At 42.0% G+C, this 144,179-nt stretch overlaps 5 protein-coding genes across 5 annotated transcripts in view; all 5 read left to right on the top strand.

The window, feature by feature from the left end:
* LOC101539039 (E3 ubiquitin-protein ligase TRIM38-like) overlaps positions 1–11,283 on the top strand; it is a 15,291-nt gene extending 4,008 nt beyond the window's left edge. The window contains exons 3-6 of the mRNA XM_055124281.1: positions 229–459; positions 7,086–7,108; positions 7,202–7,314; positions 10,736–11,283. Coding sequence (XP_054980256.1) covers positions 229–459; positions 7,086–7,108; positions 7,202–7,314; positions 10,736–11,283 — 915 coding nt within the window. The remainder of the gene's footprint in view (positions 1–228; positions 460–7,085; positions 7,109–7,201; positions 7,315–10,735) is intronic.
* A 6,002-nt stretch (positions 11,284–17,285) lies between these two features.
* LOC129401588 (E3 ubiquitin-protein ligase TRIM38-like) lies at positions 17,286–35,354 on the top strand. The gene is made up of 8 exons (XM_055124282.1): positions 17,286–17,328; positions 20,339–20,408; positions 21,369–21,804; positions 24,425–24,520; positions 25,713–25,943; positions 28,718–28,740; positions 28,834–28,946; positions 34,801–35,354. The coding sequence occupies exons 1-8, from the start codon at positions 17,286–17,288 to the stop codon at positions 35,352–35,354; spliced, it is 1,566 nt and encodes a 521-aa protein (XP_054980257.1).
* A 5,801-nt stretch (positions 35,355–41,155) lies between these two features.
* LOC129401589 (E3 ubiquitin-protein ligase TRIM38-like) lies at positions 41,156–54,824 on the top strand. Its single transcript, XM_055124283.1, is given in 8 exon segments — positions 41,156–41,160; positions 41,876–42,041; positions 42,044–42,310; positions 44,398–44,493; positions 46,557–46,787; positions 50,330–50,352; positions 50,447–50,559; positions 54,277–54,824. Coding segments are annotated over 8 exon segments (1,449 nt in total).
* Positions 54,825–63,357: 8,533 nt separating this feature from the next.
* Positions 63,358–92,257, top strand: LOC101538772 (E3 ubiquitin-protein ligase TRIM38-like). The gene is made up of 11 exons (XM_012935756.2): positions 63,358–63,768; positions 67,439–67,534; positions 69,707–69,937; positions 70,937–70,959; positions 71,053–71,165; positions 75,465–75,980; positions 87,674–88,080; positions 89,600–89,695; positions 90,546–90,776; positions 92,019–92,041; positions 92,137–92,257. Exons 1-11 carry the CDS (start codon positions 63,358–63,360, stop codon positions 92,255–92,257), a joined length of 2,268 nt encoding a protein of 755 aa, XP_012791210.2.
* Positions 92,258–103,121: 10,864 nt separating this feature from the next.
* Positions 103,122–120,869, top strand: LOC101537960 (nuclear pore complex protein Nup153-like). The gene is made up of 10 exons (XM_055124284.1): positions 103,122–103,502; positions 104,348–104,443; positions 107,963–108,193; positions 108,724–108,746; positions 108,846–108,958; positions 111,476–111,664; positions 114,452–115,333; positions 117,609–117,839; positions 119,832–120,012; positions 120,524–120,869. Exons 1-10 carry the CDS (start codon positions 103,122–103,124, stop codon positions 120,615–120,617), a joined length of 2,421 nt encoding a protein of 806 aa, XP_054980259.1. The 3' UTR covers positions 120,618–120,869.
* The last annotated feature ends 23,310 nt before the right edge of the window (positions 120,870–144,179 follow it).

Raw genomic sequence — 144,179 nt, forward strand, 5'->3', positions numbered from 1 at the left:
ATCGTTCCAGATCATTGCTTTTTTTTTTTTCTGAAGGGAGTCACACCCGGTGTTGCACAGCAGTTACTCCTGGCTCATGCACTCAGAAATCACTCCTGGCGGCGCTCAGGGAACCATATGGGATGCTGGGAATAGAATCCGGGTCGTTTGCATGCAAGGCAAACACCCTAATCTCTGTCCTATCACTCCAGCCCCCTTGGTTTATATTTTGAAACTTCTTGCTTTTAGGAGAAGGTCACGCTTCAGAGACAAAAAATCCAGTCTGAATTTGAGAATCTCCGTAACTTTCTGTATATGGAGAAGAAGCATTTTCTAAGGAGGCTGGGGGAAGAAGAGGAGCAGACTCTGAGGCAACTGCAGGAAGATGAAGATAGTCTGGAAAAGCAAAGCCAGAAACTGCAAAACCACATCCTGGAACTTGAAAAGAAATGTCAGGACTCGGTTCAGAATCTGATGGAGGTAATAAATATTATTAAGGTACTATGATTTATAAACGTGTTCTTTGAGCAGAGTTTCCATTATACGATTTCCACCACCAATCCCGCCACCCATTTTTACTTCTTTTCATCAATATCCCAGTTTCTCTCCAGCTCCCAGCTTGCATCCTTGACAGCATATTTTGAAGTTGATTTTAAAGTTTGTGGTTTTATGCTTATGGTGTTATTATCTGTGTGCTTTAGATATATGCATAAACCTTTGCTCTACATTGCCAATGTGCCTGATGCCTCTGGTTCTTTTGCATTTATCTTCCACTTGCTTTTTCTTATTTCCACCTTCATTCTTTCCTTCTTTGTTTTTCTCATTCTAAAATACTAGGTCAAGTGTAAGCTAGGTATTTTTCTCCTTCTTTCCCTTGCATTGTCTTCTCCTTTTAGTCTACAGAGAAGCCACACCATCCTGTATTTGCTCTTCTTTTAACTTTTTTGACTTAACATGATATCCTTCAGTTTAATCCAAATTGCAGCAAATCGCATGTTTTCATTATTCCTTGCAGCTCTAAAGCAGTCTTCATGGAAATAGATCACACCATTACCCACTCTTCTGTCATTGGACACGTTGGTATCCAAGCTCTTGTGTGAAATAATGCAATGAATATTGGTTTGCTTATGTCCTTTGGAATAAACGTTTTTATGCCTTAGTAGTGAGTTTCAAGAAGTGGAATGACTGGGTAACATAGAAGCTCTATTCTTACTTTTCTTGGTTTTTTTTTTTTTCTTTTTGGGTCACACCCAGCGATGCTCAGGAGTTACTCCTGGCTTTGCACTCAGGAATTACTCCTGGCGGTGCTTGGGGGACCATATGGGATGCCGAGGATCAACCCGGGTCGGCCACGTGCAAGGCAAACGCCCTACCCACTGTGCTATCGCTCCGGCCCCTCTATTCTTACTTTTCTGAGAAATCTTTGTACTGTTTAGCATATGGGTTGAAGCAGACAGTATTCCTGCCAAAAGTGGATAAGAATTCCTTGTTTTCCAGCTCCCCACTGATGCAGATTGCTTTTAGGTTTTTTGATATGTGCCTTTCTCACTGCTGTGAAATAATATCTCATTGTCTTGATCTTCATGATAAGTGATGATGAACACATTGTCATCTGCCTATTGGCCTTCCCTCTGTTTTCTTCAGAGAAGTGTCGGTTCATTTCCTTTCCTTATGTTTTAATAGGTACTTTGGATATTTTTGTTGTTGCTCTTGGTGAGTGCTTTATATATTATATAGTGTAGTAGTCCTTTACCAGGTGTGTTGAGTTGAATATTTTCTTCCACTTTGTTGTGCATCTTTCAGTTTTAGTTCATTTTCCTTTTGCCATGCAGAATTTTCTAACTTGATGAAGTCACATTTGTGTATGTTTGTTGTCTTTGCCCAGGGAATGCATCATTAAAGATGCTGTGAGTTTCAAGTCATGGAGTGTTGCACCCATATTTTCCTCAATGCAACTTATGGATACTAGTTTTGTCTCAAAGTCTTTGATGTATACAAATTGACTTTTGTGAAAGGTGTGAGATACAAATCAAGCTGTATTTTTTTCACTTTTGATTATGCAGGTTTTTTTACGATACCATTTGACAAAGAGCCCTTCCTTAATTCACTTCATGTACCCAGATTCTTTGTCAAAATATAGTTGGCTATAGATGTGGGGATTTGTCTTTGAGTATGTGCTTGGATTATATTAGTAAGAGTTCATACTGAGTTTGAGAGAAGACTAGTGAGGAAGTTTGTAAAGACTATCAAAATTGGGGGCTATAGTGATAGCACAGCGGTAGGGTATTTGCCTTGCACGCGGCCGACCTGGGTTCGATTCTCAGCATCCCATATGGTCCCCCAAGCACGACCAGGAGTAATTCCTGAGTGGATGAGCCTGGAGTGATGCTTGTGCAATGCCGGGTGTGACACACACACACACACACACACACACAAAAAAAAAAAACTATCAAAATCTGTCACCATAGTGAAAACTACTCATTAGGGCTAGAAAAATGGTATAGCTGGCAGGGTGCTTACATTGCATGGAATAAAACTGGATTAGATCCTCATTCCAAAAATGTTTCCAGAGCCCCAACAGAAGGAATTCTAGAACATAATCCAGGACTATCCCTGAACACTGCTAGTTATGGCCCCAAAAGAACAACAACAAAACTTTCGATACGGCTGGTATTAAAATGCTGGATTTATTTATTTTTTTAAAATTGTATTGAATCACCGTGAGGTAGTTACAAGCTTTCATGTTTGCGTTACAATCTCACAATGATCAAACACCCATCTCTCCACCAGTGCATATTCCCCATCACTAATATCTCGGGTATACCACCCCCCTTTCTCACCCTCCCCCTGCCTCTATGGCAGACAATATTCCCCATACTCTCTCTATACTTTTGGGCATTATAGCTTGCAATACAGACACTGAGAGGTCATCATGTTTGGTCCATTATCTACTTTTGGCATGTATCTCCCATTCCAACTGGTTCCTCCAGTCATCATTTTCTTAGTGATCCCTTCTTTATTCCATCTGCCCTCTCCCCTCCGCTCATGAAGCAGTCTTCCAGCTATGGGGCAATACCCCTGACCCTTGTATCTACTGTCCTTGGGTGTCAGCCTCATGTGATGTTATTTTATACTCCACAAATGAGTGCAGTCCCTCTATGTCTGTGCCTCACTTTCTGACTCATTTCACTTAGCATGATACTCTCCCTGTCTATCCATTTATAAGCAAATTTCATGACTTCATCTCTCCTAACAGCTGCATAGTATTCCATTGTGTAGGTCTACCAAAGTTTCTTTATCCAGCCATCTGTTTTAGGGCACTTGGGTTGTTTCCATATTTTGGCTATTGTGAACAGTGTTGCAATAAATATATAGGTACAGATGTCATTTCTACTGTGCTTTTTCGTGTCCTCGGGATATATTCCCAGAAGTGGTATTGTGGGGTTATATAGAAGTTCAATTTCTAGTTTTTGTTTTTTTTAATTAATTTATTTATTTTTAATTCGTGAATCACCCTGAGGGCACATTTACAGATTTATACACTTTTGTGCTTATGCTTCCCTCATACAAAGTTCGGGAACCCATCCCTTCACCAGTGCCCATTCTCCACCACCAGTAAACCCAGCATCCCTCCCACCCTCCCCGATCCCATCTCCCCCCACCCCACCCTGCCACTGTGGCAGGGCATTCCCTTCTGTTCTCTCTCTCTAATTAGCTGTTGTGGTTTGCAATAAAGGTGTTGAGTGGCCATTGTGCTCAGTCTCTAGCCCTCATTCAGCCCGCAACTCCCTTCCCCCATATGGCCTTCGACTACATTATAGTTGGTGATCCCTTCTCTGAGTTGCCCTTTCCCGAGAATGTGAGGCCAGCCTCCAAGCCATGGAGTCAACCTCCTGGTACTTATTTCTACAATTCTTGGGTGTTAGTCTCCCACTCTGTTATTCTATATACCCTAAATGAGTGCAATCTTTCTATGTCTGTCTCTCTCTTTCTGACTCATTTCACTCAGCATGAAACTTTTCATGCCCATCCACTTAACTACAAAATTCGTGACCTCCTTTTTTCTGACAGCTGCATAGTATTCCATTGTATAGATGTACCAAAGTTTCCTCAGCCAGTCATCCGTTCTAGGGCATTCGGGTTTTTTCCAGATTCTGGCTATTGTAAATAGTGCTGCGATGAACATACATGTGCAGATGTTGTTTCGATTATACTTTTTTGCCTCTCTGGGATATATTCCTAGCAGTGGTATTGCTGGGTCAAATGGGAGCTCAACCTCTAATTTTTTGAGAGTCGTCCATATTGTTTTCCAGAAGGGCTGAACCAGTCGGCATTCCCACCAGCAGTGTAGAAGGGTCCCTTTCTCCCCACATCCTCTCCAACAGCGGTTGCTTTTGTTCTTTTGGATGTGTGCTAGTCTCTGTGGTGTGAGGTGGTATCTCGTGGTTGTTTTGATCTGCATCTCTCTGATGATTAGTGATGTAGAGCACTTTTTCATGTGCCTTTTGGCCATTCGTATTTCTTCCTTGGTAAAGTTTCTGTTCATTTCTTTGCCCCATTTTTTGATGGGGTTGGATGTTTTCTTCTTGTAGAGTTCAACCAATGCTTTATATACCATTGATATCAACCCCTTATCTGATGGGTATTGTGTAAATATCCTTTCCCATTCTGTGGATAGTCTTTGGATTCTGGTCACTGTATCTTTTGCGGTGCAGAAGCTTTTTAGTTTAATGTAGTCCCATTTGTTGATCTCTGTTTTTACTAGATTGCTGAGTTCTGTGTCACCTTTGAAGATACCTTTATCTTCAATATCGTGGAGGGTTTTGCCGACCTTGTCTTCAATGTACCTTATGGTTTGTGGTCGAATGTTGAGGTCTTTAATCCATTTTAATCTGACTTTTGTGCATGGTGTCAGGTCAAGGTCTAAGCCCATTTTTTTGCATGTAGTTGTCCAGTTGTTCCAGCACCCTTTGTTGAAGAGACTTTCCTTGTTCCACTTCACATCTCTTGCTCCCTTATCAAAGATTAGATGATCATACATTTGGGGTTGTGTGTAGGGATATTCCACCCTGTTCCATTGGTCTACGGCTCTGCCTTTGTTCCAGTACCATGCTGTTTTAATTGTTACTGCTTTGTAGTAGAGTTTGAGGTTGGGGAGGGTGATGCCTCCCATCATCTTTTTCCCAAGAATTGTTTTAGCTATCCGTGGGCGTTTGTTGTTCCATATGAATTTTAGGATTGCTTGATCCATTTCTTTGAAGAATATCATGGGTATACTTATAGGGATCGCGTTGAATCTGTATAATGCTTTGGGGAGTATTGTCATTTTGACAATATTGATTCTCCCTATCCATGAGCAAGGTATATGTTTCCATTTTCTCATGTCTTCTTTTATTTCATGGAGTAGCGTTTTATAGTTTTCTTTGTAGAGGTCTTTTACATCCTTGGTTAAGCTGATTCCGAGGTACTTGATTTTCTGGGGCAGGATTGTGAATGGGATTGCTTTTTTCGTGTCCCTTTCCTCTGCCTCATTGTTTGTATATAGGAAAGCCATGGATTTTTGCGTATTGATTTTGTAGCCTGCAACTTTACTGTATAAGTCTATTGTTTCTAAGAGTTTCTTAGTAGAGGCTTTGGGCTCCTCTAGATATAGTATCATATCATCTGCAAATAGTGAGAGTTTGATTTCTTCCTTTCCTATCTGGATGCCCTTGATCTCTTTTTCTTGTCTAACAGCTATCGCAAGTACTTCCAGTACTATATTGAAGAGAAGTGGTGAGAGTGGGCATCCTTGTTTTGTGCCTGATCTTAGAGGAAAGGCCCTTAGTTTTTCTCCATTGTGAATAATGCTTGCCGTAGGCTTGTGGTAGATGGCTTCGACTATCTTGAGGAAAGTTCCTCCAAAACCCATTTTGGTGAGAGTTTTCATCATGAACGGATGTTGAATCTTGTCGAATGCTTTCTCTGCATCTATTGATATGATCATATGGTTTTTATCTTTCAATTTCTAGTTTTTGAAGGACTGTCCATATTGTTTTCCAGAAAGGCTGGACTGTCGGCATTCCCACCAACAGTGAAGGAGCGTCCCTTTTTCCCCACATCCATGCCAGCACTAGTTGCTTTTGTTCTTTTTTTCATGTGTGCCAGTCTCTGTGGTGTAAGATGATATCTCACTGTTGTTTTGATTTGCATCTCCGTGATGACTAGTGATGTGGAGCATGTTTTCATGTGCCTTTTGACCATTTGTATTTCTTTTTTGAGGAAACTTCTGTTCATTTCTTGTCCTCATTTTTTGATGGAGAAAATGATGCATTTCTTTAAGAAACTTTACTAGTTTATAGATTGTCTTCATGAAGTTCAGTAAATATGTTCTCTCTATGTAAACATTCCATTCTTTGGGGATCCACGGAGTAAATGTTGTTGCCATTTATTTGCTTTTTTTCCATGTTTATACGTTAAAAACAATGAATATCAAACTGTCTCTTTAAAGATTCATGTGGCTGGCAGTTGATAAAGTGGGGACAGCAAAAATGAGTGAAAATCTTGTCCTGTGTATGGTTGTAAAATCCTTATTTCATAAGTTCTATTGAAACTTCATCTGTACCAACCATTTGGGCAATAATATAAATGCTTGCAACTGTTCATCCTACTTCAGCAAATAGAACAGGTGATTAGCTTCTAGATTGAGATTCCAGCACTATCACATACTGACCCAGGGGCCAGGGGATCAGCATGAATGTAGCACTTAGGACCTTTATGATACAGGATCTCAAATATAAAATCTTTTAATAAAAATTATGTTCAAATACCCTGGGGACACTTCCTGCCTCTCTTCTCCAAGCAGTTCAAAGTTGTAATTGCAGACACTTCAGGTCTTCAGAATTCTCTACAAGGGAAATAAAAGGCTCAGAGATTCTAGACATAGTACCTTACAAATATACTTTGGAGACTGGGATGCAAACACAGTATTGGGAATCCATTCATATCTAAACCTGTGTTCACTTTCCTAGTACTTGAAGAGTGTTTATAGAGACTAGCCCCATGTGACAAGCCCCAGGAAATACTAATGTTTCTACGGTCTCATTTGGTCTCTTGTTTCTCTGCAGGGTGTGAAACTCACCTTGAGCAGGTGAGTGGTGTGTGAATCAGGTGGGCAGGGGTGTGGCTATCTAGAGACTAACAGCAAGTCCCTCTGATGGCATCTCTGGCTCTGCTTATTCAGGAGTGTTGATGCGAAGCTGGAATTGCCAGAGGCTATCTCTTTGGACCTTCATACTGTGTGTAATGTTTCTGAGCTTTACTTTGATGTGAGGAAAGTATTAAAGAGATATCAAGGTAAGTCAAGTAATGTATGCCCTAAATTGTAAGAGTGGAAGGGAGGAAATGAAGTCCCTTAAGAGGCTCAGAGTCACAAAGTGTATTTAATTATTTTCAGTGGAGTGTCACACTCTTCCTTGTCTAACCCAGTGCTTAGCCAGGACTTTAGCATTCTGTTCATCTGTGAAGATCCTTCATGTTTCTGATCTCCCACATTTTACTGTTTCATTCCAGAACAATCATCTCTTAACCCATGTGCCTGTGTGGAAAAAGCAATAATTCTCAGTTTTTTTTGTTAAGTGGATTGTCATGAAAGTTAAAGAAGTGAAACTGTCTGATGTGTTTAGAACATTGTCAGGGTGACCTTTATTTCCACATATGTATCACTTAGAGATGCAAGAATGGTAGGTGAGGGTTATCCATTACACTAAAATTAATTATCTTTTGGTACAAAAACATTTAGTGACTTACAAATGAGACAGAACTATAATGTTATTTACCAGAAATCTAGAACACAACTATAGGTCTTTTGTACTGGGTGTCACAAACCTGCAGTTGACTGGGCTACAGTCTCATGGAAGCTAGACTGGAGAAGGTTCTTCCAAGCTAATTCCAGCTGAGGTTGGAATTCATTTCTTTATGGTTATCGTTATCGGTAAGAGGCCTGGGACTTCCTTCAAAGCTGCTTTCAGAAGGATCCAGCCATTATTTTATTGTCCAGAGACTTGCATTATTGCTAATCATCATTGTTTTAAATAATATCCCCAATTTCCTTTTGAATATGTTTAAATCCTTGAAAGGTACAATGGCACACAAACCCTGTGTCCAAATGTCTCAGCTGTTAGGCTGCTTTGCTTTTTTTTGTGTGTGTATGTGTCACACCTGGCAATGCACAGGGGTTACTCCTGGCTCTGCACTCAGGAATTACCCCTGGCCGTGCTCAGGGGACCATATGGGATGCTGGGATTTGAACCTGGGTCGGCCGCGTGCAAGGCAAATGCCCTACCCGCTGTGCTATCACTCCAGCCCCAGTTAGGCTGCTTTGGAATTTGGCTGGAGCCATGTCACTATTTCCATGCGTGCGAGTCACGTTTCCCTAGATCACTCTGGTTGTTAGGTTTGCCCCTTGGAGGTACTGTGTTCTATCTACTTTGCCTTGTACAGGTAAGCAATATCTTTCCTGGATTGAATTGCTTCATTGTGACAAAAGCACATTTAGTTTGAAAAATAGCTGAGTGTTCCCTCTGCTTCTGGAGATCCTGCTCATAGCATAAAGGAGTTTGAAGCCCAGCCTCCCAGGCATTTCTTCATTTAGAAGTTCTGGCCTCTGTTGTTTCACTCCTGGAGCTCAGCACAGAAGCTTCATCCACTTCCTCTGGACTCCAAGCTGGCAGAAGATTAATTTTTTCTTCAGTGTGAGCTAGAACTTGTCAGATGCTGCTCTTAGAAGGATATAGTCTTGGGATGGAGCGATAGTACAGCGAGTTGGGCATTTGCCTTGCATGCAGCTGACCCAGGTTCGATTCCCAGCATCCCACATGGTCCCCTGAGCACTGCCAGGTGTAATTACTGAGTGCAGAGTCAGGAGTGACCCCTGAACATCACCGGGTGTGACTCAAAAAGCAAAAAAAAAAAAAAAAGAAAAAGAAAAAGATTGATAAAGTCTCTAGAGCAGCTGAGGTAGCAGGATGTGGTCTTCCATAGTGAAATAGACGCATTCCATCCCACTGATGCTGCCGTAAACATTTTCAGGTCCCTTCATTCACAAGTCATGGAATCTTACGGGAAGGAAGGCAGGAATGACAGAAATGACACCTTGTCTCTGGTTTTCCACATGGCCCCAAATGCACCAATATAGAACTTCTCATAATATTATTGAATGTAGTTTGAAAATGGTTTGTTACAGAAACAATGAATTTGATTACAGTCATGGCCTTATACTATTGTTGATGTGAGCATTTGATTTGATGCAGAAATTTTCATTGACTTTATTCATGTGAACCATCAATAGCCAGAATTGGTTTTTGAAAATGACGGACTTTGAGCACATGTATTGATCAACTTTTAGAACTAGAAAAATATTCTGAATTCTAATACTTTTGACCCTATGAGTTTTAAAGAAAGGGTTAATGAGCTGTGTTCATATATTGAATTGTATGGTAGTAAAAGTAAAAACTGCTCAAAAGGCATCTTTGTGTTTGATGAATGTATGGAAAAGCAAGACTTATTTGTCTCATTTTTATATCACACTGAAATGATTTGTGTACGTTATCCATTGTACAGGTATTACAACACATCCACATTTCTTTAGTAAAATCTTCTTCTAATGAGGTATTACTTGTTATTTTAAAAAGTGTCATCATTGACATTTTTCCAAATAACATAATTTCTAGAAATTTATTCCATGAAAGAGTATAATTGGGAAGACATTAGAAAACTTCCAATTATTTCCCAGTACTCTGTAAATTGCCTTTCCAAATAATAGGATACTGGTCTGCCTCTGGATTTGTACAAGTTTAATTCATTTTTTTTATTCTTTGGGATTTAGCATCCCACAGAGCAGTACTATTTCTAGTCCTGTGCTCGGCAGTATTCCCTGGTTGAACTTGGAGGAACAATGTGGTGCCAAGCATTGAATGGGGATGCATGTAAGGCCACTTCCTTGCCTGCTTACTCTCTTTTTGATCCCTGTACTAAATTTCATTTGTAGAATGTATCCTCCTATAATATCATTACCTTTATTTTATTTATTTATTTATTTTTACTTTATTGGTCACATCCGGTGATGCACAGGGGTTACTTCTGACTCTGCACTCCGGAATTACTCCTGGCAGTGCTCAGGGGACCATACGCGATGCTGGGGATATAATCCGGGTCGCTGCATGCAAGACAAATGCCCTACCCACTGTACTATCACTCCAGCCCTCAATGTCATTACTTTTAAGCTATCTCCTATTGCCTCAGGCGTATCATGATTATCCTTGTGATGGCGCATTGAATGTTGGGTGCTACAACAATGCTGTGGAACTTTCTGGTCCTGCAGCCCCCTCTTCTGCAGCTCTGATTTTGAAGGAAATGAAGTTCATGTCAGCATTGTTGTTTGTGCCTATTGCCAGGCTACTGGTGTGACAAAAGCAGCAGGCATTCCCACCAGGAATATAAAAAAAAATAAATAATAAATTTGCCTGTGTTCTATACTCTATAACATTAGCACAGCATTGCCTGTTGTACCGTTTGCTGTCAGTCTTCCCATAGTAATTATTTTTATTGTAGAGGTGAGGAAAGTAAGACCCAGGGGATGAAGTAAGTGTTGTATATTGCACCAACAGGAATGGATGCATTTGAACACAGGTTGGTTTTATACACTGTAAACCATGTTTTCTGTCCAGAAAATGCATATTCTTTACCCTTTTATTTGCTTGTTGACTTTGTTTTGCAGTCAGCGTGACTCTGGATCCGGAAACAGCTCATAGTGACCTATTTGTGTCTGAGGATGGGAGGAAGGTGACCGGTGGCTGTCCCCAGAACAAGCCGCTCTCTGCCACTAGATTTACTGCCATCCCCTGTGTCCTGGGCTGTGAAGGCTTTACCTCAGGAAGACATCACTTTGAAGTAAATGTGGGAGAAGAAAGTAAATGGTGCGAGTTTGGAGTTTGTCTGGCAAATGTGCCGAGAGACATTAATATTAGGCTACAGCCCGAGAGCGGATTCTGGGGCATCAGAAAGTGGGGTAACAAAGGCTTTCAAGCTCTTAACTTGCCACGAACCTCCCTTTCTCAAGAGTTTCTCTCAGTTGTGGGGGTTTTTGTGGACTATGAGGCCGGACTTGTCTCCTTTTACAACATGGACACTGGATCCCACATCTTCACCTTCCCCAAGGCTTCCTTCTCTCACACTCTCCTGCCTTTTTTCCAAGTCTACTCATTTTCTTCTCTGACCATGTCTCCCCCAGATATGTTGGAAAAGAAGCAAAGCCCCCTGCACTGACTCTCCAGGACGGAGGATTTTGATGTAAATCCTTAGGGACAAACACTTGCCTTATATTCCTCACTCCCTGTTTCATGTACCAAGAGCACAGTGATGAGCTTTGGGATACTTCATTGTCTGCATTAAATTAAATTATATGAAGACTGAAAATATGTCCATCAATAAAGCTGAGCTGAGAGAAAGCCTCCTAAGGCAGTGCTCATGGCCTCCTGCATACTGCTTCAACTGGGTTAGGACTTTTAATTGCTAAGTGTTCAGGGAGGTGGGAGAGTGACCCAGCGATTAGAAGGTTGTGTTATATTTTGTTACATTTCGCTTCAGACCATTTGAACTCTGCAGAGAGGGGAAAGCTAAGGGCTGGAGAGATGTACAGCTGGTGGGGCACCTGCCTTACACTCTCCCTACCTCTGTCCCATTGTGTGCATCACATGGTTCTCCAGGACACTGCCTTGCCCTGGGAGAAGTCTGGAGTGTGCAGAGCAGGAATGGGAAGGACTGTTGAAGGAGGGGTGGGGGCAGGGGCAGGAGCAGCGTCTCGGCTCTCATGGGGTCTGACTTGCTTATGTCCCCGGCTTATGCCCCTGGAAGTGACTCCCAGAACAGTGTACGGATCCGACACTAGCAGGACCCCAGAATGCACACAAGGACCCTTTCTCTAGTAGGGAGGGACTCCACCTAGCAGGTCCATCTGGGTTGTAGCCCACCCAGATTCCTGCTTAGTCAAGAAAGACATCATTAAGACATCTGATTGATCAGAATCAAGATTAGGCCATGCTATTTATCAGCATAGCCAACTTCCCATAATCAAAGCCTCTTTTTTCCAGTATTGACGTATATTTTGTTAGTTTGGTTTGATTTATGGAGTTCTAGTCAGAAAACCTAGGATGGGAGGGGGAAAAGCTTTCTGGAATCATTTGTTTCCTGTTCTCATGGTTGCCTCTGGGTTCTCAGATCCCGGACCATGTGAGATTCACCCTCCTACTGAGGCTCCAAATGGATTGTCCTCAGCTCATCTCTCCTTCCAGTGTCCTGTTGACGTGTCTCTCCTAGGCGTGCTTGGAGGCCTGCGGGGCTCAGGGTAGATGGACTCAGCTCAGAGATAATCCCCTACACTCAGCATTTTGGTTTAGTTAACTTTGTACAACAATACTATGCCAAATATTACTGTAACCAATTACCTACTGTCTAATAAAACTTTTAAAAAATTGAGTATATTAAAGAATCAGATTCTAAAAAGAACAATATTTGTTAAAAATGCTATTTCGTGAAAAAAAAAGAACTTTGTTTCTAAAAATGAGCAAAATCAACCTTTTTTCTTTCTTTTTGGGTCACACCTAGCAATGCTCAGGTGTGACTCCTGGGTCTGCACTCAGGAATTATTCCTGGTGTTGCTTGGGGGAACATATGGGATGCCAGGGATTGAGCCGGGGTCGGCCGCATGGAAGGCAAACACCCTACCCACTATACTATCACTCCAGCTCACAAAATCAACTTTTGGAAACAAATGATCAGCACAGCAAAGTGAGAAATGAAAATGGATTGGAGTACAGGTAATTCATAGAAAGCCAAATTTCTCCCAGATACTCAGGTGGAAAATGTGATTGTATTAGAAAAGCCATTACTCTTACAATAAAGATGTTTTACAAGAGCATATGTAGAGATAAGCCCTGAATATTGAAAATTTGTATATTGGACATAATTTGTGAAATCATTTGCCAAATTAAGTGCAAATGCATCAGAAAACCCTGGCTCTAGATGCCCCAGATTACTTTGATTTCTTATTTTATGTTAAATATGCACTAGATGCTGCCTCCTCTCTCTGCACCCTGGTGTTGGGGTTTTCCAGAATGAATTTGAGAGGCACATGGGTGGCAGGGGGGACTCATCCATACACTCTAATGAGATGGACCTAGCTCAGTATCTGCACACTAGTCAATCATGCAAGTTCAAGTGTTCTGTCATTGAGGTGCATAGGAGGAGCACAGGACACTTCACATTTTGTCACTATGATGAGACATTTCCTAAGTAGAAGCCCTGAAGTGGTGACTCTGAACATACAATCCTTTGGGACATCTGCCTTAGCAGGCATGTCACTCTGTCATTATTGTTTATTCGTGTTTGGTTTTCTTTTTCGTGTTGGCTCACAGCCGGTTGTGCTTAGGGATCATTTCTGGTTGTCCACATGTGGTGCTGGGGATTGAACTTGTATTGGTGGTATGCAGGACAAGTACCCTCCTTACGGTACTACTCTCCAGCTCTGTGTCTGTGTTTGTTTGTTTGTTTGTTTTGTTTTGTTTTGTTTTTTGTTTTTTTTTAGCAATAACAGTGCTGGGGACATTTCTTCAAGTGGTGCTCAGAACTTCACTCCTGGGAGCCTCTTTTTTCATGCAGTGGAAAAGCAAACTTTGGTTTCCCACAAGCAAATCATGTGTCACAGCTCTGGAGGCAATTCCCAGGCCCCAATATTTTATCATGCTTAAGGATGATATATATTTTTTTAGATGGTGTGTTATTCCCCCCCCCCTTTTTCAATTGAATCACTATGAGATACATGGTTACCAAGATGTTTATGGTCGGTTTCAGTCAGTCATAATATGTTCCAACATCCTTCTCTCCATCAGTGCGCATTCCCACCACCAATGTCCCCAGTTTCCTCATCTGCCCCCCGCCTCTCCTCCAGCCTGTCTCAATGGCAAGCGCTTCTGTATCTCTGTCTCTGTCTCTTTCTGTCTCTCTCTGTCTGTCTCTCTCTCTCTCAATCCCCCTACCCCGTTTTGCCATATTGGGGTTTGAAAGGTTAGTGAGAGGTTAGCATGTTTGTTCATTATCTATTTTCAGCACATAGTTCTTATCCAGAGTCATCATTTCCAAGTATCTTTGTCATAGTGGTTCCATCTCTATCCAAATTGCCTTCTTACTCAGCACTTGAGGCAGGCTGCCAACCATGGACCAATCCTCCTGGCTCTTGTTTCTACTGTCTATGGGTATCATTTATGGTTGTCCACATGTTTTTTTTATATCCCACAAATGAATGCAATCATTCCCAGTTTGTCCCTCTCTTTCTGACTCATTTCACTCAGCATGATTCTCTCCATGTCCATTCATTTATTGTTGGTGGGAATGCCTACTGGTCCAGCCAGTTTGGAAAACAATGGGCATTCATAAAAAAATCTAGAAGTTGAGGTTATATTTAAACCAGCAATATCACTTCTGGAAATATATCTAGAGGGCCCAAAAACACACAGCAGAAATGTCATCTGCATTTCTATGTCATCATAACTCTATTCCCAATAGCCAGACACTGGAAACAGTGTAAGTGCCCGAGAACAGATAACTGGTTAAACTATAGTATATCTACACAATGGAATACTATGCGGCTATTTGGAAAAACGAAGTTATGAAATTACTTTGTTCTTAAGAAAACAAAGTTGGTCATGATTCGGTTTCAGTCATGCAATGTTCCAACACCAGTGCTCCTAGGTAATGCCAGCCAATGCTCTGGGGACCGTACTGTGCCAAAGATTGAATCTTAACTCCAGTATGCACAGTTTGAAGTCTGGCCCTTTGAGCTACCTCCCTGGTCCTTTGTATCTATTTGTGTATGAATATATTGTAAGATGAAAAGACAAGGGAGATGACAGTGAGTCTGTCTCTAAAATTTGACCTCAGGGTGGCATGAGGGTGGGACTGGTTCCTAGAAAGTGAGCCCTGGAGGCAGAAGGGGAAGTGAGACATGAAGGTGGACTCCAGTGACAGCTGCATCTCTGACCCCCTCACCACTGTGACCATTAGTGTCCCATCCCTGTGTGGAATGAGCCTCAGAAGAGTTCTTCTGAGGGCCACTGAACCAGAGTGGTCATCTGTATTCAGTATTCCAACTCCAATCCCAATACCCCTGTAATTTTTTTCTCACCATTGTCTCTATTTTCCTAACCACTCTTCAAGCCTGACCCTGCAGCAGGTCCAGATAATTTATTTTATATTGGTTGTTACCACTAAATGGCAAATGGAATGATCAATAAAATACTTCAGTGAAAGAAAATTGTGAAAATTGTTGTATTTCACCATAGGGATATTAAGTCCTTGTCTGAGGGTTTATTAAGATCGTGTTAAGCTTTCTTTCGTTTTAAAACCTTTTTTTTTTTTTTGGTTTTTGTTAGTTGAGCTTAGTTGTCTTCTATATTACATTCCCATCCTATTGGGATGTTAGTACAGTGAGACTGGAGATGTCTCTCCAGGACATCCAGAATGTTTAACTGGGCAGTGGCCCAACTGCCTTTTATCAATCTGTTTCTAGCATTTCAATCTTGAAGCCCAAAATAACTGGATACCAATAATGTACTAGAAATATGAAAACATTTAGTCTCCAGATTTAAAAAGAAGTTAGAATTTGACTGATGCAGATTACTATCTTAAGAAATAAAGGGCTACCGGGGAAACAGAGAGAAGAATAAAGAAAATGTCCCAATGCAGCCAAGCTTCTTATGAGTTTGTTGAGATTTGTGGAATAGGTGTTTTAACATTTTCACAAATTTCACAATAAATTCAGCCATTAGTTTTTAAAGCAGTTGTTGTGCTCTTCCTTCAATACTTCTTCTGCATTATAAAGTGTTGTCCATAAATATATATATATACATATATATATAAACATGAACATATATGTGTATGTATATTTATGGAAAATAAAAACCATTCTGCAGCCAAATGGTGTTGTGTTCATTTTTCTTTCCTTGTAAATTTCTATTTTTTTTCTGTTCTTTATAAAGTTCCCTTTGGTATGTCTCTTAGTTCACTAATTATTTTTTCAGTGACTGATCAGCCATTAGTCACTGAATCAGTCATTCGTACAAATTCATTGTACTTTCTATATTCTGTGCCAAAATATACTGCACTGCACTGTAGCACTGTCTTCCTGTTTTTCATCTATTTGCACCAGTAACGTCTCCATTGTGAGACTTGTTACTTTTTTTAGCATATTGCATATGCCACGGGTAGTTTGTCAGGCTCTGCTGTGAAGACCAGATACTCTCGGTAGCTTGCTGGGCTACCTGAGAGAGATGGAGGAATCAAACTCAGGTCGCCCGCGTGAAAGGCAAACACAATACCAGCTGTGCTATGGCTCCAAGATATACATGTCTCAAAATTCAAAGTAACTTACTATTAAATTTTGGGAGGCAAACCCATCAGTGTTTAGATGTTCCTCTGGCTCTGTGCTCAGGGATCACTCCCGGTAGACTCAGGAGGCCATAGGGGGTAACATGAATCAAACGAGGTCATCTGCATGCAAGGTAAGCACCTTGACCTGCTGTACTATCGCTCTGGGCCCTGAAGATTGAAACGTGCTACTATCAAACCTCCCTGACTCTCCTCACCAAGTGTCCTGTTTCATTTGACTGTACAGCAGGCGAAAGCTCTATAGGAAACCAGAACCTTTACTGAGTCCGGGGGACTTCCTGATACCATTGCCACAGTAACTTCCCATCACTTCCGGGGTGCATACCTGCTCGCACATGAACCCTGCTCATACACACACACACACACACACACACACACACACACACACACACACACTACTAGAGCACCATCTTATCACACATACCTCATAAGCAAATACCACATATAGCAGTATCAACAACAGAAATCAACAAACTCGTAGACATACACCTTACCACACATCTGACTCTGCACATGTGTTACACCATACACTGTAATCCTGTAGACACAAACCATCCCACATTAGCACACATATCACATCCTCACAGATCACCACAACTGCGTGATAGACTTCATTCAGACACCACTGTACTGCCTCTGTATTGTATTAATAAGACTTAGAAAAGTCATGACATGTCACTAGTCCTTTGGGTTTCTGATTCTTACGAAGGAGATAAAAAGAAAGCAAAATAGATGTTATTCAGGGTTAAGTACTGTGGAAATGAAATAAGCAAGTAAGTTGGAGTCTCTGAAATGGGACACCTAGAGGAATTCAGGGATTCTCTACTATGACGGTTTCCCGGGGACTGATGGTAACAGAGAGAGTGCACGGTGAGAGTGCAGGAATTTGTAGAGACCCAGAGTGTCATTCCCAGATTCAAGTGAGCGCTCTCAACTATTGGGACAGATGCACCCTCTGGGCCGCCTCCTATGATTCTCTTCATGCTCCTTGGTCTCTCCCACTTTTGGGGATATTCTCTGCAGGTGCTATGAACCCTGTCTCCTTCTGACCTCTGTGATTTTGCATGATCTGGCGCGCTCTCACACAGCAGGAAAGGAAGTGGGTAGGCAACTCTCATAGGACAGCTTCTGTAAGGACATTGCTGCATTTCTCAGTCTGATTGCTGAGGACTGTTTTCCCCTTCTTAACATTTTAGTGGTAAAGAGTGACTTTTGTTTGCTTCTCAATTTTTCTGGATAATACCTGAGAGTGCTGAGAGGCTACTTCCAGCTGTGTTTGGGCCATTCCCAGTAAACCATGTGGGACTGTGGTTGAACCCAATGTGCCCGTGTCTTCTGTCCTTTATATTGGAACTAATGTGGGGTGTGTCAGGCCAAATGACTCCTCTGTACAAGGAAGCATCACCTGACCAGGCAGGAAGACCTGCTCTGTAAGCTTGTTGTACAGGGGGTCATGTGTCCTGTGTTATGTGGGCTGGCCACCCTAGGACATGGCAGTATATGATGGTCAAAGAAAGGTACAGTGGCAGGATAACTGTGTGCAGTAAGGGGGATGCACAGCAGGGGAAACTTCTCACTAGAGTGGGAACAGAGGAGCTTTTAATCCAATTTTTCTTCAGCCTGACTGCAGCCGAGTCAGACTGTGCTGGACTGCACCCCCAGGTCTTCCTGTGTCAGTGCCCTGGACAGCCCCTCACCCTCTTCTCATGTCAGTCGATAGGGGCAGGCAGAGCTCAGTGCTCAGAATGCATCCCTGTTCCTCTGCCTCCCTCCCTTCACTGTTGGACAACAATGAGCTGATTATTTTGAAAGCATGGACTGTATAGTCTGACATCAGAGGTGATCCATGTGAAAAGATTTGCTGTGAGGAAGTCTGGGTATTTTTTTGCCATTAAATAATGACACAGTTGGGTAGAATCAGGACTTTGGTCTTAATTTGCTATTCTTCTTTTTTTGGGTCACATATGGAGGTACTCAGGACTTATTCCTGGCTCTCCACTCAGAGATGATTTCTGGCAGGGCTCAGGGACCACTACGGTGCTGGAGATTGAACTCAACTCAACTATGAGCAAGAAGGATGCCCTCCTGACTCTACAGCTCCTTTGACTCCTGTTTTGCTCTGATTCAGAGGCAGCACCTGAGTCACCAAATGCTCCACCCCTGACCAGAGAGCCTCCCCACAGAGCTCAGGCCAGAGGCTCCTGTGGCTCCAGAATGACGACACTCCTTGCTGGGCCATCCACAGCTCCTGAGCTGTCCAGGCTATTCCTAAGATCTGAGTCCCTCAGGAGGAACATTGAGGAGGAAGGAGACAGAGAAGCAGACTGACACAGTGGTATGGGTCTGTGTTCATAGGCCACTGTCACACACATTTTCCCACCCCTCTTACACTGTTAAAAATAATATGGGACTCAGCTGCCACCGAGATGTGACCCCGGGGTTCGTACGTGTGTGCAGCGTCACCGCAGCTGCCCGAGCGTGAATCCAGACCCAGCTAAACTACTTTCAGCATGGGCAGCTCCTCGCAGAATGTCTCCAGCCTGAGAACTAAGCCGTGGCCCCACGCCTGCCCAGGAGGGGAAAGGTATTTCTCTGTCTCACCTCTTCTTTTCCAGGGATGAAGGGCATGGTGATCGCGATATTATGATGACCACAGATGGGGTTTACAAGCTTGCAATGATCCAATATCTGGAAGAAATCTCCCTGGACTTAATTGTTAAAGTACAGAAATCCAAAACCTCATTTCTCTTCACAACAGGTCTGACTCTAGTGGGGTACTCCTAACAATAATAATGAGGTTTGTGTTGAAATATTGAATGTAACCAAGCTAAACAGAAAGTAAAGTGAGACTTATCAGTTACAAGGCGGGGGTGGTGGTGCGGGATGGGAGGTGTACTGTGTGGTTTTTTTTTTGTGGTGGTGGGATGTGGGAACTGGTGAAGGGATGGTTGTTTCAGCATTGTATTACTGAGACTAAAGCCTGAAAGCATTGTAATTTTTCACATGGTGATTCAATAAAATAAAATTTTTATTAAAAAAACAATAAAAAAATGGGACTCAGGTGAGCAGATGAAAGAAGGGTTGCCAAGTCTCATGATTTCCGTGGTACTTGGCAACAAATGCAGAAAATGGCACCTCAGAGACTGAAGATCATGTGAAGGTTTCTTGATTTTTGATTCTGTGCCTGGGACCAAAAAAAAAAAGTTTCTATTTTCCTTGTCCCATCTCTACTGATGAACTAGAGTGGGATTTTTTTTTGGGTGGGTCAGATTATTTTCGTTTCTGATCAACTCAGAGCATGAACACAGGAAATAGCCCCGCTCTGCCCCCTAAACCCACAGCAGTTTCCTTTATGAGTTGAATCCTGTGAGTGTCAAATTCCCTGCTAGGGTCTGAGGCGGTGGCAAGAGCAGAAGGGCCCATCAGCGAACACGTGAGTGTCAGCTGGGATCTCTGGAGTCCTGGGAATGGTTTTCTCCAGGGGGGACGCTGAAGTGTGTGTGACGGGGAAAGGAGGAAGTGGGGGCAGGGAGCTCATGGTTGTTCTGAGGGGAATCTCCCTAATCTGAACATGGTCAGAACTTCGGTTTCTTGCTGTCACTTCTGTTCGCTTTATTTTTCCACATACTCCTTGTCAAACATACCTTAGATGACCAGCTTATGAGGCAAGTGAAGCCCCAGGACAAGCCCCCTGGGGACTCAGAGGAGGAGGGGTCCTTCCTAGAAACAGAAAATATTTGTCAGAAGAGTCATAATGTCTCTCTTCTGAAAATAATTTAGTAAGGAAGACTCAGGGTAAGTTCTCCAGGATTCAGTGAGACTCATCATAGAGAGAAATAGCCTGCGGGTATCCTTTGAACTCTCTTGTTTTTAATTGCAGGCAATGACGATGCACTGGAAAGTCAGTCTCTAAATTTCCAACCACCTTCACCATCTCCCACACCACTCTTGTGAGTGAGAATGAGGAACAGGGGCAGGCTCTCTCAGCAGCTCCCTAGGGGGATGGCAGACTCTTTTTGCTTTTTTTTTCTTGCTTTTTGGGTCACACCCACACAGGGTGTTACTCCTGGCTCTGCACTGAGGAATTACCAGTGGCGGTTCTCAAGGGACCATATGGGATGCTGGGAATTGAACCCAGGTCAGCTGCATGCATGGCAAATGCCCTACCTGCTGTGCTATTGCTTCAGCCCCAAGGGATGGCCAACGCATGTGACCCTGGGCTGGATTCCCTGTCTCAGGCTGTGATGTTCCTGATGAACACTAGGTGATCTAGCACTCAGAATGCACAGACACTTAGTCTCTCCCACTGACTCTCCACTCCTCATAACGTCAGTTATACCAACTCTCTGAGTTTGAGTTCAGTCATTTGAACTTCCGAGAGACCATTTTATTGACTTACGTGTCACTAGATATTGACATGAAGTAATTCCTGTACTATTATTCTTCACACTTCACGAAGTGAGCAGTTGCACATTTCTTCGCTGACTTCTCCCTCTTGCTGTAAGTTTTGTGAGGCAGACTGTTATTTTCTTATTTTCTCTCAGTGATGACTATTAAGACTTCTTTAATATAGGAATTTTCCGTACTTGGGCTATTATATGGACTCAATCATATGCAGCCATTAAACAACTGAAATATGACTAATTGTTCTGAGTAACAAAATTTCAATTTCATTTAATATCACTATTTTTATATAAAATGCCATATGTGATAATGGATACCATTTTTCACAACACAGACACGTTACATGTCTTTTCTATTTCATTTTCTTTCTTTCTTTCTTTCTTTCTTTCTTTCTTTCTTTCTTTCTTTCTTTCTTTCGATAAAACTTTAGATGTGAAAAGGGACAGAGGTTCAGGAAGTTGTAGAGTCATTACTTGGAAAATCTATCTCTTCATTTCTGCTTACAGATCAATTATTGGAACATTTCAAGGAGACATCATGGCCTCAGTTATCAAGAAACTCAGGGAGGAAGCCACTTGCTCCAGCTGCCTGCAGCTGATGATTGATCCTGTGGTTCTTGACTGTGGGCATAGCTTTTGCTATACGTGCATTATGGGCATCAATGGCAACCAGAAAGGGGACCTACCAACAGATGGAATAAATTTCTGTGCTCTGTGTACGCACATATTTCATATAGAGAGCCTCAGACCCAACAAGAAGCTGCAAAGCATCATTGAAACTATCAAGAACATGAGCTGTGAAAAGTTGTGCGAGGAACACGGAGAGAAGCTCCACCTCTACTGTGAAGATGATGACCAGCTCATCTGCTTGTGCTGTGAACGAAAACCGCAGCACAGAGGACACGTCTTGGTGCTTGCTGAAGATGTCTGCCAAGACTACAAGGTGAGCATGTGTGTCCGAGGGCTTCTCAAGCACCTGCTCTTGTGTGGCTCCCTGAGAACTGAGATTTTCAGTTTGAGGTCCACGATAATATTGGGAAATAACACTTTCAGTATGTCATTCGCTAAACATTAGTTAATGATCCATTTCGACTGCATCAGTGCCTGATTGTTTACTCTAACGCTCATTGGGAAGTAACGGTTGTCAATTCACTCACAATGATGAAATTTTTTTCTAGAATTCCATGTGTACAAACCCACAGCTGCATATTTATGACCTCAAACCATATGTTGAGAAAATGCAATGTGTTAGACCATGTGACAGAATATAAATATCTGGGGAAACAGAAACACTGCTCTTTCTGTCCTAAAGTTTTCTATTATACAGCTAAATACAATAGCGGAAGAAAATACCTTGTTATTTTTCTCAGGTGATTGGGGAACAATGGATGGGGGTGATATTTTAGGAGGTTCCCAAAGTCTCTTCAAATTCTTGATGGGCTCAAAAAAGTTGACTGTATATATAAGCATGGGAAAAGAGAGGGTGTCCGGGACAGAGGAACCAAATGAACAGAAATGCATATGCAAGAAATTGCCTGTGGGGGCCGGAGCGATAGCACAGCGGGTAGGGCGTTTGCCTTGCACGCGGCCGACCTGGGTTCGATCCCTGGCATCCCATATGGTCCCCCAAGCACCGCCAGGAGTAATTCCTGAGTGCAAAGCCAGGAGTAATCCCTGAGCATCGCTGGGTGTGACCCAAAAAGCAAAAAAAAAAAAAAGAAAAAAAAAAAAAGAAATTGCCTGTGCTTAGGCTGGGGTGTGGGGAGTAAGGACAGTGATGGATAGTGATGACATGGGAATGGAATTTGTGCTCATAACTTCTGCTGAGATCCCAGTGAACTAACTACTGAAGGTTTTTCATTTGTGGGTGGAGGACTGTGTTGACATGAGGAGATCATTCTGTCTCTGACAAAAATAAAGAAAACATCTATAGTAAGATTCCATTTATCCCTTTATGATGAATGAAGTGGAAGTTTCTATCAAGATTCAAGGAGAGAAATAAAAATACTTTCAAGTGATTGCTGTGCAGGATGAAGTTCAGGGATGGGTTTCATCTTAAAAGTCATGAATATAAAAAAAAAGTCATGAATACCTCACTCAGAAGCATCTAAGGAAGGATGCCTTTTTCCTTGATGAAAGGGAGAAGCAGGTATGATTCTGCTGCCTCATTCCTTCTGTGCCCTTTCTACACTTGAGGAAAAAAATCTCTGGTGTGGGACATGGTGTTTTCATTCCCACAAGGAAGGTGTTCCAGTGTCATGGTTTTGCATCCTTACTCAGCACATGTCCTACAGACACACAATCCGTAGAGGAGAGGCCCACCAGCAACTCTGTGGAGCAAGGAAGAACTTAAAAACAGTAAATAGGCTTCTCCCATTAAAATCAATTCCACCACACACTAATAAAAGGACATAGACAGTGACACTATCCAAGGAGTCAGCCCGCATAAATCAGACTCTTAGTTCTGATGCTAACTAGCAGGTGAAAAATTTCTTCACTGTCTTTTTGTTTTTGATTTTTTTGCTTTTTGGGTCACACCCAGCAATGCACAGGGATTACTCCTGGCTCATGCACTCAGGAATTACTCCTAGCGGTGCTCGGGGGACCATATGGGATGCTGGGAATCAAACCCGGGGTCAACTGCATGCAAGGCAAACACCCTATCCACTGTGCTGTCTCTCCAGCCCCCTCTTCACTGTCTTTATGACTTGATTTTCCCCATCTGTCTATGTGGATAATAGATATGCTTTCATAAAGTGGAATAAATAATAGCTTCATCTCCTTGCTCAAACACCTTATTCTTGAGACTCTTACAGCTTTAATGATAATGATGTATGTGAAATATAGAATAGCACTGGGTTCATGCAAGGGCAACAAACCATTAATGACAAATTTCTAGGACCATTTCTTTCAGCTACAGGATAATGAGAACTCAGAGGACATGGGAAAAATTTTTAAGTACTGAACATATTAAATCTGATTCCCATTAAAATTTCTTCCATGAAATCAAGAACCTCTTAAAAAGCAAGATTTTGATTTTGGAATCTAAATAATTTTCATTTGATTTCACAGCTGCATCTTCCTCCTGCATGAGTTGTTTCTGCTTTTGGCCTCCTGCTCTTTGCCTCTCAGCCACCGTAAGAGAAAGTGTCATGAATTTCCAATTATCTTCCTTTGGTTATCTGTAAATCAGCGATTATTCTATAATACTTATTACTTATGATCTAGTTGTGTGGCAGTTTTTTCTCTAGAAAGACTGCAGTTGTTCTAGTCTATGGGCATTGGACATTCTTGTAATTACACTACAAATATCTACCTTTTAGTAGTTCCTGAAATAAAAACTTAGTTCCCTTGCAAATGTAATTCCTAAAGCAAGGTCTGATATTAAATATCAATCACCTTTTCTCAGATCAAGTTGCTTCCTTTATAAGCAGAAAGACTCAACAAGCATTCAATGTTACTACAACTTGGAGAGTATTGGATGTCCTATGGCACTGGAATTCACATTAAATACTTAGCAAATAGTTGCAATATATGTGTACTTTATTAATATAATTTTTCAGGAAAAGCTACAGGAAGCAGTGACAAAATTGAGGGAAGACGAGTCCCAATGTAACAACCTGAAGTTGTTCCTAAGAAAACAGAGGACAGAATGGGAGGTAAGAAACCGAAAATTATTGGTCAAACTATTTTTCGGCTAGATCAGTTTTGGAGATAAGAGGACATATATAGAATAATTGATTATTGTCACTCAACCAGACCAAATTGATGAAATCTAGAGAGAGACTAGAATTTGTTTTTGATGACATTTGTACTTTCATTTCTAGTGCTCTTGTTATACTTCACAAATATACGATAATAGCTCTAGTACCATGATCAAGTCCTTTACCTCTCCTGACCCTTCACTCGCCATCACCTTGGCTGCTCTCACGTCTAAATGTCTGCCTTCTGGTCATAACTGAGGATCAGGGAATATGAGACATTTTTCATTTTGAATGATTCATGGGAATGTCATGTCACAGTAGCCCAGAAATCTTCCTTTGGTTGAGTGTTGGTTCAAATAGACATATGACAAAAGTTTCCATTCTCACCATTTTTGTTGTACTTTTTTTTTTTTTGCTTTTTGGGTCACACCCAGTGATGCACAGGGGTTACTCCTGGCTCTTCACTCAGGAATTACTACTGGTGGTGCTCTGGTGACCATATGGGATGCTGGGATTTGAACCCGGGTCGGCTGCATGCAAGGCAAACTCCCTACCCGCTCTGTTATTGCTCCAGCCCATGTTGTACATTTATTGGCACTAAGTATTTCTATGGTACAGAAACCCTTCCCACTACCCTAGTGCAGAAATTCTTTGATATTTCAAACTAGAGCTCTGTAAGCATGCGCTAAGGCCTCAAATCCTCATTGATCCTTTCTCTTATTTCTTGGCAACAATACTATATGTTCTGTCCCTACAAATTGTACTTGGACCCCCTATGGTGGGCTGATATTAATTGTTTTTGCTCTTGCTTGGGGCCACACCTGGAGGTACTCAGGACATACTCAGGGTTCTCTGGTTAGAGATTACTCTTTGAGCAGCTTTGGGGATCATATTGGCTTCTGGGGTTTGAATCCAAGTGGCTGCATGAAAGTACCCTGCCTGTTGTACTATCTCTCTGCCCAGATACCATTTTTGTCATTTCCTCTCTATTTGCCTCACTGTACTTAATATAGTCCCTTTCTTTCATGCAATCAGCATTTCTCATTGAGTCTGAATAGTAATCAGTGAAGTTTATAGATCTTATTTTGCTCATTTATTTACTTAAGAATCAACACTTGGTTTGTATTTTGAAACTTCTTGCGTTTAGGAGAAGGTCAAGCTTCAGAGGCAAAAAATCCAGTCTGAATTTGAGAATATCTGTAGCTTTCTGCACCAGGAGGAGAAGCATTTTCTAAGGAGGTTGGGAGAAGAAGAGAAGCATATTCTGTGTCAACTGCAGGAAGGTGAAGACAATCTGGAAAAACAAAGCCTGGAACTGCAAAACCGCATCCTGGAACTTGAGAGGAAATGTGAGGACACAGTACAGAATTTGATGGAGGTAATATATATTATTAAGGTACCGTGATTTGCAATGTTGTTCATAATAGTTTCCAAAATACAATGTTCCATCACCAATTGTTCACTTCTTTTCATAAATGTCCCCAGCTCCCCCCAACCTTGCCTCCTTAACAAGCAAGTTTTGAAGTTCAATTATGAATTTATATTTTATGCTACAGTGTTATTAGCTCTGGGGTTTAGATATATTCATATGCTTCTCCTCTACCTTTTCTACATGACTGATGAATCTGGCTCTTGCCCTTTTACCACCCACCTGCCATTTCTTACTTCTGCCTTCATTCTTTCCTTCTTTGTTCTTCCCATTCTATAATATTGTGTCAAGTATAATCTTGGTATTTCCTCCCCTCCTTTACCTTTCATTCCTGTGTCCTTTTAGTCTATATACCACAGATAAGTAAGACCATACTGTATGTGTTCTTCTTCTGACTTACTACACTTAACATGATATCCTTCAGTTCGGTCCAAGTTGTAGCAAATTGCATGCTTTTACTATTCCTTGCAGCTACATAGCATTACATTGTTTAAATAGGTCATACCTTAATTATCTACTCCTCTGTCATTGGGCAACTGAGTTGATTCCATCCTAGGACTTGTTAAATGATGCAAAATATTTCTGTACATAATTCTTTTGGAATAAATGTTTTAGTGTCTAAAAGGAACATGTCAAGAAATGGAATGGTTTGTTAATAAGGAAGCCCGATTCTTACTTTTCTGAGAAATCTCTGTACTGTTTAGCATAAGGTGAAAGCATTCGTACCAGAAGTGGCAAGAATTCCTTGTTCACTTCATTCCCTCCAACACAGAATGATATATGCCATTCTCACTGCTGTGAGATAATATCTCGTTATTGTCATGATTTGAATTTCCCAGATAAGGAAAATACAGCTTTTCATGTGCCTCTTGGCCTTCCATCTGCTTTCTTCAGAGATATGTCCATTCATTTCCTCTTCCCATATATATTTTTTCCTCTTTCCAAATTTTGATAGGCTTTTTGGAAATTTTGTTGTTGCTCTTGGTGAGCGCTTTGTATATCTTGTACACTAATCCTTTATCTGGTGTGTTGATTTGAATATTTTCTCCCATTCAGATGGGTTTCTCTCAGTGTTAGCCCATTTTTCTTTTGAAGTGCAGAATTTTTTAACTTGATGCATTTATGTTTGTATATATTTGTTGCCTTTGCCCAAGGAATTGTATCATTGGAGACACTTTGAGTTTCAAATCTTGGAGTGGTCTACTCATATTTTCCTCAGTGTAATTTATGGATTCTAGTCTCATCTCAAGGGCTTTGATTCACATTGAATTGACTTTTGTGTAAGGTTCAGAATATGGCTTCAGCTTCATTTTTTTCACTTTTGGTTATGCAGTTTTTTCCCAATACCATTTCTCCTTCTTCTTTTTTTTCCTTTTGGGTCACACAGGCAATGCACAGGGGTTACTCTTGGCTCTGCACTTAGGAATTACCCCAATGGTGCTTGGGGGACCATATGGGATGCTGGGAATCGAACCCGGTTGGCCGCATGCTATCGCTCCAGCCCCCAACACCATTTCTTAAAGAGCCTTTTCATATTCCGCATCATGTACCCAGCTTCTTGGTCAAAATTTAGTTGACTGTAGAAAAAGGAATTTGTCTTTGTGTACTTGATTCTATTACATTAGTCAGACTCTATCCTAAGTTTTCTAGAGAAGACTAAATTTGTGAGAAAGTTTGTAAAGACTGACAAAAAACTGTCAGCTTACTTAGAATTGCTCATTAGGGCCAGAAAGATAGTAAAGCAGGTAGCATGTTTACCTTGCAGGTAATATAACTGGGTTAGATCGTGGTATCATGTTTGGTTTCAGAGCTCCACCAGGAGTAATTATGAAATACAAGCCAGGAGTATTCCTGAACACTGCTGGGTATGGCACCCAAACAATAACAACAATGTTTCCATTAGTACTAATATTAAAATATTGTATTTCTCTTAGGAACTCCACAAGTTTGTAGATTGTGTTCCTAGAGTTAAATAAATATGTTCCTTGGTGTGAACAGTGTGTTTTTTAGAGAACCATGGAATAAATGTTGCTGTCATTAATTTGCATCTATTTCATGTTCATGCTTTAAAAACACTGTCAAATTGTCTCTTTAAAGTTTCATGTGGATGGCAGTTGATAAAGTGAGACAGCCAGAACCAGCGCTAATCTTGTTCTGAATATGACTGTAAAATCCATATTCCATGAGTACTAATGGGGCTTCACCTGCATCAAAGATTCAAGCAGTAAGATAAATGCCTGCAACTGTTTATCCTACTTCACCCAATAAAACAGGTGGTTAGCTTCTAGAATGAGGTTACAGCATTTATTGCCATGTGATACTTGCTACAACCACATACTGAAATGGTTGCACGGGATTCGTGTGGATTCAGCATCGAGGACTTTTACGATGCTAATATAAAAGTCTCTTGGTGGAATCATGTTCATGAAACCAAGAGGTGGCCTGGGGACACTCCTGTCCCTCTTCTCCAAGCAGTCCACCCTTGTAATTGCACACACTACAGAACTTCAGAATTTTCTATAAGCGAAATAAAAGGCTCAGGGGTTCTAGACATGGTACTATGCAAATATACTTTGGAGACTGGGATGCAAACGCAGTATTAGGAATCCATTCCTGTGTTCACTTTCCCTGTACTTGAGTATTTATAGAGAGCAGCCCCATGTGATAAGCCCCAGGAAATACTGATATTTCTGCAGTCTCATTTGGTTTTTGTTTCTCTACAGGGTGTGAAACTCGCCTTGAGCAGGTGAGTGGTGTGTGAATCAGGTGGGCAGGGGTGTGGCTCTCTAGAGACTAACAGCAAGTCCCTCTGATGGCATCTCTGGCTCTGCTTATTCAGGAGTTTTGATGTGAAGCTGGAATTGCCAGAGGCCATCTCTTTGGACCTTCATACTGTGTGCAATGTTTCTGAGCTTTACTTTGACGTGAGGAAAGTATTAAAGAGATATCAAGGTAAGTCAAGTAGTGTATGCCCTAAGTTGTAAGGGTGGAAGGAACTTGACAAGGAAACGAAGTCTCTTAACAGGCTCACAATCACAAGTGTGTTTAATTATTTTCAGTGGAATATCACACTCTTCCTTGTCTAACCCACTGCTTAGCCAGGAACCCAGCATTCTGTTCATTTGAAGACCCTCAGAATAGTTATTTATTTATTTATATTTATATATTTTTTGCTTTTTGCTTTTTGGGTCACACCTGGCAATGCACAGGGATTACTCCTGGCTCTGCACTCAGGAATTACTCCTGGCGGTGCTCAGGGGACCATATGGGATGCTGGGAATCTAACCCGGGTCGGCCGCAAGCAAGGCAAACGCCCTACCCACTGTGCTATCATTCTAGCCCCTTATTTATTATTTTTAAATGAATCACCGTGAGGTACAGCTACAGACTTACAAACTTCCATGCTTACGTTTCAGTCATATGATGATTGAGTACCCATCCCTCCACCAGTGCTCATTCTCCACCACCAACGTCCCCAGTATCCCTCCCACCACCCTCACCCCATCCCCGCCCCTCACCTCTGTGGCAGGCACATTCCTTGTTACTCTCTCTCTCTCTCCTTTAGGGTGTTGTGGTCTGCAATGCAGGTATTAAGTAGCCATCATGTTCAGTCTATAGTCTACTGTCAGCACACCTCTCTCATCCAGAGCGAAGACCCTTCAGATTTTTGAAATCTTATATTTTACTGTTCCAGTTCAGAATAATAACCTCCTACCCCATTTGTCTATTTAGAAAAGGAAATAATTAGCAGTTCCCTGTTAAGTGGATAGTCATTAAAGTTAGAGGAGTGAAGCTGCAGGGTGTGCTTAGAACATTGTCTGGGGTTGTTGCATAACATTGGTTTGTCCTTGTTTCTCCCGCAGGGATCTTAATTTTACTGAGTTATACTGATTTATTCCCATCATAGTGCTCCCAAGGCACACCCACACATCAGGCACTCCTTATCCTATGTTGCTTTTCTCTTTCCTTTATGTCCTTTACCTGGTTTAGCATTATTGTTTTTATATACACACAGGTTGATGCTATGCTTTTTTAACATGGGAGTTAGTTGGCTTTAAATAATATTTACTCCTGGGCATCCAGCATAGTTACTTGACTTAAGCCTTAGTTGCCCTTACTTCCTTACAAACTCCCAAAGGACGGTCCCAACGAGGGACTTGGATGAACCCAGGTCAAGCTGTAAGCTACCCTAGCATCAAAAAGGGACAGGCTAAGCACCGCTAGCTAGAAGTACAATAAGTTAAGAGCACAGTCATGGTACAAACTCTGACATGACTCAAAAAGAAATAACTGGATAAAGAGCAGGAGTTAGGGTTAGGGAAGACTTACTTGGCCTGAGGACAGTAGTCTGGTGTGTGTGTGTGTGTGTGTGTGTGTGTGTGTGTGTGTGTGTGTGTGTGTGTTTCCATATATTCACCTACCCAAGAATAGTAGGTGAGGATTATCCATTACAGCAAAAATATTTTAGGTGCCATTCTCTGTAAATTTTGGTACAGTAATGAAACCCAAGTTTTACCAAACCCAGAGATCAAGTTTCCTCCATCTAGATTCCCTTCCATATATGCAAAATATTCTATCCATAATTACAAATATAAGAGAGTTCTGAGGCCTGATAGTTTTTAATTGTTTCATATGACAATAAAATCAGACTGAATCAGAGAGAATTTGTTGATTATATTAATTATCTTTTGCTACAAAAATATTTTAGTGACTTATAAATCGTTCACAATTATAGTTTTGTGTATCAGTAATCTAGGCATAACTATAGGTCTTTTGTTCTTGGTGTCACAAAACTGCAGTATGGGAATTAACTGAGCTACAATCTCATCTGGAATTTAGATCATAGAAGGATCTTTCAAGTTAATCACAGTTGATTTTCTATAACCATAGAGAATTCATTTCTCTTTGGTTTAGGATGAGAGGCCCGGGGCTTTGCTGACTCTTCATTTAGAAGCTGGTTTCACAAAGTTCCCAACCATTATCTTATCATCCTGAAACTCTCAATATTGCAAATTATTATTATTTTAAAAAATATCTACAATTTAGTTTTCAACATGTTTGAATCCTTGAAAGGTGCAACAGCACATAGGTCCAAATGCTTTAGCAGTGAGGCTGCTTTGGAATTTGGCTGGAGCCACGCCACTATTTCCATGGGTGTGAGTCACCTTTCCCTAGATCACTCTGGTTGTTAGGTTTGATCCTTGGAGTCACTGTGTTCTATTTTGCTTTGTACAGGTAAGCAATAATTCTCACCAGGTAGAATTATTTCAACCTGACAAAAATACCTTCAATTTTAAAGGGAGATGCACATTCTCTTGGTTCTGGAGATCCTGCTCATAGTCAGCATAAGTGACTTTGAACCCCAGCCTTCCAGGTGCTTCTGTCATTCAGTAGATCTAACCTTAGTTATTTTGCTCCCAACGTTCAGCACAGAAGCTTCATCTTCTTCCCATGGACTCTTAGCTTGCAGAAAGACTAATTATTTTTTCAGTGTGAGCTTGTCTAGAAGTTGCTCTTAGAAAGATATAAACTCAGAGCAACTAAGGTAGCAGAATGTGGTCTTCCATAGTGAAGTAGAGTCATTCCATCCCACCGATGCAGCCATATGCATCCTCGGGTCTTCTTCACTCACAAGTGGTAGGAATGTTACAGGAAGGCAGAGATGACAGAGGCTACCTTATGTCTGGTTTGCCAGATGGCCAATTTGTCCCAATATGAGATTACTTATAAAATTATTGAATGTATTTTGAGTCTATGGTTTATTACAAAAATGTTAATGAATTTGATTATAGTCACTGCCTTATACTGTTCTTGATGTGACTGTTTGATTTGGTGCAGTGATTTTCAGTTCATTTTATTCATGAGAGCCATCAATATCCAGAACCGATTGTGGAAAATGACGTAGAGCACATGTATTTATCGATCTTTTGAACTAGAAAAATATTCTGAATTTTAAATTTTTGATCTTAGTAGTTTCAGAGAGAGTTATCAAGCTGAATTTATAATGAGCTGTATAATAGTAACAGTAAAAACTGCCTTCACGTGGTGTCCGACATTTTGTGGGTCCTTTGAGCAGGTATGAACTTTGTGGCTCGGGAAAAAAAACAGTGCTTTGAACTTGAAACAGCCACGGAACACCTGGGCAGTCTCGGGCCGGGGCCGGAGCTTGGGCTCCAGCCGAGATTCAACCCGGGTGGCCATGCCTTTGCACAGCCCCATGGATGTGAAACGAGCAGGAACCAGAGCCAGCTTTATGACTTGGGGTTCCAGCGAGTGCTTGCAACCATGTACGCAGACTGTGAACTAAGCTTTTGCTCCATACTGTTCCAGGAAGGGAAATGATTCATTTTCCGACTTAAATCTCCCTGGACTTAATTACTATAATACAGAAATTGTAAACCTTTCTACAATTTACAGAAATTGTAAAAAGAGACTTTTTATCTCTTCATTCTCATCAGTGGAAAACCTATTATCAAATATTTCCTTGTCAATAGAGCTGTATTCTTGGGGGATAAATTCCAACAAAAATAGTGAGTCTGTGTTGAAACTCCAACAATAGTGAGTTTTGTGTTGAAATCTGGAATGTAATCAAGGTAAAGAGAAAAGGAAGTGAAATTATCAGTCACGCAAGGGGGGGTTTGGGGGGTGAGGGGTGGGATATATACTGGGTTTTTTTGTTTGTTTGTTTTGTTTTGTTTTTGTTTTTATTGGTGGTGGAATATGGGCACTGGTGAAGGGATGGGTGTTTGAACATTGTATAACTGAGACATAAGCCTGAGAACTTTGTAACTTTCCACATGGTGATTCAATAAAATAAATTAAAAAAAACAAAAACATACTCACAAAATAGATACCAACCATATATAGAATAGATAAATCTTGTGTGTAAAATAAAACGAAGCTATTTCTTTATGGGGCCTTCTCCTTTCATTGCAGGAAAAAAAACTGCCTTCAAATCATCTACATATTTAAAAAAGTATTTCCATGAGATAGACCATTACAAAGTTATTTATGATTGGGTATTGGTCACACAATAATGCAATACCCATCTCTCCACCAGTGTACATTTTGCACCACCAGTGTTCTCTATTTCCCTCCCACCACTTCCAACCTCTTACTCCCCACCACAGCCTGTCTCTATGGCAGGCACCCCTTTTCTTTTTCTCTCTCTCCTTTTGTGCACTGGGTCTGCAATACAGACACTAAGGGGTCATGTTTTTCAGGTGCTCAGTATATTTATCGGGAAGGTAAGGCTGGAGAAGTTTTTTTAACTGGGTGGCAGCTGAAGCTTCTGGAAGTAAAGGGAGGTGGGGGCAGGTAGCCCATCCTGACGCTGAGAAAGACTGGAGATTTTCAGTCACAAACCTGCATACTCAAATTTTTACCATATTATATCTCAGTGAGGTCTGTCCCGAGATGGTGGAGTCCAGCCAGGAGCATGGTGGCTATTTTGGATTGTGGGAGCAAGCAGCTGCTGGAGCCCTAGCTCAGCGGGCACCAGGCTGACCCAACCCTCTATGATTTACCCTGGTCTGTTCAGCTTGTGCGAGTGCAGGATTAACTATGGCTTTTGATGTCTTTTAAGATTTATTTATGGATCTTTGAAGCAAGGCTGATAAATGAGCTTGAATAGCTGAGCCGGAGGTGGTTTGTAGACATGGCTCCCACATACCTAACTTTCGTTCCTATAATTTTCTAAATCAGTTGTTAGAAAAATGAACAGGTATTACAACATGTACATGCTTCTTTAGTGAACAGAAGTACTTTAATAGTGAGGTGTTACTTGTCCTTTTAAAAAGTGTCATCATTGACATTTTTCTAAATAACATAATTTATAGAAATTGATTAAAATTAGAGTATAAATAGGAAGATATCAATAAACTTTCATTTCTTTTTCCGGTGCTCTATAAATTGCTTCTTCAGATAGCAAGATATAGGTGTACATCTGGATTGGATCTGTACAAATTTAATTCTATTTTTTTATTCTTTGGGATTTTGGGTCCCACATGGCAGTACTCAAGGTCCTCAGTGGTACTTGGAGAAACAATGTGGTGTCAAGGACTGAATTGGGGTAGGCTGCATTCGAGGCCAGTTCCCTTACCTACTCTACTTCCTCTCTGCTCCCTGTACAAAATTTCATTTGTAGACTGTATCTTCCTATAACATCATTACCTTTAACTTACCTCATATTGCTATAGGTGTATCATGATTATCCCTGTGATGGCACAGCAGGCTCTTGGGTGCTACAACAATGTTGCTGAACTTTCTAATCCTGCAGTTCCCTGTACTCCAGGCCACCAGTTTGAAAAATAGCAACATGCGTTCTCACCAGCCATGGAAAAAAATCAATTTGCCTGTGCTCGGGACTCTATGATATTAACACAGCATCATGTGTTACCCCATTTTCTGTTAGTCTTCCCATAAGAATCACTTTTACCATAGAGGTGAGGAAATTAAGGCCTAGAGGGGTGAAGTCACTGTTGTGTACTATACAACTAGGGATGGGAGCACTTGAACACAGATTGATTTCACATCATGTAAATCATATTCTGAGCACAGAAGATAGCATGGAATTTTGCCCTCTTATTTTTTTTTTCCTTTTGGGTCACATCTAGCAATGCACAGGGGTTACTCCTGGCTCTGCACTCAGGAATCACCCCTGGCCATGCCCAGGGGACCATATGGGATGCTGGGAATCGAACCCGGGTCGCCTGCGTGCAAGGCAAATGCCCTACCCGCTGTGCTATTGCTCCAGTCCCCAAATTTTGTCCTCTAATTTGCTTGTTTTGTTGCCTTTGTTTTTCAGTCAGTGTGACGCTGGATCCAGAAACAGCTCATAGTGACCTACTTCTGTCTGAGGACGGGAGAAAGGTGACTGGTGGCTCTCCTCAGCAGAAGCCGCTCTCTGCCAGCAGATTTACTGCCTTAACTTCTGTCCTGGGTTGTGAAGACTTCAAAGCAGGAAGATGTTATTTTGAAGTATTCGTAGGAGACGCCAAATTTTACATATTAGGTGTTTGTCTAGAAAATGTGCCGAGAGACGTTAGTGTGAAGCTACAGCCTGAGACCGGATTCTGGGCCATCAGACAATGCACTGACAGAGGCTTTCAAGCTCTTACCTCACCACGAACCTCCCTTCCTCAGGAGTTTCTCTCGGTTGTGGGGGTTTTTGTGGACTATGAGGCCGGACTTGTCTCCTTTTACAACATGGACACTGGCTCCCACATCTTCACCTTCCCCAAGGCTTCCTTCTCTCACACTCTCCTGCCCTTTTTCCTGGTATTCCCATCTTCTTCTCTGACCATGTTGGGAAAGACGCAACCCGCCCTGCACCAACTTTCCAGGGTAGAGGATTTATGATGTAAATCCTTGGGGACCCAAATTGCTTTTTCCCTCACTGCCTTTTTCCATGTACCAAGGAACAATGATGAGCTTCTGGGTACTTTATAATTCTGTAATAAATGAATTTATCTAAAGACTCTGAAAATATGACTGCCATTAAGCCTGAGCTGAGTAAAAGCCACATAAAGTAGTGTTCATGGACTGTCCTGTGTAACTCGCTTTAATGGGTTTAGAACTTTAATTCCTGAGTCCTTTAGTGACCCCAGGGAGAGTGACCCAGCAATGAGAAGGTTTGTATTATATTTTGCTCAGACCATTTGAACTCTTTGGAGGGAAGAGAGAAATCAGAGGGCAGGAGAGACAGTATAGCTGATGGGCACTTGCCTTACACTCTAACTACCCCTCTCCCATCGCTGGCACCACATATGTTTCTCAGAACACCATATGGTCCTGGGAGAAATCTGGAGTGTGTGGAGCAGAGATTGGAAAGACAGTTGAAGTAGGTGACAAAAGCAGGGGCATGAATCTGGGTGTTCATTGGATGTGACTTAGTTGTATCCTCGGCATATTGCAGGCCAACAGCATGAAGGATGCTCACAGTGTGGTGTGCATCCAACACTAGCAGGGCCCCGGAACTCACACTCCTCTGTTTAGCAGGGAGGTGCCCCACCTAGCAGGCCCATCTGGGGTGTATCCCACGTGCATTCCTGCTTCGTCAAGAAAGATACCATCAAGCTGATCGGACCAGAATCCACACAAAGACCAGCCCCTTTAAAACTGGCAGCCAGCACACCATGTTCAAAAGGCTCTGTTTTTTTTTTTTCAGTGTTAATGTGTATTTTGTTAGTTTGATTTACAGTGTCTTAGTAAATCAAATGTACTTAGGATGTGAGTGACAAAGCATTCGTAGTCATTTATTCTCTGTCCCTACAGTGCATGCGCATTGTCAACTTCTGGGCTTTCAGATCCTGGGCTAAGAAAGAGTCACCTTCTTGCTGGGGAGGAGAATGAATTTCCCTCAGTTCCCCTCTCCCTCCAGGTGTCCTGCTGTCCCATCTCACCTAGGTGTGCCCAGAGGCCTGCAGGGCTCAGTGTAGATGACCCTGCTCAGAGGTTATCCCATACCATCAGCTTGGATTTGTGGAACTTTGTACAACAATACTATAAGCCAAACATTGCTATAACCAATTATCTAAGCTATAACAAAATTAAAATCATTGAAGTTTTAATGTATCAGAGTCTAAAAAGATAAAAAAAAGGGTTATTCAATGATCATCAAGAAAAGAGAGCTATGTAACTAAAAATGAACAAAATCAAATTTTGGAAACAATGGGCAGCACAGCAAAGTAAGAAATTAGAATTATTGGGTACAGGCAATTCAGAGAAAGAAACCTGAAATTCAGGTGAAAAATGGAATTGTACTAGATGAACCGTTAACTCTTCTAATAAAGATGTTTTATAAGAGCAGATAGAGACACTAACCCTGAAACTTGAAAATGCATATATTGAACATCACTTGTGGAATCATTTACCAAGTTAAGTACAAAGTCATTGAAAAACCCTGATTAAAGATGCCCCAAATCAGTCAGTACCTTAAGTTCTTGTTTTATACTAAATATGCACTAGATGCTGCCTCCTGTCTCTGCACCCTGGAGTGGGGGTTTTCCAGACTGAATTTGAGAGGAACATGGGTTGTGGGGGTCCCTCATCTACACACTCTTTTGAGACGGAGCTAGCTCAGTATTCCCCCTTTCCCACTCCTGTTTCAATTCTTTCCCTGCCTATGTGGCAGACAATTTTCTCCATATTCCCCATACTTTGGTTATATTCAATATTTTGACATCAGTCTCACCACCACTCAAACCTGCTGAAAAGGCAATGTTAGACTATTTGTTTTGTATTGCTTGTTATGGATAGAATATAATCTTCAGGAAATTCTGTGTCGTTCTCTTCTGGGAGCTTTAGTTTACAGTCTCTGGGTCTTGGACATTGATGAGATTACATGGCGCTGGGGGCAGTCTGTGGGTGTGACTGCCAAGCTACTGGAAAACTGGGGACCTGGGCAGAGGAGGTTCAGTCCTGAGCCAAGCGGGCTTGGAGATCTCAGTCATGGGTTCCCACATACCTGGGTTTTCAGGTCAGTTGCTCTCCAGTGAGGTTCATTCTGTCTTGAGTGAGGTTCATTCCCTCACTCAAGAGAACGAGAGGAGGAATGACCTCGGGAGAGGTCCGCCGAGCACGTGGAGAGTGGCCTTGAACATGGCGGTGGCTGGGTTCTGGAGGTTTTAGACTGCTAGGGCTCTGCTTGGGGTGGGGAGGGCAACTCAACCTGCCCCCCGGCAGATGCCCTGGTATTTCACCATATTTAAAGGAGTTATTTTTTTTTAAGATGTTGGGTAATTTTACATTATATAAGTGTATATTCTTTTTTAAAAAAAAAACTGAATCACCATGAGATACACAATTCCAAAGATGGTTATAATTAGATGATTAGATTTCAAACGTGCAATGTTCCAGCAGTCATCCCTTCACCAGTACATATTTCTAAGGGGGTTATTTTTATCCGTTGGAATCTAAATCTCTGAAAGCTAAGTTTCTAAGAATATTAGGTCTTACATGTAGATTAGTGACTAATTTCCTCAAGCATCACATCCCCTAGGTACAACTCACGATGTTATACTTTTCCCTGGATGTAGCTCCTATTTTGATATACACTTTGTTTAAAAAATATATGTATAATATTAACAAGCATGTAGCCATACTGAGTCTAGGTAAAAGCCAAATTGTTCCTGGAGGAAATCAACAGTTGGGTTCCCAGACAGGTCCAGTTGTACCTGCTTGTCTGGGTATACACAAGGCACCAGCCAGAAGAAATGGAAATTAGATCTGCAAGCAACAGAGAACCACGGTTGGAAACCACCTTTTGACAACCTTCTACCAATCAGAACTCATTGGCTGAAGACTTTATTTGCATAAGGCTCATCTAATTGGGTATGAGACCATCTTTTGATCTTTTGAGTTCCTCATGGTCCCCTCAGACTAGTAGGACAAAGAGATTGGATTTTTTTCCTCCTCTCTCCCTTTATTTTTAAAAATTATCTATGATTATACAATTTTATTTCTCCACTTTATTTAAAAACCATGGTTTACGAAGTTGTTCATGATGATTTGTTACAGACATTCAGTATTCCAACCTCAATCCCAACACCCTTGTAATATTTTCTCTACCATTGTCCCCATTTTCTCAACCACTCCTCAAGCCTGACCCTGCAGCAGGCACAGAATAATTTATTTTATATTTGTGTTACCATTAAATGGTGAATAGAATGATCAAAACAACTTTAGTAAAAGAAAATTTGTGAAAATTGTCATATCTCACCATGGGAATGTTAAGTCTTTGCCTGAGGGTTTATTAAGCTCTTGTTCCTAGTTAAGCCTTCTGTGTTAGTATTTTTGTTTGTTGAGCTTAGTTGTCTTCTACATTACATTCCAATCCAATCAGTATGCTTCTATTGGGATGTTAGTTTTGTGAAATTTGGAGATGTCGCTCTAGAAAGCCCAGAATATTTAGCTGGGCAGTGGATCAACTTTTTTTTCTTTTTCTTTTTTAATCTGTTTCTATCATTTCAGTCTTGAAGCCCCAAATAACTGCATGCCAATAATGTACCAGAAAATTTAAAACACAGCCCCCAGATTTGTACTCTACTGAGTGATGCAGATTATTGTTTTAAGAAATAAAGATACCAGTTAAATTGAAAGAAGTATTAAGAGAATCTTCCAGTGTAATCAAACTTCTGATGAGTTCATTGAGTTTTGTAGATTAGAAGTTTTAACATTTTAACTAAATTTCACAATAAATTCAGCCGTTATTTCTTCAAGCATTTGTTGTGCTTTTCCTTCAATATCTCTTCTGCATTCAAAAGTATCTGTGCATACGTATATGCACACATGTACATATATATGTATATTTATGAAAAATTAAAACTATTCCTCAGCTAAGTGTGCTGTGCTCACTTTTCTATTTCCTTGTTTTTTCCTTGTAAATTACTTTTATTGTACTTTATAAAGTTCCCTTTGGTACATCTCTTAGTTCACTAATTATTTTTTCAATGAGTGATCAGTCAGTAGTCCCATTCATTGTACTCTCCATATTCTATGCCATAATATACGTGTCTAGAAATTCAAGGTAACCTACTTTTAAAATTTTGGGAGCCAAGGCCAATCAGTGCTCAGATGTTACTCTGGCTCTGTGCTCAAGGATCACCCCTGGTAGACTCAGGAGGTCCTAGGGGGTAACACGAATCAAACCTGAGTCAGTGCATGCAAGGTATGCACCTTTCCCCACTCTACTATCGCTCTGGCCATTAAAGATCACTTTAGAAATATCCCATGATCAATCCGCCCTGAGCTCTCTTCTCCAAGTGTCAAACTTTCCTCTTTGTCCTTTGTCATGGAACTAATTTGGGATGCATCAACTCAAATGACTTTTGTACATGAAATCATTGCCTTACAGGGGAGGAAGTCCTCTGCTGGAGGTCACCTGTCCTGTATTATGTGGGCCTGTTACCCCAGGACATTCTAGGACATGATGCTCAGAATGGGGCACAGTGGCAGAATATCTGTGAGCAGCCAATAGGGTGCAGAGAACCCTTTTTTTTTGGGTGGGTCAGATTACTTCTTGTTTCTGACAATCTCAGAGCATAAACACAGGAAACTGAACAACTCTGGACCCCACCCTCAGAAGTTTCATTTATGAGTTGAATCCTGCGAGAGTCAAATTCCTTGCATGAGTCTGAGGAGGTGGCAATAGCAGAAGGGACTGTCAGCTAACATGTGAGTGTCCGCTGGGTTCTCTGGAGTTCTGGGAATAGTCACGTCAAGGGCAACTCCATGGAGTATATATCAGAAACTGAGGAAGTGGGGGCAGGGAGCTCATGGTCGTTCTGAGGGGAATCCCCCCAAATCTGAACATCATCAGAACTTTGCTTTCTTGTTCTCTCTTTTGTTTGATTTCTTTTTATTTTTCACACATCCTTGCCATAACTTAGATGACCAAGATGTGAAGTGCATGAAGGCCAGGGACAAGCATCCTGGGGACAAGAGGACGAAGGATCATTCCTAGAAACGTAAAATATTTGTAGAAGAGGCATACTATCTCCCTTCAGAAAATAATTTAGTAAGGAAGCCTCAGGATTAAATTCTCTAGGTTCAGTGAGATGTATTCTCAGAAGAGAGGGAATACCTTTCCTGTAACCATTGAGCTCTCTTGTTTTTATTTTTATTTATTATTTATTTATTTTTGGGTTGCACCTGGCAATGCACAGGGGTTACTCCTGCTCTGCACTCAGGAATTACTCCTGGCGGTACTCGGGGGACTATATGGGATGCTGGGAATCGAACCTGGGCTGGCTGTGTGCAAGGCAAATGCCCTACCTGCTGTGCTATCACTCCAGCCCCAAAACTCTCTTGTTTTTAATACTAAACACCGAGAGTGCAAAAGATAGGTCAGTCCCTAAACTTCCTCCAACTTTGACCCCTCTACACACATTCCTGTGAATGGGAATGAAGAGCAGGGACAGGCTCCCTCAGCAGCTGCCTATGGGGGTGGCCGACTCCTGTGATCCTGGACTCTCTTCTCTGTCTCTCGCCATGATGCCCTCCCTGATGGACACTAGGTTAACTAGCACCCAGAAACCACAGACATAGCCTCGCCGTGTGTTTCTCCTCTCCTCACACGGTGGGTTCTACCAACTCCCTGAGTCAGTCATCCTTAGCTTCTGGGAGACCAACTGATTACCTGAGTTTTACCAGACATTGACATGAAGTAAATTCCCATGCTATTGCTTCCGGAGCTTCATAGAGTCAACAATCGCACATTTCCACACTGACCTCTCTCTTACTGCAAGTTTGTGAGGTAGCCTGTGTTGCTTCCTTCTTTCTCTCAAGCTGACAAATTTCTTCTTCAACATACAAATTTTCTGTATCTGATCTATAATATGTATACAACCACATGTAGCCATTAGGAAACTGAAATCTGACTAATAGGCCTGAGCAACTGAATTTCAATTTCATTTAATATTCAATAATTTTGTTTTCAAATGTCACATGTGATAATTTGCCACAAGACAGACACATGTGTCTTCTCAATTCCACCTTTCTTTCTTTCTTTCTTTCTTTCTTTCTTTCTTTCTTTCTTTCTTTCTTTCTTTCTTTCTTTCTTTCTTTCTTTCTTTCTTTCTTTCTTTCTTTCTTTCTTTCTTTCTTTCTTTCTTTCTTTCTTTCTCTCTCTCTCTTTCTTTCTCTCTCTTTCTTTCTTTCTTTCTTTCTTTCTTTCTTTCTTTCTTTCTTTCTTTCTTTCTTTCTTTCTTTCTTTCTTTCTTTCTTTCTTTCTTTCTTTCTTTCTTTCTTTCTTTCTTTCTTTCTTTCTTTCTTTCTTTCCTTCTTTCTTTCGTCTGAGAGAAGACCTCAGTGTGTAAAGGAACAGAGGTTCAGAGGAGGTCGTCATTCTAGAAAATTCTGTCTTTTATCTCTGCTTATAGATCCAGTACTGGAGCATTTGAAGGAGAAGCCAAGGCTTCAGTTACCAAGAAACTGAAGAAGGAAGCCACCTGCTCCAGCTGCCTGCAGCTGATGACTGATCCAATGGTTATTGACCGTGGGCACAGCTTCTGCCATGTGTGTATAAAGGGCATCATTGAGAACCAGTAAAGGGCGAAACCAACAGGTGGGATACACGCCTGTGCTCTGTATATGCACCACTCCAAATAGGGAGCCTCAGACCCAACAAGAAGCTGCAAAGCCTCGTCGAAACTGCCAAGAACATGAGCTGTGAAAAGTTGTGTGAGGAACATGGCGAGATGCTCCACATCTTCTGTGAAGATGATGACCAGCTCATCTGCTTGTGCTGTGAACGAAAACCACAGCACAAAGGACATGTCTTGGTTCTTGTTGAAGATGTCTACCAAGATTACAAGGTAAGCGTGTGTGTCAGATGACTTCACAAGGACTTGCTCTTATATGACTCCCTGAGAACTGAGATTCTTAGTTGAGAGCCATGATTGTATTTGGTAAATAGTGCTTTCAGTATGTCATTCGCTAAACATTAGTTAATGATCCATCTCTGCTGCATCAGTGCCTGATTATTCATTCTGACTCTCACTGGGAAGTCAGATCTGTCCAGCATCCACTATTTTGTAGAATTCAGTGTGTACAAACTCTACAGCTGCGTGTTTAATAATCACCTCAGATCATGTACATAAGTTGACAAAGTGCAATGTGTTAGACCATGTGAAAGAATAAAAAAATCTTTGGGGAAAAACATGACTTCTTTGAGGATTATGCTGATTGGAGGAGACCATTCTGTCTCACAAAAATAAAGAAAAAATATGAAGCAAGAGTCAGGTTATTCCCTTAAGAAGAGGGAAGGAGCAGTTTATCTCAAGTTTCAGGAAGGAAAATGATAAGAATTTTAAATGATTGATTGTGCAGAATAAAGCTAAGGGAGAGATCTCATCTGAAGTGTCATAAGTCCCTCACTCAAAGGCATCTAAGGAAGGGTGCCCTTTGCCTTGGTGTAAGGGAAAAGCAAGTATGATTTTGCTGTCTCATTCCTCCTATGTTCAGTCCACATTTCATGGGGATATCCCTGGCACGGGACTTGTGTTTTCATTTCCACATGCGTGAAGGTCCTGAATCCTTTCTCAGTTTGTGTCACTGCTGACAACCAACTCACAGAGGAGAGGCCCACCTGCAACTTTGTAGAACAGCAAAGAACTGAAGAATAGTGAATGGGTTATTCCCATTAAAATTAATTCCACTATATACTAATAAAAGGAAGAACCCAGACAGTGACTGTATCCCAAGGAATCAGATTGCTTAGGTTACAATCTTAGATCTGACACTAACTAGGTGGGTAACTAAGAAGTGAATTACCCTTCATAACTTGGTTTTTCTCCATGTGTCTATGTGGATAATAGACATGTCCTCATAAAATGAAATAAATAATAGCTCTATTGGACCACCCAAACACCTTATTCTTGAGATTTTTACAAGCTTTAAAGGTTATAATGTATATTAAACATAGGGGGCTGGAGTGATAGCACAGCGGGTATGGCATTTGCCTTGCACGCTGCCAACCCGGGTTCAATTCCAAGCATCCCATATGGTCCCCCAAGCACCACCAGAAGTAATTCCTGAGTGCATGAGCCAGGAGTAACCCCTGTGAAATGCTGGGTGTGGCCCAAAAAGAAAAAAAAAGGAATAGCACTGGATTCATAGAAGGGGCAAAAATCCATTGAAATCCATTGCTCACAAGCTTCAAGACTATTTCTTACAGTTTCAAGATAATGAGTACATAGAGGACATGTTACAACCCTCTTGAACATACAGAATTTGATTCACATTAAAATTTCTATCCATTAAAATGGGAATCTCTTGAATAGCAATTAAAATTTCTATTTTTGTATCTAGCTTTCATTTGCTTTCACAGTTCCATCTTCTAGAAGATAAGCAATCATACTCCTTCTTGAGTTGTTTCTCATTCCTACTCTTAGTTTCCTGGTCTTTGCTCTCAACCACAGCAACAGAAAGTGTTATATATTTCAAATTACTTGCCTTTGGTCATCTGTGTGTCAATGATTATTTTATAATATTTCTTACTTTTGATCTATTTGTGTGCACAATGTTTGCAAAGTCTGTAGTGAATTTTTTCTAATGACACTGGGCCTGTAGATTGTACCCTGGGTCAGTAGACGTTCTTGGTATCACAGCTCAGACATTTACCTTTTTTATAGTCCTTGGAATAACAACTTTCATAATTCCTTTTTAAAACCTTGATTCCTAAAGCAAGAACTGACATTTATACCCAGATAATTTTTCTCAAGGGGATCAAAAAGATATTACTCCCCAGACCACCTTGCTTCCTCAACAAGTATGAAGACTCAAAAAATATTCAATGTTACTGCAATTTGTAGAGTGTTGAGTGGCCTATTATACTGACAATCTCATTAGACCCTTAATAAAAAGTTGTAAAATGTGTATATTTACTAATATATTTTTTCAGGAAAAGCTACAGAAAGCAGTGACAAAAGTGAGAGAATATGAGTCGCAATGTAACAACCTGAAGTTGTTCCAACAAAAACAGAGAACAGAATGGGAGGTAAGAAAACTAAAATTATTGATCAACTGTTTTTTCATCTAAATAGTTTTTGGGGATGAGGAGGCAAATACAGAATGATTGACTATTGTCATCAAGCCAGACCAAATTGATGAAACCTAGAGAGAGACTAGAATCTGTTTCTTATGACACTTATGCTTCCTTTTCTAGGATTTTTTCCCCAATCCTTTCAGCTTTCATCAGTAATTGACAAGAATTCCTCATATCTCTGTCAAGAAAAGCAGTATAGTGTTATCTCATTATGTAGAATCATACTTGATTGGATTCAAATTAAAATAGCTCGAGGTACTGTGCTCTTTTGAGGGTCTTGACTTTATTATCGGGACACATTTAGCACAATACAGGCTGGACATTCAGTCTTCCAGTTCAGAAAGCTGCCACTGTGAGACACGACTAAAGGGTCACTGTGGGGGCAGTGCTGGTCCTTCAGGCTCCTGAAGCTGCAAGACCATGTGGACTCTAGGCCTTGCTTAGCATTTCCTAGACTGATCAGACAATCTCAAATCATCACCTGTATTGAAATGGAGGTGGATTCTCAAATTTGCATTGGAACCCCATGGGCCAGTGAGGCCTTTGTTCTTTCAAGGACCTTTTTTAGCCTCTGTCCTGGTCCTTTGTATCCACAGGATAACCTCTCTTCCACACTGTTGAGGACTGGGTAGTTCTTGGGAGAACTCAGTTATTATTGACATGTCCTGACGCTCGCTCCTTGAATGCATGAATTAAAGCTTCCTCTTCTTGCACAAATTCTATTTCACACAAAAGTACTTACCAGGTTATATTTAACACCAGAGTTGTTGAAACATGGAATGTTTTCAGAAAATAAGAATGAACGTGTCAGATCTGTACTCCCTGAAAAAACACCAAGTCCTACTAGATAGATTATTAGATTTCTCTCAGCCTTATATCTAAGAAAGCGCTGTAACACTGTTGTCCCATTGTCCATCGATTTGCTCGAGTGGGCAGGAGTGATAGAGTGTGGAGGAGGAGAAAATAAGTGCTTCTGTTAACTATGATTAAAACCTTGTACTCGACTGCTAGGTGAGAATCTCACCTATTTGCCTGATCATCTTAAACTCCTACTTTGGTTATTATCATTAGAAGTTATTATCATCAGAAATTCTCCCTGAATCTGAGTTACACATTAAGTCTTGACCCCCAGGTTTCAACCAGTTCCTTAGCTATACTTCACAAACACATGACCATGATCACGTGTACCATGATCAAATCATTTACCTCTCCTGACCTCGTTTCTCCTGAACCCAGGCTAAGGAAAAGAGAATTAATCAGATTCTCCAGAGAATTGTGACAATCTTCCCCACAGTTAAGTGTCTGCCTTCTTGTTGTGATTCAGCATAAGGGAATATGGGACAATTGAGTGATTTATGGGCATATCATTTCACAGTAGTCCAGAAAGCTTCCTTTGGTTGAGTGTTGGTTCTAATAAGCATATGCTAAAAGTTTCCATTTTCACTGTTTCTGGTGTGCAGTTCATCGGCATTAAGTATTTCTGTGGTTTTAAAACCTTTCCTGCTATCCTACTGCAGAAATTCTTTAATATTTCAGACTGGAACTCTGTAAGCACTAATGCCACACTGATCCTTTCTCCTAATTCTTGGCAACAATATATTCTTTCTCTATGAATTAGACTTGGACCTCTTATAGTGGATCAATACTAATTGTTTTTGCTTTTGTTTTGGGGCCACATCTGGAGGTGCTCAGGGCATGTTCCTGACTCTGTGCTTAGAGGTCACTCATGTTGGGGGACCATAGGGATTGGAGTGCTAGGGATTGAATCCAGGTCTGCTGCATGAAAGACAAGTACCTTGCCTGCCGTTCTATCCTCCTGCCCAGATACCATTCTTATTATTTTCTATTTGCTTCAGTGCACTTAATGATCTCCCTTTCATCCATGCTGTCAGTATTTCCTTTCTCATTGAGTCCAACTAATATTCAATTGAGGTCATAAATCTTATCTTGCTCATTTATTCACTTAAGAATCAACATTTGGTTTGAATTTGTATTTTGAAACTTCTTGCATTTAGGAGAAGGTCAAGCTTCAGAGGCAAAAAATCCAGTCTGAATTTGAGAATCTCCGTAGCTTTCTGCACAAGGAGGAAAATCATTTTCTAAGGAGGCTGGGGGCAGAAGAGGAGCAGATTCTGTGGCAACTGCAGGAAGGTGAAGACAAGCTGGAAAAACAAAGCCAGAAACTGCAAAAACACATCCTGGAACTTGAGAGGAAATGTCAGGACTCAGTCCAGAATCTGATGGAGGTAAAATATATTATTGGTTTTTTTTTTAGTAATATATTTTATTAAGGTACCATGATTTACAATTAGGCTGGAATGATAGCACAGTGGTAGGGCGTTTGCCTTTCATGCGGCTGACCCATGTTCGATTCCTCCGCCCCTCTCGGAGAGCCTGGCAAGCCACCGAGAATATCATGGCCGCACGGCAGAGTCTGGCAAGCTACCCGTGGTGTATTGGCTATGCCCAAAACAGTAACAATAAGTCTCGAGAGACGTTACTGGTGCCCACTCGAACAAATCGATGAGCAACGGGATGACAGTGACAGTGACAGTGATGATTTACAATGCTGTTCATAATAGAGTTTCAGGAAAACAATGTTCCACCACTAGTCCCACCATCATTGTTCACTTCTCTTCATCAATGTCCCCAGGTTCCCTCCAATCCCTCATACTGCTTCTTTGACAAGCACGTTTTCAAGTTTGATTATTGAAGTTTGCGTTTTATGCTTGCAGTGTTATTAACTTCGTGGTTTAGATATATACATTATACCTAACCTCTACATTGCTAATGTTCACAATTCATTCTAATTCTTGCCCATTTACCTTCCACCTGACTTACCCTTTATTACTTTCTTTCCTGGTCCTCTCATTTCAATATTCTTGGGTCAAGCATAATCTATGAATTTCCCTACCTCCTCTACTTTCCATTCCCTTTTTTTTAGTTTGTATACCACACATAAGAGACACAATTTTATATTTGTCCTTTTTCTGACACGCTTCACTTGACATAATACCTCCAGATCCATCAATGTTGCAGCAAATTGCATTATTTCATTATTCTTTGCAGTTGCATAGTATTTCTTTGTGTCAATAGGCCAAACCTTCTTTACTTCTTTACCCATTCCTCTGTTAGTGGGTACCTGCGTTGATTCCATCTTAACCCCTGTGTTAAATGGCACAGTAAATACTGGTGCATTTATGTTCTTTTGAATAAACATGTTTGTGTCTTGGGAGTACATATCAAGAAGTGGATTGGCAGTGTCATAAGGAAGCTATATTTTTTTCTGAGAAATTTCTGTACTGTTTTGCAAAGGGGATGAAGCAGACAACATTCCTATCAGCAGCAAATAAAAATTTTATTTTTCACCACATCTGCACCAATAGATATTGTTGGCAGTTTTTTTTTTATATGTGTCATTCTCAGGCTGGGGCAATAGCAAAGTGGGTAGAGCATTTGCCTTGCACGCAGCTGACTTGGGTTTGATTCCTCCACTTTTCTCTGAGAGCCCGGCAAGCTACTGAGAGTATCCCGCCTGCATGGCAGAGCCTGGCAAGCTCCCCGTGGCATATTCTATATGCCAAAAACAGTAACAACAAGTCTCACAATGGAGACATTACTGGTACCCGCTCGAGCAAATCGATAAGCAACGGGATGACTGTGATACAGTACCATTCTCACTAGTGTGAGATAATATCTCATTGTTATTGTCTTGATTTAGATTTCCCTGAAAAATGATGATGAGCATTTTGTCATATATCTTTTGTCATATATCTATTTTCTTCTGAGAAGTGTCTGTTCATTTTGTCTTCCCATATTTTGATAAGATCTTAGATTTTTATTTTGTAGTTACTCCTTAGGAGTGCTTTATGCATCTTGGATAGTAATCCTATATCTGGTGTATTGAGTTGACTATTTCTTCCCTTTCAGTTGGGAGTCTTTTGATTTTAGTGCATTTTTCTTCTGCCATTCAGAATTTTTTAACTTGATGCAGTCACATTTTGTCTATGGAAAGCATTATTGAAGACACTTTGAGTTTCAAATCTTGGAATGTTCTGCCTACATTTTATAGATTCTGGTCTCATCTCAAATGTATTAAACCATATTGAATTGAGTTTGTGCAAGGCATGAGATATGAATCCAACTTCATTTTTATCACTTTTGGGCATGCAGTTTTCCCAACACCATTTGTTAAAGAGCTGTATCATAGTACACTTCGGATACCCAACTTCTTTGTCAAAAATCAGTTTACTGTAGATGTCCAGATTTGTCCTTGTGTGCTTGATTCTAATCCATTCGTCAGAGTCTATGCTGGGTTCTTAAGAGAAGACCAGTGAGGAAGTTTGTGAAGACCCACAAGACCTGTCATCTTACTTAGATTTGCATATCAGAGCTAGAGAGATAGTATAGGTGGTAGGGTGCTAACCTTGCAAGTAGTGAAACTTGCTTAGATACCTAGCACCACATATAGTTCAAGAGCCTTATCGAGAGTAATTATGAGTACAGAGACCAAAGTATCCCTGAATACTACTGTGTGTGGCCCCAATACAACCACAACCAAAAATTTTCTATTACTGCTAGTAGTAAAATATTATATTTTTCTTAGAAATTCTTATGGTGTATAGATTGTTCTCATGTAGTTCAATAAACATGTTCTCTCTATGTAAACTTTTTTTCCTTGAGGAACCATGGAATAAATGTTGCTGATATTTATTACATTTATTTGTTCTGTTCAATGTTCAGAGTTTAAAAACACTGATTCTCAAAATGTCCCTTCAAAGAATCATGGAGCGATACTACAGCGGGTAGGGCATTTGCTTTGCACACGGCCAACCCGGGTTCAATTCCCAGCATCCCGTATGGTCCCTGAGCACCGCCAGGAGTAATTCCTGAGTTCATGAGTCAGTGCATGAGCCAGAAGTAACCCCTGTGCATCGCCGGGTGTGACCCAAAAAGAAAAAAAAACACCATGATAATGGCAGTGGTTGATGAAGTGAGATAGCCAAAACAAGTGATAATCTTGTCTTGAATATGACTGTCAATTTTTTATTCTGTTAATTCTTCTTTTTTCTTTTTGAGTCACACCTGGCAATGCACAGGGGTTACCCCTGGTTTTGTGCTCAGGAATTACTCCAGGCAGTGCTCAGGGGACCATATGGGATGCTGGGAATCGAAACCGGGTCGGTTGCGTGCAAGGCAAACGCCCTACCAGCTGTGCTATTGCTCCAGCCCCTATTCTGTTAATTCTTACGAGGCTCCCATCCATTCTGCATGGATGATTGGGCAATAAGATAAGTGGCTGTAACTGTTCATTCTGATTCACCAATTGAACCAGTGATTAGCTTATAGATTGAGATTCCTGCACAACTGGTCTACTGCCCTGTGATTCCTGCTACTACCACATACTGACCCAGGGGATCAGTGTGGATTCAGCACTGAGGACCTTTATGATACATGATCTCTACTATAAAATTCCTGATGGAAATCATGCTCCTGGGGACACTTCTGTCCCTTTTCTCCAAGCAGTCCACAACTATAATTGAAGACACTGCCAGTCTTCAAAATTGTCTACAATGGAAATTAAGGACTCAAAGATTCTAGACATGATAACACGAGAACATACTTTGGAGACTGGGATGCAAATCTCAAGATTAGGAATTCATTCATATATAAACTGTCTCACTATTTCCTTTTACTTGAAGGGTGTTTATAGAGAGCAACTCTATGTGACAGCCCCATGAAATACTAGTGTTTCCACAGTCTCATTTGGTCTCTTGTTTCTCTACAGGGTGTGAAACTCACCTTGAGCAGGTGAGTGGTGTGTGAATGCAGGTGGGCAGGGGTGTGGCTCTCTAGAGACTAACAGCAAGTCCCTCTGATGGCATCTCTGGCTCTGCTTATTCAGGAGTTTTGATGTGAAGCTGGAATTGCCAGAGGCCATCTCTTTGGACCTTCATACTGTGTGTAATGTTTCTGAGCTTTACTTTGATGTGAGGAAAGTATTAAAGAGATATCAAGGTAAGTCAAGTAATATATGCCCTAAATTGTAAGGGTGGAAGGGACTTTACAAGGAAATGAAGTACCTTAGCTGGCTCACAATCACAAAGTATGTTTAATTATTTTCAGTGGAGTGTCACACTCTTTCTTGTATGACCCAGTGCTTAGCCAGGATCCTAGCATTCTGTTCATCTGTGAAGACCCTTCATGTTTCTGATCTCCCATATTTTACTGTGTCAGTCTAGAACAATTGTCTTCCCCATTTGTCTGTTCAGGGAAAAAAATTAGCATTTCCCCGTTGAGTAGCTTGTCATAAAAGTTAAAAGAGTGAAGCTGTATGGTATGTTTAAGCATTGTCTGGGGTGATGTTATTTTTATATATATAACACTTAGAAATATAAAAATGGTATGTGAGCATTATCCATTACACTAAAAATAGTTTTAGTGTCACCCCTCTACATGCTAGAGCAGTAATAAAATCTGTTTTATCGAGCCCAGGGATCACGCTTCCTGTATCTAGCTTCCCTTCTGTATCTACAAAATCTCTTTTCCTTTATTGCAAAATTTAGAATGTTCTGAATCATGGATGTTTCTTCATATGTCATTTGACAGTGAAATTAGACTTAATCTGAGAGAAATTGCTACCTACATTATCTATCCTTTGCTACAAAAATATTTTAGTGACTTAGAAACAATGCACAGTTATAATTTTATGTATCAGAAACCTACGCAAACATAGTGAAGCAAGTCTTTTGTACTGGGTTTCACCAAAACTGCAGTATAGGATTTGACTGGGCTATATTCTCATCTGGAAGCTGGATTGAAGAAGGATCTTTCAAGCTAATTCAGTTGGTGTTGGCATCTATTTCTCTAGGCTGCTCTCAGAAGGCACCCAGCCATTATATTATCATCCTGAGACCTTGAAACACTGATAATTATTATTCTTTTAAAAAATTGTCCATAATTTACTTTTCAATAGTTTAAGTCCTGAGGGATATAGCATCACATAGCGTCTGTGTCCAAATTCCTTAGCAGTTAGGCTGCTTTGGAATTTGGCTGGAGCCATGCCACTATTTCCATGGGTGTGACTTACTTTTCCCTTGAACACTCTGGTTGTGAGGGTTGCCTCTTGGAGTCACTGTCTTCTACTTTGGGCCATGTGGCAAACCAGACTGAAGGTCGCCTCTATGATCATGCCCTTCCTGGCACTTGTGAAGGAAGAGAATCTGAGAATGCAGATAAATACCTCTGAGAATGCAGATAAATACAGGTAAATACCTCTCTTGTCCAGATAGAATTCTGTTTCATCGTGATGAAAACACCTTAAATATTTGAAGGAGCTTTGTGTTTCCTCTAGTCTGGTGATCCTTCTCATAGTCAGCATAAATGAACCCCAGCATTTCTTTAGGCATTTCTGACATATAGAATTTCTAGCCTGAGTTATTTTCACTCCCACTGTTCAGCAAGACACTTTATCAATGCCTCACCCCACCCGCAGACTCCAAGGTGAGAGAAAGAATAATTATTATTTTACCGTGTGCTAGAAGATGTCTAGAAGCTGCTCTTAGAAGGAAGTCTTTAGAGCAATTGAGAGAGTAAGATGTGGTCTTCCATAGTGAAACAGAGGCATTCCATCCCATTCACTCTGCCATGGGCATTCCATCCCATTCACTCTGCCATGGGCAGTCTCAGATCCTCTTCCTTCACAAGTGCCAGGAAGGGCATGATCATAGAGGCGACCTTCAGTCTGGTTTGCCACATGGCCCAAACTGCACTGATATGAGAATACTTATAAAATGTAATTGAATGTGGTTTGAATCTATAGTTTGCTACAAAAACATGAATGAATTTGATTCCAATCACTGCCTTGTACTGTTCTTGATGAGAACATTTGATTTGGGGCAGCAGTATCCAGCCCATTTTATTCCTGTGAACCAGTGGTATCCAGAACTGATTATTGAAGATGACTGACTTAGAGCACAAGTATCAACTTATCCTTAGAACTGCAAAAATATTCTGAATTCTAAAACTCTTCTGGTCTCAAGAGTTTCAGAGAAAGAGTTATATTGCTGTATCTAGTTTCCCTGCATATTAGTAACAATAGCAAATACTCATACAAACATCTCTGTACTTGTTGGATGGAAGGAAGACCAGGATTTATGTAAGCCATTTCCACATGACACTGAGTTGATTTGTCTACTTTTACCCATTTCACAGGTATTCCAACATGCCCAGATGTTTCTTTATTGAGCTCTTCTTTTAATGAGGTGTAACTTCTTTTAAAAACTGTCATCAATTGCGGGCCGAATACAGACTAGAGACTGAACACAATGGCCACTCAACACCTCTATTGCAAACCACAACACCTAATCAGAGAGAGAGAACAAAAGGGAATTCCCTGCCATAGTGGCAGGGTGGGGTGGGGGGAGACGGGTCTGGGGAGGGGGGGAGGGATGTTGGGTTTACGGGTGGTGGAGAATGGGCACTGGTGAAGGGATGGGTTATTGAACTTTGTATGGGGGAAGCATGAGCACAAAGATGTATGGATCTGTAACTGTACCCTCACGATGACTCTCTAATTAAAAATAAACTAATAAAAAAAATAAAAAAAATTATATGGGGTGCCAGAGATTAAACCAGGGTCAGCCCTCTACAAGGCAAGCCTTCTATTCATTGTGCTCTGTCTTTGTACCCTCAAATTGTGTCTTAGAATGTCACTATTATAAATAATTAAAAAAAGTAAAACAAAAAAAAAACTGTCATCATTGACACTTTTCTAAATAAAATGATTTGCATAAATTTAATAAAATGCAAAAGCATAAATAAGAAGACACTAAAGGACTTCAAGATTTTTTTCAGTACTCTGCAAACCAGATAGTGAGATACTATAAAACCAGGTGTACCCCTGGATTTATATAAATTTAATTCCATTTATTATATATTCTTTGGGTTTTGAGGGTTCCACATGGTTGTAATCAGGGCCTATTTCTAGCCTTGTGCAAAGCAGAGTGCCCTGGTGGTACAAGATGATGCCAGAAATGAACTGGGGTAGGCTGCATGCCAGGCCTGCTGTACCACCTCTCTGGTCCTTGTACAAAATGTCACTTGTAGACTGTATCCTTCTATAGCATCATTACCTTTCAGCTATCGTATATTTCCACCATGAGATACCTGCTGTACCACCTCTCTGGTCCTTGTACAAAACGTCACTTGTAGACTGTATCCTTCTATAGCATCATTACCTTTCAGCTGTCTTATATTTCCATAGGTGCATCACGATTATCCCTGTAATGGCACAGCAGGCTCTTGGGTGCTACAACGATGCTGCTGAACTTTCTAGTCCCGAGGCACATATACTGCAGCTCTCGTGTCCAAAGGGCACACAGAGAATGTCAGCAGTGGTATAAGTTTTAGTCCCTATTGCTGGGCTAATGATTTTAAAATAGCAACATCCTTCCCATTAGCTACGAAAAAAGTCAGCTTGCCTGTCCTCAGTACTCCATGACATGTGCAGGGCACCGCGTGTTATCCTGTTTTCGGTTAAGTTTTCCCATAAGAATCATTTTTACTCTAGAGGTCAGGAAACTAAGACCCAGAAGGTGAGGTAACTGATGTATGTTGCACAACCAGGGATGGGTGTCTTGAACACAGGTTGGTTTCATATAGAATAAACTGCGTTTTTGGGAACAGATTATCCCATGTCCTTTTGCCCTTTCACTTGTTGACTTTGTTTTGCAGTCAGCGTGACTCTGGATCCAAAAACAGCTCATACTGACCTACTTGTGTCTGAGGATGGGAGAAAGGTGACCGGTGGCTGTCCCCAGAAGAAGCCGCTCTCTGCCAGTAGATTTACCTTCTACCACTCTGTCCTGGGCTGTGAAGGCTTCACCTCAGGAAGACATTTCTTCGAAGTGTGTGTCGGAGAGGAAAGTGAACTGTGCGTGTTAGGAGTTTGTCTGGCCAATGTGCAGAGAGACATCAGCGTGAGGCTAAAGCCCGAGTGTGGCTTCTGGGCCATCAGCCAGAATAAAGACAAGGGCTTACAGGCTCTTACTGGGCGAGGACCTCCCCCGGTTCAGGAGCGTCTTTCCATTGTGGGGGTTTTTGTGGACTATGAGGCCGGTCTTGTCTCCTTTTACAACATGGACACTGGCTCCCACATCTTCACCTTCCCCAAGGCTTCCTTCTCTCACACTCTCCTGCCCTTTTTCATGGTCTTCCCATCGTCTTCTCTGATCATGTCTCCCCCAGATATGTCTGGAAAGAAGCAAAGTCCTCTCCACTGACTCTCCAAGGACAGAGGATTTGAGAGGCAAATCCCTAGGACTCACTTTTTTTAAATTTTTAATAAAAAATTTCTTGGATCACCGTGAGATACAGTTACAAACTTGCATGATTGCATTTCATTCAAACAATGCTCGGGCACCCATCCATCCACCAGTGCACATTTTCCAAGACCGTTGTTCCCAATGTACCACCCACCACCTCCACCATACCCTACTTCCTGCCTCTGTGGCAGGTACAGTCTTTCTTACTCTCTAACTTTGGGTATTGTGATTTACGATACAAGAGGTCATTGTGTTTGGTTCTTGGTCTACTTTCAGCACATATCTCCCAACTTGGGGGATCCCTCCATTCATCATTTATTTAATGGTCCCCTCTCTGTCCTAGCTGCCTTTTCCCCCAGCACATGGGGCCAGTTTCCAAACCATGGTGTGATCTTCCTGGCCCTTATCTCTACAGTAGGACCCAGATTTGGTTTATTCTGTCACTGTTTCTTCCATGTACCAAGAGAACAATGATGAGCCTAGGGGTAATTAATAAATCTGCATCAAATGAATTTATACGAAGATGCTGAAATAGTGGCCACCAATAAGCCTGAGTTGAGAGAAAGCCACATAAGGCAGTGCTCATGGACTGTCCTGTATAAACGGCTTCAATGGGTCTAGAACTTTAAACATTAAAAACTTCAAGATCTTCCCCCCCAGTGCTCTGTAACTCACTTCTCCAGATAGCGAGATATAGGAGTACCTCTGGATTTGTATAAATTTAATTCAATTTATTATGTATTCTTCGGGTTTTGAGGGTTCCACATGGTAGTACTATAGAAACCTCCTTCAATGAGGTGGCAAGGGGTCCTCATCCATGCACTCTAGTGAGATGGATCTGGCTCAGAATTTGAAGAAGAGAAAATTACATAAGTTTAGGTATTCAGTTATCAAGGTGCGTAGGAAGAGCACAGGACACTCCACAAGTTGTCACTATGATGAAACATTTCTTCAGCAGCAGCCCTGAGCTGGAGACTCTGAACATACAGTCCTTCGGGGCATCTGCCTTAAGTAGGCATGTCACCATGCCATTATTGTTTTTGTGTATCTTATTTTCTTTTGGATTTTAGTTCACACCTGTCTGTGCTCAGAGTATTCTTGCAGTTCTCTGCTCAGGGATCATTTCTGGTGGTGCTTGGGGGACCTCATGTGGTGCTGGGGCTTGAGCTTGTATTGCTGGCATGTAAGACAAGTACTCTAACCATTGAACAATCTTTCCTGCTCTGTATCTATTTGTTTTGAGCAATAACTCACAGTGCTCAAGGACATTTCTCCAAGTGGTACTCAGAGATTCACTCCTGGGGGCCTCCAGGGGACCAAGAAATGAAAAAGCAGACTTTGGTTTCTTGCATGCAAATCATGAACTGCAGCCCTTGGAAGCAACTCCCAGGCCACAGTATTTCAGCATATTTAAGGGTATCATTTTTATCTGTTGGAATCTAAATCTCTAAAAGCTGAATTTCTTTTTTTTATTTTTAAAATTTTATTGAATCACCATGAGATAGTTACAAGTTTTCATGTTTGGGTTACAATCTCACAATGATCAAACACCCATCCTTCCACCAGTGCACATTCCCCACCACCAATATCCTGGGTATACCCCCCTTTCCCACCCTCCCCCTACCTCTAAGGCAGACAATATTCCCCATACTCTCTAAAAGCTGAATTTTTAATAATACAGGGTCTTACACATAGATAATGACTTTAGTTCCTTCAAGAAAAGATAAATGAAGACAAATTATGACAATGACAAACTATAGGTTGGAAGGAACATACTAGACAAGTCACACAAGGCATCACACAAGGGATTCATGACAGACAGAGCCATGTGGACCCCTTCCTCAGATCAGTTAGATTCCCTCTGCCCTGTCCTGTCAGGATCAGGCACACAGAGGGTAAGGTGTGCTTTAAGAGAGCACCAGAGATCCAGTGTGAGTGAGAGGGAGTCAAGAAAGTGAGTCAGTGGAATTATTATCAAACTATCTGACACAGAATAGGTTTGTTCACAGGTTTAACCCAAATTCCTCACCATGGCCAAGAGGAAAATAGTCATTTCATGGCAGCATCAAATTTGTTTATTATGCTTCTCACCCTCCATCTATAGTGACCCCTTTGTCCCAAACATAGACAATGCCAACTCACTGTGGCCCTGGGAGCACGCTGTGTTCTAGGGCAGAGCAATATTTGCCCTTGTACTTTGTTTGAGCCTGTGTGTTTTCACTCTGATCACTACCTAGGTAGACAGGAAATGTGGAAGCATGAACAACTGGGAGGGAAACTGCCTAGCATTGAGGAAAGTGGAGGATGACCACTCTGGTCCAATGACCTTCAGAGGAACTCTTCTGAGACTCCTTCCACACAGGGGCTCAGTGGATAATCAGTGGGGTGGACAGTAATGGTTACAGTGGTTAGGGGGTCAGAGATGCAGCTGTCACTGGAGTCCACTTTCATGACTCACTTTCCCTGTCCCAGAACTCCTGCCTCCAGTTCTCATATCCTAGGAACCACCTCCATCTGACAGACTCCATTAAGACAGACACACAACCACCATCATTATTACCTCCTCATATATATACATATGCATATGTATATATATTCATAGAAAATACACAGGGAGGTAGCTAGGAGGGCCAGAGTTCAAACTGTGCATGCTGAAGTTAGGATTCAATTTCTGGAACAGCGTAATCTCCAGAGCACTATCTGGCGTGACTCAGGAAATTTATAGCAAAAATAACATTAAGACCAGTAAGTCACATTCCCATTCTGAGAAATAGGCTGTTCTAAAGTGGTGGAAAAATAAAATCCCCTAGGTACACCTTAAGATGTTACACATTTCCCTGGATGTAACTCTTATTTTGATGGAGTCATGAAATTTGCTTATAAGTGGATGGACATGGAGAGTATCATGCGAAGTGAAATGAGTCAAAAAGAGAGGGACAAACATAGGATGACTGCACTCATTTGTCAAATATAAAATAACATAATATGAGACAGTAGAGGATAGTAGAAGACAAGAACCAGGAGGATCGCCCCATGGTTGGAAGCCTGCCTTATAAGCTGAGGGAGAAGGCACTGGAATAGAGAAGGGATCACTAAGTCAATGATGGTTGGAAGGATCCTTTGGGATGAGAGAAATGTGCTGAAAGTAGGTAAAGGACCAGACAAGATGGCTCATTATCTGTATTACAAACCAAAATGCTCGTAAGTAGAAAGAGAGTGTAAGAGGAAAATTGTCTACTATGGAGGCAAGGGGAGGGTTGGGATGGGAGGGGCAAAGGGGAGGGGTACTGGAGACATTGGTGGTGGAAAATGTGCACTGGTGGAGGGATAGGTGTTCAATATTGTATGACTAAAACTCAAACATGAAAGCTTTGTAACTGTAGCTCATGGTAATTCAATTAAAAATATTTTAAAACTTTTATCTTGATAATACACTTTGATAAAGAATATAAAAATTATATCAACAAACATGTAGCCATACTAGTTCTAGGTAAAAGTCAAATTGTTTCTGGAGAATATTGACAGTTGGGCCCCAGGCTGGTCCATTTGTACCTGTATGTCTGGATATACCCAAAGGAATCAGACAGAAGAAATGGAAACTAGACCTGCAAGCAACAGGGAATCCAGACCAGAAACCACCTCATGACAACCTTCTACGAATCAGAACTCATTGGCCAGAGACCTCATTTGCATAAGGCTGATCTAAGTGAAGGTGGGACCACCTTTTGGGTCTGTCTTCCTGCTCCCCTCAGATTATTTAGACAGATACACCCGCTGCTTTTTAAAATTTGTTTCTAGCATTTTGGTATTAAAGACCAGAATTACTGTCTATCAAAAATGTCTTAAACACCTGAAAACACAACCCCTAGATTTAAATACTTATTCCTTGACTGAGTCATACAGACTGCGATTTTAAGGAATGAAAGATCACCAGGAAACCTGAAGGGGAATACCCCCATATAGGCAAGCATCAAATGAGTTCATTGAAATTTATGGATTAGACGTTAGAACTTTTTCACCAAATTTCACAATAAATTCAACCATTAGGTTTTCAAACATTTGTTATTCCCTTTCTTCAATACCTCCTCTGCATTAGAAAGTTTCTGTACACACATATATAGATATATGTGCATATATATGTATGCATGCTTATGTAAAATAAACGATTCCACAGCTAAGTGGTACTGTGTTCATATTTCTATTTCATTGTCTTTTCTTAAAAATTTTTATTTTTATAGTTCTTTATTTAGTTCTCATTGGTATGTCTCATCATTCACTATTTATTTTTCTAATTTCTGATCAGTCATTAGTCCTATCCATTGAACTTTCTGTGTTGGATGCTGTAATTTACATATCAAGGAGTTCAATCTAAATCTAAAAAATATTTTAGGTAACTAATTTTTAAAAAATATTTCGGTCAAACCCATCAGTGTTCAGAGTTTATTCTAGTTTTGTGCTCAGAATTTACTCCTGGCACACTTAGAAAACTGTATGAGTTACAGGAATGAAAGCTGGGTCAGCTGTACGCAAGGTAAGTGTCTTTACCCATTCTGGCCCTGAAGATCAGTTTTGAAATATGTTATTATCAAATCATCCTGAATTCTCCAGGTGTCTGGCTTTTCTCCCTTGGTTTCATTTTTACAGGACAGCAGATGAAAGCTCTATAGGAAACTAGTATCTGTACCGGGTCCGGGGACTTTCTGATACCATTGCCACATTAACTTCCCATCACCTCCCAGGTGCACACTTGCTCACACATGCACACACACACTCACACACACAGCACTGGACCACCATCATATCACACATATCTCACAAGAAAATTCCACATAGAGTGGTATCCCACAACACATATCACAGACTCATAGATACACACCCCCACCACACATCTGACCTTGCACATGTATCACCTCATGCAATGTACTCACATATGTCTCCCACTCCACATCTAGCACGTGTATCGTATATCACACCCTTCCAGATCCCCAACACCGTATGACAAACTTCATTCACACAACACTGCACTTCTTATGTATTGTGTTAATACAGCTCTGTGTCCCGACTCCTTTGGCTTTCACATTCATTTTTAAAGGAGATCCAAAATAAGCAAGATAAATAAAATACTGAGGGATAAGTACCATGGAAATTAAATAAAGCATCTTGGACTGTGTGGGTCTTGTAAGGATGCATCTGGAGAAGGGTCAGAGGAAATCTCGCTGAGGAGAGACGTGCCAGTCAGTACATGCCAGGGCATGACGGTCACTGGGAGGTACAATGGAAGAGTATCTGCGAGCAGCCAGTGCATGCAGAGCAGGGGAGACCTCCCTGGGGTGGGAGCAGAGGACGCTGCTTTCCAGTTGTGCCTCCAACCTGACCTGCTGGCCCAGCAGAACTGGGCTGGGCTGCACCCCCAGATGCTCCTGTGTGCCAGTGCCCTGGACAGCCCCTCACCCTCTTCTCAGGTTAGTAGCTAGAGGCAGGCAGTGGCCAGACAGCGCTCAGAATGCAATCCTGTTCCTCTGCCTCCCTCCCTGCATCACTGGACATTTGCATGAGTTTATTGTGCAAGTATGGACTGTTACATCAGAGGTCACTGCCGTGAAAGCTTTGCTTGTGAGGATGTCTGAGTTGTGCCATTAAATTAGGACTTTGTTGGGTAGATTCAGGACTCTGCTCCTACTTTGCTATTATTATTATTATTATTATTATTATTATTATTATTATTATTATTATTATTATTATTATTATCGTTGTTGTTGCTGTTAGGCTCACATGTAAGTGCTCAGGGCTTATTTCTGGTGATCATCCCTAGTGATGTTCAGGGACCATACTGGGTGCTGATTTGAACTTGGGTCTGCCACATGCAAGGTGAGCCACCCTGCTTCCTGTCCTACAGCTTTGGCCCTTATTTGCTCTGAATTCAGAGGCAGCAGCTCAGCCACTAAAGGCTCCACCCCTGACCGAAGAGCCTTTTTCCCAGGGCTCAGTGCAACGGCTCCCAGCTGGCAACACTCCCCGCTGGGCTGTCCTGGGCTCCGACTCTGCTGTTCCCGAGAGCTGAATTGCGAGGGCACAGAGCCGAGACAGAGAGGAGGGGGCTGGTGTGTGTCTGTGTTCTCGTGCCCGAGTCCTGTTACTGTCGAAAGGATCTGCCCAGCCCCGCTGAGCTGGTTGAAACAATAAGCACTGGACATGCAGCGAAGTGACTCAGAAAGGTTTCTTGGTCCCCCTGGAACTGCCGGTAAAGGCTTCCTAAATTGATTTTGTGCTGGCGCACAAGACAGTTTCCAGGAAAATTCGCTGAAAATTCCTGGGAAATGCCCTCCTTTTAGCATTCAAGAGGGGGTTATTCCTACCCCGTGCCTTTCTTTTCTGGCTGACTCAGTGAAAAGCTAACTAACAACTTTCATTTCTTCCCAGAGCGCTGCCGGCTCCGCCCGCCCTCCAAGCAGTTTCATTTCAGAGTTTAACCCTGTGGTGTGAACTTTCTGGAAATGAGTCCTTGGAGGGTGGCAGCTCCAGAGGCTACTGTCAGGGACTGCACCTTGGTGTGAAGGTGAAGAAGTGTGTGTGTGTGTGTGTGTGTGTGTGTGTGTGTGTGTGTGTGTGTGTGTGTGTGTGTGTGTGTGTATTACTGTCAGGGAACTATGAGCTGTGCTGTGAAGGTTACGAAGTGTGTGTGTGTGTGTGTGTGTGTGTGTGCATGTGTGTGCGCGTGTCTGTGTGTGTGTTACTGTCAGAGACTATGCACTGTGCTGTGAAGGTTAAGAAGTGTGTGTGTGTGTGTGTGTGTGTGTGTGTGTGTGTGTGTGTGTGTGTGTTTCCAGCAAAGCTGAGAATCATCAGGCTTTGCTTTCTCATTCTCTTTCTGTCTGTTGTCTTTGACTTCTGGAGACGCCATTCCTTACCTCAGCGGACCCGGGACTTAAGGGGTTTTCAACACCTCCAGAGGCTCACAGGCGGCCCGATGCTTCTCCCCAGGTTTCCATACCAGGGGGTAGTTAAATGACCTGGGATAAAAATCCCAGGAGTGTTTCTATTTTTCTGAGACAAATCCTAGAATTAGAGGGAAATGGCCTTTTCAACAACCTCAGTTGAATCCTGTCTAGTTATTATTATTATTTTTTTCTTGAGGGGCGAGAAGAATAGGGGGCGGATAACAGAACATCCTAGCAGTATTCAGGGCTTACTCCTGGCTCAGGGATCACTTCTGGTGGTTCTTGGGGGACCATATGTGGTTCTGGGGTCAACTCCAGTTGGACTCCACGCAAGGCAAATGCGCTAACCCCTGTGCCATCTTTCCAGCTCCTGCACCCTGTTTTCATATCTCAGCTTTATCAGTTTAAAGTCACGTTTGCTCTTTGTATTTTTCTTGCCTCTGCTACTCCTCACAAGCTCCCAGCAGTGAAAGAGGGGACCCTGGTCAGCTACAGCAGGGGACGGGCAGAGTCCTGGCCTGCTGGTCCCTCTCCCCAGTCTCAGGCTGTCCTGCCCTTCTGCAGACTCTAGGGCAGTGCTCCTCAAGCCCTTGCTGACCACGGCCCCTTCCTACGGATGTGGCCTCCGTTCTCAGGCCGTGCCTCCCATATCCACGATCTCTTACCGGGGGGGCCCCCTTGGCACACCCTTCGGCAAATGCTCTGAGCTCCAGCTACCTAGGGCTTCTGGAAGCCTATTGTGGTCTGGAGAGGGCAGTTACCTCCTTGGGTCTCCAGGATCCCCGTATCCCCACTCCCAGCTCTTTCATTCTCTTTCCTTCACTTCAGGGCTGATGACCAGAAGGGCACGTTGCTTTTTCTGCTTGTCCTGCCAGTTATCACTGACATCTTGGTGTGATGTGCAACGAGGCTTTGTTAACTTTTTTTTTTTCAGCTATTTGGGTTGAGAGGGGGTGGGGTGGGGATAGCGAGACTGAGGGTTCTAGGAGAGTGGAATGTGATTTTCCCCAGTCAAATCATAACAGTCCATATATTTTCCTAAGTGATTATGCGTTACCAAGAAGCAATGCGCATACTGCTGTTCTTCATCTTTATAGACTAGGAAAGAATTTCACATATCCTCCCTGACTTCTCTCTGGTGCTGCAAATTTTCTGAAGGCGTCTCTTGCTTCCCTATTTGTCTTCGTGCTGATTTCTACAACGTAGGAGTTTCTGTTTCTAGGCCATTGTATTGACCCAGCCACACGCAGTCCATAAGCAATTGCAATGTGGCCAGGAGGCCAGCAGGCCAGCATTTCAACTTTATTTAATATTCCTAATTTTGGTTTAAATGTCCATATGTGATATGGAGCGGTATTTCCCATAGCACAGATTTATGCTATGCATCTTATCAATTACAACTTACTTTTTTTTAACTTAATGTTTTACAGAGAGAAGACTTCAAGTCCTGAGGAGGCACACAGCTTCAGGGGAAGTTTGGTCACCACTCTGGAAAATTCTAGCTCCATCTTTGCTGCTTCTAGATCCAATAGTGGAGCATTTTAGGAAAAATCATGGCCTCCGACTCAGCTGCCAAGAAGCTGAGGGAGGAAGCCACCTGTTCCACCTGTCTGCGGCTGATGACTGAGCCCGTGAGCATAAACTGTGGACACAGTTTCTGCCATAAGTGCATAGTGGGCCTCATTGAGAACCAGCAACGGGACACTGCATCACTGGGGACATTTCTCTGTGCCCTCTGTGGGAAATCATTTGAAAGGGAGAGCCTCCGGCCCAACAAGAAGCTGCAGAGTCTCATTGAAGTCATCAAGGAGATGGACCGTGAAGTTTTGTGTGAGGAACACGGAGAGCAGCTCCACCTGTTCTGTGAGGATGATGGGCAGCTCATCTGCTGGTGCTGTGAGCGGTCACCACAGCACAAAGGGCATGTCGCAGTCCTTGCTGAAGACATCTGCCAAGGCTACAAGGTGAGTTTATTAGCCAAAGGGATTCACATGTACTCCTGTCCTGAAAACAGATGTTTAGTTTGAAATCCATGGTTATATGTGGCAAATATTGCTTTCACATGTCATTTTCTGAAAACTAGATATTGCTCAATCTCCACTCGATCAGTGATGATTGTTCATTCTAATTATCACTGGGAAGTCAGACTCTTCTAAGTATTCCCGCTGTGAATTGGCGTTCTAGAATCAAGTGTGTGCAAACCCATATGTACATGTTTTATGGCCTCCTGTCACATAGATAATTTGAGGAAATGCAATGTGTCAGATCACGTAGCAGAATATAATATCCTGGAGGACTAGAAGTATCATATTTTGGTTCTACAGTTTAGTAAAGTAAACGAACAACACAAGAAGATTGCTAGGCATCTCCTTGGGTGGTGAGAGGCACCACGGGTGAGGCTGGTACTTGAGAGGCTTTTCAAAGGTAATTCTTGAGAGTCTCATAAATATTGAGTATACATAGAATTATGAAAAAGAAAAGGGTCTCCTGGGCAGAGAAGCCACATGAGCACACACACAGATATACACACAACATACACACACACATGCACACACACACACATGCACACACACAGACACACACACACACAGGGATTGCCTCTGCTCAGGATGGGTGTATGGTGGGAAGGATGATGATATAAAAATAAACTTTGGTCTCAGAATCTCAGCACCACCTAAAAACCTACTAAACCCAGGTTAGAACTGACCCCTCAGAGATCTGTATTTGTGGAGGGAGGATCCTGTCATGAAGAGAAGATCATTCTGGCTCTAGCAAGAATAAGGAAGCATTAGTGTTGAGTTCTATTAACTCTATAACTAGAGTTCTATTCCCTTATCACGAGGGCTTGGGCAGTTTTGATAAAGTTTCAGGAAGGTAAATTAAAGGGTTTAGAAATGATTCGTTCCATCCTAAATTCCAAAGTTTCTCACTCCAAGGTTTATAAGGGAGGGTGCCCTTGGCTTTGGTGGGAGGGAGGAGCAGCTATGATCCAGCTGCTCCATTCCCCCCGTGCCTTGTCTACAGTGATAAAGTGTCCCTGGTGTGGGGACCATTTTCCCACTCTGGTGGGAAGTGCCTTATTTTTCTTGAAGAAATTTTTATTTTGTACTTTTAAAGTTATTATTTTTAATTTTTTATTAGTGAATCACTGTGAGGTACAGTTACAGACTTACAAACTTTCTTGCTTGTGTTTCAGTCATACAATGGTCGAGTACCCATCATTCCACCAGTGCTCATTTTCCACCACCAATGGTCCCAGTATCCCTCCCACTACCCCGACCCCATCCCCTCCACCCCACCCTGCCTCGGTAGCAGGGCATTCCCTTTTACTCTCTCTCTCTCTCTCTCTCTGTTTCTCTTTCTCTCTCTTTGGGTATTGTGGCTTGCAATACAGGTATTAAGTGGCTATCATGTTCAGTCTATAGTCTACTTTCAGCCCTAGATCTCCCACCCCGAGCGGGCCCTCCTAGCACCCTTTACTTGGCTTTACTTGGTGGTTCCTTCTCTATCTGAGCTGCCTTTTCCCCCAGCATGCAAGGCCAGCTTCTAAGCTGTGGAATAATCCTCCTGGTACTTATCTATTATTATTATTAGGATTATTATTCTTGGATGTTAGTCTCCCATTCTATTACTTTATATTCCACAAATGAGTGCAATCTTTCTATATCTCTTTCAGACTCACTTCACCTAACATGATACTTTCCATGTTGATCCACCTATATGAAAATTTCATGACTTCATCTTTTCTGACAGCTGCATAGTATTCCATTGTGTAGATGTGCCAAAGTTTCTTTAATCAGTCGTATGTTTTTGGGCACTTGGGTTTTTTTTCCAGATTCTGGCTATTGTAAACAGTGCTGCAATGAACATATAAGTGCAGTTGTCATTTTACTATACTTTTTTGTATCTCTGGGATATATTCCCAGAAGTGGTATTGCTGGGTCAAATGGGAACTCAATTTCTAATTTTTTGAGAAGTGTCCATACTGTTCTCCAAAAGGGCTGAACCAGTCGGCATTCTGGTGGGAAGTGTCTTTGTATGAAGTTTCTGCATCCTTTCTCAGACTATGTCACTACTGACAACTAACCCAGAGAGGAGAGGTCTGACCACAACTCTGTGGAGCTGCCAAGAACGATATGGGGATGTTTCCATTGAAATTACTTTGACCACATAGTAAGAAAAGGAAACCTGGTAAGAACTATAGCCTCAGAAGTCAGACTACTTAGGTTAGAATCTTAGTTCTGGGTGAGTAAGTATGACCGATTTAATGTTTCTTTATGTGAAAAATAGCTTCACTGCATCACCTTAGCACCTTAGCCTTGATATTGTTACCAGGCTTACAGATAATGATAAAGGTGAAGCTTAGAATAGCTCTGGGTGCATAGCAAGGGCTAAGGCTGTTTACAAGTTTCAACAGCTAGTTTTTTTTTCTTTTTGGGTCACATCCTGTGATGCACAGGGGTTACCCCTGGCTCTGTACTCAGGAATTATTCCTGGCGGTGCTCAGGAGACCATATGGGTTGCTGGGAAACGAACCAGGGTGGCCGTGTGCAAGGCAAATACCCTACCCGCTGTGCTATCGCTCCAGCCCCTCAGCAGCTATTTCTTAAGAGTGTTCAGAATAATGAGTATATTGATTGGAATTGCAGAGCATCTGGGACAATTCTTTTTATATTCACCACACTGAGTTTGATTCTCATTAAAATTACTCTCCACGGCAGTGTGATAATCTGCTTTGAAAAGTTACCTAAACTCTTGTTATGGACTGTAAATCATTTTTTGTTGGTTTCTTGATAACACCCTTTATTTTATTTTATTTTAAATTTATTTTATTGAATCACCATGTGGAAAATTACAATGCTTTCAGACTTAACTCTTAGTCATACAATGCTGAAACAACCATCCCTTCACCAGTGCCCATATCCCACCACCGGAAAAAAAAAAAAACACAGTACACCTCCCATCCCGCCCACCCCCGCAACCCCCCCTTATAACTGATAAATTTCACTTTACTTTCTATTTACTTTGGTTACATTCAATATTTCAACACAATCCTCACCATTATTGTTAGGAGCACCCCACTAGAGTCAGACCTGTTGGATAACACCCTTTAAAGGATTGCAGTTACCCTTCTAATTGTTTCTTATACCCTATCCTAGTATCCTCTTCTCTCCTGCTGACTCCCCATAACACAAAGCTTCATATGTTTCAAATACTCTGACTTTGGTTATCATTGAGAGAGAATTACTATATAATACTTTTGATTATTGTTTTGTTGTGTGGGCAGAATTTCTCTGGAAAGACTAAAGTAACTATTGGCTATCAGCAGATAACCTTGGAGTCAGACCTCAAACCTGTTATGACCCCCAGAACAAATAGCTAATCTTTTTTAAAATTTTGATTTCTAAAGTACAAATAAATGTTAAAAATCCCACAAATTTCTCAGGATTAATAAGGGGATCAGTGCTATTACTGCCCAGATAGCCCTCAGCTTGCTTTCTTTTCGATGGTAAGCACTCAACAAATATTCAAGCTCATTCTATTCCTCTTTGTGTAGTGAATGTCTCTTATTACTGAGATTTCTGTTAGGTGCTTAAGGAAATGTTCCATATGATTTATTAATGTTTTTTTTAGGAGAAACTAGAGGAAGCTGTGACAAAACTGAGGGAACATGAGCACCAGTGTAACAATCTGAAGTTGTTGATAAAAAAGCAAAGAACAGAATGGGAGGTAAGAAATTGAGTTATTGATCAAACCCATTTTTCATTCTGGAGCACAGACCCAGGGCATGAAGGGGCCAACACTGGATGATTGCTTATTGCCACTAGACCAGACTAACCCAGTGAAACCTAAAAAGGAAATTAGAATTTGTTTTTACAACATTGGTGTCTTTATCTATAGACATTTATCTCTAATACTTGCAACTTTTCAATAGTAATTGGCAAGAGTTCCTGATATCTGCCAGAAGAAACAGCATAATGCCCTTCCTTATCTAGAATCATCCTTGACTGGTTTCAAATTTAAATATGTCAAAATATCTTCATTGTCTGAAGTCTCAACCTTATCCTCCGGCACATTTACCACAATATAGGCTGGTCACTGAGTCCTCCAGGTTCAGAAACCAGTTTTTAGGGGTGTGGTGCTGCCAGTAGTTCAACCTGTACCTGCAGGGTGAGTGCATCAGCAGTCTGATGGTGCCTTAAGGCTTTCTGATACCTCAAAATTGCCGCTGTGCCTCTGGTCAGACCCCAATAACTCAGGACCAAGTTTCCCAAAAAATTAAACAGCTAGAAGTTAGGTATTTGGGAGCCACAACCAGAAACCACCTCTGGCTCAGCTATTTATTGGCCTTTCTTCAGAGATCCATAAATAAATCTCAAGAGATCAAAAGCCATAGTAAATCTGGGGCCCATGCATGGCTGAATAGACCAGGATAAATTGAAGGTGGGGTGGGGGGTTAGGGGTGAGCCTGGGGCTCTCCCAAGCAGAGTCCCTGGCAGCCACTTGCTCCCACAATCCAAAATCGCTGCTATGCTTCCAACCAGACTCTACTGTCTGGTGATGGACCTCACAGCAATATAATCTGCTGAAAATTCAGGTTTGTGGGTTTTGTGACTGAAATCCCCAGGCTTTCTCAGATTCAGGGTGGGCTACCTATACCTCTCTCCCTATACTTCTGGAAGCCTCAGCAGTCACATCCATACCCAAAAACTGTCACCCAGTTAAAAAGCTACTCCAGTCTTACGTTTCCAGTCACTGTCACTGTATCACTGTTATCCCATTGTGGACACTAGATGTCCACTATGGCACGTTCATCAATTTGCTCGAGTGGGCACCAGTAACATCTCCATTGTGAGGCTTGCTGTTACTGTTTTTGGCATATTGAATATGCCATAGTAACTTGTCAGGCTCTGCCGTGCATGTGGAATACTCTTGGTAGCTTGCCAGGCTCTCCAAGAGGAATGGAGGAATCGAAACCAGGTTGGCTGCATACAAGGCAAACACCCTACCCGCTGTGCTAATGCTCCAGTCCAATAAAAATTCTAAATACTATGAATAAACATGATGACTTCTTAGTACCTGTATTGCAAACTATAATGCACAAAATGAGAGAGAAAAAGAAGAAAAGTGCTTGCTATAGAGGCAAGCTGGTGAGGGGTGGGATGGTGAGGGGTGGGAATGTGTTTAGGAATGGTGAGTGGGAAATGGGGGGACATTGGTTGTGGGAAATATACACTGGTGAAGGGATGAGTGTTGGATCATTGTATGACTAAAATCCAATCATGAACCTCTTTGTAATGGTCTCTGCCATGGATATTTAATAAATTTTTTTTTTTAAATAAAAGAAAGCAGTTTTTGTGAAACTATGAAACAGAATCACTGCAGGGCCCTATAAAGACTGTAGACGTTGAACAGGATTTCCTACACTGGTCAGACTCTCACAAATTGTAAACCTCAGCCCTCACTAGAGTTTGTATTGAAATTCTATAGGCCAGTGAAGATTTTGCTTTTTGAAGGATGGATTCTAACCTCTATAATGATTCTACATGTTCAAATGTTAAATCTTCCTCGATGTTGAAATCTGGGCAGTGAGTAGAACTAACATCTAGTGAAAGCCTGTCAATGCCGGGATTGAAGCCGCCTCTTTTCCTGAACAAGCTCCTAAAACAGTGACCTTTAGCATAATTTCAGAAACATTGAATGTATTTTCTGTCTTTATGAATCTGAATGGGCACTGCATGCGCGTATGCAAACTGATACTGTTTTCTTTTTTCTCCTTGTTAGCATTTCCTTTCTTGTCAAGAATGACTAGATGTCCACTATGGCATGTTGTTTATCTATTCACGGAAGAATAAACACTTGCTTTGTTTCCATCTTCTGAACTTGCTTTCTTGTTTCTAGGAGAAGGTACAGCGTCAGCAGCAAACGATCCAGTCGAACTTTGAGAATCTCCATAACTTCCTGTATAAAGAGGAAGAGTATTATCTATGGAGACTGGAGGAAGAAAAGGAGCAGACTCTGAGGAGGCTGCAAGAAAGTGAAGATGAGCTGGAAAAACAGAGACAGAAACTCAAAAACCACATCCTGGAACTAGAGAGGAAACGTCAGGCGTCAACCCAGACTTTGCTGCAGGTGAGGCTGTGAGCCCGGAGGGTGCAGAGTAGACTCTGTTCCTGGACTGTTACAAGGACAGTAGTGGGGAACTGGTGAAGACTGGCAAGGCTTGTCATCTTATTTACATGTACTTTTCTTTTGTTTTCTTTCTTTTTTCTTTTTTTTTGGGGGTCACACGCAGCAGCGATGCTCAGAGGTCACTGCTGGCTTTGCACTCAGGAATTACTCCTGGTGATGCTTGGGGAACCATATGAGATACTGGGAATTGAACCCGGGTCGGCCACGTGCAAGGCAAATACACTACCTGCTGTGCTATTGCTCCAGCCCCTCAACTGTACTTTTCAATACAGGGTTAAAGACATTGCAGCTGTCTTAGATATACATCACTATCTGCAAAGTGATGTGTACTTACACTCTCCTCTCTGTAAATGGTTTGTTCCTTGGGGAACCATGGAATAACTGTTGCCACCATTAATTTGCTTCTGTGCCATGTGCATATAGTCAGACCTCTGGCTGCCAAACTCTCTCCTCAAAGGCCTCTGTGGGTGACAGAAGGTGATAGAGTTGGTAGAGATAGATAGACAGAAGTGATAGATAGATAGCTAAAATGAGTCAAACCAGTTCCTAGTACTAGGTTGTAAAATCCTTGCTCTAAGAGCTTGAATGGGGCTGTTTCTGCTGCATGCAGGATCCAGGCCATTAAGCTAACTGCCTGAAACTGTTAGTTCTAGCTCATTATGGGAGTTCGCTCCAGGTTGAACATCTAGCAGGAATGCTCTGCCCCTAGGTGATGCCTGCTGCCACCACCCAGGGACCCAGTCTTTCAACAAGGAAATGACTCAGAGATTTCAGATCCGTGACTACTCTCCGGAGACTGGGATCCAAATCACAGTGTCAGGAATCCATCAATATCTAAACCTGGGTTTTATCTTTACTTCTTGAAAAAGGTGTTTACAGGCAATAGCCAAAGAGACTCCAAAATTCCCATGTTCTCATTTGGTCTTTGTTTCCCTACAGGAAGTGAAAGTCACCTTGAGCAGGTGAGTGCTGTGTGAATACATGTGGGCAGGAGCGTGGCTATATAGACATCGCAGGAGATCTTCCTGACGACATCTCTGGTTCTGCTTAACCAGGAGTTCTGAAGTGAGGTTGGAATTCCCAGAGGCCGTCGCTTTGGATCTTCGTACTGTGTGTAATGTTTCTGAGCTTTACTTCGATGTGAGGAAAGTATTGAAGAGATATCAAGGTATGTAAAGTGATGCATGCCCTAAATTGTAAGGGTGGAAGGAACTTTTAAAAGAAACCTAGATTGTTTTCCAAAAGGGCTGAACCAGTCGGCATTCCCACCAGCAGTGAAGAAGAGTCCCTTTCTCCCCGCATCCATGCCAACACCGGTTGCTTTTGTTTTTTGGGATGTGGGCCAGTCTCTGTGGTGTGAGATGATATCTCATGGTTGTTTTGATCTGCATTTCCCTGATGATTAGTGATGTGGAACATTTTCTCATGTGCCTCTGAGCCATTCGGATTTCTTCTTTGGGAAAGTTTCTGTTCATTTCATCAGCCCATTTTTTGATCAGGTTGGCAGTTTTCTTCTTGTGGAGTTCAGCCAGTGCATTGTATATCCTTGTTATCAACCCTTTATCGGATGGGTACTGCATAAATATCCTTTCCCATTCTGTAGATTGTCTTTGTACTTTGGTCACTGTTTCTCTTGAGGTGCAGAAGCTTCTTAGTTTGAGATAGTCCCATTCATTTATCTCTGTTTTCACTTGCTTGGCCAGTGGCGTGTCAGCTTTGAAGATACCTTTGGCTTCAATGTCGTGGAGGGTTTTGCCGACCTTGTCTTCAATGTACCTTAGGGATTCTGGTCTGATGTTGAGGTCCTTAATCCATTTTGATCTGACTTTTGTACATGGTGATAGGTGGAGGTCTAAGCCCATTTTTTTGCATGTAGCTGTCCAGTTTTGCCAGCACAATTTGTTAAACATGCTTTCCTTGCTCCACTTCGCCTTTTTTGCTTCCTTATCAAAGATTAGAAATTGAGCTTCCATTTGACCCAGCAATACCACTCCTGGGAATATATCCCGGAGAGGCAAAACGGTATAGTAGAGATGGCATATGTATTTCTATGTTCATTGCAGCACTGTTTACAATAGCCAGAATCTGGAAAAAAACAGAGTGCCCCAAAACAGATGACTGGTTAAAGAATTGTGTATGATTCTTTAATGACTGGTTACATCCATTGTGTAGATGTACCAGAGGGTACATCTACACAATGGAATACTATGTAGCTGTCAGAAAACATGAAGTCATGAAATTTGCATATAAATGGTTCAACATGGAAAGTATCATGTTGAGTGAAATGAGTCAGAAAGAAAGAGACAGACATAGAAAGATTGCACTCATATGTGGAATATAATGGAACTGAGAAGTACAAGTTGGCAACGATGCAACTTCTGGCAGATATCTCTCTGGACTTAGTTACTAAAATACTAAATTACAGAAACCCAAAACTGAGAGGCCGCTAAGTGTGGTCACTCGACCTCATACCTCTTCATTCTCAGCAATGGAAAACAAATTATCTAATACTTCCTTTTCAGCAGGTCTGACTTTAGGGGAGAGACTCTCCAAACAATAATAGTGAGTTTTGTTGAAATATTGTATGCAATCAAAGTGAAAGTAAAGTGAAATTTATTAGTTACACAGGTGGGGGGGGCTTAGGGTGGGGGGCTAGGGGCGTGGGGGGGTTAGGGGTGTGAGGGGGCGGGGTGGAGCTATACTGGGATTCTTGGTGGTGGAATATGAGCACTGGTGAAGGGATGGGTATTCGAGCATTGTATAACTGAGATTTAAACCTGAAAATTTTGTAACTTTCCACATGGTGCCTCAATAAAAAATTAAAAAAAAAAATAAAGAAACCTAGACCCATTGACTCCATGGCTTGGAGGCTGGTCTCTCATTCTGGGAAACTCAGAGAAAGGAACACCAAGTAAAAATGTGGTCGGAGGCCATGTGGGAGAAGGGTGATGTGTGCCAAATGTAGACTAGAGACTGAACACAATGGCCACTCAACACCTTTATTGCAAACCACAACACCTAATTAGGGAGAGAGAGCAAAAGGGAATACCCTGCCACAGTGGCAGTGGGGGGTGGGAGGAGATGGGATTGGGGAGGGTGGGAGAGTTGCTGGGTTTACTGGTGGTAGAGAATGGGTACTGGCTAAGGGATGGGTTCTCGAACTTTGTATGGGGGAAACATGAGCACAAAAATGTATAAATCTGTAACTGTACCCTCATGGTGATTCACTAATTAAAAATAAATAAATTAAAAAAAAGAAACCTAGACCCTTATCAGGCTCACAGCCACAAAGTGTGCTTAATTGTTTTTCAGAGGGCAGTCGCCTTAGCTCTTGTAAGGCCATGTAAGGCCAAGTGCTCAGATGGAACCATAGTGCTCTGTTCATCTGGGCAGACCCTTCAAATTCCTGCTCTCCCCTTTATCACTATGTCAGCCCAGGGCAGTCATTACCTCAGTTTGCGTATTCGATAGAAGAAACTATCAACAGCTCCCTCTTGAGTGAGTTGTCCTAAAAAATGAAGACATGAAGCTGTTTAATAAGTCTAGAACATTTTTTCTGGGGTGATATCTACATTCATATATGAATCACTCAGAAAACTATGCAAAAAAAAGGTGAGGATTAGTAATCAAAGCACAAATATTTTTAGCACCATGATTAGGAAAGTTAGGAAGTTAATGAAATTCAATTTTACCAAATTTAAACATTGTGCTTTCTCTAGCTTGAGTCTCTTAATTAGCTTTATTTGTATTTTTACAAAATCACTAATTCACAATCATGATTCAGAAAGTTCTGAATCCTAAAAGCTTTTTTATGTCTCATTTGACTGCAAAAATCAGACCTGGAAACAATCTGGTGACAGTAATATATTTTGCAGCAACCATATTTTAGTGATTTAAAACAATACACACATATTATCTTGCAGTTTTGTGTGTCAGAAACCTGGGCACAGCCCTTTGGGGGCTGCAATTTAGGTGTTGGGTGGGTTGTGTCAGCATCTGCAGAACAGATTGGAGAGTGAGCTTTCAAGCTGATTGCAGTTGGTGTTACAATTCAGTTCTCATAATTATAGCAATTAGGAGGGTTGGAGCGATAGCCTAGCGGGTAGGGCGCTTGCCTTGCTCGTAGCCAACCCGGGTTTGATTCCTCTGCCCCTCTCAAGAGCCCGGTTAGCTACCGAGAGTATCTCACCCGCAAGGCAGAGCCTAGCAAGCTCCCCATGGCATATTCGATATGCCAAAAACAGTAACAAGTTTCACAATGGAGACGTTACTGGTGCCCAATCAAACAAATCAATGAGCAACAGGATGACAGTGACTGTGATAGGAATTAGGGACCTGGGAATTTGCTGGCGATTGTCTGGAATCTACTTACAGGAAGCACCCACCTATTAATTTATTAGCTTATTGCATAGGTGCCTCCTAACATAGATAGTTGTTTCTTCAAGATGAGTTCAGAATGATTACCCTCTACTGGATTAAGAAAGGTCTGAGGCTGGAGCAATAGCACAGCGGGTAGGGCATTTGCCTTGCACGCAGCCAAACCTGGTTCAATTCCCAGCATCCCATATGATCCCCTGAGCACCGCCAGGAGTAATTCTTGAGTGCAGAGCCAGGAGTAGCCCCTGTGCATTGCCAGGTGTGACCCAAAAAGCAAAAAAAAAAAAAAAAGCAAAAAATAAAAAAGAAAGGTCTGTATATTTCTAGCTTATAAGGGATTTTATGTTTTTTAATTAATATTTATTTATATGGAATGGTCTGTTTATATTCAGGTGACCTTTTGGTATCTCTAGATTTTTTTTACACTATTTTACTTATAAATGTAAATCCTTATTATTTTCTACAATATATTTTTATATTAAGTCTATTTTCTCTTTATTAGGATAAAACAGTTTTATACTTTTATAGGCCTATTCATATTTTCTTTTAAAATTTTCCTCGTCCTCTTCTTCTCATTTTTACTTAATTGTAGGATTTCCTTTTCTTTTTCTCTTGGCAGTGCCTAGGGCTTACTCCTGGGTCACACTTGGCAGTGCCTAGGGCTTATGCCTGGCTCTATGCTCAGGGTATGCTCAGGGATCACTTCTGGTGGGACTTGGATACCGTATGTGCAGCTTTCGCTTCTTTTGGGCATGTACCTAAATCCTAATACCTTTTACCAGACCAGTAGTTTAAAATTGCAACATGCATTCTTATTAGCAACACGCAAATCAATGTGCACACACTCTGTCTGTTGTAGATAAAATGAGAACTGTTTTATCCTATTTTTGCACCATTTCTCCATTGGATGCATTTTTTTTTCTACACAGGTGAGGAAACTTAAGTCCAGAAAGTATTATACATTTCAGGAATATTTCAGGAATGGGTGTATTTGAGCACAAGTTGGTTTTACAGAAAGTAAACTATGTCTCAGCACAGAAAAAAAATCATAGTCCTTTGGCCATTTTGTTTTGTTGCCTTTGTTTTGCAGTCAGCGTGACTCTGGATCCAGAAACAGCTCATAGTGACCTATCTGTGTCTGAGGAGGGGAGGACGGTGGTGGCTGGTGGTCGTCCCCAGAAGAAGCCGCTCTCTGCCAGCAGATTCACTGCCTTACCCTGTGTCCTGGGCCGGGAAGGCTTCACCTCAGGAAGACGTTACTTTGAAGTCCATGTCGGAGGAGAAGGCCAACTGTGTGATTTAGGAGTCTGTCTGTCAAGTGTGCAGAGAGACATTAGTGTGAAGTTGCAGCCCGAGTGTGGGTTCTGGGCCCTCAGGCTGTGCAGTGACAGGGGCCTGGTAGCCCTGACCTGGCCGCGGACCCCTCTTCTGCAGGACCATCTCTCGCTTGTGGGTGTTTTTGTGGACTATGAGGCCGGACTCGTCTCCTTTTACAACATGGAAACTGGCTCCCACATCTTCACCTTCCCAGAGGCCTCCTTCTCTCACACTCTCCTGCCCTTTTTCCGAGTCTGTCCATCTTCTCCTTTAACCCTTTTGACTCCAGGTAAGTCTGCAAAGGAGCAGAATCCCCTTCCTGGTTTATCCGATGGAGAGAATATGGTGTAATTTCTTGGGGACAGAAATTTGGCCTCATTGTTCTTTCCACGTGCCAAGAATAGCCCTGAGCTGTTAGTCTGAACTGAATGACTCCATCTGGAGACTAAAAATGCTGCGTCAGATGAGCCTGAGAACAACATGCAGCGATCATGCATTGCCTGTGTACTCTGCTTCCACGGGGTTAGAGCTTTGACTTCCAGGAGTCAAAGCTTGACTGAGGCGGAAGGGTGACCCAGAGAGGAGAAGGCTCAGATTCCCGTTTGCTTCATACCCATCGCACTCATTTGTGAGAGATGAGAGGAAGCGGAAGTGGTCTCTGTTAACCAGATCAAAGGCAGGAAGTATAGTTCTCTAACTTTTAGGGACCACACCCCCATGAGCTTCCTCCAGGTCACCTCCCTGTCCTGGGTGAAATCTAGATTAGCAAACAGGGATTGGGCAAGTGTAGGCAAGTGGGCCAGAAGGCTGGAAGTGGTGTCATGAATCACACTGGACTCCCTGGGGTCCCACTTGCTCGTGTCCCAGCACATGGCTGGACCTGGGCATGAAGGTGGCGCCTGCTGTGGAAAGTGCTGACAGAACACTGCCTCCTGGGTGCCATCCACTAGTAGAAACTCCCCCCAGAATCATCCATCTGGCTTCCACCCAACTCTCAACATCTGGGGAGTCCACAGAGATCCTGACTTATCCAAGAAAGACATAATCAAGCTGGTTTGAGTGAATCAACCTGAAGGGTGGCCCCCTTTTAATCACTGGCAGCCCAGAGATGGAGAGGCATGGCTGTTCTTCCTGGATTCCCTTTGCTCTGCTGTTCCCTGATGCCCTGTATTCCTTTGCAATAAAGCCTGTGGCTGTTTCAGCACCAGCACTGCTTCAAATTCTTCATGCAAGAATGCTGACACTGGTGGGGGGTTTGGAGTTGGAACATTGAATGCCTGAAACTCTAGCAACAGTCTTGTCAATCATAGTGTCCAAACAAAAATTGAAAACTAAAAACTCCTTAAGGAGAGAAAAAGAATTTGCCATTGGGTTCTGCGAGGGATCCCTGCCTAAAAAATAAACACTGATGTGTAGGTTGCTAGTAGGCACCGCAGCGTTGAGTGAGATAGTAAATCTGAGACATGTCGACTTGGTCAGCTGTCTCTCGGGCATTAAACAGGAAAGGGCAAGGGCAGAGTTTACAATCGCCTTACAGCAAGCGGCTTCATACGGGGAGGAGATGAAGAGTAAAGCTGAATTTGGTGGGGTACTCAATAGTGAGAAAGAAGATATTTTTGACAGTCTCACCTATCTTCAGTGAAAAATATTTCAAACTCAGAAAAAAAATTTTATTGGCAGGATTGTTGGCAGCCTTTGAAGATTTTGTATCTATTATAGATACATGTAATTTGACTCTATTGCAGATTCTATTGTAGCACTGTAGCACTGTCATCCAGTTTTTCATCAATTTACTCGAGCAGGCACCAGTAACATCTCCATTGTAAGACTTGTTGTTACTGTTTTTGGCATATCAAATACATCACAGGTAGTGTGTCAGGCTCTGCTGTGCGGGCAAGATACTCTTGGTAGCTTGCTGGGCTCTCGGAGAGGAACAGAGGAATCGACCCGGGTCGGCTGCATGCAAGGCAACTGCCCTATCTGCAGTGCTATCGCTCCAGTTGCCACAGGAGCAGGTTCTATTAGTTCCTTAAATATCTAGTTATAGGACCTTAATCCACTATTTCTACTTACTCAAATCTTTTGATTTAGAATCACACAAAAAAGAGACTGTTCTTATTTACAGTTGAGAGGACTATCCCAGGACCTTTTCACAACACCAATGGAAATCAACGTTGCGGGTGTTTGAACCTTTAGCCTTATAAGCTCTAGGACTGCACGCAAGCAGGAAATGTAAATTTAAATAGAAAAGGTAGATGATACCACAGAAAAGGGTGATATCTTCAAGTGGACTACAAGATGGCAGGCCAAGAGCTTGTATTTTTTTTTCTTTTTGGGTCACACCCGGGATGCACAGGGGCTACTCCTGGCTCTGCACTCAGGAATCACCCCTGGCAGTGCTCAGGGGACCATATGGGATGCTGGGAAATGAACCCTGGTCAGCTGCGTGAAAGGCAAATGCCCTACCCGCTGTGCTATTGCTCCAGTCCCCTTTTTTTTGCTTTTTGGGTCACACCTGGCAATGCAGAGGGGCTACTCCTGGCTCTGCACTCAGGAATTACTCCTGGCGGTGCTCAGGGGATCATATGGGATGCTGAGAATCAAACCAGGGTTGGCTGCGTGCAAGGCAAACGCCCTACCCGCTGTGCTATTGCTCCAGCCCCAAGATCTTGTATTTAACTCACATTCTTTTCCCTTACTTTCCTTTGCAATTGGCCTGAAAAAAATTGCAGCAGCATCTGTATCTCCCAAGAAATTTCTGTTAGTTTTGTCATTAAAAAAATTATTCCTGGGGGCCCGCCTGCTGCCCCCTCTCCACACTCACCTACGCCCTGCGGGTCCCAGCACCAGGTAGCAATGGATGCAGAATCCCGCAGGGCTCAGCTCAGACCAGGGCCGGACAGCAGGGTCTGAGACATCCACGTGCTTATGACCGGCCAGAGATTAAGGAAAGCGGAGACACACCGGGGTACAGTCCTCGGGGCCCAGTGCCAGGCACAAGGATCTCACTCACACGTGCATGGCTGTCTCTGGAGCCTAAGGAAAGCCTTGTGGTTGGGGAAGTGCTGAGGTGTCATCCTTAGCCCACCCAGTGGCAAGATTTGGGCTAGGAAAGTGTGCACTGGGTAGAGAATGCTGTAAGGACAAGATCAGGGTGTCCCTCCTGGAGGAATCACACCCTTCTACCTGGAGTGCACAATAAATTCTAACTTCACCTTCTGAGCTTTGTATGCAAATCTTAAGTACAACTTTCAAGAACCCACTAGAGCTGGAAAATTCATTTTTGCACAAATAGGGTCTGTGTAACAGCCTCATGAGGGGCTGGGGGAAGAGGCTAATAGCCTCATGGACTTAACCCTGACTGTTCTTTTGATATTTATTGCTTTGACTCAAGAATCATGCAGACATATAAGTGGATCAACATGGAAAGTATCCTGTTAAGTGAAATGAGTCAGAAAGAGAGGGAAATGGAAAAGGTAGATGATACCACAGAAAAGGGTGATATCTTTTGATATTGAAATATTGAAAGATTGCACTCACTTGTGGAATATAAAGTAATAGAAAGGGAGACTAACACCCAAGAATAGTAGAGATAAGCACAAGGAGGATTGCTCCACGGCTTGGAAGCCGGCCTCACATGCTGGGGGAAAAGGCAGTTCAGAGAGATAAGGACCACCGACCACTTGGAGGGCCCGCTCGGGATGGGAGATGCAGTCTGAAAATAGACTATAGACCGAAAAGGATGGCCGCTAAATACCTCTATTGCACACCACAACACCCAAAATGAGAGAGAGCAAAAGGGTATGCCCTGCCACAGAAGTGAGGTGGGGTGGGAGGTATGAGGTGGGGGTGGGGAGAAGCACACTGGGATCATTGGTGGTGGAGAATGGGCCCTGGTGGAGGTACTCGAGCATTGTATGACTGAAACATAACCACAAATGTTTGTAAGTCTGTAACTGAGCCACACTGGGATCCATTATAAAAAAATAAAATTAAAAAAAAGAATCATGCAGACAATATTCTAACTGGGCTAAACCTTTTACCTATCTGAGGGCCTCATGTATAGGGACAAACATCCTTCCTGTGGCTTATCATAAGGGATTGTTCCTTCCGGAAAACAAGCAGCAAATGACCCTTGCTTCAGGAACTTGATGCATCTGTGTCAACTTTCTAGATTTCCCAGTTCTGTTTTCTGCCATCATGTTTTTCTTTTCTTCTTCTTCTTCTCATTAGGGCACAACAAGATTAGGATAGGACAGCAACATAGGCAAGGAGAGGGAGAGGAACAGAAATGGAAGAGTCTGACCCAGCAAAAGAATTTTCAACACCAAATCCCAACTCCATCATCAGGACATTCTGGCCACACCCCCCTTACCTTCTTGCACTGACAGCGTTTCTTCCTCCCCACCAATCCCAGCAGAGTGCGGGGCAGAAAGAGTTAACTCCTTGAAGTGGGGAGAGGAGTGTTGGAATATTTCCCCTTTTCCAGCTGCCTTCTGGAGTTTTGTCACAGAAACCTTTTGTCACAGAAACCTAGCTGATCTTTGACCCACAGATCTAAGGTGCTAGCCAGGCTTGATTTGACATTGTAGATTCCAGGCTGCAGCCCAGCCTGGTCTTTGGGATGTAAATCCGAGTGCTTTCAGCCCAAAGAAGGCTTCGGTTTTGGTTTTGTATCTTCTTTCCGGGGGGCCTAGATTAAGGGCCTGCAGATACAAGAGAATTATGTTGCCTCAACGTTCTTCCTGTAAGATCTTTTGGTGCTTTTGGTGACGTCAATGTATTGCGCCCTTTGGAAGGGCCATGATCAATAAAAGGGGTTTGGAGAGAAGGTGAGGGGGTGGAAAGTGTATAGGGGTGGAAAGTGTATAGAGGCCGGAAAGTGTATAGAGGTGGAAAGTGTATAGGGGCGGAAAGGTGTAGAGAGGACGGAGAGTGTATAGAGGGAAGACTGGAATAAACTGCAAGTGAGACCAACCATCATGGCTCCGTTCCTTCCTTCGCCTGCCACATCTTCGCCATCAACCTCCCCGGGGTGGGAGAAGTGGCCGGAGGCTACCGAAATCAGGTGGCGGGAGAGACAGCTGCTGCCCTAGGCCCTGTGCCTGGCTCAGTGCAGTGAGGCGTCCCTTCCCTCGCATGCGCCTTTTCTTTTTATTTTTATTCAAGGAGCACCTGTTCTCCAATATTGCCTCTACCCAGAGTTACTGAATGAACAGGACTGTGACCGGCCTGTGTCCCCAGCTCTCCCTGCAGGTCTAGTGTCCTGGACAGATCACCCCACCCCCACCCCTATGCCTCTGCCACACACACACACACACACACACACACACACACACACACACACACACACACACACACACACAGAGAGTTCTCAGCAGTTGCCTGCTGCCAGCACTCAGATTCCTTCCAGGGTCTGTCAAGACTCCAGGGGAACATGTGACTCTTCCTCAGTCTCCTGCCAGCCCCCTGCAGCACTTCCTACGTTGGATACTGGCAATTCTGGTACGTGTGTTTTCTAGGTCTTTCCTCCATGAAGCTATTACTGGGACTAGGTTGATTTTCAGTAAGTGTGTGAATTTTTCCATTCGATTAGCCGAATGAGCGCTTTTATTTGTGAGTGGGTATAGTGAGCCACTGGGCACCCCCCCCCCCATCCCCAACCCCAGCCTCTTCTCAGCGGCTCAGAGTGGTGGCTCCCAGCTGACAACACTCCCAGCTGACCCCTCACAGCTCCCGGGGTGTCCTGGGTGCTGAGTCCGTTGAGTCCTGCAGAGAGACAGCGAGGGGGAAGGAGACAGAATGGGGGGCGGTGTGGGTCGATGTGCCCGTGAGCCCTGACACTGCCACGGCCCTGATGCCACGGCTTGTTTAGAAACAGTAAGTGACCCAGAAACTAAGACACAGACAGGCCAAAAATCTCTTGAATTTACAAGGGGCTTCCAGTGAATTTTAAAAGATCTCAAGAGAGTCTGAACTGGCCCCAGGTGGCCTCCTGGTTTTAGACGCTTTCCTGGGTTATCACCTGCCCTTTTTGTTCATCGATGCTCTTCCGACTGTGCCTCCTCCCTGCAGCACAAGCTCAGTGTTGTTGCGTGAACGTTCTGCAATCAGAGGCGCTGAGGTAGGAACGCGGAAGAAATATTCACTGATTGGAGGACTAAGGCTCGCTCTGGCTCTTAGCAAAGGCAGAGGGCCTCGTGGACCTCCTTTTATTGATCATGGTACCTCTAAAGGGCGCAATATAGTGACGTCACCAAAGGCATCAAAAAATGTTACAGGGAGAACATTGAGACAATGGAACATATTGTTTCCTTGTATGGGTAGGCCTATAGCCTCGGGAAAAGAATACAGAACTCAGAAGGGAAAGATACAAAACCGAAACTGAAACCTTCTACAGGCACCTGGATTTACATCCCAAAGACAAAGCTGGGTCTTCACCTGAAATCTACAATTTACAATATCAAAGGTCAGGCCTGGCTAACACCATCTGCATGTCAAAGACCAGCCAGGCTTCTGTGAGAGAAGGAAAAACTGCTCTTTTCAGTATTCTGAAATTATTTTTCTGAAGGCAGCTTGAAGGGGGAAAATGTTCAGCTTCATCCAAACCATTCAGGACACACGAGAAATCTCGCCCATTTTCATGGGTCCCTGTGTTCCTGTCCGTAGTACGGTACAGTATACATGGGCTCGCCCTGATAGCTCAGTCCTGCCCCAACACAGTGTCAGACAAATGAGCAGCTTCCTGGCTTTGCTCCAATCCCACAGGACTTTGACAACCCCCACCCCCCCCCCCCACCCCTCCACCCTGCAGTAATTGTACTCCTGGGTGAAACCAGTCAGAAGGAACTTGTCGGCTCTCAGGACAAGGCTGCAATAGGTGAGTGTCCGGGTTTCCAGGAATGGAAAGGATCCAGCGGGGGTTATCTGGGAGAGTCTGAAGCCTGTGAGTATGTCTGTGGGTGCTGGAGGTCAGGGGTGCTGGGTGTGGGCAGAGGGGATGGTCTCCAACGCCTGAAATGCTCAGTTTTTAGCTCTCCCTCTTCTCTCCACTTTTACTATCACTAGACTTCATGCCTCACTTCAAATACTCCCAGACATAGGATGATTGAGATGAGCGAAGGCCCACACCAGGCACCTCAGAGGACGGGAGCTGGAGAGGGGTGTGTGTGTGTGTAGGGGAAGTGGGGGGTAGTGGAGATCTCTTTGCCCAGAATTGAGAAATCCTACTTGAAACAATCACCTGAAACTCTTCAGAGGTTCCACTTAGGGACTTGTTTTACTGGGGGGAGCATAGAATGTTTTCCAGAGAGAACATAAAGCGTACAGACATTTTATTTTATTTTATTGGGGTTTTTATTTTGGGTCACATCCGACAGTGCTGAGGGCCTACTCCTGTCTTCTGGTGGGACTCAAGGGACCATATCAGGTGTCAAGAATTGAATTCTAGTTGATCACTTTCAAGGTCCACGCCTTATCTGCTATACTGTCTCTCTGGCCTGGAGTACAGACATTTTTTTTTATTTTAATTTTTAAAATTTTATTTTATTTTTATAAAGTAGTACATAATATTTGATTACGTTTAATATTTGAACACCACTCCTACCACCATGACACCTTCCCACTACCATATTTCGGATGTTTCCATCCCAAACCCAAACCCTGATCCCAAAGCAGAGTCAAAATAATTTATTTTGTATTGCTTAGTACAAACATTTAAAGGACACTTCAGTGATTTTTCCCATCCTGGGTTTCCTGCATCTCATACTCATAAACGCAAATCCCACCAGGCAGCTGCTCCAATTGGTTTCCAATTTTCTCACCAAATCACACACATGACACATCACATTGACCTCTCCCCATCCTGAGAATACTTCCGGTTCATCCAACAGGAAACTGTGAGGGTGGGCGGCTGTCGCTAGCCAGACACCCCATGAGGCTGTTGCTACCATCTGGATGTTGGTGTTTCCTGGGAGAGCTGGTTTCTTTTCTCTCTTGATATTCATTGCCTTCTCTTTCCTGGTACATGTGAGGACAAATTGGAGTCGCACTGTGTAGGTCGAGTCACAACCACACGATAAAGGTTGTGGGATGTGCTCAGTCATCATCAGATCTGGGACTCAGGGATGATTCTCTCTTCTGCCTGTGTGGGGATGATGTGTTTGTTCTGTGTGGGCTCCGTGGGGAAGATGTGCCAGGACATGATGGGTCACCAGGAGGCAAAATGATAAAAGATCTGTGAACAGCCAGTAGGATGCAGTGCTGGAGAGAGACTCCTCTATAGTATGAGAGGAAAGGAACCTATCTACCAAACTCACCACCAGTCTAAACTGCTGGACCACAAGGACTGCCCTGGGCTACACTCCCAGCTCCTCCTGTAGGTCTGATGCCCTGAACAGAATCTCACATAGCTCTCAGCCAGGACCAGTCAGAGGCAGGGCCCAAGATAGTCCACACTGCTCTAAAAATCCATGTTTGACATCACCTGCCCATTCCTCAATCTCCCTCCAACTTCTATTGGTCACTGGAAGTATATTTTGTTAGTTTAGGGGCTACACTCAGTGATACTCAGGGCTTATTCCTGATTCTGTGCTCAGATATCTCTCCTGGTGGGGCTCAGAGATTCTTATATGGTGCTGGGATTGAACTGGGGTTGGCTGCATGGAAGGCTAGCTCCTTACCCCTGGATTATTTCTGGTCCCACGGCATGTATTTTAATTTTTTTATGAAAACATTTGTGTAATCCTTATTATACTTCAGAAGGTCTGAATGGAAAAAGTCTGATTATTGAACAGCAATCTCGTCTTCTTCTTCAGGAAGATTCCTGATTTTAGACTCTATGCTAGAGATACAGAACAGATGTTAGGGACACAGAGAGTTGTCTGAACCTTTACTTGTTTCTTCTTTCTTTTTTAAGAATACATATTTTTAATGAACTTATTTTCTATTTTATTTTTTAAAAGTTGTTCACAATAATTTATTGCATTCAATATTCCAACACCAATCTCACCACCTTCCCACTTCTTGTTTCGTCTTTTATTGTGATAAAAGAGGGCTAGTTCCACAGGTCAAGAATATCCCTGTGAGGAAGGTGGATAAGAAGATATGGGCAGATTCATAAGTTCCCTCCCAGTTAGACTAGACTCTGCCCATACAGTAGTTTCGTTTGCATCAACATTACTTCCTGCCTAGGGAAACCGAGAGTATCCCGCCTGCAGGGGCAGAGCCTGGCAAGCTACCCGTGGCATAGTCGATATGCCATAAAGTGTAATGACAGGTCTCATTCCCCTGTCCCTGAAAGAGCCTCCAATCATTGGGAAAGACAGGTAAGGAGAGGCTGCTAAAATCTCAGGGCTAAGTGTAATAGAAATGTTACTGGTGCCCACTCGAGTAAATCAACGACAACAACAGGATGACAGTGATACAGTGATACTTCCTGCATAGGACCAGGAAGTGAAGGAGTGGGGAGATAGTCCGCAAGTGTGTGAAAGTCTTCTCTGTGCTAAGGTAAGACCCAGAGTTTCCTCCTGGAACATGAGACTCTGGAGTAAGTGTGTGTGTGTGTGTGTGTGTGTGTGTGTGTGTGTGTGTGTGTGTGTGTGTGTGTGTGGTGTGTTGTCACAACTTCGCTTCCTAGCGCATACCCCCTGTCTGCTTTCACTCTGAGCCTCAGCTTAGGAAATGCAGGATGTGAGGTGAATGAAGGACATGAACAGGCTCTCTGGGGGATGCCTTCCCTAGAACACAGGCCTAGGAGGCCTGTTAACAAGAGGAACAGAAGTCTCTAGAAAAATTTCTCTCTGACTCTGGAAGATTCTCTACGATTCATCTTGATGAAAGGGAAAGAGTTCAGAGTTTCACGTGAGAAGGCAAGAGCCTAGGCACTGTAGTCGAGTCCCCAATTCACAGTACTGTGAGGACAAGCTCATGTTCTAAAATACTCCCACCTCACGCCCCTCTTCACAAACTCCTGGAACTGGGAAATGGGGTACAGGTTCAGGTTCAGTAATGACCTCAGTGTGGGGGGAGGGCTGACCCCTGTACTCCGGGTTCCTGTCCCCTGTCTCTGGCTGTCAGGTCCTCGAGGACTGCTGAGCATTAGTTTCTTAAGTCCAGAATCCTACTGCATCTAGGCATTTTTGCTCCCTACCACGACTCCATTTCTGGATTTTGTAAACTTCTTCATTTCCAGTCACCCTGAGCTGCTTCTGGGAGATCTTCTTGTCTTGGAAAAGAGGACTCACCTCACTGGGTCTCCAGGAACTCAGCTCTCAAGATTAACCCATTTTCTTCCCAGTCTTTCCAATGAACTCTCTTTCCCTCAAGTCTAAGAAAAATTCACTGCTTCTTCTAGTGGCCTTGTCGACTTTATAACCATAGAGGTACATAGAGACTTTTAATCTGATATCATTTGTTCTTTTGGGTGGATGTGGGTGTAGAAACATCTGGAAGTGAGAGCTGCAGTAAAGTCAAAAGTAATTAATTGTCTCATGGACTCTTTCATAGACCACCATTTAGGGGACCAATTATTTTTGGTGTCCACTAGCAGGGTTAGGAGTTTCATATTCTCTTACTTACTGAGTTACTCTTACTTACTTACTTACTCACTCTTGCTGCAAACGCTGTGAGGAATCCTATCAGCTTTCTTGTTCTCTCTTAGTGTTGGTTCAAGAAACTGTTGTCTGGACTGGAGTGATAGTACGGTGGGTAGGGCATTTATCTCGATGTGGCCAACCCGAATTCAACCCCCAACATCCCATATGGTCCCCTGAACACCACCAGGAATAATTCCTCAGTATAGAGCCAGGAGTAACCCCTGAGTATCACTGGCTGTAAGCCAAAAAGCAGAAAGAAAGAAAGAAAGAAAGAAAGAAAGAAAGAAAGAAAGAAAGAAAGAAAGAAAGAAAGAAAGAAAGAAAGGAAGGAAGGAAGGAAGGAAGGAAGGAAGGAAGGAAGGAAGGAAGGAAGGAAGGAAGGAAGGAAGGAAGAGAGAAAGAAAGAAAGAAAGAAAGAAAGAAAGAAAGAAAGAAAGAAAGAAAGAAAGAAAGAAAGAAAGAAAGAAAGAAAGAAAGGAAGGAAGGAAGAAAGAAAGGAAGGAAGAAAGAGAGAGAGAAAGAAAGAAAGAAAGAAAGAAAGAAAGAAAGAAAGAAAGGAAGAAAGAGAGAGAGAAAGAAAGAAAGAAAGAAAGAAAGAAAGAAAGAAAGAAAGAAAGAAAGAAAGAAAGAAAGAAAGAAAGAAGAAGAAAGGAAGGAAGGGAAGGAAGGAAGGAAGAAAGAAAGAAAGAAAGAAAGAAAGAAAGAAAGAAAGAAAGAAAGAAAGAAAGAAAGAAAGAAGAAAGGAAGGAAGGGAAGGAAGGAAGAAGAAAGAAAGAAAGAAAGAAAGAAAGAAAGAAAGAAAGAAAGAAAGAAAGAAAGAAAGAAAGAAAGAAAGAAAGAAAGAAAGAAAGAAAGAAAGAAAGAAAGAAAGAAAGAAAGAAAGAAAGAAACTGCCGTCAATGATGGGGTGTTCTATATCTTAGCTCTTATGCAGTGAAAAACATACAACATTTAAGCAATTGAAATGTTGCTAGTGGGGGCTGGAGAAATATCTCAATGGGCTGAGCATAGGATTTGCAGGCAGAAGGCTTGGTTTACTCTGCAACACATAATGGTTCCAAGAGTACGATGGAGTGTGACGCATGAGCGCTGCTGGGTGCCCCTTCCCAAGCCAAAAATAAATAAAATGTCACTAGTGCCTTGAAACTGTCATTCTTATTTGATTTATTTGGCTTAATTAAATCCAGGAGCCACAGTATCGTAGTGACTACCATATATAAGGACATAACTATGCATTAGGTACTTTCTCAATTTTAACCTCTATTTCCAACAGAGAGGAGATAAAAATACCTATGGGGACGCAGAGGGTCAAAGGATAAACTCCCTCATACTGGAAATTTCTGGCTGCTTCATCTCTGCTTCTCAAGTCAGTGTTGGAGCATTTTAGGGAAGGCCATGGCCTCAGGCACAGGTGCCAAGAAGCTGAGGGAAGAATCCACGTGCTCCATCTGCCTGGAGCTGATGACTGAGCCCGTGAGCATCGACTGCGGGCACAGCTTCTGCCGCGTGTGCCTAGTGGACCTAATTGAGAACCAAAGTTTTGTGACACTAATTCACTGCCCCCTCTGCCAGGTGCCATTTAGAAGGGAGAGCATCCGGCCCAATAAGCACCTGAAAAGCCTCATTGAAACCATCAAGGAGATAGAGTGTGAAAGGGTGTGCGAGGAACACAGAGAGCGGCTCCTCCTGTTCTGCGAAGATGATGACCAGCTCATCTGCTGGCGCTGTGAGCGGTCACCACCGCACAAAGGGCACATCATGGCTCTTTTGGAAGACGTGTCCCAAGGATACAAGGTGAATGGATGAGCCACAGGGCTCACAAGTACCTGTTCTTATATTATTGTATGATATTAGCACTGTAGCACTGTCGTCCCATTGTTCATTGATTTGCTTGAGCGGGCACCAGTAACGTCTCCATTGTGAGACTTGTTACTGTTTTTGGCATATCGAATACACCACGGGTAGCTTGCCGGACTCTGCTGTGCGGGCGGGATACTCTCGGTAGCTTGCCCAGCTCTCCGAGAGGGACAGAGGAATCAAACCTGGGTCAGCCATGTGCCAGGCAAACGCCCTACCCACTGTGCTATCGCTCCAGTCCTATGATATTAAGATAACTTAACTGGAAACCCTAAAACAGAGCTTTCCCATGTCATTCTCTAGGAAATGGTTAACAGTTGACTGCCACTGAATCAGTCCTGACAGTCCACTGTCAGCTTGAGCAGGTGCTTGGCCTTGCCCCTGCCCACCCATGTGCACCAGATCACTCCTGCATGTTTACTTCTTCGAAATTTGTAAACCTTAAATACAAGACTATGTCTAAGACTTTGTCCAGGGGACAAAGGCACACCTTCTTTTAGACCTTTATAATTTATAACTTTTATAATTAAGTTGTGAGGTCGAGAAAGAACCTCATAGGTGCTGTGACAGGCCACACTTCAGCAAAACAAGCAGTAGGCCTAACTTTCTGTTTCCTCCCAAAGAATTCCTGAGACTGTCCTTTAGACACTTCTAGCCAGTCCTGTGATAAGTAGGATATCTCTGGGCACAGCAGGTGGGCATGGCCAATTAGCTCACTGACTTGTGACTGCTTCGTAGCAATTCTTGGGAAAACTGCCCAACTTTTTGCTTATGTAACCATACGCCATATAATGTTTCTAGCAAGTTGGGTCGGGGTCCTTGCTGAGACTCCACTGCGTTGGATGAGACTTGGACCCTAACTTGAGCTAGCAATAAAGGGGCCTTATGTTTCCATCCTCGTCTCTGGTCTGGTCAATGTTCAAGATAAACGCCTTTCCCGGGAGAGAACAAAGTATAACAAAGAAAGACTAATAGATACCTGGGAAAAGTGATAGGAGTGAATATTTGGGTGTTAGAACAGTATCTGGGTGGTTTCCAGAAGTAAACCTTGAAGGACACACAAAAATCGCCATCTATAAAATCATGGAGAGTTTTTTCACAAAGTACAGTGTTTCCTTGACAATATTGTAATGTTGATGCAGCTCAAACTCTGGGTCTCCAGATCAGCTGGGACTCACAAATCACCCACCAAGCTTTTATGGCACCATGGAAATTACTTAGCACCTTCATACGCCTCAACTTCTCCATCACTGGGACAATGTTAAAATTTTGCAAACTGCTGAGAATTACCAAGGAGATCAAATGTTAGTGCTCTTAACTTATAAGGAATCAACAAATATTCTTGGTCATTTTAAGACTTGAAAATCTGGGATCTTTATTTAGCCTCCTTAAGTTTCTAGTCAAATTGTTACATTTCTATTGTCAAATCAAGTATCCTTACACTCTTTTCTCTCAGGAAAAGCTTCAGGAAGCTGTGAAAACTTTACAGAAACTGAAAATACAGTGTGAGACTCAAAAGGTGTTCACAGAAAAGCAAATAACCGAATGGGAGGTAATAATTTGAATGGATTTTCCCCAAGTTTTTTTTAATTATAACTTGAAGAAAACAGATTGGTTGGACAAAACATATGATGACTTATTCTTACTAAACCAGACCAGTTACTTGGTACCCAAAGAAGACAAATTTTTCCTCTACTAGTGTCTCTATACGATCTTTATCTCCAATGCTTCAATAATTCTGTCATAATTATGATTAGCAATTCCTCAGTCTCAGAAGCAAAGTTGTTTTGCCTTATTACCTTGAACCACTTTTCCCTGGGTTTCAAATTTAAATATACCAAAGTTTAAATGCTTCAGATAATTCAAATTTAAATTATTTGTTTGAAGGTGTCAACCTTTTTATATTAGTGCATTTGCTCTAGAAAGGATCTGCACTATATATTGTAAATATATAGTATATAGCAATGTATTTATAAATACACTATAAATACAATACTGTGCATTAAGTATTTTTACATTATTGTTCAGCTATTACTAATGTTCATCCCTGGAAATTCTCATCACTCCAAACTGGGAATCCTTATCAGTAATTCCCCACTCTTCCTTCTTCCTCGAACCAGGAACCACAATTTTACATTATATTTCTGAATTGATGAGGTACTTTGCAAAGGTAGACCCACACAACATTTCTTCTTCCATGTCTGTCTCACTGACATGATACTGTCACGAGCATGATATTGCTGGATTGCAACCATTTTATAGCATTATCAGAACTTTTTTCATTTTTAACACGGAAGAGATTGCTATTGTATATGTAAACTTTATTATGTTTAATTGATTTATCCATCTATGAACATTCAGTTTTCTATCACTTTTACTAAAACTCAATTTCTTGATTCTAGGAGAAAGTGGAGCTTCAAAGACAAACAATCCAGTTAGACTTTGACAATCTTCATGCTTTCCTGTTTGAAGAGGCGAAGTATTATTTTTGGAAATTGCAGAAAGAAAAAGAAGACACTTTGAGTAGTTTGCAGCAAAGTAAAGACAAACTGGAGAAGCAGAGTCAGGAACTTGGCAACTGCATCCTGGAACTCGAGAAGAAATGTCAGGGCTCAGCTCAGGACTTGTTACAGGTAAGTCTGTGCACTTGGAGAATAGGAAAATGTTGCTTTCTCCTAATACCTTAGGAGAAGCATCTTTGTAGAATGGTGAAAAAAAAACCAAACACTTATTCACCGAGGAAAGTCGTGAGTACACTCCTGACTTTATTTCCCAAGCAGCCAGCAAGCAGATGCAATTATTGCAGATACCACAGTTATCCATAGGTCTCAGCAAGAAAAATAATAGACTCAGAGTGTGATAAACCTGCCATCATGTTGAATATCTTAGCGGCGGGGATGAAAATATTGTTATCCTGTAATTCATGAATATCTAAGGCTGGGATCATTCTCTTACTGGGGAGTGTTTTTAAAAATCACACGAAAACTTTTTTTTTTTTTAGGCCTGAAGTGGTTTTATTTTAGGTACATCGAGTAGGCATTTGCCTTGCACACAGCCAATCTGGATTTGATCCCCAGCATCTTACATGGTCTTCTGTGCACTATCAGGAATAATTTCTGATTACAGAGCTATGAGTAACTCCTGAGCATCACTGGGGGTGGCCAAAAACGAAACAATTTTAAAAAAATTTTTAAACATTCTGATTTATAATACTGTTGACAGTATGGTTTTACACATGTAATATTCTAGTGCCACATCCTCCACTAGACTGTCCGCCCTGCCACTTAGGCCTTTCTAATTTCCCCACCATGATAACTTCACTTCTATTGACAGTTTTCAGATTCTGTTGCCTCTATCTACTCTGTTTCTTTATATCTCATATGGGAGAATCATTTTGTTATTTGTCTCTCTCTCCACTAATTTTATTCATGATGATGCTTTCTAGATCCATCCATGTAGCAGCAAATTGCATGATTTCATCTTTTCTTGAAGCCAAATAGTATTCCATTGTGCAGATGTACCACAGTTAATTTGTCCAGTCATTTATTCGTGGACACTTTGGTTGTTTTCAGATTTGGGCTTTTGTGAATAGTGCTGCGATGAACATGAGAGTGCAAATGCCTTTTCTGAAAGGGTTTTTGGGCCCTTGGGGTAGATTCCAAGAAGTGGAACTGCTCAGTCATTTGAAAACACAATTTGTAATTTTTTGAGAAGTGTTAACACCATCTTCCAAAAGGATTGAGCCATTTGACATTCCCACCAACAGTGGATGAGGGTTTCTTTAGGAAGGGGTGTTTATAGAGAACAGCCCCTTGTGCCAACCCCATGAAATACAGATGTTTACACATTCTCATCTGATCTTTGTTCCTCTACAGGATGTGAGAGCCACGTTGAGCAGGTAAGTGCTCTATGAAGTATGGAGTGGGGTGGGCGGACACACCAAAGTGAATGAAATGTCCTATTTACAAAGTCTCTGGTCTATCCTTGTTCTAGGAGTTTGACTATGAAGCTGGAATTACCAGAACCTGTTTCTTTGGATGTTCATACTGTGTGTAATGTTTCTGAACTTTACTTTGACGTGAAGAAAATGTCACAAAGCTATCTGGGAATGTGAAGTTAATATTCACACTCTGTAAGGATGGATGGTGTGTCAGGGTAACCAAATTCACACCGTCTCTGGGTAGGTTCATGCCCAAGAGTTCTTCAGTCATGTCGTGGAGCTACTACAGTCCTGCGTGTCTGTGTGCTCCACTGCTTAAGTGGGGATATGGCACTAGATGGGTCATCAATTCAGACTCTCCACCTCTGTCTCATCAGCCGTTCTGCCTCAGGCAAATGACCACCGGCTCCGTTTTTATATTATAAAATTGAAAAATTGAACATTTCTCACGTTTGTGAGGTTATCATAAAAATTAAATGCATCAGTGTGGGTAGAGTGTAGATGGGTCTGGGACACAATGTTTGTTGTTTGTGATCCAGTCAGCTCTCAGAGAAATTCCATGAATATCGGAGACAGTGGGTACAAGTCACTGGAAGGCCTGGATCAAGATAACACAGTCAAGGTTAAGATCAAAATGAAAACAAAGTTTTACCCACTGTAAATACTGGGCTTCTTCTACCTTATGCTTCTACCTTACTGAGTTCTTATTCAGCATTTCCCATATTGTCAAAATCTTATTTACATTTATAAAATTCGAAAATCTCTGAATATTGAATGATTTATTTTGCCTCATTTGACTGCAAAATCAGATCTAATCGGAAATGATTTGATGTCGGGAATAATTATTCCTTCAAAACTACATGGCAGCTTCAACCAATATACACAGTAATTCAGTTTAGTGTGTCAGGTACATGATTATAGTACTGGATTCTGGGCCTAGGTAGTCAGAAATCTGTAACCAGGAGACTGAGAGACAGTACAGGTGTACAGACAAACCCCACCCCTAGCCCCCCCCAAGTGAAGAAATATCCCATTAAGGTATTGCCTCTGTCTTGCAATGGCCAAAGCCCCTGGCTGAGGTGTTCACACTTAGTTTGACTTGGGTGCTCACAGACAGTGGGTGGCAGTGCTGTGGAAATCCCCTGTGGAACCAGGGACCACAGAGAGCAGGGTTGCCAGGACCCTATGCAGCTGTGCTGGAGAATTCACAACCTCAAAAAAAAAAAAAAAAAAAACAGGACATTTTCAAAAAGTAGGAAAATTCACAACCTCAGAACTGTAACGCCAGTGCTTTAACTAAACATTGAACCATCTCTCAGTCTCCATTCACTTCATTTTTACTTATTTGTAAAAATTTGCATTGAATACTGTGATTTATGATACTGTTACTGATGATTTCATGCAGATATCATTCCAGTCACGCCCACTACCAGGGTATTCACTTCTTCCCGCCAAGATTTCAACAGCCCATCAGATTCAACAGCCCCCTTTCCCCCAGCTCAGTTCTGGGGACCAACACTCCAGTTCTGTTGCTTCTGGCTGTTTGTTGCTTCCTTACTGTGTATGTTTAAATTCCACATGTGAGAGATGATTCTGTATCTATCCCTTTCCTTCTGACTGAATTCCCTCAGCCCGAGCCCCTGTTAGTTCCACCCATATCACAGCAAATTATTTTTTTAACAACAGGCATGGACAATGACTCACTCAGCTAATAAGAAACAAAGTGTGTATTTAAACACCCAGCTGGTTTTTATTTCAAATAAACTGCATGCTCAAACCAAATCTGTCTTCTTTATTTATTTGTTTTGCTTGGTAGCCACATGACTGAGGTCAGTGGCAGCTCACAAGCGTTCATTCTTTCTGAGAACGAGAGACAAGTGGCCCAGGCATGCCCCAGGGGACACTGACTGCCCTTAGGAGGTGTAGGACCTTTCTCACTACCCTGAAGGATGAGGATTTTAGAAAGATGTCCTCATTTTGAAACAGAGGTGGGAAAGAAACTGCGTGTGAATGAGGAGTTTGTCTGGAAAATATGCCCAATGGAATTGTCATCATAAGGCTGCAGGCCAAGTCCGGATTCGGGGCCATTAGACTTTGTAAATAGGATAGCTGTGCAGTCTCCGCATTGGGACCCCGACTTCTCTTTCTCTGAGGGAATAAATCCAGATTGTAGGATATTTTCCTGGACTCTGAGACCAGACTTGTGTCCTTTCATAACAGGAATGCTAACTTCCATATCCACATCTTCACCTTCTTCTCTGAGACCCTGACACTCTCTTTTAAGGCTTCCCAAGATTCTCTTTTGTGCCATTGTCCATCAAATAAAGAAGGATAAATCTTTTGGGTTACCCAGATTGGCACAATGCTTTTTAACCTGTTAAGACAGAAATTTGATCTGTTAGCTTCGCAACTAATCCTCAGTTCCTAGAATAGTGCTGAGCTTTTAGCAAACACTTAATAAACTGCATGAGATGAACATGCATGGACATGAAAACTCTAAAATCTCTACAGCTGATGCTCATGAGCTCTGGGAAAGCAACTAATAGCAGAGATCATTCATTGTACTCTGCTTTCCTCTCTGGCTTCACAGCTCTGATTTCATAACTCCTTGGCTGACCAGTGGGTTGACCTTGGGTCAGGAGGTCCAATTCTTTGTTTGATACCACTTGAACTCATGTAATGTTGAAAGAAAACTGTGATTGTCTCAATTGTCTGCTAAAGAGCAGGAAAATTTAAATGGCAATGACTCTTCTGACCACTGACATTTATTAATAATCTGAGCCAGAGACCTGGATGACATGTAAGCGTCAACAGTCACCAGCACAAGTACATCCTGCCTGGGCAGTGACTAACATTTGAGAGAAGAATTTAAGTATCTCACAGTAAGAGACTTGAAATGAGGAGAGAGAGGGTGCAGATGAAGTGTAAAATATATTTTTGTGGGGATCTCAACACTGGAATAGAAGATATTTTCTGAGCTCTGCTAGCACCACCAACCTATAAATACTACAAATATCACTTCACTTGTATCACTTGTCATCCCATTGATCTTCGATTTGCTCGAGCGGGTGCCAGTAACATCTCTACTTGTCCCTGTCACGTGCTAGTGTAACCCAATGATATCTGCTCGCTCTAGGAATAAGAAGAGCCTAAAATCATTCATTCAGGGTTTTGACGAAGAAGTCTGACCATTTATTACAAATAAATAGTTATTGTTTTTGTATTTTTGCTAATCTTTGGTACAATTCATGTAGGATCAAATAGGTCTTAACTATACACTGTGTGTGTGTGTGTATGTGTGTGTGTGCGTATCCCATGTCAAATCTAATTTTTCTTCCTGAAGTCAGCTAAGGATAGCACCTGGAAGAAACCTGTCAAAACTCAAACACAAATATTGCCAAAAACAAATGTACCAAATTGATGGTATCCTGTTAATTACACCTTATATAGGTATCAATATATGCTGCCTCTGAAATCTTCTGACATCACATCTCCAGTACAGAGGAAATGAAGCAAAAGAGTTGTCTTGAGCGCTGGAGACACGGTTGGGTGTTCATTTCTGCCCAGGGAAAGTCATAGATGAGCTCCTAGCATTAGAGTGTTATCTGACAGAGATGGGCTGTACCTTAAAAGTAAGTTGCAGGGGAGCAGTGCCATCAGCAGGTCAACCTGTACCTGCAGGGCGAGTGCATCAGCAGTCTGATGATGCCTTCAGGTTTCCTGATACCCCCAAATTGCCACTGTGCCTCTGGCTGGACCCAAACAACTCAGGACCAAGTTTCCCAAGAAATTAAACAGCCAAAAATTTAGATATGTGGGAGCCACACCTATAAACCACCTCTGGCTCAGCTATACAAGCTTATATATTGGGCTTTCTATATCAGAGACCCATAAATCTCCAAAAATATTGAAAACCGCAGTGAATCTTGGACCATGCAAGAATGAACAGACTAGGGTAAATTGGAGTGGGGCGGACCAGCTTGGTGCCTGGTGCCACGCAGAACTCCTGGCAGCCACTTGCTCCCACAATCAAAACTTTCCACTGTCCCGTCCCGCGGGACTTGTTCAATGTGGGTAACCGGAAGAGGGTGCGAGAGTGAAAAGGAGACAGACGCAAGGAGAAAGAGACAGACACAGACAGACACAAGAATGGGAGAAAGATCCAACTTTATTTCTCTTAAGCTAGTCTTTTATAATTGATTATATGAGGAAGTGGGCAGAATGGGGGAATAGCAAAGAATGCAAATGCTAAATGAAACTGGATGTGGGCCCTGGTGGCAGTTTCCCTGGGCATTGTTCTGCAACCTTTCCCAAGAAGCGGTTGTTCCTAGTTACAGGTCAGTTTGTACTGACATATTGGTGCCCAGGCATAAGTTTCTGGCCGTTCCCAGGCATGGGTTTCTGGCTGTTCCCAGGCATTGGTTCCCGGCATTCCACCATGTCCCCAGCTGAGCTCCACCGTCTCAGGACGGACCTTAAAAATTTGGATATGCGGGTTTTATGACTGAAATCTCCAAGTGAAGGTGTTCTTGGAGTTGGAATGGGCCGTCACCCTGACATGCTGGGGTCACAAGCTCAAGTTGATCAGTTCTAGCAGAATTGGCCTTGCACTTTGGACCTCCAGGAGGCAGAGCAGGAACTTGGCCAACTCACTCATGTAAATTCAGGGTAGGATTCATCAAATCTGCCTTGGAGAGTATTACAGGTACCACACCAAGCACATACCCACTGCAGGAAACCCATCACACCAGTTCACAGAACTGATGGGTGACGAGTTAAGATGTTACCGTTAAGCATTAAAACAAATGAAGAGGAAGTCCTGGTGCCTTCTCCATCATTTTCTACTCCTTCCCTCTACACGCGCAGTCAATGTCAGAGTGATGCAGTGGGGGACCACGTTGGGCCAAGCCAGGGCACAGCAAGGCTGACAGTGAGAGAAACGATGAAGGTATGGAGATGAACAGAAATGGAAGGAGTCTGACCCAGCAAGACCATGTTCTCAAGTCAAATACCAACTCCACCAATATCAGGACATTCTGGCCACACACACTTGACCTTTTTACACTAACAGTGTCTTTTCCTTCCCACCAATCCCAGGAGAATGCAGAACTGAAAGAAATGACTCCGTAGGTTGGGGAGAGATGTTCCTGTTCCCCATTTTTTTTTTTTTTTGCTTTTTGGGTCACACCCGGCGATGCACAGGGGTTACTCCTGGCTCCACACTCAGGAATTACTCCTGGCGGTGCTCAGGGGACCATATGGGATGCTGGGATTCGAACCTGGGTCGGCCACATGCAAGGCAAACGCCCTACCCGCTGTGCTATCACTCCAGCCCCACCTGTTCCCCAATTTTGACTCTACCCAGAGTTGGTGGGTAAGCAGGACTGTGACTGGCCTGTGTCCCTAGCCTCCCCCTGCAGGTCTGGTGCCATGGACAGACCCTCACCCAGCTCTCAGGTCAGCAGTGGCCCGCTGGCAACAGGGTCTGTCAGGACTCCAGTGGAATGTGTGGCTCTTCCTCAAGTTGTCTGCATTGGATACTTTATATTTCTGGTACACTTGTTTTCAAGGCCTTTTCTCATGAAGCTATGACTTATGACTAGGTTTTATTTTCAGCGAGAGTGTGAATTTTTCCATTTGACTGACTTAATGAGTGCTTTTTTTTTTTTAATAAGCAGGAATGGCAAACCATTGGGCACCCCATCCCTGACCACTGCCTTCCTCCACAGCTCAGAGCGACGGTTCCTAGCAGAGAACACGCCCATCTGGGCCATTCACAGTTCCTGGGCTGTCCTGGGCGCAGACCCTGCTATTCCTAAGTGCTGGGTCCTCCAGAGGGACAGTGAGGATGAAGGAGACAGAGCAGAATGAGGACGGGGGCTGGTGTGGGTCTCTGCCTGACGCCCAGGAGCCCTGCTTTTGGGACACACTTCCCCACTCCTCCAGGGCTGTTTAAATACAACAAGGAACCCAGAAACGAAAGTGGACCACAAATCTCTTGAATTCCCAAGGGGCTTGGTAAAAATCCAAAAAGATTTGAAGACGAAAGACTGTGAACTGATTCACCCTGGGTGGCCTCCTGATTTTAGGCAATTTCCTGGGTTATTGTCTTTTTTTTTTTCTTTATTGTTTCTCAGACTGTCTCTGCACTCCCCCTTCAGGATAAGTCTGATGCCAAGACGTGAATGACTTCACAGGTTTCCTCCAATCAAACAGCACTCTCGGACACTGCAACAGTTTCACTTCTGAGTTCCAACCCGTCTGCAGGGGAACTTCCTTGTTCAAGGAAGCCGCAGCTACAAAGAAGATTGTGAGCAAAATGTGAGTCTCAGTGTGTTTCCAGTAGATTAGGCGGGGATTTCTTGGGGGAAGAGTCTGGCGCCTGAGATTATGCCTCTGTGTGTGCTGGGGGGTGGGGTGCTGGGTTGACAGGAGGAGGGAGATCCTTTCCAACCTCAGAAACTCTTGGAAGTGCTTGAGGGCTGGAGGGCTCGTACAGCAGGGAAGGCAACTTGTCTTGCACAAGGCTGACCTGGACTCGATCCCTGGCACTCAGTGTGGTCCCGAAGCCCTCCAGGGGGGATCCCTGCGCACAGAGGTGGGACTAAGCCCCGAGCATAGCCAGATGCGACCTCCAAACAAAAGCACACAAAAATGAATTTGTCCTGTGTCTCTGTGCAATGCACTGATCTTCTGGACTCTGCCCTCACAATACTTTCACTTCTTTCTTTTTTAAAGTTTCATCTGAGTTGCAGACAATTGCATCAAACTGCCTTGTGCAAGCCTCAGGAAATAGCAACAAGAGTGGAGATTGTCCATAAATATGTGAGTGCCTTTTAGGCCGTGTGGGAGTGTGTGTGTGTGTGTGTGTGTGTGTGTGTGTGTGTGTGTGTGTGTGTGTGAGAGAGAGAGAGAGAGAGAGAGAGAGAGAGAGAGACAGAGAGACAGAGAGACAGAGAGAGAGACAGAGAAACAGAGAGACAGAGACAGAGACAGAGAGAGACAGAGAGAGAAACAGAGAGAGAGACAGAGACAGAGACACAGAGAGACAGAGAGAGACAGAGAGAGACACAGAGAGAGACAGAGAGAGATTATATGAGAGTTTATATATAAAGGGAAGCTTCCTCACTCTGAAATATTCAGGACTTTTGCACTTCGCCACCTGTGTGCCCTCCCTCTCACCAGGCTTCATGCCTTCTCTCAGAAGATACAGAACTGGGGCTGTATAAAGGCCAAGACAGGCCTCCTGGAGGACTCAGAGGAAAGAATGAACTTTTACCCAGAACTTAGCACACTTTTCACAGAGAAGCTAATGTGCTAAGGGATAAAACTCTCCAGAAGAAATTCTTTATAACTCTGAGACACTTGATTTTTAGAGAGCACTAGGCCTTCCCCAACCTTGCCTTTGCGGTTCTTTTCTTTCTGCAGTCACCCTGGGGTGTCCCACTCTTGGTCGCACAGCTGGTCAGAGGTCACCCCCTTCATCTGTAGTGACACACACACTTGGCACCATGACACTGGCGTTCCCACACTGGCCTGGGCCTCACAGCCTCTCATTTCCAAGGCAGGTTCTCTGCAGCTCAATCCTGGATTCTTTCCAGAAACTGACTTGAATCCCTTATTTGAGTTCTGGGGACGGTGAATACCAAGGAAGGCCCTCTCCAGATTTCATCCAACCTCACTTCCTCCCCGCAAACTTCTTCAATGGGGAGGGGCTCAGGGCCAGTTTGCCAAAGCCACAGCAGCAGAGAGGGACAAAGTCTTGTGCTTCTTGTTCCTCTCCCTGTCTCTGATTGTCATGTCCCCACTGGTCACAGTAGGAAGTCCAGTTTTCTCAACATGGGTTATTAGACTCTCCCTTCTCCATTTGATGCTTTGCTTATTTTTCACAAATTCATTCTCATCTGTGTGAGGATGTAATTCTGGATTCTCACAGATCGTTCTATCTGTTTCAATCCCAGTTATACTATATTACAACTTTATAATAAGTTAGAAGAGGGCATGAGATGCCAAGGATCAAACCTGGATCAATTGCATGCAAGGCAAGTGCCCTACCTCTGTATTCCAGCTCCTATGTCTTTAGTATTTTCTACGAAAAGTTTTATATGCCAACATTGATAGCTTAACTATCAATTCAATTCAATTTTAGAATTGAATCCATTTTCTTGACAAATTGCTGTGACTATGACTTCCAAGACCACATTGACTGGCAGGAGTGAAAGTGTTCGTCTTTGTCTTATGCCCAATTGAGTGGAAAATTTCACCGAGCATGCTATTTTTTCCATTGAGTTTGTTGTTTGTTGCCTATGGCCTTTATCATACTGAGGCATGTTTCTTCTTTCCAAATTTTAGGGAGATTTTTAAAGATTTCATACAAATGTTGGATCTTGTCAAAAGTTTTCTCTATGTCAATTTATCTGATGGTGATTTCTATCTTTCCTTTTGTTAACGTGGTAAACTACCTTAATTGATTTGAGTATGATGAGCCATCCCTGGAATATATATCAATTGATTATTATGTATGACCCTTTTAATATATTATTGAACTCTGTTTGCTAAGATTTGTCTAAGAAATTTTAATCTATGTTCATCCAGGACTCTGGTCTGTAGTTTTATCTGTTTGATTGTTTGCTAGTTTGATTATTATTATTATTTTTAGTTTTTTTGTAATGTTTCTGCCTGTCTTTGATATTAGGCAACGTTGCTCTAATAAAAATGTTTTAGGGATAATACACCCCTCTTAAATTTTTTTTGAGGGGGCAGATAGTTGTGGCCACTTCCAGGGATGGCTACTCCTGACTGTGCACTTAAGAATCACTCCTGGCAGTGCTTAGGAATGCCAGGGATCAACTCCTATCTGGCCTATGAAATGCCAGGGATCAACTCCTGTTTGGCCTAGTCAAAGGCAAGCCAGGAATTACCACTCCAGCCCTCTTCCCTTCTGTGTTTTGTGTAATAACCAGGTATCTTCTTGCTTCTTGCTAGTTTCTTCTAATTATTTTTGTTTGGAGGGCCACATGTTCACCTTAAAGATCCTAAGTTTATGGCCTATTTTAAATTGAAAGTAAGCAAATCTGGGAGCTGTGAGATAGCTCTGAGGTTCATTCCTGGCAGATACAGGCCTCAAGTTTGATCTCTGGTAGCAATGTCCTCTGAGCACCACCAGATGTAGTTCTGCAGGTCCCCAGAACCATTGGGTCTGAGAACTATATCATCAGATTTAGCAATGAGTATTCAAAACACACACCACCAGACTTAGCATTGAATGGTGGAAAACAAGTCATCAGATTTAGCATTGGATGGTGAAAAAGCAACATCATCAGACTTAGCATTGAGTGTTTAAAAATTACACCGAGGCTAGAGTGATAGCACAGTGGTTACGCAACCAACCCTTCAAGGCAAACGGCCTTGAACCCTTGATTTCCAGCATCCCTATGGCCTTTGAGCACCACAAGGAGTAATTTCTGAGTGCAGAGCCAGAAGTAACCCTTGTGCATCTCCAGGTGTGACCCAAAAAGCAAAACAAATAAACAAACAAACAAACAATAAAAACCAGACCACCAGACTTAGCATTGAATGGTGAAACACAAAGTCATCAGACTTAGCATTGGATGGTGAAAAACCACATCTCCAGATTTAGCATTGAATGGTCTGGCCCACTTGGTGGGATATCACCTGGAGTGGTCTTTGGGTCTTGAACACTGCTGCAAGTGCCTCCAACTGTCTGTAAAAGAAGGCAAGTAAACGAATGACTTTTTCTTTATTAAAATTTTATTGAATCACCATGAGATAGTTACAAACTTTCATGTTTGGGTTTGAGAGGGCACCAGTAATGTCTCTCATTGTAAGACTTATTGTTACTGTCTTTGGCATATTGAATACGCCACGGGTAGCTTGCCAGGCTCTGCCGGGTGGGCGCGATACTCTCAGTAGCTTGCAGGGCTGTCTGAGAGGGGCGGAGGAATCGAACACGTGTCGGCCACATGAAAGGCGAACGCTACCGCTGTGCTATGGCTCCAGCATGTTTGGGTTACAATCACACAATGATCAAACATCCATCTTTCCACCAGTATACATTCCCCACCACCAATATCCCTCTTTTCCCACCCTCCCCTTGCCTCCATGGCAATCGCTTATAAGTGGATAGACATGGAGAGTATCACGCTAAGTGAAATGAGTCAGAAAGAGAGGGACAGACATAGAGAGACTGCACTCATTTGTGGAGTGTAGAATAACATCACATGAGGCTGACACCCAAGGACAGTAGATACAAGGGCCAGGAGGATTGCCCCGTAGCTAGAATCCTGCTTCATGAGCGGAGGGGAGAAAACTAATGACTTTTATAGATGTTCCCTGAGTCTTTTTTTTTTTTTTTTTAATTTTTTATTGTGGAAAGTTACAAAGTTACAAAGTTTTCAGGTTTAAATCTCAGTTATACAATGCTCAAATACCCATCCCTTCACCAGTCCCTGAGTCTTTTTAAAGGCCTGGTTGATCAATGATAAACTTGCTTAGCTTTAGCTTTTGTTTGAAAAGCTCTTTGTTCCCACATAAAATCTAACTGGATAACGTATTCTTTATCAGACATTTTATTTTGTTTATTTTTGCTTTAGGGCCACACCTATTCGTGCTCAGGAATGACTCTTGGTTCTGTGCTCTAGGATCACTCCTGGTGGAGCCTGGGACCATATGGGATTCTGGGATCAAACCCATTTGGCCACATGTGAAGCGCATTCCCTAGCCACTGGACTATCACTCTGTCTCCTTGTTAGACATCTTATCCATGTAGAACTTTCTCTACTATTTCTTTCTAACCTATAAAACTTCTGTGGATGAATTTTCCACCTGACTACATGTTGTGAATTCTCCATGTAAATCCATTTCTTTTCTTCAGAGAGATTTCAACACTTGTGAAGCACAGAAGTCCAGGTGACAAGCATCTCCACAATCGTGGAAAATTCTGGCTGCTTTAAGTTGCCTTAGATCCAATATTGACTTTTTCGGGGGCGGGGGGAAAGCCATGGCTTTTTTTAAGAGGATGAGGGAGGATGCCACCTGCGCCATCTGCCTGAAACTGATGACAGAGCCCGTGATCATCGACTGTGGGCACAGCTACTGCCGCGTGTGCATAGAGGGTACCACTGAGAGCAAACCGGTGACATTGTCGCAGAGGACATCTTTCTGCCCACAGTGTCAGACACAAGTTAATAATGTAAGCTTAAGACCCAACAAGCAACTGCAAAACCTCATTGAAACTGTTAAAGAAATGGGTCTTGAAGATTTGTGTGAGGAACACGGAGAACCGCTCTGCCTGTTCTGTGAGGACGATGGTCAACTCATCTGCTGGTGTTGTGAGCGGTCACCACAGCACAAAACACACGTCACTCTTCTCGTTAGCGATGCCTGCCTTGTCTACAAGGTGAGTGTATAGGCAACAGGGCTTCGCCCGTACCTGCTCTCAACTTGCTCCCTGAGACCTGACATCATTTATCATTTTTCTGATATTGTGATAAGGGAAAACAGCTTTCTGAAATACAGTCCTTCAGAAATTCGTTTCTAACGGATACCCACAAAATCAGTCCCTGATGGTGTCTTGAACCTCACCAAGAATGATCACACTCATATCAGTTGTTAATGATGAAATTTTCCTGCACAAGCTTCATGTTTCATTCTACTGATTGTGTATAAATTTGAGAAACTCATATGCTCAGCTCCTGTGATAAAATATAAAATCGCATTTGACAATGACACAGCACTTCATAGGTATCCTCTAATCTAGGAGGGTGAGACCATTATTTTGAGTGGTGGGAAGGATCTTAATAGGTGGGAAATGGTGTCTTCCCACAGATGAGCACAAATACAAATGACCAACCAATAGTGGTTTCATGTATAGAAACCACTATTGAGTGATTATTATCTTGGTCATTGTGTAAGATCTTCTGACATAACCAGATTGTGTGGAAATACCTCAGATGCTAGGTGGAGGTTGAGTTTAGAATATCAGCTCAATTATCTATCAGTTATGCTTCTTGAAAAGCTATGCTTCCTAAGCTTCAGGTTGTATGGTGCAGAAATGATATAAAATATTATCCAACTGCTTGAATTGCTAAAGTGATCAATTGTTACTGTACATGCAGCTCTCAGCATGCTTGCTCTTGAGGGATAATAAGCCATAAATAAACTCTTGGAAGACAGAAATTCCCCTTTAGCACCTAATAAGGAGTTTTCAAATTAACTTGACTTCATTCACACATTTTTCCTCAGAAAATACTTCAGAAAACTGTGGGAAAACTGAAGGAACTGGAAAATCAATGTAACAGCATGAAAACATCGACAGATAAACATAAATTTGAATATATGGTAAGAATAAAATATTGTTGATATCTCAGTTTTTTATTATAGAGCTTAAATATAGTAAATAAGGAAAACAGCACTGTAAAAAACATTGGCCAGAGGGTTTGGTCCCTTCCTGATTGCCAGCAGGCAAAATACCTCTTAAGGTTTTTCTCCTTTCCTTAGTCCAAGAACTTATTCACATCTTAATACTAGTTATTTTTGTACGGACACAGTAAGAAATACATTGAGGCTTGTAGGGCAGCTCTCCTGGCGACATCTTGCAGACTCCGACTACAGCACTCAGACCAGATCAATCATTCCTCACCCTAGCAGGGTCCAAATCTAGTTATTACTTTCTGGATCATGACAGCATTTGTCCATGGCCAAGCTCTTAACTTATAATTAAGCATTAGGCACTTTGGCCAGGCCCATCTCAATGCCAGGGTAGCAAATAACTCACTGCTTGCCCTGGGTCCATCCTGTCCCTCATTGGGACCCTGGTTTTGGGGGTGCTAGGAAGTAAGGGCAGCTGAGGCTTAGGTCCAGAGAACAGATGCCCAGGAGGAAAATATCATGTAGAGTCAAATGACTCCCAGGTTACAAAAGCATAGCATTTGCTACAGATTTCCTGTGCCCATACAATAGGACTTGGCTCTGAATAAACTATGTAAAGGACTCAAGGGGAAGAGAAAAACAACATTTACAGGTCAACAGAACACAAAGAAAGAAGTTACAAATAAACACAGAGGAATGGGAGCACTGTGATGGGAGTAACCCAATAAACCTAAACTACCTGAGGCTATGTTATCCTACACAGCACTGCAGCACGGTAGCACTGTCATCCCATTGATTATCGTTTTGCTCGATCTGGCATCAGTAACATCTCCATTGTGAGACTTGTTGTTACTGTTTTTATTATATCGAATATGCCACGAGTAGCTTGCCAGGCTCTGCTGTGCGGGAGGGACATTCTTGGTAGCTTGCTGGGCTCTCTGAGAGGGACGGAGGAATTGAACTCAGATCGGCCACATGCAAAGTAAACTCCCTACCCACTGTGCTATCGCTCCAGCCCAAGGAAAACATAGTAATGATTTACTCACTATATACCAGAACAAGTAGATAAACCATAAGGAAAAATTTATTTATTTTTATGCCCCCTTTTTGTCTAGTCTGAAAAAGCTATCTACAATCCCTCTACCCTATTCAAACTTCACGTAGCTATAAGAAAATATGAAATCGTGCATTATGTTACAATTCGTATAGAACCATAGCATCATATTTAACTAAATGCAACATTGAGAGAAAGATAAATACTAGATGATATCAATCATGTGGTATATAAAGAAATAAAGCAAAAGAAGAAACAGTTTCAAATGAAAGCAAATTCTTAGTGTATTAAAATAGAAGTAAAATTACTAAGAAGGGGATGGAAATGAGATGGGGCAGTCAAGAATTGACCCATGAACTGTGATAAAAGGATATTGGCACGTTAGTGTTGGCATAGCACGGTGACACACCTACCGTATAAACATTAAAACTATTGTAAACCACGCCTATCTTATAGCAAACATTTCTAAGTTTAAATTTTAATAACATCTGATTAAAAGAACCAAACTATGTTACGTGGTAAATTTGCCATGAAGTGGATGTTGTGAGTCCTAAGATAATGCGGCCAGAAGTGGAGGACTAGGAATGCAAGCACTCCAGGTTGAGATCATGGTGTTAAATCTCCTGAGGACCTAACTTAGAGGATTAGCCCCGCTGAAGAGCATAAAGTTGAAATGAAGACTTTGGCTTTCTGAGACTGTTTGCATGGCTGGCCAGCCTCCCCAGGAACAGAGATGATCCTTATGGAGATATTGATGGCATTAGTTCTCAGACAAACTGTGCAGGACGGGAGGGTGTCTTTCCTCTTTCAGTGGTGTTTCCAACCTCTGCCTTCTCCTCTGTGTGTAGATGTTAAACCTGAATTCTTTTTTTATTATTTTCAAAGATTTTTTATATTTACTTTTAATTTGAGTCACCATGAGATACATAGTTACGAAGCTGTTCATGATCAGGTTTTAGTCATACAATGATCCAACACCCATTTCTCTACCAGTGTCCATTTTCCACCACTAATGACCTCAGTTTCCCTCCTGTCAACCCCCACCCCCTCCCACCAGCCTACCCCTATGGCTTTGTGGCAGGCACTTTCCTTCTCTCCCTCCCTCCTTCCCTCCTTCCCTCCCTCCCTCCCTCCCTCCCTCCCTCCCTCCCTCCCTCCCTCCCTCCCTCCCTCCCTCCCTCCCTAACCTTCTCCCTTTCCCTTCCTCCTTCCTTCCTTCTCTTCCTCCCCCCTCCCATCTTTTTTTTTGGGTACTATGGTGTGCAACACAGATACCAAGAGGTTATCGTACTTGTTCCTTTCCCTACTTCAATCATGCAGTTTCTATCCAAAGTGATCATTTCCAGAGCGATCATTTCCAAGTATCTTTGACATAGTGGTTCCTTTATCCAAATTGCCTTCTCCCCCAGCACTTGAGGCAGACTTCTAACCATAGACTAATCCTCCTTGCCCTTGTTTCTATTGTCCTTGGGTATTAGTTTTATATTATGTCTTTTTTTTAATATTCCAAAAATGAGTTGGGCTGGAGCGATAGCACAGCGGGTAGGGTGTTCGCCTTGCACTCAGCCAACCCGGGTTCAATTCCTCCGCCCCTCTAGCGAGCTCGGCAAGCTACCGAGAGTATCCCACCCTCACAGCAGAGCCTGGCAAGCTACCCGTGACATATTCAATATGCCAAAAACAGTAACAACAAGTCTCACAATGGAAACGTTACTGGTGCCCACTCGAGCAAATCAATGAACAGGATGACAGTGACAGTGACAGTGAGTGCAATCATTTTATGTCTCTTCTCCTTCTAACTCATTTTACTCAGCATGATACTCTCTATGTCCATCCATTTGTAAGCAATTTTCATAACTTCCTTTTTCATAAGTGCTGCATAGTATTCCATTGTGTAGATGTACCATAATTTCTTTAACCAGTTGTCTGTTCTTGGGCACATAGGTTATTTCCAGATTCTGGCTATTGTCAATAGTGCTGTGATAAAAATTCAAGTGCAGATGGCCTTTCTTCAGTGTGGGTTTGGGACCCAAGGGTTTATTCCCAAAAGTGGTATTGTAGGTTCATATGACAAAAGCAAACAAAACAAAACAAAACAAGAGCATTCAGTGTTGGCATAGATGTGGGGAGAGAGGGATTCTCCATTGTTGGTGGGAATGCCAACTGATCCAATCTTCCTGGAGAACAATATGGGCATTCTTCATAAACCTGAATTCTTTTTAAAAAATATATTTATTTTTTTAATTAGTGAATCACCGTGAGGGTGCAGTTACAGATTACACATTTTCATGCTTGTGTTTCCCTCACACAATGATCGAGAACCCATCCCTCCACCAGTGTCCAGAATTATGCAATGCTGATCCTTTTGTTTCTTGCTTATTTCACCTAGCACGACATATCTGGTTTTCACCTTTTAAACATGTTTCTTGTTTTAGTGGAAAATTGGGATTCAGCAAGCGAAAACCCGGCATGACTTTAAGAATCTTAAAACTTTCCTGTGTGAGGAGGAGAAGTGTCATTTGTGGAGGCTGGAGGGAGAAAGGGAGAAAGTTCTGAAGAGACTTCAGGACGGTGAAGCAAGTCTGGAAAAGCAGAGTCAGGACCTTCAGACCCACATCCTACAGCTGGAGGAGAAGTGTCGGGCCCCCGCCAAGACGCTGCTTTGGGTGAGGGAGTTGGGGGTCTGTTTGCTCACGAGCTATTATGAATACCACAGGGTGTATCCCCCAGGCCCACCCCACAAAAGGAGCATGACCGATTCACCACTATATCATATCTGCTGCCACCACCTTCGTGGCCCAACCCCACGGCGATTTACATGAATCACCACTAAGATGGTTGTGATAATATGGGTTTCTAATATGGCTTCCCCTGAAAAAAATTAGATCAATGATAGTGACTTTTGAAGGGGGTCATGGACACATTTCTGTCTTCTTTCCCCTGTGTCTCACAGGCTAATGTGATATGGATGCTTTGGCTCAAGAAGACAACAGACTCAGAGGCTGACAAATGTGCTGCCATGCTGAATGGCTTAAGGAACGGGCACACCAATAGTTTTATGTCAGATTTTTCAATATCTAAGGATTGGGTCATTCTTCCCTTCTTTGGTAGAAGGATTTATAGAGGACAGTCCTATGTATCTAGCCCCATGGCATATTGATGTTCCCACTCTCACCTTTGTCTTCTTTCCCTATAGGACGTAAAAGACACCTTAAACAGGTAAGTTGAACTGTGAAATATGAGAGGAGAAGGTGTGGGTATGCTGTAGCTGAACTGGATGTCTCATTGATGAAATTGCTCATGACTGCTCTTTTCTAGGAGTTCCACTGTGACACTGGAATTGCCGGAGACTGTCTCTTTGAGTCTTGATGAGACATGCAATGTTTCTGAGCTTTACTTTGATGTGAAGAAAATAACAAAAGGCAATCAAGGTACATCAAGTTGAGTTCTCTAAATGCAGCCGATGAACGGGATCTCAAGCTGTAACCAAGTTTGCCATCTTCCTCTGGGCAAGCACACAGTGAAAGGGCGTGTGGGGCTCTTTTTAGTAGATCTGTCCCACTCTCCCTGTGTATATACTTCAGTGCCCAGAAGGATGCATATCATACTGGAAAGCTCACAGGTCTTTCAAAGTACTGTTCTCTGATTATTAGCTGTTACCCCAAGCAAACCACTCTCATTTATTCATCTATATTAATGACATATGAAAAGTTCATACTTCAGGGAAAAACTTCCTCTCAGAGCTCCAAAATATTCAGGAAGCTCAAAAATTTCAGAATGTGGAAACAGCTATCCTGGTTAACAGTGTTTGCATGGCTGTGGCTAAAAAGGCTATATTCATTTCTCATAAATCTGAAGAATCTGACTTTAGTCCCAAGACTAGTAGCTTGCCTTCTATTTCTTCTGGCACTTCTAGATTTGTCTGCAAGAAAGGGAAACTATGCAGATTTTACAAGCCAACTAGAAAGCAAAACAGTTTCATTCCGATTTGAAAGTATCCTAGGAATGTCATTTGCAGACTCGGCTTTCAGTAATTCTGAGGATTTTATTTTTGGTTCTAAAGATAAAACTTTCCAGGGAGCCAATGCTGGAGCACATTGGAACACAGGCAACCAGTTCCATTGGTGAAAATGTAAATGGCTGTGTTGCCTAAGCAGTGCAACTGAAGATATCTATTTTAAATCAAAGTGCTTTGCTCTTTGTGGGATGTATGAAGGAACCCCGCTGGCAGTACTTAGAAGTTACTAGTTCCTGGCTCACTGCTCTTGCGAAAGTATTGGGTTGCTTTGCTGTTCTCAGATTATTTCCTAGCTGTGGCCTTTATATACCAGGGCCATTCTTATACATTTTCTGACTGTAACATATATACATAAAAAATAGTTTTCACTTGAAACAAAATTTGGAGGCTAGAATATAATGATTTAAAGACATCATTATATTTGAATCCTCAAGTAGGAATATTTTTTTTTAGTTTGAACTTTGAAGAAACTAGTCCCAGTCCCAGTAGTAACGTGTTCTTAGAAGAATTTATTAGTTATATGGCAATCTGTTAGCTCAAAGGAAAGTTGGCTTCCAACATTAACAGTTAGAAAAAATATATATTTTTGCCTGTCCTTGAACCATTGTATTTCATAGTTGAGTACACTTCTTTCAGGAGTTAATAATTTAGCCATTTTTTTTTTCAGTTACAATAAAACTCCAGAATGCCTCTAAGTTTCTAAAAGCTTCTCATCTTCTGGTAAATTGCAGTTTGTAATGCCTGCTCTTCTGTTTTTTGACAGCTTTTTGAAAATGACAAACATTTAGAGAAGTCACCTTCTTTTTTAACAAATTAGGCATTTTATTTTAACGGGAGGGAAAGAAATCTGTTAACACTTTGGATAACTCTTGAGCAAAACCAGGAGTAAGCCCTGAGCACACTCAAAAATCCTGAAGAACAAAAAGTTTCTTATAAAATTGTATAAAGAGAGGAGGTCAAAGTCCATGTACAGATGATTATTACACAGATGGATAGTAAGAGAACATCAGATTCAGATCTAAGCATGTGGGGGTGGTGGGAGGGATGCTGGGACCATTGGTGGTGGGAAATGGGCACTGGTGGAGGGATGGGTACTCGATCATTGTATGACTAAAATGCAAGCACGAAAGTTTGTAAGTCTGTAACTGTAACTCTGGTGATTCACTAATAAAAAAGTTTTTTAAAAATGAAGGGAGGGTATGAAATAACGCCACTCACAGCACTGTTACTTCTGAGTCATCCTTCCTATGCTGCTTCCTCTCCCCACAACTTACAAATATGTAGATAGCCCCTTGTGAATCCTGCTCCTTCCTTCAACTCTTATAACAGATGCTTTGTCAGTTCCAGTGCAATATTCCCCCATTTAACTTTTAAAAACAAAGTTAAATAACATCTATTCATTTGTATATCCCCAGAACCTACGTCCATTATGGTGCTTACTAAACCTCTGTCTCTTGGCTAGTTTGTAACAAACGACATGAGTCGCTGCTGTTGAGCTGAATTGCAGAGTAAAGAACAGAAAACTCTGCACATAAATGATCCTTTCAGAGTGGGACATGACTCGGTGAGCAGAGAACATGCTTTGCATGCAGGACCCCCAGCTTCCAGGCCTGGCACCACACAGCCCTCAAGTACTGCTGTGTGTGGTCCCAAACCTTAAAACAAAACTCAGTCGAGGGTGGATAGCACAGCAAACAGGATGCTGTCTTGTATGTGGTCACCCAGGTTGAGTCCCTGGCACTGCAGATGGCCCCCAGGTGCCATCAAGAGTGAGTCCTGAGCACAGAGCCAGAACAGCCATGTAAGATAAAGAGAAATTTGAGGTGTAGACAGGGGATGTTTATATTCCTAGCTTTTTCTGTCTTAGTTGGAAACACTAATTAAAAGTGAACAATTGGATGGCCTCAATTGTTTCACCATTATTTTTCAGGAAGTTCTGGATCTGCTTCAAGTCACGGCTCCATTCCTATATCTCAGTCTTCTGGAATCCGGCCAGGATTGGACAAGAAACCCGAGGGAAGCTGGGACTGTGACATATGCCTAGTGCGGAATAACGCACATTGTACCAAATGTGTAGCATGTGAGAGTTCAAGGCCAAGCACGCAGGCAGAGGGTAAAGGTAAGGTGTTGGGAAGGTATTTTCTTGCATTGCCATTTTAGTTTAAGTGACATCTGGTGGTGTTTGGGGGTGCAGGGGGGCTATTTACAGCATTATGCAGAACCTGGGATTGAACCCAGGCCTCCTGCATTCACAACCTAAATTCAGCCCATTGAGCTATTTCCTGACCCCGGTGTTGTTATTTTAAACAGGTTTATTTATTATTTGATTTGGTGGCCATACCTAGCCATGCCCTGGGGATCATGCAAGGCTGGTGACCAAATCTGGAGCTCATGTATGAGAAGCATGCATTCCAGTTTACAGTGCTATCTCACCAGACCTGGGTTTAGTTTTCAAGATTATCCTCTATTGGCAATTAATGTAGGCGACACAGTGTACAGAGCTTCATGTCAAACTATCTGGAGACTCAAGTCTTCACACCCCTGGTTGAAGTATTTCATATTTGATATACGAAACATTCCAATGGAAATTTGAATAAAAACTAAAAAAGAATGCAATTTTGTATTTGAAGAATGATTAAGGAAAAGGAGTAGAGATTTTCATTTTGTAAAAGAGAGTAGACTTAGGATATATGTAGGAGCATTATAATAAGAATACTGAACTCTAGGGATTAGTACAGGGGGGTTAAAGTGTTTGCCTTGCATGTTGCTGGTTCTAGCTTGATTCCTGGCACCCTTTATGATCCCTCAACAACCTCACCCCTAGGAGTAACCCCTGGTCACCACTAGGTGTGGCCCCACACAAGCAAACAAAAAGATGGGAGCACCAATGTTTTCTGGCAATTATATTTTGTGCTAGTGAATTTCAAACCTTTCTGATATAAAAAAAAAGTCAGCAAGCAGGCTTTCACATTGTGAAACAACAACAATTTTCTGTATTTTCAGTATAAAAACACTGGCTCCAGTGCAAGAAGTAATTGCACAATTAATGGGGATACAGCGCTCGTTTGGAAATACCATGTAAGGTTTTCAGTGATCTCTGCTTTCAGGTCACTTTATCTCACAGTCTAGTGACCTTATGACCTAGTTCTCATGATCTCTAGCCGGGTGTAAGGCCATCGTCACTCTCTTTATCTATCCCTTGAAACAGTGATAGCCAGTTAATTGTTGTTTTGATTTCCTTAGTTTTAGCTTTTTGTCTACTGTCACTTAAATATTCTAGAGATTACAGAATAACCATTTGCTTATACAACATTGTAATGAGAAATTTTGTTGGGGAGGAGCCAGAGACATAGTACTGTGGGTACGGTACCTTGCATTGCACACAATGTTTAATCTGCAGCACCCTACATGGTCCCCCAAACCAGGAGTGATCCCTGAGCAACACCTCCTGCCCTACCCCATTTTTTTCCTTAGGGAAATAAAGCATAGGAGTTGAATGCAGAGTAGGCCTTGAGCATAGAGGGTACCACCCAAAACCCCCCAAATGAAAATGAGATAAGTAACTTTTATTTTTTTATTTCTTTAAAATTTATTGAATCACCATGTGAAAAATTACAATGCTTTCAGGCTTAAGTCTCAGTTATACAATGCTGAAACAACCATCCCTTCACCAGTGCCCATATACCACCACCAAAAAAACCCCCAAAAAACCAGTACACCTCCCATCCCGCCCCCTGCACCCCCCGCCTTGTAACTGATAAATTTCACTTTACTTTCCATTTAAGATAAGTAAGTTTTAAAGAGGAAAATATGAACATGAAAGCTTAGCGTGGCTGTTATCTTTTTATCTTTCTTTACACACGGGGAAATGACATAACAGATAAATAAATACTTAGCACTCTTACAGTTTCCTGTTTTGAGTTAGTCAAGGATTTTTATTTTAATTTATTCAACTAAAGGAAAGCATTATAAAAGCAAGCCTTTGATCATGTCAATGTACTGTTTATATGAAAATATTGCTCTTACTCATGATGTTTCACTCCTTCATGTTAGTTGGAAAATAAAATAAAACTTTTGCTGGGATGACAGAGCTAGTAATGGTTTTTGCCTTACACAGGTCTGAGCCCAATTGGATTCCTGGTATCATATGTGGTCACCCAAGCACAGTCACTAAAACCTAAACATTTCTGTGTGTGGCCCCAAGTGTGTGCACACACACACACAGAGCTAGGAAGTCACATCTGTGGTTGCACACATGACTTGTGAGTTTGGCTCTTTGCTCTACTGAGTGTTGTCTTGGTGGCACCAAACCATCACTTCCACATCTCTGGACCAAGATATAATGAGAGCAGCACCTTAGCACTGCTTGGTAGGGCTCTGTTTAAAATAAAAAAAAAAAAACATAGGGCTGGAACAATAGCACAGCGGGTAGGGCATTTGTTTAGCACACAACTGACCGGGGTTCGATTCTCAACATCCCATATGGTCCCCCGAGCACCGCCAGGAGTAATTCCTGAGTGCAGAGCCAGGAGTCCAGGAATAATCCCTGAGCATTGCTGGGTGTGACCCCCCCAAAAAATAAAAAAAATAAAAAAAAAGAAAAGGAAAAACATGATCATTTGGTTTTAGGAGGGACCACATCTGGGAATACTTAATACTTACTCCTGACTCTGCTTAGGTGTGAATCTTGGCAATCCTCAGAGGACAGTATGCAGCGTCAGGGAGAGAACCAGGGTTGACCACATGCAAAGCCTATATGCCTTAACTCCTGTAGGATTTTCCCAGCCTGACTCATGTTAACTATCATTTCTAATCGTTTTTAAATAGATCTTTCTAAGTTTTGTGTTTCTTGGTCTCATTTTGTCCGGAACTTTAACATTAACTCACTGGTCTCGTATTTTTGAAGGATTTGGTATATCTTTCTCATCAATGAATTCAGCAGCCTCAGCCTTCAAATTTGGGATCCCATCATTCTCTCCTGGGTCCACTCAGACTGCATTAAATACGGAAAACTTTAAATCTGGAGATCAGGGAGGCTTCAAAGTAGGTGTGTCAACAGATTCTGGGTCTAGAAACCCCATGAATTTTAACTTTTCTAAAGCAACGGGAGATTTTAAATTTGGAATTTCATGTGATTCTAAACCTGAAGAAGCTAAAGACAGTCAGAACAATAATAATCTTAAGTTTGGACTTTTTACTTCTTTAAGCAATCCAGCTTCTGTAACACCATTTCAATTTGGAGCGTGTAATCTTGGGCAGCAAGTAAAGAAAGAGGAACGGCCTAAACCATCCCCTGCAGACTTCATCTTTGGTGCAGCTACAGCTAAGAGCACAGTGATCTCTGATAGGAAGAGCGAGTTCAGCTCTGGAACCCTGAAAAACAAGAGTGACTCGAAGACCAAGTTCAGTTTTGGAACCTTGGAAAACAAGAGTGACTCCGGGTCTCCTTTCACATGGAAGATGCCAGAAGCTAAAACAGAATCATCAGGTGCCAAAGCAGGGTGCACTTCTGGCAACACAGTACCTACATCTCTGCCATCTGCCCCATTGTTTGTTTTGGGAAGGACAGGAGAGAAACAAGAGCCTGTTACTTCTACTTCTCAGGTGTTTGGGAAAAGCACTGATAACAAAGAGCCAAAGTGTCAGTCTGTGTTTTCCTTTGGGAGGTCAGAGCAAACCAAAGGTGAGTCGACCTTCAGTGTCGGTACAGCCAAACCACGTGAAAAGGAAATACAACAGCCAGAAAAGGCCACTTTCGCTTTTGGAGATCAAAGGGATAATACAGCTGGTAGGAATTTTATTTTAAATTTTTAAAATTTTATTGCATCACTGTGAGATAGTTACAAGCTTTCATAGTTGGGTTACAATCTCACAATGATCAAACACCCATCCCTCCACCAGTGCACATTCCCCACCACCAGTATCCCGGGTATACCCCTCCTTTCCCACCCTCCCCCTGACTCTAAGGCAGACAATATTCCCCAGACTCTCTCTCTACTTTTGGGCATTATAGCTTGCAACACAGACACTGAGAGGTCATCATGTTTGGTCCATTATCTACTTTCAGCATGCATCTCCCATCCCAGCTGGTTCACAGCTGGTAGAAATTAAATGCACTTTTTTTCCTAGTATCTGAACAAATGTAGCAAGTCAAGGAAGACTTTAAACTATAGCAGAGAGAATCACAGTTAATAGAACTCTCTGGAAAGTAGCATAGCCCTTCAGTTTTAAATTCTCCAAAGTACTATGGTTCTGCTGACATAATCTACGTATCAGGTCTTGAGAAATGGAACTCTAACACAGTCTCACAATAACACAGATTTATTCACGTATTACTTCCTTGGGAATTTTACAATCAGAATTGATGCATAATTTTTCTAATCTATGAGCAACGGGATGACAGTGACAGTGACAATGATTTAAAATTGAAGGCATTCTCTCTTTAGCTTCTGTTCTATTTTCTGCATAATAAAATCTTTATGTTTAGGCCTCTACAGAGAACTGATCATTAGCATGATAAGGAAAGCAGACAAAATTCTGAAGGAAAAAAATAATGTGTCATTTAAAAGAATTAACCAATCATTCTCTGAACAGAGTAGCAGGAAAGAAACATTTATCTGATAAACATATTAATGAACTGAAATTTCCTAGTACACAGTACAAAAGAATAGTTTTTTTAATACTAGAGTCACTAATTTAATTGGAATAGCTATGGAATTATTATCATAGAAGTCAAGGAAGTTTTTCATCCCAGAACATGAAAAGATATGGAGGAAATACTAAAGTGGAAAAAGAAAATTTTCTAGACTCAGGCTTACCTATAGTCAATAGTTTGGGGCTGGAGTGTAGTACAACGGGTAGAGCATTTGCCTTGCACGCAGCAGACCGGGGTTCGATTCCCAGCATCCTATATGGTCCCCCAATCACCTCCAGGAGTAATTCCTGAGTGCAAAGCCAGGAGTAACCCCTGTGTCAGGTGTGACCCCCTCCCCCCCAAAAAAGAAAAGTCAAAAGCTTTCCTTCAAACTAACAATGAATAGCTGGACACTATCTTATTTGTATTTGTAGTGTTTCTAATTTGCATTTTTCAGTAGCCATAGAATCAAGAATATACTCAATAACTTACCTTTGCACATCAGAAGCCTTTAAGACTTCCTGGTTGAAAATATTCCCCACCTCCAATATAATTTCATTTCTTAGAAGACCTTTGGTGGAACTGACAAACTAGCTCTAACATTCAAATAAAAGGAGAAGTACACAAGGTTTTGTGGGTAGAAGGACATGCATGTTATTTGATTTGCCCTTCTAATACAATTATCAAGCTGCAAAATTAAAATTGTCTAGGAATATTAACTGTAGAGAAAGAAAAAACACATACATTTAATGTATCATAAAGGTGAGAAAAGGACCACTAGTTAGTGCTTAAAAAACTTTGCTATTATTCTGTTAAATTACAGTGCAGGATTCTTGGTAACAAAGTGCAAATCATATTTATAAACAAGCAGCAATCTTCCACTATCTAGTTTATTGTCCAAACACAGTATCCACCTTAATTTGGATTTAAATGGTATTTACTAATCTGAATGCTGAGGATTGAGAAGACAAAACATTCATAAGCCATGAAAGATGTCTATATTTATTATAGCACTGTAGCACTGTCGTCCCATTGTTCATCGATCTGCTCGAGCAGGCACCAGTAACATCTCCATTGTGAGACTTCTTGTTACTGTTTTTGGCATATCGAATTCTCCATTGGTAGCTTGCCAGGCTCTGCCGCGTGGCCAGGATACTCTCAGTAGCTTGCTGGGCTCTCCGAGAGGGACAGAGAACTCGAACCCGAGGCGACCGCGGGCAAGGCAAATGCCCTACCGGCTGTGCCAGCGCTCCAGCCCATATTTATTATATAAACATTTATTATGATAACTGTCATTTGATAACAAATCTCAAATCTGCACAGAAATGATTATTATTTTTTGAATATTCAGATTTTTGGGTAGTAAACATCTGCTTTCAAACCTGTTTGGAAAGATTTGTGGTGGTGAATTTCTGTCTTACAATTCCAGGTGCAGCGAAGCCGGTTTTTAGGTTTTCAGACAGCAATTCTTCTAATTCAAGTACAGCAGCTGCTTCTCCTGGCGGTGGTCTTATTGGTGGCTTCGCCACTTCCTCCACTGCGCCAGGGGTGGCCTTTTCCTTCGGACAGTCCAGCGGCACTGCAGGCGGCTTTGCCTTTGGTAACTCTAGTGAATCCAGCACATCTCAATCTTCGCTGTTTCCTCAGGAAAGCAAACCAGGTACAGCTGCCTCCCCGTTTATCTTTGGTTTAGGAGCCAACAGTGATAAGACTGTGACTTCTGGTGTCAGCTTTGGAGCTACAACCACATCCATAGTAACTTCGCTGGACATTGCTGCCATATTGTCCTATGTTACTGTCTATTCCATAACAATAGGCTTTTATTTGCATATGTAAACACATCCCAGTGACTTAAAAACAAATTATTCTAACCCTTCAAAGCAGTGCTGAAAAGACCTGGAGATTACTTCCTCTGATATTGTAACCCTGGGAACCATCTCTAACTTTGCAAAATCCAGTCACATGGTACACATTGTAAGAGAGTGATGTATTTTCTCAAAATTGCATGGTGCATATTTTTCTAATTGTGAAACAGAAAGGTATAAGCACGTATGAACAGTGTAATGTTGACGCAAACACTTGTGGAACTGCAGCCCAGGCGGCCTTAAGATCTCTAAAAGTTTTGTTTTTTTTTAATAATTATTCTTGAGTTTTTCCTGCAAATGGAATGTAACTGTAGTCATTGTTTGAATTCTTGCATTTCCTTCTTTTTTATCATGTTCATCTGCGATCACATGTAGTTTGCTTTCATTGTTGTAGATTACTATGTGAACGGATCACAGTTCCGGGGTGGGGGTGTGGGGGTGTTGAGTCAAACCTATTGGTGCTCAGGGGCCCCTTAGGGGTCCACACGACTCCTGCTATTGCCCGAGGTCCCATATAGAGTGCCAGGGATCAAGGTCAGCCACTTGCAAGCTTCTTAACATCTGTGACCTCTCTGGCCTTGAAATTACTACAATTATTCATAATGCAGCTTTCTGTAGCACCGTGTCTGTGTGTCTGGGGCAGGGGCACACATAAGCCTGTTGACCTGGGAATGGACTTGAGGGATTAAGATACGTGCTTATTTTATACTTTAGATAATACAAACATCCCCGGATGGGTTGTGTCAGTTTTGTTTACTCATTGGCATCAGTAATTGTCTCCTTGTAAATATTTTCTCCATAATACCTGTCATGGATTAGAACTATAAATTCTTTTTTTGGTGTAGATCTCACTATTATTGATGTTTTGAAGCTTTTTCACTATTTAAAAGATATTTTGTCATATTAGTTTTTCTAGACCAGCTGTGAATTTAGTGGTCAGTTTTTTTTTTTTTTGGTCACCATTTTCATTTCAAGTCTTTTCCCTTATTATCCCCTTATTTTTTCTTTCTTCTTACTTTTTTTTTTTTTAAATTCTGGTTTGATCAGAAAGAAGAATTCCTTAACAGTGATATGAGTGCAATTTTTGGGGGGGTATCACAGGGATGACTCCTGGCTCAATCTTTGGGGTCATTACTCATGGTACTCAGGATCTGGTTCAAATTCCAAGTCTTCTGCATGCAAAACATATGCTCAGCCCATTGACCTTCTGTTCTGGCCCTTTAATGTGAATTTTGAGGAAGATAAAACCACATACATCTGTCAATCCCACTATCTTTACAATCAGAACTCCACCTGTCATTTGCCCCCTTGCTTCATAAGGCAGATTGTGTCATTTTTCTAGAGGTAGCACGTGTTGTGCAATGGCTAGTTAATCATCCCCTTGCATCATATCCTGTATGCCGGCATATAACCAGGGAGTCACACGTGAAAGTTGACTCTTTCCACCACAGAGTTTCAATCTAGCCTTTTAACTTAATTTTTGTTTTTTTTTTCCTTTTTGGGGCCACCCAATCAGTGCTCATGGGGGCCCCTCCAGACCATACTCAGCCCGCTGGGTTGGGCCGTTCCCTGCTAGAGACTGAGGATGTGGAGCTGCTCCCACCCTGCGTACCGGGACCTCCAGGCTTGCCCCAGGCGTCTTCAGGGCTCCATGCAGTTCTGAGTTTCAAACTCAAGCCTGGCATATGCAAAGCCACACTATCCCCCTGGCTCTTGCGTTTCCTTTAACTTGTGAGACAGCAATCATATTTTTATTCTAATGGCATTTTCTCTTTCACCTGAATTAGGCCCAAATTTGCTGTTTGGCTGCAGTAGAACGAGTTCCAACTTTCCAACAACCCACAACAACCACAACCCATGTGGAGCATTCACTTTTGGTGCAAATCAGAAAGTGCCGGCAGCCTCGGCCCCGCCTTCTGGCTCAGGAGCCTTTACCTTGAACCAGGCCCCAGCAGCGTTCACAATGGGGTAAGAGAACTTGCTGTTGAAATGGAGCATTGAAGATGCTAAGAATGTGCAGGCCTGAGCTCTGTTCTTAGCATCAGTTCAGTATCATCAAGAATATTCTCCAGGGGCTGGAGTGATAGCACAGCAGGTAGAGCATTTGCCTTGCTCTCGGCACCTCCAGGGGTAATTCCAGGAGTGACCCCTGTGCATTGCTGGGGATGACCCAAAAAGCAAAAAAAAAAAAAAAAAAAAAAAAAGTTCTCCAACATTAATGTGTAATATTTTACCCTTTTGGTGGAATTATTGCCCAAGAACAAAAGCTGGTGTGTGAGTGTATGTGCGTACTTGGATGTGTGTCTGTGTGCCCGTGTATGTCTGTGTAGGGACGACAGGAAATGTGTTTGGTTACAGTTTCCCTAACCACTCTCCATCCTTGGGCACACTTAGGGTTATAATTCTTAAGGGTATTTTCTGTTTGGTTCTTTTTTCTGAACATCATGCCACAAGATTTTTTTTTCTTTTTTTTACACAGGTCAAATGGGCAAAATGTATTCTCTTCTGGAACTCCACTTTCTGGCTGCAAGAAAAGGACAAACATTAGAAGCAAGAAACAGAGGTCACGATGATGTCAAACACTATTTTTAGCCGCTGGTGCCCTTCTTTCACACACTGGGTTCCAGTATGTGGGGCTTTTCTGAAGTCAGAGTTGCCCAGATTCTTCCTTAATTTGGAAACTTTCTTCCCGTTTCTTTTGTTTCACAAATGCCACATCTCCCACCTGTTAAAAAAATAGTAGCCTCTGGTAATTGATTTTTTCAGAAAAACTGTTTTATGATCCAATAAATTATCCACTGATTTGGCATAGGCTAGCCGAGCCCCGGAATAAACTCACGTTACCAATGGTTTTGTATAGAGCCTCTCTGTACCTCTGTGTGCATTGCCACACATTGATGGAATGCCTGAAAATTGTCATTTTATCTGCGGAATTCTGTCTAGATCCAAGGATGCTGAAGTGAATGATTTCTCTGCTGAGTTTGTGCTGGTGTGTGTGTGGAGTGAGTTGGGTGTATTGTGTACTAAATTTTCGGATAGACAAAGCCTGATACTGAAGAGTTCCCAGACCTGGTTCTTTCTCCATTTAACACTCACATGCTCTTTCTCTATTTTATTCTATCACCTGTCTTGTCTTTTTCATTATTCTACTATGAAACGTGTAAATTTAATTTTGTTTCTGTCTATTTTTGGTATAACTTATATATGAATGGGAAATTTTAATGTTCGGTTACAAATGTTTTTGTTTGTTTAGTCTTGTCTCAGACTTTATTATGTAACTCCTGTGTAGTCACAAAAGGACTCTCTCTAGACGCTTGTGTCCGTGGTCTCTGGCCACTCCCCCACCTAGAGCGGCCGGTGCCATGGGTAGATGAAGGAGTAAATGAGGGCCGGGCTGGCTGGTGATCAGTTGCGGTTTATTCCATCCTCCCCATGAACCTGTTCCAATCTCACTAGCCCCTCATTCTAGTCTCACACTGCCCATCATTCCCGTCTCCTCCTGTCTTCCTTGCTCATCTCTCCGTGCTCCAACTTGCCGCCTTGATCTCTCTCGCCCCAGTTTCACTCCATCTCCCAGCGTTGAGGGTAGCACCCAGACAGCCACATCTGGTATGACAATCCACATATCATAGCCTCTCAGTAACTGTATTGCAAACCATAATGCCCCAAAGTAGAGAGAGAGTGTGGGGAAAATTGTGTGTGCGTGTGTGTGTGTGTGTGTATACATCACTGTTTCACTGTCATGCCGTTGATCATCGATTTTCTCAAGAGGGTGCCAGTAACATCTCCATTCATCCTAGCCCTGAGATTTTAGCAGGCTCTCTTTACTCATTCTTCCCACAATGCCACAGTTACTCTTTCAGGGTAAGTGGGATGAGACCCATCATTGTGACTGTATTTGGCATATGGAGAGCTTGCCAGTCTCTTCCTTGCGGACAGGATGCTCTTGGTACCTTGCCAGGTTCTCTGAGAGGGAGAACTAGGCTGTAAGAGGTCACACGGCTACAAATGCGGCCACGTGCTTTCAGGAGTGTTGTTTTATAGTCTCTGGATCTTGGTTGTTGATGGGATTACATGGTACTGGGGTCAGTTTGTGGGTGTGACTGCCAAGCTACTGGAAACAGGGGGGTCTGGATAGACAAGGCCCAGTCCCAATACGAGCAGGCTTGGAGATCTCAGCCCCGGCTCCCTCACACACCTGGGTTCCTTTGCCGGTTCCTTCATGCGTGAGGCTCATCCGAATGTGTGGAGAGGGTCCTTGAGCATGGCTGTGGCTGGGTTCCGGAGGTCTTCAGCTGCCAGGGTTCTGCTTGCGACAGGGAGGGAAACTCAACCTGCCCTGCTTCTAGGGGCCCCAGTGAAGACAGGCAGCCGAGGGGACAAGAGACTCATATATATGTATGTATGTATACATATATATGACTCATATATATTATATATATAACTGAAATGGATTGAGGTGACTTTGAATAATAAGAAAAATTTTAACAGTAAAGCCATTGTTATTAGTGTATAATTAACATGTTAAACCATGGAATAAATGCCATCAAAAGTTATCAAATACTTTTGGTTCCAGTGTTAAATCATAATGAAGGTTCATAAACAATTAACAAAATCCTTTTTAAAAGGTTAACAGTCACGAGTTAGAGAAATGGCACAATAATATAATTTTTAAGTGATTTAGATAACTCCTCAGATGGAGAAAGTGTCTGAATTTACCACATAGAAAAGGGTACCCTGCTTTTTGTCCTGTGCTGGGAATTACACCAACTTTGTGTCTTTATTCACATATCTTTATGAAAGTTCAAAATAAACACAGTCATTCCCATTTGTCTTTGTACCTTTTGTTATTGTTATTGAGTTCTTGTAGATGCAAACTTCAGTAATAAAATTACTTTGTGTAATATGTAGTTTAGATTTCATATTTGTATAGTCTTGGAACGGAGAGCACTTCTAACAGCATCTGTTCGTTTGTTTTTTAATTAATGTAAGTTAATGTAAGGGTATAGTTTTGGTGTTTTGAGTTCCTTTTCCTTTCCACTAGCCTGTGGCTGAGTCATACATCCTTCACACTTCTTTTCTGCTAGAGCTTCTGTCTCTGAGGGTGTGACTGCAGTTTTATTTTATCACTTTTTGCTGGCACTTCTGAGTGCCCAATTCATGTGTTGGATACCCCAAATACTTTCAAATACATTGTGAAGGTGGACATTTATGTTCCTTTTGATGTGCACAAGAACTATGTATAATTTCTTTTATTCAAAAATGATTGCTATTATTATTATTATTTATTTGTTTTAATTGAATCACCATAAGAACAGTTACAAAGCTTTAAGTCTCAGTCATACAATGATCAAACACCCATCCCTTTACTAGTGCACATGTTTCACCACTAAGAACCTCAGTATACCCCCCATCCCATCTCCCACCCTGTCTGTGTTGCAGATGATTTTCACTTTACTCTCTCTTTACTTTGATTACATTCAATTTTTGACAGAAAACACACTATTATTATTTGGAACTTCCCCCCAACAATTAGACCAGCCGAAAAGGCATCATTAGATAATTTGCTTTCTATTGCTGATCATGAAGAGCGTATGATGTCGCACAGTTGTGAAAGTGTCCACCGGTTTTGGAATTCTGGTATTTTAGTAACTAAGTCTAGAGGTATTTCTGCCAACAGCTGCTGCATTCTGAGATTGATTTGTGTGCCTCGGGGTCATGGCCATTCAGGAGTGGAGGAGTTGTTCGTGGGTGGCTACTTGGGGTCTCGTTTGGGCAGGGAGCAGGGCCAGTCCTGCACTCCCCATTGTGAGATTTCTCGTGCTCCCCATCACTGCAATCTCTTACCTCTCTGTCTAGTTGGCTCTAAAAGGTGGAACTGCTGCCACAAAGGGGAAAATGCCAAGGGACAAAAACCCTTCCCCTCCCCGTGCGGCACGGGGCCATAGCTTAGTTCACAGCACAGGAGCATTTCTGCCAGCAGCCACTGTGTTCCGAGATTGGTTTGTGTGCCTCTGGGATCATGGCCGTTCAGGGGCAGAGGAGCTGTTCCTGAGCATTTTTTTGTATATCAGGAAAGTTCATGCAGCCAAATTAGCAGCTGCATGGTTTGGAGAAATAGTCCTGGTCCCCACATACCGGAGCCAGTTTTGTAGAAGCTCATGGTAGCTGGGATTCCATCTGGAGAAGGTGGGGAGACTGCACCTGCTCCACCTGGGGCACCCCGGTATTATCGGCTCGGTCTGGGGTCTGGAGCATTCTCTGGCATGTAGTGCCCGCCGGCCAAGGTTCTTTTCTTCATTGCTGAGTGCCAAAAAATTATTATTTTTAAATTGCTATGCGATTTTGGGACCACTCCTGGTTGTACTTATAGTTTATTTCAGGCTCTGTGCTCAGGGATCACTCCTGGAAGTGGGTGGGGAATCATGTCTGGTCCCAAAGATCAAACTGAGATCAGCTGCATGCAAGGCAAATGACTTAACCACTGTATGATCTCTCCAGCTCTTGAACAACTTCAGACTTCTACTTAAAATAGACAAATGACACCATCCTCTGGCCCTCAATTTCTTCAAGTGTAACATGGAGAGAATAATCCTAGTTTGTGAGAAAAGTTCTGGAGTATTTTCATGTTTCATGATTCCCCAACCCCTTCCAGGAGTGATGCCTGAGCACAGAGCTGGAAATAACCAGGCCCTTGTTGATGACAACAAAGTTGATGATCTTCAGAACAAAAGCAGTTCCCAGAGTCCCAGTTCAGTACAAAGAGGTTCTGGGCATTCGAGCTCCACCTTTTCCAACAGGATTTCTGACCTGAATTCATCAGGGGTCTGGAGTTACCTGGCAGGATTGGGAAGGGGCAGCACCTTGAGGTGAGTGCAAACCTCTCCTTCCAATCCTGAGTGCCCTTGGTCAGGGGATGAGTCCAGTGATGCTTCCCTGGGACTGCCAGTTCTGAGGGTGTGGAGCATGTGAAGTGCACCCGCTTTTCCTGCCTTTGTCCATCACATCATTCTAGAGACAATTTAATGAATGAACATGCTCACAAGACCACAAACATATTTCTTTTAATTTTTCACGTTTGAGGGCAGTGGAGGGGGGGGATGTGCACCTAGCAGAGACCCTGGGTTTGATTTTATATTGGACTTGTCTTTGTGTTTTCTACTTCACTAATTATTTATTTAGAAAGTTCTAGTCACTCAATTTGAAGCACTGGTTTTCTTCTATTTTTTTTTATTATTTTTTGTATGTTTATTGAATCACCATGAGTTACAGTTACAAAGCTTTCATGTTTGAGTTTCAGCCATACAATGATCGAACACCTTAATTTGGGGCATATCATTACTATCTCTAGTCCTTGGAAGTCACCTGTATTTGTAATTTAAAAAATACGGGTAAATAGAGAATGTTAATTGATTTAAGAAAAGTCAATGTCTGTATGGAATCAATGGACCCTTTATATCCGGCCATGCCTAATTTGGCCCATAATTCCAAAGAAGTTGAATATTATTAGAATTGATTTAAAAGATTGTTTCTATAACATCCCTTTAAGGGAAGAGGATAGAGAGAAATTCGCTTTTACTGTGACTTCTTTTAATAATGAGCATCTTACTAAAAGATATCAGTGACTGTTTTGCCCCAAGGGGTGATGAACAGACCGACAATGTACCAATATTTTGTTAATCAACCACTGGACGTAATAAGGACACAGTACCCTGAGATTCAGCAGAGTCTGGCAAGCTGCCCATGGCATATTCAATATTCCAAAAACAATAACAAGAAGTCTCACAATGGAGACGTTACTGCTGCCCACTAGAGCAAATTGATGAACAATGGGATAACAATGACAGTGCTACAGTGCATCTTTCCTAATTGTTGCTTAGTATTCCACTCTGTAGATGTACCAAAGTTTCTTTAACCAGTTGTTGTTCTCTGGCACTCGGATTGTGGCTATTGTGAACAGTCAAGCACTGATTTTTTATCTTGGGTGTCATAGTTTGCACATTTTCAAAGTACACTATTTAACATTTGACTGTATACATTACAGTTATAAGAGGTACCTTCCTTATTGCTCAATCTAACAACTGTGTTCTATTCTGAGAAATATGCGCTGAATGATTCTCCTCATAATGTTTCATATTTTTATGTTTCTTTGAACATGTCCTTTTTTCCTATCAAATTTTAATCAACTCATATTGAATATGTCATTATACCACTGATCTGTTGAGATTAAAGCAGTCATTGAAGCCCTACCAAACAGAGCATTCAAATTCAGTACATCAGGATTCTCCTTGAGCTGTACTATGGATTCACCACCAGGATCTCACCATTCTACAAGGAAGAGATCATCAATGTAAAGAGAAGTGTTCAGCAGGGCGACACCGTTACACTGAAACTTTTCAGTGCCACCCTCGAGAATGTCATGCGATGACTTGGATGGAAAGGAAAGGGAGGAAGATAGATTGGCAACTACACCACCTCTGCTTCGCTGATGACATTGTTCTAATAACACCAAACATTAGCCAAGCAGCACAAATGCTGGCCAACTTCGACCATGAGTTTGGAAATGTCGGACTACAGCTGAATCTCACAAAGATAATATGCATGAGAAATGGACTAGTTCCTGATGTTCCTTTGCTCTCAACGAAATGAACATTTCCAGATGCAGCAGTTATGTGTACCTAGGTCGAGAACTCAACATGATGAACAATGAACGACCTGGCACCTGAACTGTGCAGGATTAAGAGCGTGGCATGGAATGCCTTCAAGAGTGTCAAAAAAGTGGTTAAGAGGATGAAGGACCTCTGGCTCCAGGCACATCTCTTGACTCCAGTGTTCTTCCTGCACTAACACACGCCTCAGAGACCTGGGCCCTATGAAAACAGGATAAGAATGCTATTTGGGTTTCCCAAAGAGGAATCAAAAGAGCTATGCTTGGAATATCACCTTTCACTCAATTGAGAGAAGGAATCCGGAGTTCTAACCTCCATGGACGGTCCAGAATCAGGGACACTTTCTCATTTGGCAAGTGTCTAAAATCAGATGGCTGGACACGTAATGTGATTTGGAGATGACCACTGGACTAGAGCTGTTACTGACTGGATTCCACAGCATGTCAAAAGAGCTCGTGGCTGCTCACCTATGAGATGGTCAGACTTCTTCATCAAGACCCTAAATGAACAGTTGGAGGCTCTTTGTGTTCCTGGAGCGAGCAGACGCCATTGGGCTACACTAGCACTCGACAGGGATGAATGGAGACATTACCTGTGCCCGCTCAAGCAAATCGATGAGCAACGGGATGACAAGTGATACAAGTGATAGAAGTGATATACCGCTGTTGGACCGTGTACAACTGTTTTTAGTTCACTTCCAAAGTTGTATACTCAAAATTACAGAAAGTTTTAGCTCTTCAAAAGAAAGTTTTTCATATAAATCTGTTCTTTAAGTCACTATCAGATTAAAGTTATTCATAATTGTGTTTCAGGCATACACTGTTTTATCCTCAATCCCTCCGTGGGTGACCAGTTCCCTTTATTAACGACCCCCCTTTGCTTCCATAGAGCAGGATGTGGTTACAGTGTGTCATACTTATCTCCTGACCACCTGTCAGCACCACTTCCTCCCTATGAACGTCCCTCTACCCTAGCCATGGCCCCATCCCTGTCCTAGACCCTAGGCCCCTCAGATGGCATATTTTCTAGTGAATACTCATTTTCATATCAGAAGAAAGCTTTGTTTAATAAACCTTTATTTTTTTAAAGTCACTGTGAGATTACAAAGTTATTCATGATTGGGTTTCAGGCATATATTGTTTCAACATCAGGCCCTTCACCAGTCGCCACTTCCCTCCACCAATGAGCCCCCCATCCCATTTGCCTCCCACTCACAAGTATTGGGCTATAAAGGGTACTTTAAAAAATATATACTTTGTTACACTGTAATTTACAGTACTGATGGGGTTTCAGACATAGCAGATAACCATTTGCTCACTTCCTTCCTATGAACTTCCAGATCCTTCTGGTGGCATGTTTCCTACTGAACACCATTTCTCATGTCCAAAGAAAGTTTTGAAGAAAAAAATTTTTGGTGGTTTTGGGAGCCATTATTGATGGGTGTTCAGTTTCCAAGGGCTGACTACTGTCTCAATTTGCAAGTCTGTTTTTTCAACTTGTTTCCTTACCAGCTACCTCAAAACATAATTTATTACTTAGGAAATATCTGTTGGGTGAACATACCATAATGTCTCACCCCTGGGATTTACACAAGATCTTGGCTTGAGTTGATAATTTGTTTTTCCCACTAAATATAGAGTCCTATTTGAGTGGGAAAGTACAATGATATGAAAGCTGAACTTAGGTCTAAGTCACAGAACAGGTTATTTCAATGCCAAATCCTCCTCCCAGCTCAGAGTACAATGTTCCCCAGGTCTTGGGTGCATCAAGCGGAAGAAGACTCACTGAGAACATGCCCTGAGCTGTCCCTAGCACCCGTTGAGATTCCTAAGTGCTGAGTCTGCAGAGAGATAGGGAGGAGTAGGGAGGGCAAGCAGAGACAGAGAGAATGGAGGCTGATGTAATCTTTTGTACTCATGCTGCGAAGCCCTGCTACTCTCAAACCCATTTCCCCACACCTCCTGGGCTCTGAAAGCAACAGTGCACCAAGAAGAGCAAAACAAACTCCAACCACAAAAGTTCATGTTGTTAATACCCAAAAGTAGAGAGAGTGTGGGGAATATTGTCTGCCATGGAGGCAGGGGGAAGGTGGGGTAGGTGGGGGTATACTGGGGATATTGGTGGTGGGGATGTGCACTGGTGGAGGGATGGGTGTCTGATCATTGTGTGATTGTAACTCAAACATGAAAGCTTGTAACTATATATCACGGTGAATCAATTAAAAAAAAGTTCATGTTGCCTGAAACTTTTCTCAAATCTAAAATCAGTTTAGACTCTGTTTTCACACTGTGTTGATATGTTGATGACCAAAAACACTGTTTTGTGTACTCAAAGTGTTCCTTCCTCTTATTTCTGTAAAAGAGCCTGTAAGTGAGACTGTGTATCGTCTTTTCCTTTTTCCAGACGGCCCAGAACTCTTTAGGCAAATGCAAATTTCAAAGATACCTCATCGTCTAAGCTCCACCCACAGTAGTTTTATCCCTGAACTGAAGAGAATCACAGCAGACTTACTGGTGGAGACCTCAGTGATCACAGCTACGGGAGAAGGAGCCTGCCAACAGCTATGTAAGTGGCTTCTGTGGCTCTGGGTGTCTAAGACGTGTGTGTGTGTGTGTGTGTGTGTGTGTGTGTAAGAGAGCATGCACCTGTGAGTATCTACAAAGGGAAGCTTCTTAACTCTGAAACGATCAGAACTTTGCTTTTGCACTTTGCCAACTGCCTGCCCTCCCTGTCACCATTTCATCATTTCAGACTTCATGCCCCATCTCAGAAGGTACAGAACGGAGGCTGTGTGAAGGCCAGCACAGGCCTCATGGAGGACTCAAAGGGAGGAATAAACTTCCCAGAGCTTAGCAGCCTCGTTATAGAGGAGCCTAGTGTTTAGGAATAGAACTCTCTAGAAGAAATTCTTTATGAGTCTGAGACACTTGAAATTTAGAGAGTACTAGGCCTTTCAGAACCTTGCCTTTGCTGTTCTTTTCTTTCTGCAGTCACCCTGGGGTGTCCCACTCTTGGTCTCACAGCTGGCTAGAGGTCACCCCCTTCATCTGTAGTGACACACACACTTGGCGCCATGGCACTGGCGTTCCCACACTGGCCTGGGCCTCACAGCCTCTCATTTCCAAGGCAGGTTCTCTGCAGCTCAATCCTGGATTCTTTCCAGAAACTGACTTGAATCCCTATTTGAGTGCTGGGGACGGTGAATACCAAGGAAAGCCCTCTCCAGATTTCATCCAACCTGACTTCCTCCCCGCAAACTCCCTCAATGGGGAGGGGCTCAGGGCCAGTTTGCCAAAGCCACAGCCGCAGAGAAGGACAAGATCTTGTGCTTCTTGCTCCCCTCCCTGTCTCTGATTGTCATGTCCCCACTGGTCACAGTAGGAAGTCCATTTTTCTCAACATGGGTTATTAAAGAGACTCTTCTCCATTTGATTCTTTGCTTATTTTTCAGAAGTTCACTCTCATCTGTGTGAGGATACGGTTCTAAATTCTCACAGATATTTGTGCCTGTTTTGATCCTAATTATATTATATTGCAGTTTTATAATATAGTTAGAAGATAGCATGCGATGCCTTCATTCTTTTTTACTTTTGTCTCAGTCTTGTTATGTTGTATCATGATCTTTTGTGATTCCAAAAAAAAAAAGGTTAGTAATATAGAATTTATTTTCTTGAAGAATGAATTTGTAATTTGATAGGAATTGCACTGCCTCTCTTTGGTTGGCCATGTGTTTTTCAGTATTAATCCTCATAATCCATGATTGTGGAGTATCGTTCCATTTCCTTATGCTTCCACTAATTCTTTCAACAATGACTTTCAGTTTTCATTTCAACAATGACTTTCATTTCCTCAACAGAGAATTTTCATCTCCTCTGTTAAGTTTATTCCTAGATAATGATTTTAGATTCAGTTGTAAATAATGTTTTAAACTATTTTTTGTTCTACTTGTTCCTTTCATATAGAAATGCAACAGTTCTATATGTGAATTTTATGGCCTGGAATTTTACTATATTGATTTACTAATTCTGATAGTTATTTTAGTGATGTCTTTAGAATTTTTCCATGAAAAATATAATATGCCAATATTGATAATCTATCTTATTTTAGAATTAGGATACTTTTAACCTTTTTCTCGACAAATTACTGTGACTGTGACTTCCAAGACCATGTTGACTGGCAGGAATGAGAGTGTACATCCTTTTCTTATGACCATTTAAGAGAAATTTTTTTAGTTTTCCTCCGTTAAGTATGATGTTTTTGCTTATGGCCTTTATCATGCTGAGACATGTTCTTTCTGTCCATATTTTAGTGAGATTTTTAAAAATTATTAATGGATATGGGATTTGTCAAACATTTTCTCTGTGTCTATTGGTATGATTATGATTATGATATCTATCTTTCTTTTGCTATGTAATAAATGACCTTAATTTATTTGAGTATGATGAGCCATCCTTGCATCCCTAGAATAAATTTTAATTGATCATGATGCATGACACTTGCAATATGTTGTTGAATTTGCTTGTTCATATTTGGTCTAAGATCTTTTAATCTATTTTCATTAAGGACCCTAGTCTGTAGTTTTGCCTGCTTTCTTGCTTGCTTGTTTGTTTCTTCATAATGTTTCTGACTATTTTTGATATTGGGTAATGTTGTTCTCATAAAAACGTGTTAGGAAAAATCCCCTTCTCTTCATTTTTTATTTGTTTCTTTTTTCTTGGGTCACACCCGGTGATGCACAGGGGTTACTCTTGGCTCTACACAGAGGAATCACTCCTGGCGGTGCTCAGGGGACCATTTGAGATACTGGGATTTGAACCCGGGTTGGCCATGTGCAAGGCAAATATCCTACCTACTGTGCTATTGCTCCAGCTTCTTATTTATGTGTTTTGAATGGTTTTTTTTTTGGCCACAGTCTTTAGTGCTCATGGCTTATTCCTGGCTCTATGCTCAGAGGTCACTCTTGGTGCTGCTCAGGGGAACCTTATGTGGTAATGGGGATTGAACTGGGATGGCCACATACAAGACAACTACTTTACCCACTATACTCTCCGGCAACTCTCTATCTTCAATTTTTCAAAGAACCTGATATTTATTTATTTGTTCATGGAACTTGGTATATATATATATATATATATATATATATACATATATATACATATATACACAAAAAATAGTCTTTGAAGTTTTGATAGAATTCTCTAGTCAAATCACATAGTCCTAGGATCTATATGATGCTAAATATCTGTCAATTAACTCCAACTTAAAGGCATAAAATTGTTCATAATAATCTCCTATGATCTTTTATGTTTCAAGTATAATTGTAACATCTCTTTTCATGTCTAAAACTACATATTAGGATTTCTCTTTTTTAATTAGAGCAAATAATTGAGGATTTATTGATTTTTGTTAACCTTTGGAAAAACAAGGTCTTATTTCTTATTTCTTATGACACTCTTAATCATCTTTGAGTACATTTTTTAAATCATTTTTCCTTTTACTAATTTTTTAAATATCTAGTTCCTTTAGTTTTGAGGCTAAATTGCTTATTTGATATTTTTCTTGTTTCCTTTTATAAACCTGTCTCATAATGGACTTACTTTTAAAACTCTGACTATGTCCCACATGTTGTAATATTTTCATTTTTGTTTCTTTAATGAATTTTTGTTGTTGTTATTGGGTCACACCCGGCAATGCACATGGGTTACTCCTGGCTCATGCACTCAGGAATTACTCCCATCGGTGCTCAGGGGACCATATGGGATCCTGGGAGTTGAACTTGGGTTGGCTGCATGCAAGGCAAACGCCCTACCCATTGTGCTATCGCTCCAGCCCCCTGGTTCATGGAATTTTTAATTGTCTCTTTTATTTACTAATTAAATCAGTAGTTTTGAGTTGCAACTTTCTTTTTATGGTTTATTATTAGTTTTTAGCTTTGCAATCCAAAAAGTTGATAACATTTGCATTTCATGAATTTGCTGACATTTCTGTCAAAACAATCTCTTCTGGAGAACATTCTCTGTGTAGTTAAGAGAATATATATTCAGTGTGCACATGTGTGTGTGTTTGTGTGGTGTGTGTGTGTGTGTGTGTGTGTGTGAGAACCCTGTACATGCTTTTCTGCTCTTCCAACTGTTCATTCAAGCTGTTGTTTCTTCTTCGGTTTCTCTGTGGTAGCATCCATCAGTGAGAGTTAGTTGCTAAAGTATCAAACTATTTTTTGTTACTGCTATTGTTTTTCATGTCTGTTTTATTTTTATATTTCTTAGTTGGTACATAAATGGTAATCAGTGTTAGGTTCTTTTGGTTATTTGATTTCTTAATAATTATGTTAATATCTGTCTCTTTCTTGTAACCTTTTCTAACCTTTTCTACTTTTGTCTTACAAAGCATAGTTTCTCTGCCATTTTTAGGCCACCATTTGCCTGCAATACTCTTTTTGTCAAGTTTTACTTAGAGGCTTATATTTATTTATTTTGGGTTCTGGGCCATACCTGGCAACTCTAAGGAGTGACTCCTGACTCTACACTCATGAATTAGTCCTGGTGGTGTTAGGAGGGCCATATAAGATGCTGGGAATTGAACTGGGATCAGCAACACACGTACAAGGCAAGTGCTCTACCCATTGTACCATCTCTCTGACCCCAAGTATATTTATATTTGAAGCTTAAGACTATCTCACGTAGGGAACCCATCTTGAGCCTTTCTGATTTAGATCACACCTTTAATATCTTGTGAAAGTATTTAAGAAATTATAAATGTCTTTATAATTCACTGGACCCTGAGGTATAGTCCTGCAGGCCCCCAACGCCACTGGGCCTGAGTAACACCATATCACCAGACTTAGCATTGAATGAGTTGGCCCAGTTAATCAAATATCATCAGGAGTAACCCCTGGACTCTCTGAGTATTGCTTAGGAGCACCCCCGAAAAAAAGCAAATCTTGAGTTTATTGTAAAAATCTCCATTAGTCTTCCTGCTCTCACTCCTATTTTGCATTTTTAATGATCTCTTACTGTTTTCTAATGGAGATTCTTTTTCTTTTATACATACGCTCTCAGTATTTCTTTTTTTTTTTTTTTTTTTTTGCTTTTTGGGTCACACCCGGCGATGCACAGGGGTTACTCCTGGCTCTGCATTCAGGAATTACTCCTGGCGATGCTCAGGGGACCATATGGGATGCTGGGATTCGAACCTGGGTTGGCCACGTGCAAGGCAAACACCCTACCCGCTGTGCTATCGCTCCAGCCCCCCGCTCTCAGTATTTCTTGAAGGATTCATTTAGCTTTTTGTCTGAAAAGTTGTTTATTGCTTTTACGTATCTCTAGCAGCATAGAGTATTCTTAGTTGGAGGCCTTATTGATCCAGAGCATCTCTCTCTCTCTATCTATTTATCTATCTAATATAATTTTACTTCCTTCAAAGCTGTAAAATCTCCCACATGACTAAAAGTTATGAATTCTCATTACAATCCGTTTTTTCTCTTGAGAGCGATTTTGTGGACTGCAGCAACAGTGGAGCAGGTAGGGCCTTTGCATTGCACACAACCGACCTATGTTCTATCCTTGGCACCACATAGGTCCCCCTGAGCCTTCCATGGTTGATCCCTGAGTGCAGAACCGGGAATAACCTCTGAGTACACTGGAGTGTGCCCTTCCCCCCAATAGAGAAGGAAAAAGAGTGAGATATTTCAACATTTGGGAGTCACAAAAATTCAGGTGAGGTGCACTTTTGCTATTGTACAAAATCCTGGTTATTTAATGTCTGCCTCTATATCTAACATTCAATTTTTTTTTTTCCGAGAAAAGACATGGCCTCTGGCAGAATGAACAGAATGATGAGGAATGATGTTACCTGCTCCATTTGCCGAAAGCTAATGACAGAGCCCATATGCATCAACTGTGGCCATAGCTTCTGCAAGTCATGCATATTGGGCCATATTAGAAAGAAAACAGGGGTCTGTCCCCGGTGTCAGACAAAATTTAGTAGAGAAAGCTTCAGGCCCAACAAGCAACTGCAGAGCCTCATCACAGTCATTAAGGAAATGGACCGGAAACATTTGTGCAAGGATCATGGAGAGAAGCTCCACCTGTTCTGTGAAGATGATGGTCAGCTCATCTGCTGGTGCTGTGAGCGGTCGTCACAGCACAAAGAACACACCACTCTTCTAGTTGCAGACGCATGCCAAGTCTACAAGGTGAGTGTGTAGGTGAGAGGCCTTTGCAAGGACCTGCCCCTATGTTGTTTCCTGAGATTATCATGAAACCTGATGTCACCTAGAAATCTAGTTTTCTTTATAGTGTCCCTCTGAAAATGAGTTTATAATGGGTTCCCACTCCATCAGGTCTTCATACCACTCTTGATCTCATCACTTTTACTTTGATAACCTTTTACTTTAGGTTGCAGTCTGAAAAACCACACATATACATGTTTAATTCTATTAATTTATTGTGTATAAAGTTTGAGAAATTCATATGGTTCCATTCAGGTGATAGAAGCTAAAACCATAGCAGACAAAGACAATCACTTTATAGGTTTCCTATAGCCTAGTAAGGTAGATGAATACTTAAAGAGTCCATTACTTTGAATGTGAGAAGGACATTTACAGGCAGGAAAAGATGTCTGCCCACAGATGACACAAGAACCATATATAGAAATGTGGAAGAAATCTCAACTGGATGGTTATTATCTTAGTTAATATGCACGACCTTCCACACAAGACTGGACTAGTTGTAAATAGCTCAGCAGCTGGTTAGGATTTGAGTTCAGAATAACACCAGATATCTATGAAACATTGCCACTTGAGAAAGCTTCCTAATTCTCAGGTTCTGTAGCACAGAAATGATGTTAAAATTTTACCCAACAGCTTGGAGTTGCTAAGGTGAACAATTATGTTGCTATGCACGCAACTCACAGCATGTTTGCTCTTGAGTTGTAGGGAATCATAAATATTCAGTTTTATTATAAGCTGGAAGACAGTGATTTTACTTAAAACCTAATGAAAAGATTTCATATTAAGTTGACTTAATTCACTAATTTTTCCTTCAGGAAAAGCTTCAGGAAATTGTGAAAGAGCTAAGGGAACTGGAAGTCAAAAATAACAGTATGAGGAGATTGACAAATGAGCATATAATTGAATGTGTGGTAAGAATAAGATATTGTTCATATATATTCATTGAAGAGCTTAGATATAGTAATTGCAGAAAATATAGTAATGGTTTATTTTTTAAAAATATATGTGATCATATATATAAGACCAAGTCTATGAATCATAAGAGATTGATTATTTGTTTTTATGCCCTTGGTTGACTAAGTGAAGAATTTTCGTTCAAACTTTTTATCACATTCATCCAGACTTCCAACAGCTATAAGAAAACATGAAATCTTGCATTTTGCTACAAATTGGGTCGAACTATAGCATCATGTTAAGCTAAATTTACCATTAAGAGAAAGACAAACAAACACTGGATGATATCACTTATGTGGTATATAAAGAAATAAAGCAAGAGAAGAGACAATTTCAAATGGAAGTAAATCCTTAGAATATGACAATAGAATTGAGTTTCCAAAGCAGGGATGGGGATGGGGATGGGGGTGGGGCGGTCAAGAGTTGACACATGGACTGTGATGGAAGGACTTTACTGTTGGCATTGCACAGTGACACACCTGCCTTATAAACATGAAGGTTATTGTTAACCATGCCTATCTCATAGCAAATATATATATATTTTTTTGCTTTTTGGGTCACACCCGGCGATGCACAGAGGTCACTCCTGGCTCATGCACTCAGGAATTACCCCTGGCGGTGCTCAGGGGACCATATGGGATGCTGGGATTCGAACCCGGGTCGGCCGCGTGCAAGGCAAACGCCCTACCCGCTGTGCTATCGCTCCAGCCCCCTCATAGCAAATATTTTTAAGTTACTAAAATTTTAATAAATTCTGATTAAAAGAACCAAACTATTTATGTGGCAAATTTGCCACAAAGTGCATGTTGTGAGTCCTAAGATAATGCGGTCAGAAGGGGAGGACTAGGAACACAAGCACTCCAGGTTGAGATCATGGTGCCAAATGTCCTGAGGACCTAACATAGAGGATCAGCCCCGCTGAAGAGCACGATGCTGAAATGAAGACTTTGGCTTTCTGAGGCTGTTTGCACGGCTGGCCAGCCTCCTTAGGAAAGAGATGATCCTTATGGGGATATTGATGGCATTAGTTCTCAGACAAACCGTGCAGGACAGGAGGGTGTCTTGCCTCTTTCAGTGGTGTCTCCAACCTCTGCCTTCTCCTCTGTGTGTAGATGTTAAATCTGAATTCTTTTTCTTTTTTCTTTTTGGGTCACAACCAGCGATGCACAGGGGTCACTCCTGGCTTTGCACTCAGGAATTACTGCTGGTGATGCTCGGGGGACCATATGGGATACTGGGAGTCAAACCCAAGTCAGCCCCGTGCAAGACAAACGCCCTACCTGCTGTTCTATCACTTCAGTCCCTAAACTTGAATTCTTAAAGGTTATTTTGCTTCCATCATTCTAGGATCTTGGGTAGTGGGAGAACTTTGATTGTGACTATGACGAAACTCCACTGACGTAGATAAAAACTAACCCTATCTCATGCATGAATATTCAATTGCATTCCAAATCCATGACCCTTCTACTATAACTCCAGTTATTGACACACTGCATGATTTGAGATAGGACTAACAGAAATTGCCAGTCTTTGCTTCCTGAATTCGAGTTGAGAACCACAACATAGATCACTTGGTCTTATATATAAGGATTTAGTATACTATGGTGTGTGGAAAAAAATTTTCAGACTATGATCAAAGCTCAGACCTAGATTTACATTTTAGAGGTTATGGAGTCACCTACCATCTTAACACATAATTTATTTTCATTACAAATTTTGCTTCCAAAAAATTCTCCTGAATGAAGAGAAGGCTTCTCAAGTCCCAAATAAAGCTCAGTTTATATTTATATCTAGAAAATATAAAGATCTCAGTAGTATATCTTTATATCTAGATATCTTTATATCTCACTTTGGTCAAAATCTATTATTGAGTTGCCTAGAAATCTTACTCTTTCTATCTTCTGTGTTTTGGCTGAAGAATTAAAAAGTGAATTAGGTGATTAGAAATAATACAGAGAGAACATCTTCCACTTCTGAGTCTCCTGGGCATGACTCTTCATGGAGGACCTTGTGATATTCTTCCAATTTGAATAATTCATGGATAAATAATATTACAGTAGCTAAGCAATCACTGATGTGCTTATGTACAAAAATAGTTTGCCATATGCTGAGATTAGAGACCAATAAGAAATTATAACTTAATGTTAATATATATCTATTTGTAATGAAAAAAGTTCTGGAAATGGATTATGGTATGGTTATACTATAGATGATATTTAGTCTCTCCCAATATATGGTAAAATTGTTTTTTCTTTTCTACTTTTTAAAATTTGAGACATCATGATTTAAAACACTGTTAAATGACTGGATTTTATGCATACAATGTTCTCACACCACATCATTCACCAGCATGTTAGATTTCCTCTAACATTGTCTCAGGGTCATATTCTATTCACAAGTCACATCTATTGTAAGTTCAGTTCTGTAGACAAACTCAGGTTTCAAGTGTCTTTTGGTTATGTTTATATGTTATGTTTCTTGATATTTCACATAAGTGAGAGATAACTTTGTCCGTTTCCTTCTATCTTCAGATACACAGTGGCAAGTTGCATAATTTTTAAAAATGCAAAATGGTACTTTATTGTGTATATACATAGTTTCTTTATCCAGTTTTCTTTTCTTCAACTTTTGGGCATTTTCCAATGAAGTACTTGGGCATGAGCTTAACTAGAGTTTCTTATCTGGTGAGAAAGTTAGACTATAAATCACTACTGGAACTAATAATATAAGACAGAAGGAAATAAAAATTAATCTCCTGTTCATGGATTGGATGGATTAATATTGTCAAAATGACAGTCTTACCCAAGGCACTATACAGATTGAATGCAGCCCCTCTAAAAAATACCCATGACATTTATTAGAGATGTAGAGCAAATACTGTTGAAATTTATATAGAGTAATAAAAATTTATATGGAGACAATCTGAGGCAGCAGATGTCCCAGGTGCTGCCCAGAGACACAGGCAGGTGTTTGTCACTGAGCAGATGGTTACAACATGCCAGTTGACCAAAAGCTTACATTCGGTAGACTGGGAACACCTGTAAAGGCGATTAGAGGCCACCCCAAAAACCTCCGTCACTCTCAGAGAGCACGGCAAGCTACCGAGAGTATCCCGCCTGCACGGCAGAGCCTGGCAAGCTACCCATGGTGTACTCGATATGCCAAAAACAGTAACAACGACAGTCCTCATTCCCCTGACCCTGAAAGAGGCCCCATGACACCATCAGGCTACAGTAGCATGCGACAGGGACAAATGGAGACATTACTGGTGTCCGCTTGAGCAAATTGATGAATGGAATGACAGTGATGATGACAGCGACAGTGAAGGAGTAATAACCCCCCCCACACACACACACAGTCACTATTTGTTTTCTGTCTCTGTGTTTTAACATGTAACACACAAAAGAAGAATGATTCAAAGATGCAAAGCTGGTTCTTTTGATTCACCAAGCATGACTTACTTGGTTTGTTTCTGAACCTTTTAAATATTTTTCTTATTTTAGGAGAAGATAGAAAGTCAGGAGCAAAAAGTCCAGAATGACTTTAAGAATTTTAAAAGTTTCCTGGACAATTTGGAGGAGTCTTATTTAAGTCAACTGAAAAAAGGAAAGGATCAACTTCTGGAGAGACTTAAAGACAGTATAATACTTCTAGAAGACCAGAATAGGGAACTCAAAAAACACATTCTGCAGCTAGAGAAGAGACTTCAGGGCTCAGCTCAGATGTTGCTTCAGGTGAGTCTCTGCCCTTGGAGAAAAGGGACTGAAGGGGGGAGGGGTCTGTTTGCTCAGGAACAAACCCCTATGAATACCTCCGGGTGTATTTTGCCCACCCCCAACCCTGCCCATAACAAGTCACATAGCATGACTGATTCACTACTATGGAGTATCTGCTGCCACCACTCTCTTAGTCCAATCCCAGTGGATTTACATGAGTCGCCACTAAAGATTCTTATGAAAAGTGGTTTCTAAAATGGGTCGTACTGAAGGTCACTGGACACATAAGCAACACCTGTCCTTTCCCACTCGTCTCTAATATTGGCTCTACTGAAGGAACTTAGACCATGAGCACATGCCTGCCCTCTTCACTGTGAAGCTGAGACTTTGGTTCCCCATGGACACCTTCAAGGAATACAACAGACTCAGAGGCTCACAAATGTGCTGCCAAGATGAACAACTTAACAAACTAGCACCCCAATAGCTTCAGATTCCTCAGTATCTAAGGATTGGGTCAATCTATACTTCTTTGTTAGCAGGATTTATAGAGGACAGTCTTATATATCTAGCCCCATGACTTACTGATGTTCCCACTCTCACCTTTGTCTTATTTCCCTGTAGGATGTGAAAAACACCTTGAACAGGTAGGTGCTCTATGAAATATGAAAGGGAAAAGGTGTGGGTTTTAAAGAGTTGAATTGAATGTCCCACTGATAAGATTGCTGTTCATTGGTTCTTCTAGTTCAACCATGACGCTGAAATTGCCAGAGGCTGTGTCTTTGAATTTTGATATGCTGTGCAATGTGTCTGAGCTTAACTTTGATGTGGAGAAAATAGCAAAGAGCTATCAAGGTATATGGAATTGAGTTCTCTATTGCAGCCGATGAAAGGGATCTTAAGCAGTACCCATGTTTGTCATCTACCTCTGGGCAAGCTCACAGTGGAAGGGGCCCCAAGGGTCTTTTCAGCGGATCTGTCCCACTCTCCCTGTGAATATCTTTCATTATGGGAAAGACCCACAGCATACTGGAAAGCTTGCAGACCTATCAAAGTCCTTTTCTCTGCTTATAAGCTGTGTCACCCTAAGCAAACTACTTTCATTTATTCTTCTGTACAAATAATGTATGAAAAATGTATACTTTATGGGAAAGTTTTTGGTCAGAGCTTCAAAATGTTCAGTAAACTCAAGATCTCAAAATGTGGAAATAATTAGCATGATTAGTAGTATATGAATGGGTGGGACTACGAATGTGTGATTTCACATAAATCTGAAGAATATGACTTTAGTCCCAAATCTTTTAACTCAGCTCTTATTTCTTCTTGAACTTCCAGATTTATCCACTGAAAACAAAAATAATGCAGATTCTACAAATCAAATGGAAATTGAAACAGATTAATTCCGATTTGGAAGTATCACAGAGCCATTCTTTGCAGACTTGGCTTTCAGTACTTCTGGAGATTTTAGTTTTGATTCCGACGATAAAAATTTCCAAGGGGCCAATGCTGGAGCCACTGTGTTTGGAACACAGGCAACCAGTACCATGGGTGAAAGTGTAGATGAAAGCGATGAATAGCAAGCTCAAAATGAAAACACACAAAATGAACCAATAATATCACCAGAGGTAAAAGTAAAATCTGGAAAAGCTGAAGAATTTTAATTAAAGAGTGATCCAGGAAGGCCTCGTGGAAGGCAAAAACCCCATCCACTATACTATTGCTGAAGTCCCTTCCAGCCTAGAGTTTTGTTCTTGATAACTGGAGCTCTGTCTCTTCTTGATGTTTGGTGCTATGCTCTCCTTTTGTTTGGTACTATGCTCTCCTTTATGCTCTCCATTTTGAGAGCTTTGCTCATTGAGATTTCAGTCTCTCTGTAGATTAAACCATAGCATAGCAGGTAGGGCGTTTGCCTTGCACATGGCTGACCCAGGTTCGATTCCTCCATCCCTTTCGGAGAGCCCAGCAAGCTACTGAGAGTATCCCACCCGCACGTCAGAGCCTGGCAAGTTCCCCATGGCGTATTTGATATGCCAAAAACAGTAAAGTCTCAAAATGACCCACTAATGTGTTCTCTCAGTTGGGAATGGTAGGAGACTTCAGTCATTATTCTTCCTATTTCTATCAACATTCCAAAGAACAAATACCATCAGTTAATGAAGTAACATTGTAATCTCTCTGGATGATAATAAAGTCATGAAAATAACCTAAATAAACTACGAGTAATTTTTTGAGGGGAGAGTGGTTGGACCAAATCCTGCAGTGCTCATGGCTTACTCCTGGTTCTGTGTGCTAAGAAATCAGTCCTGGCAGTGTTTGGGAGACCATACGCAGTGCTGGGTATTGAACTGGTGTCTGCTGCATGCAAGGTAAGTGAGTACTGTCTTGTACTATCATCTCTCCAGCCCCATGTGAGTCTTTTCTTCAGTCCTCTCAGAACCAAAGCAAAAATAAATGGAAATTAAACATTGAACAGGGAGTAGAGCTCTTAGGAACCCAAGCATGTGATGACCTCTTTTCTACATCAGAAGTTCTCTAGGTTGGCTGGAACTCAAAGATTGTACAAAATATCAGGATGGGGAGTGAGAGGTAGATGGGAAAGGTGAGACTCTGTGGAATCCTGGGCACTGGTTAACCGAGTGTCCACCAGTGAGGATCTGCAAGCCAGAAACAGAGAAGGAACAAGGAGCGAAGCAAATGCTTTTCTGTTGGAATTTGGGCTACCCTTGGCAGTGCTCAAGGCTCACTGCTGACTCTGCACTTTCAGATCACTTCTGACAGTGCTCAGGGGACCATATGAGTGCCAGGGATGGGACCAGGACCAGCTGTGTGCTCTACCTGCCTCCACAATATCTTTTGACATGGGCAGCTATTGTGGCGCACAGATAGGTGCGCGCACACACACACACACACACACACACACACAAACCTAATTTAAAAAATTAAAGTTAACTTACTTATTCAAAATTCTAAACTATCAGGCCAAATCCAAAATTATTTAGGTTAGCTGAAAATACATACGTATTTTAAAAATAGAAATAAGATCAATTTCAAAACAACCAAATAAAGAATCTAGATCTGAGAAATATAGTAACACCACCATCCAGTGGCGCTAACCCATTTACACCTTGCAGTTTCTTCCCCTGACTCTACTGTTAAAACTGTAAGGTCCTGGGATTGTGGTGGTGAGTACTTGATACAGTTTCACCCCACCCCCACACACCAGTCCCCACTGACAAAATTCTATGCATTAGTGATGTCTCCTCATTACAGATTATTGTCAAGCAATGGGGATTTGTTTACTTTTCTCTTTTTTGTTGCATTTTGGGCCACACCCATTGTGCTCAGGAGCTCCTTCTGGTGGTACTCAGTGAAAGTTAGCAGGGCAGACAGCAAACCTGGGTCTCCTGCAATGCAAAGTATGTGTGCCACCACCACAGAGACTGGCACACATCAAAAGAACAAAAACAACCAGTGCTGGCGTGGATATGGGGAAAAGGGACACTCTCTCACTGTTGGTGGGTATGCCGACTGGTCCAGCCTCTCTGGAAAACAATATGGACATTCCTTCAAAAACTAGAAATTGAACTTCCGTGTGACCCCGCAATACCACTTCTGGAAATATATCCCGAGGCTGCAAAAAAAAAGCACAGAAGAAACGACATCTGCATCTGTATGTTCATTGCAGCACTGTTCACAGTAGCCAGAATCTGGGAACAACCCGAGTGCCTGAAAACAGATGACTGGTTAAAGAAATTACACAATGAAATACTATGCAACTGTTAGGAGACATGAAATCATGATATTTGCTTACAAATGGATGGACATGGAGTCAGAAAGATAGTGAAATGAGTTAAATGCTAAGGGAAATGAATCAGAAAGAGAGGGACAGACATAGAATGACTGCACTCATTGGTGAAATATAAAATAACATAATATGAGACTGGACAGTAGACACAAGGAATATTGCCCCATAGTTAGAAGCCTGTCTCATGAGCTGGAGGAAAAGGCAGCTGGAATAGAGAAGGGATCACTAAGTCAATGATGGTTGGAGGGATCTTTTGGGATGGGAGATATGTGCTGAAAGTAGATAAGAACCAAACATGATAACCTCTCAGTATCTGTATTGCAAACTACAATGTCCCAAAGTAGAGAGAGAGTATAGGGGAAATTATCTACCATGGAGGCAGGGGGAGGGCTGTAAAGGGGGGAGATACTGGGGACATTGGTAGTGGAGAATGTGCACTGTTAAAGGGGTGGGTGTTTGATCATTGTATGATTGAAACTCAAATATGAAAGCTTTGTAACTGTATCTCACAGTGATTAAAGAAAGTATGTGTGCCAGGCTGTTGAGCGATCTCTCCAGCCTGGAGGTTTGTGTGTGTGTGTGTGTGTGTGTGTGTGTGTGTGTGTGTGTGTATGTGTGTGTGTGTGTGTGTTTGGAGTCACATATGGCTATGCTCAGGGATTGCTCATGGAACTGTACTTCGAGACCACTACTGAAGGGCTCAGGGCATCATTGAAAGGGCCTCCAATACAGCAGCATTGGGAAAGATGAGTAAGGGGCACTGT

This window comes from Sorex araneus, chromosome 2 (assembly GCF_027595985.1).
Source record: "Sorex araneus isolate mSorAra2 chromosome 2, mSorAra2.pri, whole genome shotgun sequence".
In the NCBI taxonomy this organism is placed as follows: Eukaryota; Metazoa; Chordata; class Mammalia; order Eulipotyphla; family Soricidae; genus Sorex; species Sorex araneus.

Coding starts and splice junctions, on each gene's coding strand:
- LOC101537960 (XM_055124284.1), top strand. CDS start 103,122: ATGAGGGAGGATGCCACCTGCGCCATCTGCCTGAAACTGATGACAGAG. Junction 103,503..104,347: donor ATGCCTGCCTTGTCTACAAG/GTGAGTGTATAG, acceptor ATTTTTCCTCAG/AAAATACTTCAGAAAACTGT. Junction 108,959..111,475: donor AATAACAAAAGGCAATCAAG/GTACATCAAGTT, acceptor ATTATTTTTCAG/GAAGTTCTGGATCTGCTTCA.
- LOC129401588 (XM_055124282.1), top strand. CDS start 17,286: ATGACGGTTTCCCGGGGACTGATGGTAACAGAGAGAGTGCACG. Junction 20,409..21,368: donor CCATCTCCCACACCACTCTT/GTGAGTGAGAAT, acceptor TTCTGCTTACAG/ATCAATTATTGGAACATTTC. Junction 24,521..25,712: donor AACAGAGGACAGAATGGGAG/GTAAGAAACCGA, acceptor TCTTGCGTTTAG/GAGAAGGTCAAGCTTCAGAG.
- LOC101538772 (XM_012935756.2), top strand. CDS start 63,358: ATGGCCTCCGACTCAGCTGCCAAGAAGCTGAGGGAGGAAGCCACCTGT. Junction 71,166..75,464: donor AGTATTGAAGAGATATCAAG/GTATGTAAAGTG, acceptor TTTGTTTTGCAG/TCAGCGTGACTCTGGATCCA. Junction 89,696..90,545: donor AGCAAATAACCGAATGGGAG/GTAATAATTTGA, acceptor TCTTGATTCTAG/GAGAAAGTGGAGCTTCAAAG.